Source organism: Bufo bufo, chromosome 1 (assembly GCF_905171765.1).
Source record: "Bufo bufo chromosome 1, aBufBuf1.1, whole genome shotgun sequence".
Taxonomy (NCBI): Eukaryota; Metazoa; Chordata; class Amphibia; order Anura; family Bufonidae; genus Bufo; species Bufo bufo.
Window position 1 is genome coordinate 654,247,788 of NC_053389.1, and position 121,679 is coordinate 654,369,466.

The 121,679-nt window shown below is 44.3% G+C and overlaps 1 protein-coding gene across 1 annotated transcript; it reads right to left on the reverse strand.

Annotated features, from left to right (window-relative positions):
- Window positions 1-15,837: 15,837 nt before the first annotated feature.
- On the reverse strand, window positions 15,838-75,150 carry SCG3 (secretogranin III). The gene is made up of 12 exons (XM_040413969.1): window positions 75,054-75,150; window positions 74,651-74,703; window positions 74,159-74,198; window positions 73,871-74,077; window positions 71,096-71,238; window positions 67,052-67,213; window positions 63,847-64,009; window positions 63,546-63,662; window positions 29,529-29,603; window positions 21,574-21,708; window positions 19,968-20,048; window positions 15,838-17,613 (listed from the first exon to the last, which is right to left on the reverse strand). The coding sequence occupies exons 1-12, from the start codon at window positions 75,139-75,141 to the stop codon at window positions 17,495-17,497; spliced, it is 1,383 nt and encodes a 460-aa protein (XP_040269903.1). The 5' UTR covers window positions 75,142-75,150; the 3' UTR covers window positions 15,838-17,494.
- Window positions 75,151-121,679: the final 46,529 nt, after the last annotated feature.

Genomic DNA, 121,679 nt, shown 5'->3' on the forward strand with positions numbered 1-121,679 from the left:
GACAACCCACAAATAAAACACATAAATGAATAAATAAAAACTACAAAAATTCTCTCATCAAACAATACTTTCTCGTGGGATATTAAAGACTTCCTAACATGTAATTCAACAAGTGTAATTTACATAATAGAATGCCCGTGCAAAAAACAATATAATGGCAGGACAAAGAACAGTAAGAAAAAGAATCTCTGAACATATAGCGAATATCAAAAAAGGGTGTGAAAAACATTCCTTGTCCCTACACTTCAAACACAATAAGGACCCTACAGGGATGAAATTTGCAGCTTTAGAGAAAGTTACAGTAAAACAGATTGGAGGGGGGGGGGGGGGGAATCATATCCTTAAGATGTCTAGACAAGAATCAAGACGTATCTAGGAATTCGACACTTTAAAACCAGGAGGCCTGAATTCAGACTTTGAACTATATGGATTCCTATAGATATCTGGGAGCGCCCTACTCTAATGGCACATCATGTGTCTGGCTGTTCTATCAGCAACACGATCTTCCCTCGGGGTGGGACCTCACCAGTCTCTCTCTTATTAATCTTTCTTCCTATGCTGAAGATGCTAATTATATTTATCAAAACAAACTAAATATTGAATATATAAATACCTTTCTATATTTTTTATATATTTTATGATTTTTTTATATCATTTTAAGCATAATTTTATATGGATCTCAACTACAAACTATACAAAACCATCCAAATGAGGAAAAACGACCAAAGAGCCAAAAAACGCACAATAAGAAGAAAAAACGCTTGCAAACCGCAACAAAAACGCAGGTGCATTTTCATAATATTTTAAAGAAATTTTATTATCTCTTTCAGCGAAGAACTATTATGTGGACTCTAAGTTATTACACAGAAAAGTAAAACTGTGTTGGACTATAATGTGATGTTCTGTCCCTTTAACCCCTTAAGGACCGGACTCATTTTCACCTTAAGGACCAGGCCATTTTTTGCAAATCTGACCAGTGTGCGAATAACTTTAAAACGCTTTGACTTATCCAGGCCATTCTGAGATAGTTTTTTTGTCACATATTGTACTCATGACACTACTAAAATGGAGTAAAAAAAAATCTTTTTTTTTTTTTTTTTTTAAATACCAAATTTTGGAAAAATGTGCAAATTTCCAAGTTTCAATTTCTCTACTTCTATAATGCATAGTAATACCTCGAAAAATAGTTATTAATTATTTACATTCCCTATATGTCTACTTCATGTTTGGATCATTTTTGGAATGCCATTTTATTTTTTGGGGGATGTTACAAGGCTTAGAAGTTTAAAAGCAAATCTTGAAATTTTTCCGAAAGTTTCCAAAACCCACTTTTTAAGGACCAGTTCAGGTCTGAAGTTACTTTGTGAGGCTTACATAATAGAAGCTACACCCCTCAAGGTATTAAAAACTGATTTTACAAACGTTGTTAACCCTTTAGGTGTTCCACAAGAATTAATGGAAAATGGAGATGAAATTTCAGAATTTCAATTTCTTGGGCAGATTTTCAATTTTAATCATTTTTTCCCCCTAACAAATCAAGGATTAACAGCCAAACTAAACTCAATATGTATTGCCCTGATTCTGTAGTTTACAGAAACACCCCATATGTGGTCGTAAACTGCTGTACGGGCACACGGCAGGGCACAAAATAAAAGGAACACCATATTGTTTTTGGAGGACAGATTTTACTGGGATAATTTTAACTTGCCATGTCACATTTGAAGACGCCCTGATGCACCACTAGAGTAGAAACTCCAAAAAGTGACCCCATTTTGGAAACTATGGGATAAGGTTGCAGTTCTGTTGGTACTATTTTAGGGTACAGATGATTTTTGGTTGCTCTATATTACACTTTTTGTGAGGCAAGGTAACAAGAAATAGCTGTTTTGGCACTGTTTTTATTTTTTGTTATTTACAACATTCATCTGACAGGTTATTGTGTATTTTTATAGAGCAGGTTGTTACGGACGTGACGATACCAAATATGTTTTTCAGTTTTATATAATAAAGCATTTTTGAAACAAATTATTTTTTAGTGTCTCCATATTCTGAAAGCCATATTTATTTTTATTTTTTGGGCGACTGTCTTATGTAGGGGCTCATTTTTTTCGGTATGAGATGACGGTTTGATTGCTACTATTTTAGAGTGCATATGACTTTTTGATCGCTTGCTATTACACTTTTTGTGATGTAAGGTGACAAAAAAATTGCTTTTTTTTACATAGTTTTATTCAATTTTTTTTACGGTGTTCATCTGAGGGGTTAGGTCATGTGATAATTTTGTAGAGAAGGTTTTTATGGACACGGCGATATGTCAACTTTTTTTAATTGACACTAATATTTTTGAAACAAAAAAAATCATGTTTTAGTGTCTGAATAGTCTGAGAGCCATAGTTTTTTTTTTTTTTGGGCGATTGTCCTATTTTTGCGGGATGAGGTGACATTTGGGCTCATTTTTTGCGGGATGAGGTGACATTTAGATTTTGTACTATTTTGGGGGGCATACACCTTTTTGATCGCTTAGTGCTGCACTTTTAGTAATGTAAGGTGACAAAAATGGCTTTTTTTTACAGTTTTCATTTTATTTTTTTATGGTGTCTGTCAGACGGGGTGTTTTTTTTCCATTTTTTTTGTTATAAAATTAGGGGAAAGGGGCGCTTTTTTCTTTTTTTAACTTGAAACTTAAATTTTTTTATTGAAAACACTTTTTTTTTCTTTTTTTTGGGGGGGTCTGATCCCCTCTGCAATGCATTACAATACATCTGTATTGTAATGCATTGCCTGTTAGCGTATTACTCAGTGTCATACACTAACAGGTTGGCTAGGAGACCTAGCCTGAGGCTGGATCTCCTCGGCTCCCGTAGAAGGCAGGTCCCGATACCGTGCAAGGAATTGGGCAGCCTCTGCACCACATCGGGCTGCCTTGTCACGCATCAGGTCCCCGCCACAGCAGCGCAGTGACTCGATGCGCTTACTCAACCACAAACAACTTCTATGTCGCGGTCAGCGCGGACCACGGCATAGAAGGGGTTAATCCTCAGCAATCGCAGATACGGGGGGGGGGGACATGACCCCCCTCGGCATTGTCACAGGGTGCCTGCTGCTGAATGATTTCAGCAGGCACCCCGTTCCGATCACCGCCCGCAGAAGTTTTTCTCCTCACGTTCTGTGTAACACCTATCCAGGCATCACATGACAAACAGAGAATTACAAGCTCCGATACACGAGTCACGTGACGGAGCATCACGTGGGACACCAGCCTCACCGCGGGACCGAAGGAGTATGGAGGCTGCACAGCAAGCCATATACCTGACACAAATACGAGGGTGGGTGAGTGTATCCTTAACACGAGGGACGCCTCTGGTGTAGGTGTTGAAACAAAACTTAAATGAGTAGAGACATTATCTATATTTGCAAGAAAAAGAAAGGTACTAACAATCAAAAGAGGATCCTTTTAAATATGCCAATAGTATGAATGGACCCATTTTTTATTACAGCATTCTTTACTGCAGACGATGAAAGAGTGACATTATTGGCATTATACATATATTGGATTTAATATATGAGTTATTGTTTTGCATCGATTATTGAACTTTCCATAATTGTTTTTATTACTTATATATGAATGGCAAAGTTTTAACAGGACATTGACTCAATACCATCATTGTGCATTGATATATCACCATTGTGCATTGAAATATTCCACAAGGGAATTTTTTCAAGTCCCACTCAACATATTTTTTTTATCTTTATATGTGTTAAATAAATAGTACTTTTATCTAAATCGTATTTTTATCTAATTGGTTTAAATATGTGATGCGGGTGGTGAGTGCTTGTTTATTCATTTATATTGGAAATATATGCAATTACCTCAGTCACTTTTAAGCTAAGCACCCTTACCATAGTTAAAAGAGATAGCTGAGCCACTATAATAATTATATACAAATAAAACGCATATATACAAGGCATACTGTACTATTTCCGCAAAGAAAAAAATATGGAGTACTTCTTTATTGGGGTTGTCCGGTGACATAAAAAGTTATTTGGATGTTTTCCCAATGGAGATATCATGTACTTGCGCTCCTGCTGTGAGTCCAGCCTCTCTAATGCAATGCCACTTGTGATAGGAACCAGCGGCTCAACCTATAGACCGGATGGAAATGGGTGCTCACCTCTCAGTCCACCCAGACCGCACGGTAGACAAAAATTAGTAATAGAGAATGAGGGGCACTCCTTATAAGGGAACAGAAGGCGGTAGTCAGGATAAGATATTTTGCAATTAAAATTTGTGGGACACTGCCCACAATGAGATTAAGTCCCAGCAGGTTAATAATACCTGAATGCAATTCCAAGAGCGTGTGGTTAAATAGTATCAGGTAAAGGTATAGTTGCCACACAATGTCCAGCCTCAAACCTCCAGGGCAGGAGGATAGATGGTTAGATCAAGTCCTGGAGATAATCGCTTAGCAGATGTAGCGAAAATGTGGCAAAATATAGCGCCTTTCTGATGTAGCAAAATTATGGCAGTGAATGGTTCTTACCATATGCCTTTAGTCCGCTCGTTGTAGTGAAGCGAAGTAACAGCCAAACACAGCTGAACGCGGCGTCCCACGTGGTGTGGAGTCAAAGCGTGACGTCTCACGTGACTCACCAGCTGGAGCTGTAGTGGCGTATCTTGTTGTGCTTTACAAACACCACCTCGATGCGAGACTGGCTCTGCAGATCACCCCGACCGACGTAGTCACTGCTCGGTCACTTGCAATACTTGGGGGAGAGAGAAGGCTCACTGTCCAGACTTGCCCAAACGCGTTTCAGGGTATACACCCCTTCCTCAGTGGTAAAGACAGTGAGCTCTGGACAGCTTTTTATATCCTCCCAGGAAGCCAGCCACAGGTGAGACTGTGCTAATTGGGACCTCAGGAAAACCCGATATGGGAATCAGTTCTAATCCATGTAGGACAACATATCCTACAGCATTCATAACATATTCAAAGACATTATAAATTAATATGGGTACTATAACCGCATAAGGAGACGCATCCATCAACCCCCGCATCAGTATATGCGCTCCCATGTGTCCAATCACATACATAAACATCTATATAGGGATCCAGTAATAATATGGAGATTCCCCCACATAAAATAACTATAAAATATTTATTTTACATAAAATAGCTTATAAATAAGTAAAACATAAAAATGACAATGCAGATGTTATCACAATAACAATTGGAGAAAAAACGCATGAAAAACGCACATGCGCTCAGGTGCGTTTTTGATGCGTTTCTGATGCGTTTTTTCCAAAAATAATAAAAACTATAAAATCTACCTATTGAAGGTTAAAAAAGCATACTGGATAGTAAATAGCATCAAATAAAACTCTGAAAAAAATATATATATATTCAGAGAGACGCATCTAATGCAATGCCACTTGTGTCACTCCATTACCATGGCAACCAGCCCAGTGGGACTGATCGGCTTATCAGGGAGCAGGGACCCTGGGTCAATTAGGCCCGGAGCTAGCGTCATGTGCTTTCTGTTGATGTGATTGGTTTTCCTGTTTTGTTGTATCCCCTCTGGATTCTGGATTTCTGACCTGCTGCCCATTTGTGACTTTGCCCCTGTCTGCTGACTTTGCCTCTGACGATATCCGCTGATTTTTATCAATGCTCTTTTTATTGAAGAAATAATAGTGTACATAGCTCAGATATACATTCTCGAACAATAAAACAGCATGACAAAACATTGAGAGTGGTCACTTTTTCACGCAACATTACACATAACCTCTAACGATATTGCATCAGTAAACTGTGAAAGAAGAATGATTTTGTCACCTAATATCTGGTAATATCAAGTGAATAGGTAAAGTGAGTAGAACAAAAATATAGGAGGGGTAGATCAATGGCTTAAAAAGAGGAGGGAGGAGGAGGGGGTGAGGAAGGTATAAGGGTTGTGAGAGGAGGACTAGATACTCTACAACCATTAAAGCGATTTATGATGCAGTAATGAGGAGGTTCGAGATATGGACATATATAAGATGAGTTAGAGTCAATAACCACAGGCGTCCGGTCGGTTTGAACAGCGGAAGAAGATCAAACATATAGTTATGTGGGTAGATTTGACCCTATTAAAGTAACATAGTACATAAGGCCGAAAAAAGCATCTGTCCATCCAGTTATCCTGCAAGTTGATCCAGAGGAAGGCAAAAAAACCTGTGAGGTAGAAGCCAATTTTCCTCACTTTAGGGGAATAAAAATTCCTTCCCGACTCCAATCAAGCAATCAGAATAACTCCCTGGATCAACGACCCCTCTCTAGTAGCTATAGCCTGTAATATTATTACACTCCAGAAATACATCCTGGACCCTCTTGAATTCCTTTATTGTACTCGCCATCACCACCTCCTCAGGCAGAGAGTTCCATAGTCTCAATGCTCTTACCGTAAAGAATCCTCTTCTATGTTTGTGTACAAACCTTCTTTCCTCCAGACGCAGAGGATGTCCCCTCGTCACAGTCACAGTCCTGGGGATAAATAGATGATGGGATAGATCTCTGTACTGACCCCTTATATATTTATACATAGTAATTAGATCTCCCCTCAGTCGTCTTTTTTCTAACGTGAATAACCCTCATTTTGATAATCTTTCAGGGTACTGTAGTTGCCCCATTCCAGTTATTACTTTAGTTGCCCTCCTCTGGACCCTCTCCAGCTCTGCTATGTCTGCCTTGTTCACTGGAGCCCAGAACTGTACACAGTACTCCATGTGTGGTCTGACTAATGATTTGTAAAGTAGTAGGAATATGTTCTCATCACGGGCATCTATGCCCCTTTTGATGCAACCCATTATCTTATTGGCCTTGGCAGCAGCTGCCTGACAGGGTTTTTTGCAGATTAGTTTGCTGTTTATTAAAATTCCTAGATCCTTTTCCATGTCAGTGTTACCGAGTGTTTTACCATTTAGTATGTACGGGTGACTTGCATTATTCCTTCCCATGTGCATAACTTTACATTTGTCAGTGTTAAACCTCATCTGCCACTTATCTGCCCAAGCCTGCAATCTATCTAGATCCCTCTGTAGTAGTATACTGTCCTCTTCAGTGTTAATTACTTTACACAGTTTAGTGTCATCTGCGAAAATTGATATTTTACTATGCAAGCCTTCTACAAGATCATTAATAAATATATTAAAGAGAATAGGGCCCAATACTGACCCCTGAGGTACTCCACTAGTGACAGTGACCCAATCTGAGTATGTACCGTTAATAACCACCCTCTGTTTTCTATCATTGAGCCAGTTACTTACCCACTTACAGACGTTTTCCCCCAGTCCGAGCATTCTCATTTTATATACTAACCTTTTATGTGGTACAGTAAAAAGATTATGGGCTCAATCCTCTGAAGGCCTCCCAAGGGCCCTAGATCTTTAGAAATTTTGATGGAGTGTGTGTTTTCCAGTGGGCCAACTTCTCGAATCGGTATTATTGATCCACCTTGTCTGTCCAGGCTGACATAGTAGGAGCAGATCAAGGTAAATAGAAGCAGCACTCAACGGTATCCCAGAGCTTGTATGTAGAATGCAACAGCTGTATCCAACACCACGGATCCCACGTGGACACAGAACAATTGAAGAAAAATATGTTACAGCAGCATCTCCAACGATCTCCTTTATTGTGGTATTTCAAAGCATATGTGCAAACAAACAGACAATGCAACGTTTCGGCTATCCTCAGCCTTTGGCCTCATGCACACGACCGTATTTTTTCACGGTCCGCAAAACGGGGTTCCATTGGTCAGTGATCCGTGACCGTTTTTTCGTCCGTGGGTCTTCCTTGATTTTTGGAGGATCCACGGACATGAAAAAAAAGTCGTTTTGGTGTCCGCCTGGCCGTGCGGAGCCAAACAGATCCGTCCTGAATTACAATGCAAGTCAATGGGGACTGATCTGTTTGACGTTGACACAATATGGTGCAATTTCAAACGGATCCGTCCCCTATTGACTTTCAATGTAAAGTCAGGAGTTAATATACCATAGGATCGGAGTTTTCTCCAATCCGATGGTATATTTTAACTTGAAGCGTCCCCATCACCATGGGAACGCCTCCATGTTAGAATATACCATCGGATTTGAGTTACATCGTGAAACTCAGATCCGACAGTATATTCTAACACAGAGGCGTTCCCATGGTGATGGGGACGCTTCTAGTTAGAATATACTATGAGCTGTGTACATGACTGCCCCCTGCTGCCTGGCAGCACCCGATCTTTTACAGGGGGCTGTGATCAGCACAATTAACCCTTCAGGTGCCGCACCTGAAGGGGTTAATTGTGCGTATCATAGCCCCCTGTAAGAGATCAGGGGCTGCAAGGCAGCAGGGGGCAGACCCCCCTCCCTCCCCAGTTTGAATATCATTGGTGGCCAGTTTGCCCCCCCCCCCCCGGCCCCCCCTCTATTGTAATATCATTGGTGGCCAGTGTGCGGCCCCCCCCGGCCCCCCCTCTATTGTAATATCATTGGTGGCCAGTGTGCGGCCTCCGTCGGCCCCCCTCTATTGTAATTTCATTGGTGGCCAGTGTGCGGCCTCCCCTCTCCTTCCCCCCCCCCCTGCCCGATCATTGGTGGCAGCGGAGAGTTCCGATCGGAGTCCCAGTTTAATCGCTGGGGCTCCGATCGGTAACCATGGCAACCAGGATGCTACTGCAGGCCTGGTTGCCATGGTTACTTAGCAATATTACAATATTAGAAGCATCATACTTACCTGCTGCGCTGTCTGTGACCGGCCGGGAGCTCCTCCTACTGGTAAGTGACAGGTCTGTGCGGCGCATTGCTTAATGATCTGTCACTTACCAGTAGGAGGAGCTCCCGGCCGGTCACAGACAGCGCAGCAGGTAAGTATGATGCTTCTAATATTGTAATATTGCTAAGTAACCATGGAAACCAGGCCTGCAGTAGCGTCCTGGTTGCCATGGTTACCGATCGGAGCCCCAGAGCGATTAAACTGGGACTCCGATCGGAACTCTCCGCTGCCACCAATGATCGGAGGGGGGAGAGAGGGGAGGCCGCACACTGGCCACCAATGATAATACAATAGAGGGGGGGCCGCACACTGGCCACCAATGATATTAATACAATAGAGGGGGGGCCAGGGGGGGCGCACACTGGCTACCAATGATAATACAATAAAGGGAGGGGGGGCCGGGGGAGGCCGCACACTGGCCACCAATTATATTACAATAGAGGGAGGGTGGGCCGGGGGGGGGGGGGCGAACTGGCCACCAATGAAATTAAAACTGGGGAGGGGGGTCTGCCCCCTGCTGCCTGGCAGCCCCTGATCTCTTATAGGGGGCTATGATATGCACAATTAACCCCTTAGGTGCAGCACCTGAGGGGTTAATTGTGCGGATCACAGCCCCCTGTAAGAGATCGGGTGCTGCCAGGCAGCAGGGGGCAGTCATGTACACAGTTCGTAGTATATTCTAACTAGAAGCGTCCCCATCACTATGGGAACGCCTCTGTGTTAGAATATACTGTCGGATATGAGTTTTCACGAAGTGAAAACTCATCTCTGAAAAAGCTTTTATGCAGACGGATCTTCGGATCCGTCTGTATGAAAGTAACCTACGGCCACGGATCACGGACGCGGATGCCAATCTTGTGTGCATCTGTGTTCTTTCACGGACCCATTGACTTGAATGGGTCCGTGAACCGTTGTCCATCAAAAAAATAGGACAGGTCATATTTTTTTGACAGACAGGAAACACGGATCACGGATGCGGCTGCAAAACGGTGCATTTTCCGATTTTTCCACAGACCCATTGAAAGTCAATGGGTGCGCGAAAAAAAAAGGAAAACGGCACAACGGCCACGGATGCACACAACGGTCGTGTGCATGAGGCCTTAGTCAAGCATACAATGTACATCCATTGATTCCACATATAAATAGTAAAATACTTATACCGCCCCCAACAATCCACTCCAATCATCAGTGTGTGGGTAGATACCTATTCCCCATGCAAAGACATCCCATTGGGCAGAAATCCCAATGCCTGCTTTGCATAGTAGATGATCGCACCTGAGTTCTTACCTCCAGTGAGTAATCATGTCACAATACATTCCAGCTGCATGTTGGCGTCCATCAAGCCCTACTGCGCATGTCTGACTGCAGTGGACACTCTATCAATCAACTTCGGTTCCGGGTAATAGACGCAGTGGGGACACTCACAAGAGGGGGTGATAAGGACAAAATATTGAGGAAAAAAGAACTTAAATGGATATATACTCTAAGATCAATGCAGCCTTATGGACTCAATTTAGAGTTCATCAATTTTACTATTTATATGTGGAATCACTGGATGTACATTGTATGCTTGACAAAGGCTGAGGATAGCTAAAACTTTGCATTGTCTGTTTGCACATATGCTTTGAAATACCACAATAAAGGAGATCATTGGAGATGCTGCTGTAACATCTTTTTCTTCATAGTAGGAGCAGAGTCACTCTTCCAGAGACATGGGATAAGTAAATGGGCCGCTGGGATGAGCATGGTGGGCAGATTGTGGTTGGTTGGTGTGAGGTTATCATTCGGACACCAAATTAGAATCAGTTTAGGGTCTAGGGTGAGTTTTGTGAGGCAAATTTGGTCTATCACAGTTCTCACTTCCAACCAGAAAGGTTGTTTTGTTTTAAAATAGTTTTTATTGGTTTTACAGCTGTAGGATGTACAATCTTTGTTTGCCTACATAGGCATGAAAACACGAATGCATCTGAAGTTGTACAGTCGTATGAGAAAGTGCATATCACATAATAACAAATAAAAGGGGGTATACAATAACGTAGGGAGGTCTGAGGGGATGAAAGGGGGGGGGGGGGGTAAGAAAGAACTCTTCAGAGTTACCAAAAGGTAGGACTAATACCAAGTAGTTGTTGCTATGCTACCTTCGATGGTTACGAGATCTCTAAAGCTATACAAATCAGGTCGAAAAGCCTCTGTAATCTTTCCATGGTTTCCATATCGCTTCAAATCTGTGTGGTGTTCGGGCTTCCCAGTGAGCTATCTGCTCCAGGCGGTACAATTGATCACATCTAGCGATCCATTGTTTTAATGGGGGAATCTCCGTTTTTTTTCCAATAAACTGCAATGAGTATTCTGGAAGCTGCCAGTAAAATCTGGCTCAACTTTTGCGTATCTTTAGGGTACCTGAGATCTCCGAACACCCCAAAGAGACATACCTTCGGAGAGACCGGAAATGGTATCTTACATATCTCCGACAGGACTCTACATATTTTTTCCCAGTAAGGAGAGATCCTTTTACAATTCCACCATATATGGCTATGATTACCTATATCCTGTTCACATCTCAAACAGTTTGGACTACATTCGGGGAACATTCGGTTAATTCTTTGTGGCGTATAGTACCATTGAGTGAGTACCTTATAACTATTCTCTTGTAGTTTGACACACCTGGACACTCCATGAGGGGCTGCCAATACACTCTTTATTTCCCTTGTTGAAAACTGAATACTTAACTCACCTTCCCATTTAGATATGAACGAAAACTTGTCTGGGCGGGATAAGGTCTGTAGCAGGCTATATAATTTAGACATTTTACCTTTTGTATCTTTTACTTGCAGGACCATTTTTTCAAAAGTGGAGTTTTCTAAAGGGGTACTCAAGTTTTTAAGATGGGACTTGATAGAGTGAAGAAAATGTGCTCTTTGGAAGTCTGACAGGCACGCTACTGTAGGGTGTTTTCCTAATTCTTCAAAAGTTGGAACATCATTGTCTGGGCACAACGCCAAGACCGGTGTGGTATTAGCTTTGGCTCTGTCCGATACGGTTTCCCAAAACTGAGTCGAGGAGTGGCAGAGTATATCCCGAACCTGCATTAGGGTGAGGTAATTAGATAATAGATGCTGTGTCCATTTGGAATCTTTCCACATGTCCATAGCATACTTGGTGATGATGCTACACGTTTTCAACCAGAAAGGTTGAATGCGTGGGCAGTTCCACCAAATGTGGGAGAGGGAGCCCACACCCGCCCCACATCTCCAGCAGTTGTCAGGTATGTCAGCGTTGATCATATGTAGGAACTCTGGGGTCTTATACCACCTGGCCAGTAGCTTGTATGAGTTTTCTTGTATTTTAATACACCTATTGAATCAGTGTACAGATTGAGTTGCTAACAGCCATGTAACTAGGTATATCACGTACTCTATGTAGCACCTGGGATGGTAGAGGTCTCCCTCACTTATAATGCGGGGAGGAGATCTCCCAGGAAGGGGTCTCGCAGAGCACCTAAGGGTCTGGAATAGACCGGCAGGGTGGTAATAAAAACCAGAGCAGGCAGGATACTGGCCAAACCCCAGCATTAGGTAAGTAAATTATATACAGCTGAGTAAAACAACAAGTAAACTAGTAAAAAAGGAAAAAACAAAAAGTAGAAAATAGAAAGGTCCATCTGGTAGAACATCAATGATGGGGTGTGCATGGTAAGTATCAGATCTCCTTCAGCGTCCAGGTCAGATCATGTGGGTGTCTGCATGACTGAACTAGTCTTAAGGCACTTCACTTGTGTGAACGGAAATTTAAATGGTGGCTTGGGGATAACATTTGCCTCTGTTCGTGGGTCAACAACTTCTAGTCCCCTGGCCACCATCCAGTTGGGTTGTTGAGGAACGTCTCACCCTGTAGCCTTAATGTCCAGGTAAGTTGCCATATTACGCAGGCTAGGGAGATAGCCAGGTCCATAAATATTGGGACATCGACACAATGCAAACATTTTTGGCTCTATACACCACCACAATGGATTTGAAATGAAACGAACAAGATGTGCTTTAACTGCAGACTTTCAGCTTTAATTTGAGGGTATTTACATCAGGTGAATGGTGTATGAAATTACAACAGTTTGTATATGTGCCTCCCACTTGTTAAGGGACCAAAAGTAATGGGACAGAATAATAATTATAAATCAACTTGCACTTCTTAATACTTGGTTGCAAATCCTTTGTATTCAATTACAGCCTGAAGTCTAGAACGCATAGACATCACCAGACGCTGGGTTTCATCCCTGGTGATGCTCTGCCGGGCCTCTACTGCAACTGTCTTTAGTTCCTGCTTGTTCTTGGGGCATTTTCCCTTCATTTTTGTCTTCAGCAAGTGAAATGCATGCTCAATCGGATTCAGGTCAGGTGATTGACTTGGCCATTGCATAACATTCCACTTCTTTCCCTTAAAAAACTCTTTGGTTGCTTTTGCAGTATGCTTTGGGTCATTGTCCATCTGCACTGTGAAGCATTTGGCTGAATATGAGCAGATAATATTGCCCGAAACACTTTAGAATTCATGCTGCTGCTTTTGTCAGCAGTCACATCATCAATACAAGAGAACCAGTTCTATTGGCAGCCATACATGCCCACGCCATGACACGACCACCATCATGCTTCACTGATGAGGTGGTATGCTTAGAATCATGAGCAGTTCCTTTGCTTCTCCATACTCTTCTCTTCCCATCACTCTGGTACAAGTTGATCTTGGTCTCATCTGTCCATAGGATGTTGTTCCAGAACTGTGAAGGCTTTTTTAGATGTTGTTTGGCAAACTTTAATCTGGTCTTCCTGTTTTTGAGGCTCACTAATGGTTTACATCTTGTGGTGAACCCTCTGTATTCACTCTGGTGAAGTCTTCTCTTGATTGTTGTCTTTGACACACATACACCTACCTCCACGAGAGTGTTCTTGATCTGGCCAACTGTTGTGAAGGGCGTTTTCTTCACCAGGGAAATAATTCTTCGGTTATCCACCACAGTTGTTTTCCGTGGTCTTCCGGGTCTTTTGGTGTTGCTGAGCTCACCGATGCGTTCCTTCTTTTTAAGAATGTTCCAAACAGTAGTTTTGGCCACGCCTAATGTTTTTGCTATCTCTCTGATGGGTTTGTTTTGTTTTTTCAGCCTAATGATGGCTTGCTTCACTGATAGTGACAGCTCTTTGGATCTCATCTTGAGAGTTGACAGCAACAGATTCCAAATGCAAATAGCACACTTGAAATGAACTCTGGACCTTTTATTTGCTCATTTTAATTGGGATAATGAGGGAATAACACACACCTGGCCATGGAACAGCTGAGAAGCCAATTGTGCCATTACTTTTGGCCCCTTAACAAGTGGGAGGCACATATGCAAACTGTTCTAATTCCTACACCGTTCATCTGATTTGGATGTAAAATACCTTTAAATTAAAGTTGACAGTCTGCAGTTAAAGCACATCTTGTTTGTTTCATTTCAAATCCATTGTGGTGGTGTATAGAGCCAAAAATGTTAGAATTGTGTCGATGTCCCAATATTTATGGACGTGACTGCATGTGTGGGCAAGGGTGGGAGGTAGAGAAATATGGAAGGCAGCTCATACAGCTTGTAGGTCAGTGGATCACTGCCTGGGAGATCTGGACATACATAGAGGCATCAAGGGGGAGTAAAAACTCACTCAGGTTTTGAATCTTGGTGGGTGTCCTCGTTTGGTTTTGTCAGATTTCCCAGGTGAGACCAAGTAGCTTAGAAGGCCACAAATGGTGTCGCGGGGTTGCTCTGTAGGTTTGGATTTTGGGCGCAGCACCCTGTGGATCCTCTCAATCACAATTTGGGCAGCTCTTTCAGGACCTAACAATGAGGCAAAGAGCTCTCTGGTTGCTTTAGGCAGCGCCTCTGGAGCCACCGATTCAGGTAGGCCATGGATTCTTAGATTCCGCCTGCGACTGCAGTTCTCTTGATCCTCAAGCTTAAGAAAGACCTCATTAAGTAGTGTTTTATGTGCCTGCAGAGCGTCTCCTGTTTTTGCTCCATAGGTCAGGATGGCTTCTTGGGTATTCTCCAGGGCTACAACCCTGTGGCCCAGATGGCGCAGGTCTTCTTTTATGTCTGCAAGATCTCTCTTTAGTGGGGAGAGTGCCGACTCCAGCACATCTTGGAGAACAGATTTTCAGATTGATGGGACTCTCCGGGTAGTTTTATGATACGATGTGTCCGAGATGCTGCCTGTCTCTGAGAAATCCTCTGCGTCAGAGTGATTACTCGGCGCCATCATGGTCGCGCCAGGGGTAGAAGGCTGGGGCTTCTTTCTGAGGAATTCTTCCATGTCCGGCTGTTTTGTTTGGACAAGAGTAGCCTCTGCAGATTCTTTATGTTTTTCCTTGCCTATTTTCCCCATGATGGTTCAGGTGGAGGGCATATAAAGGAGTTATGGGCTCTTTCACACGAGCGGATGCCGTGCGTGGAATACGCTGCGTGAAAGACATCGAGGCCCCGCTCCGAGCAGCAGAGACACAAAGCATTAACATGACTGATAATGCTCCGTGTATCTCTGTGATGTTTTTACTACAAAATCACGGTGACAACTTTATCTCTATGTTAATGCTCCGTGTCTCTGCTGTCCGGAGCGGGGCTTGGCTGTCTTTCACGCAGCGGATTCCACGCACGGCATCCGCTCGTGTGAAAGAGCCCCGAAGGTGCCATTACATGTTGTTGTGTTCCAGGCTGCTCAGAACACCTCTCCAAAAACCGCACTTGGTTTACTGCGAGTTGCTGCAGTTTTCTGCCGCACGGCAAGTACAGATGAAGTAGCTGTTTTTTTGTGCTTCACCTGTACTTGCCCGGCATTCGGAATGGCAGCTATTGGTACGAGCAAACTTAAATTTTGGTAAACATTTGTTAACCTAAGGATCCTGTCTTTATGCAGTTAATGCATACAATGAACAGAAGAGTGCCATTCAATGTCTTATTGCAAAATATTCTTGTAAAGTTTAATCAAATTTAGATGAAGAATGAATTATACAAATGAGCAGACGTGAATCATTGCTGAACTGCCTCACACATACAGGTATATGGTACAACACAGAACATGTACAACTGATAATAAGATACAGTGACTTGTAAACCATTGTCTAATATTGTGTTTCCAGTCAATCACTTTTGGTTTATTCCAATGTCCACTCGACCTACAGATGTGGCAGAGATGAATCCTCCATGAGCGTTTGTACAATGTGTTATTATAGTTACAATTTAGTTTTGTGTAACATACACAAATGTAGCAAAGCCTAATTTGTAATTCATCTCTGTTATGTCTGTATGCTGAGATACTGTATTATCGATTACAAATACTGGATGTTAACTGAGGTTCCTATAGATTTCCATAGAAAATAAAGTGGTTTTCCAAGACTTCAAAAATTTTAGATAGCAAGAGTTATTAACTAAAAGAAAAAGTACTCATCTGTCTGCTCCTCTCCGTTCCAATGCTGCTGTTTCCAGCACTGCAGTAATGACTTCCCTGACTACTCCTTGTGATCGCTGCAGCGGATTACTGACCTCAGCAGTCACATAATGTAGTCGGGGACGGAATCCGGTCTCTGTGCTGCAGTGACATCCCTGACTACCCCATGTGACCCCCGAGGCCAGTGATTGCCGCAGCGATCACACAAGGTAGTTGGGGGTCTCATTTCTGCAGCACCAGAAACAAAGACTGGTGGAGGAGGAGCGCCAGGGGAGTGCTCTTTTATTAAAATTCCTGCTGTTATCTAACTTTTGGGGTGTCAGAAAACCCCTTTCATTTAGTCAGGGTATCATATCTAATATTTCGATGATTATGAAAGGTTCAGGCTTCCGCAAATGAGTGGAATTGAAGCAGTCTGACTACAGAACTACTAATATAAATGCAAGCACATGGCAGAAAGTTTGCCAAAGTTGTCATAAAGGAGAGACCGGTCTGTTGCACAAATTAGACTGATGCAAAAGGTATCGAACAGGCTGATTTATTAAAGTGCATCTGTCATCAGCACATAATGCAGCAAGCTAATCCAACTGAGAATCACCCAGAACTAGTAATTTCCCAGAGCTGCGGCATATGATATATTGATGGGGCATTGGTTAGTTGATTGGACTGCCGTCTTTTCATTCTTGTTTGACCCAGTGGCCTCTACTGGAGTCACCTCCAGTCTGTGCAGGGCTCTCTCCTATAAGCAGCGAAGCCATCTACAGTATCCTAGTGTTCATGAGGGTACCCCACACCTTGCACATATTCATTTAAAGAATTATAATTATGGGGAGTTTCACAAATGTTTGGTGCTGAACAAGGGTTAGGCTTATTCCATGAGACTGCTCACTGTAAAGGGTGGACCTCCATATAGCTCTCCAGTACTAATGGTAGAATCCCAATCTGGGGTCCACATAGAATAAAAGGGGTTAATTTAAAGTCAACATCCATTTAAGGATCTTCACAATGTACCCCATACCATCGTTTTCGATGTTTTATTAGATTTGTGTTAAATTAACCTACATTAATATACACCTGAAAAAAGTCCAAAGGAATCAACTTGCTCTCTGAACAGTTTCATACCTTTAGTAAATCAACCTGTTTTATAGGTGGAAAGGTGTCGGTTTTGGATCATAGTGGGAGTTTCTAAATCTAAAGCTTATTTCCCATGGTAGTAAAGATCGCTCGTCAGTGTCCTTCTCACAGGCTACTGTAGATGCGCTTTATTACGTTGGCTTCTTCTTGGTCCAGAATTCCTTTTTCTACGTAGGTGTCTGCCTGTTGGTCTATGAATTCTCTCAGTTTTGAAAGATCATAATCTAGAAATAAAAGAAACAATATTAACTTTGTGATGTATGTTTTTATCAGGTGGGTTATGTGCACATGGACCCGACTCTTTTTACGGTCTTCTGTGAGGAGTAGTTTAGTGAATTACACATTTCGATAATGTCATATTCGTCAGCACGTTCAGACTGGCCCACCAGAGTACCAGATGATCCTCTGCTGGGCCCCAAAGGTCCAGGAATAAAATCCCATTTGGAGCTGCCTTTGGAGACAATCACTTGCCACTAGGGTATATTGATTCAAAATCTATTCAAGTTTATGGATGATATGGGGTTTGGACTCTGAGAATAATTTTCTCAGGTGGGCCCAAGGTACCCCAGTCTGACACCGTTCGTCAGGCCTCTTTCCCAACCAGGTTTTCCTAGGATTGTGTGGAAGTCAGCAGTTGCAGTAGATATCACTGTTATAGTAGAGGCAATAAACTGATCTCTGTCTGCTCAAGGACACTTAGCATTGGCATGGCTAAAGCAGTCAACTAACTGAACATTAAAAATGCTTTTTCTGTACAAACATCAAATTATTAGTCTACACTGGCCATGTTTTAATGGTATATCATATATCATAATTTGTCAGAAATACACGGTGACTATCCATAAATTATTGTAAATATACGGTGATATTGAGGAATTTTTTTTCTCTCCATTTTATAACATATTCTGGTAAAGGGGGAACTAACTCTCCTTAGGGAGAGAGCACCTTAATCGGATAGCTGCCTTACATCTGGTGGCATTAGAGGCAGAGCTTGTTAAGAGCTCATTTGCATCCCTTCAATAACATATTCTGGAATGAGATATTTTACTCCTAAATACAATTTAAAATCATTGGTAATTCTGTAGAACTACAGTGCTCCATCAAGTTACAATATTAATTGGTTTCAGGATGACCATTGTAAGTTGAGTAATTGGTTCCAAAGCCCCAAAATATCATCCAAGAAAACAGAAAATGAAGATTTAAGAAAAATAAGCAGATACCTAAGACAGATAAAACACGCACTTACATATACCAGCCAGGACTAGCTGCTAACTAGCAACTAATGCAGCTATTTCACCAGAGAGGTGACCTTGATTGGTTGGATCTGAGTCTGAGGCATTGTATGTTGAGTCTAGTTTCAACTTACGATGGGCCAGTATGCTCCGTGTTCACCACGGGACCCTATTCTTCAGGTAGGAGGGGGTCTAAGAGGTGGGACCCACACCTATCACCATTTATGGCATATGGCATATATCCTATCAATATACCATAAGTGTCCAGATGGGATAATCCCTTTATGCCGACCATACACATTAGATCACTGCCAGCAGTTCTTACTGACTTTTGACTCTCTAAGGCTACTTTCACACCTGCGTTAGGTGCGGATCCGTCTGGTATCTGCACAGACGGATCCGCACCTATAATGCAAACGCTTAGATCCGTTCAGAACGGATCCGTTTGCATTATCATGAACAAAAAAAAAAAAAATAATTATTATTATTATTTATTTTTTTTGTTCATGATAATGCAAACGGATCCGTTTTGACTTTACATTGAAAGTCAATGGGGGACGGATCCGTTTGAAAATTGAGCCATATAGTGTCATCTTCAAACGGATCCGTCCCCATTGACTTACATTGTAAGTCTGGACGGATCCGTTTGCCTCCGCACGGCCAGGCGGACACCCGAACGCTGCAAGCTGCGTTCAGGGGTCCGCCTGCTGAGCGGAGGACAAACGGAGCCAAACTGATGCATTCTGAGCGGATCCGCCTCCACTCAGAATGCATTAGGGCTGGACGGATCCGTTCGGGGCCGCTTGTGAGAGCCTTCAAATGGAACTCACAAGCGGAGCCCCGAATGCTAGTGTGAAATTAGCCTAATGCATATGAGGCAGTCCGACTGTGACCCAGGGCTATCTGCTACTAGGGAAACAACAGTTACTTTATTTTGGATTGAGTCATAACCATGGCTGTATTACAGCTCAGTTTTTGTAAAGAGTCATAGTAGAGCTGTCATAGAAATATATGCTCTATTTATGTATTGGGAGAGACCTATCAATCAACCTAAGCCATGTGAGGAGCTGCCCCATGACTCTCCTCCCTGTTCGTGGCTCGTTTTTAACCCCACAGTATTTCAGAGTAAAGCAGAATTATGTGTAACCATGGAGCCTGTCTGGATTTCATGATGCTTGAAGTTTGGACAGCATGAAACTCGCTTTTTTTAGATTCCCTTCCTGCTAGGAGTGTTTGTAGGTGGTGAATGGTGGAGGCCCTAAGTGGTGAAGACCTTAAGCCATTGCTTTTCCTGTAATTCTCCCCATCCATAGTATCATTTGTACTGTGAATCGTCTAATTTTTACCTTCTTTGTTCTCCTGTTTGTTGTGAGTCTTCAGCCATTCAATATTCTTTCTAATTGCTTCTAAATACGTTTCAGCCTTCCCTGGAGAGAACGGCAGAGACTGTTAATGATTGATGGATAATGGGATAATAAGCAGTTTGACGCAGCAATGCTATTTTCAGGATCCATTTAATATCAGAGCGTTCTTGCTTTTTCCTAGAACATAACCTTATTTTAAGACCTAATTTACAAGGAGACTGATCCCGGTGAATACCCATGTGATATCCTCAGTAAATATGAAGCTATGGTAGTTCCAAGAACCTTTCTCCTTCTGTGTGTGCAAAACCTAATGCATTTTTACCAAATAATTTTCAGTGTTAAGTATATTTAGATCTTTTAGTTCCTAATATAATGGACACTCTATCCACAATGAGATATTGGACCAGAAGTATTAGCGGCATTTATCGACATGCACCATAGGCGCGAATTGCTATAACTTTTTTCCATGACATTTGCCATAAGGGAAATTGGGACACTCTCATAAATTTTAGATGAATGGCACTGAACCATGGCCACTTTTAGACAGTGTAAGGCTGGTTTTACGTATTGGAAATGAGTGTGGAAGTTCATGGTGGACTTGGCAGAAATAGCCGTCATCTGCTTGGCCAACAATCATCTCATGTGTATGATATTTTGGGAGGTCCAGTTTGCAGAAGTCATCAATATCAGATCTGCAGGGGTCTCCCCGGAATACCGTAGCCTCCTCATAGCTCACCAAGCACAGCGCCGTACATTGTATAGTGGCTGTGCTTGGTATTGCAGCTCAGCCCCTTCCCCTTGAATGGGATTGAACTGCTCCTAGGACATGTGACCGTTGAACGTGATGTCACTGGTCTAGGACAAGGCTCTTGCACTCACCGGTGTGCCGCAGCCTCTTCAAACAGCTGATTGCCAAGGAGTTTGGAGTTTGAACCCCAACGATCTGATATATCCTGAAAAGAAAACGGTGCCCGCAAAGTGAAGAAAAGGGTGGACCACGCATGTGTGGCTGCCCTCCACTCATTTCTATGGGACTGCCGAAAAGAGTTAAGCAGCACACTCGGCTATTTCTGTCAGCCCCATAAAAGTGAATGGGGTTCACGCGCTTGCACAGTGCTCTTCCCATTAATTTCTATATGACTTCTGAAAATAGCCGAATGCGGCTAGAAATGAATGGAGGGTGGCCGTGCATGCGTGGTCTACCCTTCTTCACTTTGCGGGCTTTCTTCTAGAGATAGGTGTGGGCCAAACCCTTTAAAGCTGGCTAAGCCCGATATGAACATGAAATGGACCTATAATTTAGCACTTTAATGTAAAAACTGGCCTTGGGGAAGCGACAGCCTGCGGACTTGGAATAAAAACCATATGAAGAGGGGTACAAGTTTGATTTTAGTCTCTGTCATAAATCTCGCTTCCCTAAAAATCTGCAGGTAATACACTGAACATGCATTAGTCTCCTATAAGATTGCATGTTAAACCTAAGACACATCCTCATGTCTTCACCTTTATCTCCCTTTTATGACAAGGGGACTCAAGTTGAAACAATGAAATGTATGTATTGGATCATTTTTCTCCTATATTCATTTACCTTTGTGTTTCTTACTGGCTACTTCAGTTTCTTTTGGCTCCTCTGGTTTTGTTGAATCCTTTAATTTTTGATATTCCTTTTCCATGATGGCTGCAGCTGCCTTAGTGCTATCAGATTCCTCATCTGTTTTCTCACCTGCATCAAGAGAAGACAGGGCTTATCTTAAGAGACTGGTGATGAATAAATAATTCCGTTCTTGGCCAAGTTCATATACTTCACTTTCTTTTAACCCCTGTCTCAGGATATTTAAGAAGGGTACTGTAATATAATGTGTCTTCTGCTTTACTGTACTGTTCACATAGTACATGGCATGTAAGTAAAAGATGAATATGTCTTTATCATATAAATATTACATAAATACACATTGGGGTTCATATATTATAGCTGAAAGCTGCAAATTCTGCTGTAAGTGGCGGTTTGTGTAAAAACTTGCATCTTTTTAACCTTTTCCAACACCCTCACCACTTTTCCAAAATGTGGGTGGGAGGAGGCGGGCCGCAGGCAGGACCTCCATGGCCGAACTCTTCTAACATGTGCGCCAGAAAACTGGTATTATACCAGAAATGTACTCCAGCTCTTGGGTGGAGCACATTTCAGTTCTGGCCCACAGATGGCAGAAGAGGAAATTGGTCAGATCTTCCACCAGCAGGGTTTTTACTGAGAGTGGCGTGTAAAATGACCCCCATTATATATATATGTAATTGCATGGTTACAATGTTATCTCTGCATCAGTAGTTTTAGATATCTTAGGGCTCTTTCACACTTGCATTGTTCTTTTCCGGCATAGAGTTCCGTCGTCGGGGCTCTATGCCGGAAGAATCCTGATCAGGATTATCCTAATGCATTCTGAATGGAGAGAAATCCGTTCAGGATGCATCAGGATGTCTTCAGTTCCGGAACGGAACGTTTTTTGGCCGGAGAAAATACCGCAGCATGCTGCGCTTTTTGCTCCGGCCAAAAATCCGGAACACTTGCCGCAAGGCCGGATCCGGAATTAATGCCCATTGAAATGCATTAATCCGGATCCGGCCTTAAGCTAAACGTCGTTTCGGCGCATTACCGGATCCGACGTTTAGCTTTTTCTGAATGGTTACCATGGCTTCCAGGACGCTAAAGTTCTGTTTGCCATGGTAAAGTGTAGTGGGGAGCGGGGGAGCAGTATACTTACCGTCCGTGCGGCTCCCCGGGCTCTCCAGAGTGACGTCAGGGCGCCCCACGCGCATGGATGACGTGATCGCATGGATCACGTCATCCATGCGCATGGGGCGCTCTGACGTCATTCTGGAGCGCCCAGAGAGCCGCACGGACTGTAAGTATACTGCTCCCCCGCTCCCCACTACTACTATGGCAGCCAGGACTTTAATAGCGTCCTGGCTGCCATAGTAACACTGAACGCATTTTGAAGACGGATCCGTCTTCAAATGCTTTCAGTTCACTTGCGGTGTTACGGATCCGGTGGGCACCTCCGGCAAATGGAGTGCACGACGGATCCGGACAACTGGAATATGCAGTTTAGTTCTGGGCACCAGTCCATAGAAAGGACGCACTACAGCTGGAAAAAGTACAGAGGAGAGCGACTAAACTGATAAGGGGCATGGAGGGTCTTAGTTATGAGGAAAGATTAAAAGAATTACATTTATTTAGTCTTGAGAAGAGACGTCTAAGGGGGACATGATGAACCTACACAAATATATAAATGGGCCATACAATAAATACGGTGAAAAACTGTCCATATAAAATGCCCTCAAAAGACAAGGGAGCACTACCTCCGATTGGAGAGGAAAAAGTTCAGTCTCCGGAAGCGTCAAAGCTTCTTTACTGTAAGAACTGTGAATCTGTGGAATAGACTTCCCCAGGACGTGGTCACAGCAGGAACAGTGGACAGTTTTAAAAAGGGTTTAGATGAATTATTAAAAGTAAACAACATTAATGCTTTTGAAAACGTGTATTCCTTCTGAGATTCGTATCCTCACCTATCCCTTGGTTGAACTTGATGGACTTATATCTTTTTTCAACCATATTAACTATGTAAGTATGTACATGTGGCAGAATTTAGGCCACTTTCACACTTGCAGTAGCAGGGTCCGGCAGGATGATCCAGCGGTGGAATAGCCTGCCGCATCTGTGCTAATGCTAGCCCACCGTGCCGCCGGAAGTCCACTGTAGTTTTTGTCCGGCCGCCTCTTGGCATGTTTCCCGTGCTGCGGCCGGACCTTCAGCCCGCTCCCATTATAGGGAATGGGGCCGGAGCGGACCTCCGGCGGCACAGTTGGCTAGCATAAGCACGGATCTGGCAGGCTGTTCCCCCACTGGACCCTACTACCGCAAGTGTGAAAGTAGCCTTACACATCTATAGATATCCTGCTCTTAAGTCAGTCCGAAACAAGACACATGCAGTTCCTATCACACATAGAAAACATACAATGCATGCACCAAGACATTTTTTGCCTAACCCAGTGTAGCACACTTAAAGAGGCTGCCTCACTTCAACACATGGCATTTATTATGTAGAGAAAGTTAATAGAAGGCACTTACTAATGTATTCCGATTCTCCATATTTATTCTTTTCCATCACATTATACACTGCTCGTATTCATGGTTTGACCACTCTGCAATCCAGCAGTGGTGGCCGTGCTTGCATACTATAGGTAAAGGTGTTGGCCTGTGTGCACTTTCACCCTTTCCCTATAGTGTGTAAGCACGGCCACCACTGCTGGATTGCAGGGTGGTCGTAACCACGGATACGAGCAGTGTATAATGTGATGGAAAGGAGGCAATATAGATAATAGCAATATACTAGTAAGTGCCTTGTATTAGTTTTCTCTACATGATAAATGCCATTTACTGAAGTGAGACAACCCCTTTAACCCCTTTAAGCGTAAATGTCTGGCATGAAATTTATCAAATCTTGACCTCCTCAGATTGCACATAATCTACAGTATATTTAAAAGGGTTGTCCTACCATAATGACCTATTGCCTATCTACAGGATAGGTGATAAATATCAGATTGCTGAGGTCTCACTGCTGGAACACCCACTGATCATAAAAAAAGGGGTCCTGAGACATTCAATTACATTACCGCCAATCTATGTACACAAGGGTCTTAAAGGGGTTGTCTCACTTCAGTAAGTGGCATTTATCATGTAGAAAAAGTTAATACGAGCAACTTACTAATATACTGTTATATCCATATTGCTTCCTTTGCTGGCTAGATTCATTTTTCCATCACATTATACACTGCTTGTTTCCATGGTTACAGACCACCCTGAAATCCAGCAGTGGTGGTTGTGCTTGCACACTATAGGCAAAAGCGTCCGCCTCTCTGGTAGCTGGTACCATGGGAGCGCACATAGGCTAGTGCTTTATCCTATAGTGTGCAAGCACGACCACTACTGATGGATTGCTGGGTGGTTGTAACAATTGAAACGAGCCGTGTATAATGTGATGGAAAAATGAATCCAGACAGCAAAGGAAGCAATATGGACAATAACAATATATTAGTAAGTGGCCTTGTGTTAACTTTCTCTACATTATCCGACTTAATATAGTGAGACAACCCCTTTAAGACCATGTTCCCTTGATCATAGGGGTCCCAGCAGTCAGACAATTATCACCTGTCGTGTCATAGCTGTTTCACCTTTTCACATTCCCTATCCTTAAAGGTTTTCTTTGAGTGTAAAAATAAATAAATAAATAAATAAATAAATTTATAAAAACTAAAATAGAAATGCTCGCCTGTTAAGGGGCCTGTGTCCACTTTTCTAGTTATCCTCTATCCACAGGATGGGGGATAACTAAGTGATCTGTGGGGGTCTGAACGCTGGAGCCCACACTGAACCCCCTTCTTGACTGAGTGGCAGGTCGAGCATATGCCCTGCCTCTCCATCCATTCTCTATGGGGTCGCTGGAGATGGCAGAGTACAGCGCTGGCTATTTCCAGTGGTCCCAAAGAGAATAAATGGAGTAGCAGGGCATATGTGCAGCCTGCCACACCATCAAAAAGGGGAACAGGACCCGTTCCTGGGATCAGTGGGGGTCGCAGAATCAGACCTCACTATTCATGTAGTTATGCCCTATGGTGTGGAGAGAATAACTTGAAAACCTGCACAACCCCTTTAAATCCTCCAACACTCCACCACCAGTATCTCTTTACATGTCAGCAGTGATGCCTGTAAATACGGAATATCATCACTGCCGCCATGTAAATCATATATGTCAATACTGGAGAATGTGACGCACTGTGCAGAATTTTTTGGGCATAAGTCCAACCCCTTTGCAGGTCACAACCTTTAACAAAGCCCAAGCACAGGTGCTAGAGGAGCAACGTGAGTAAAGGACACAGACGGAGGGCAGGGAAATAGTGGGGATCCTGGAGCAGGGGTAACTGGAAAAGAGGCAATATTAGTGGTGCATTTAGAGTGGGGGCACCTGGAGGTGGGGCATTTATGGTGGTGCACCTAAAGCAGAGGCATTAGGGTCGCCTGAGGCAGGGTAATAGTGATGATCGTGGAGCAGAGGTATTAGGGGGGCAACTGAAGAAGAGGCAATATTAGGGGTCATTTAGAGTGGGGGAATTGGGGGGCATCTTGAGCTGTGGCTCTAATGGGGGTGCACCTAAAGGAGAGGCATTGGGGGGACCTAGGGCAGAGTCCCCCAATGCCACTCTGAACTCTGCATAGAGCAGCACACATACACAGATCCGAGTCTGCTATAAACAAATCCCCTATTTCCCCCTTTCAGTCTCCTACAGCTCACTACTGTCACACACCTGAGAAATCAGCCCAGCACCGCAGAGGAGTCCTTCTCTCCAGCAGCCACAGTTTCCTTACAGCAGGGAGGGCAGGAGGAGGCAGACACCTTCTCTCCTCCTTCACAGCCAGCAGCCCCAGAAGTCTAGAAGATACTGCGGGGCCCCCTGTACAATGTACACCAGTAGGAGGCTGCATCACTTTGCGATACTGCCACCTAGTGGTTACAACAATTACCTCTACTGAGAAAGAAGAAATAATTACTCCTCCATCTTATCTCGGGCGCAGGGGGGCCCACCGAGGAATCCCCCGCCTCCCTGGTGGGCCAGTCCGAGCCTGACTGCAACCTTCATCAACTCAGTAAAGAGACTTTATTTTTGCAACCAATGGGCCTAGTTATTGATTCCACTATATATCGGTCGGCCCCTAGACCTAGCCTCCATCCTTGCACCCTGCCTACTGATTACCTTAACTGCCCCCAAGTAGGAGTCCCAATACCAAGGTGTGCCCCTAGGGAGGAAAGGGTGCACCCTCCAGTCACTGCACAGCCCTAGGGAGTGCTAGAGTGGGGATCAGACTGAGAACTGTGAGTACGACTACCCCTCTCAGGGCCATATTGACCATTCCTATCTTCCTCCCTGCGCCTCCCCTGTGGGCGGATGCACGTGCTCTGTATTATGCAGAGTCCAGCGCTCAGTTGGTTATGGAGATGTTCAAAATTCAAGTAAGTTATCCAGCCTTTTGCTCAGGGGATCTGTCACTAGTTTATGCTGCTATCATAGGGCAGCACCAAACTGATGACAGATTCGCTTTGAACGGCAGCAACGGTCGAAATATCATTACAGGAACCAAACAAGACTGTGATGTCTGAAGAGGTGGAACAGTAAGTGATATGTGATGATTGATGAATGGTGAAAAGAAAATTCATTTCTGATGGAGAGTCGAGACTATGATGGATTACACAGAGTTCAGAGTATTCAAGCAGAAGGCGCTACGTGAGGGAAATTAGGTAACTGACAACTAAAATATGTTCTGTCCTGTAACTGCTTTACACATGATGAGAAAGTAAAAACAGTTTTTTTTGTTTTTTATGTTATACATAATAAACGTTTTTAGCCTGTTACGTGGCACATAATCAGTCTTTTTTTGATTGCCTAAAAGCTTCACCTGATAAATACAATTTACATTAACAAAGGGGAAGATTTGGGGTTCAGAACTCCCCTATATAGTGGTAGACTGCAGAGGGCATCTGTCTAAACCTCTGCACGTCCTGATTCAACGGTATCTGTGTCCACAAGATGCACAATGGCAGCGCTGCTGTCAGCTTCCTGCTCTACCGTTTCCCTGCCATCGGTGGTTTAGCCCAGGCAGGAGGGATGCAGTGACGTCATCACATCTGCTGTGCTGAGCCATAGACAGTCACAGACAAGAGCAGACCTGTTCACACTGGAAGTAAAAAGGGGCATCACTATGCGTGGGGGTACTTAAAGAGCATGTGAGCAAGTTCAACCCTGTTAAATCAGACATACTGACTGGTGGGGTTGATCCTGCTGATTAAAATGATATATGTCTTGTGAAAATCATTTGTGGCATTCCTTAGAGAACCAAAAGACGTTATTTCTTTACACAAACTATGGCTTCAGGGCACAGAGGGGCCAGCACTGGAAGGCTGAGGAGCTGAGGTGCACCTTTGACACCCCCCTACCCCCACCCTATTTTAAAATAGCCAGTAACAAAGCCGACTTTGGATTCCTATTTTAAAATGTTTTTAAATACGCAGATAGGAATCCCGAAGTGATTTACCAAAGTCTCCTGCAACTTCAGCCGAGACAAAGTTTTCCTACACAGAGCAAATACACTGAAAAAGCTGTACGGAAACAACACGAATCAATTCACTTGACCCCTCATTAATATGCTTCTTTTTTCATGCTGTGATGTCACAGTATACATCATGACCTTTTCTGTGTTTTTTATGCCTATATAATGCCTGTACTCTGACAATACTTTGTGTATTATCCCTGTTCATTAAGGAAATCAATATAATCTTAAAGGGGTTATCCAAGATCTATAATGCTCCTCCATATGCCCAGGTCCCTCACAGAGGTTATAATTACCTCGTTCCCCGGCACCCGCATCACGTCTGATGCCGGCACGGGGGGCAGCCAATAGCAGGCCGCGATGGGAACGAACCTTCCTTGCGTCACCTACGATGCTAGGGAGGCTCGTTCCCGTTGCAGCCTGCTATTGGCTATACCCGATCCCCCCCCCTGTCACCAGATGTTATCATCCGCGCAACGGGGAGGTGTAGCGGCGACTGTGCAGGCATCAGAAGTAACGCGGGTGCCGGGGAGCAAGGTAAGTATAAGCTTTTCATCTTCTCAGTTTTCTGTTGTAGCTGGCTTATGTTAGTATGGTGCCCCCCCTATTCCACGTTTTTCTAAAGGGTCCCATGTCATGCCCTTGGGAAGCGTGCCAAAATCTGTGGGTTTAGCCTGCATTTATCTAATACTTAAAGGGATATACCGGCTATATTAAGGGGCATTCCAGTTATATTAAGTTATATTCAGGTGTATTCTAGTTATATTGAGTTATATAAAAATGAACGGAGTGGCCGGTTGTTTATGCTTCGGCCACTCCACTCATTTCTATGGCAGTTCCAGAGATAGCTGGAATACCCCTTTAAGGCTATGTTCACTGCAGTGTAGGTTATGTTATATCATGGATGAAAAAGGTGTATGGTGGACCTCACTGACTTAAGCCTCATTCACACATCAGTGTTTGGTCAGTGATTTCCATCAGTGATTGTGAGCCAAAACCAGGAGTGGAGCCTCCACAGAGATAAGGTATAAGGGAAAGATCTGCTCCTGTTCTATGTTTAGAGCCGGACCTGGTTTTGGTTCACAATCACTGATGGAAATCACTGACGTGTGAATGAGGCATTATAATGGGCTCCAGCAGGTTCTGTCAATGATACACATACTGTTCATTTAGGCAAATAAACATGAATGTGGGAGGGGGAGGGGAAGCTGATTAAGAGCATCGACTCTGAAGTCAGTAGTGATGTAATGGAAACGAGCAGATTAATCAGCCGTTATCTTAGCCTGGGGCCTGCAAACCTGTACTGGAAAATTCTAGGTATCTTGCCTGCTTATTACAATAATTATGGAACCCACTGAACAAACAACCCACGCCATTAGTTCACTCACCTGTTAGCACTCTGTTCACTGCATTCTTTCCAAGTTTGCTCTTTGTCTGTGCAGCTATCATGGCGTCCAGGTTCTCTGCAAATAAATTATTTTCAAATTATTAGCAATATTTGGTCCATGTACCTTAATAAATATTTGTCCAATAGTCCAGTAGATACAGCAGTGAGCAGAGAGTTTACCAAATGTGAATATTCACACAATGTATCATTAATGAAATAGAGTATATAGAGGAGTAACAATTAAAGGGAGGCTTTTATCAGTGAGGGGTATTTTTATAAACGCAATTAAGCAGATTTACTGTTGGGTCATGGGAGGCCAAGCCCGGGTGAGCCCAGGCCAGTTTTCTAGCCAATTTTAAAGAGCGCCAATTTTTTAATGCCATTTTTGCTTAGTAAAACTATTAATACATTTGCCCCAATATTCATAAAAAAAACCTGTTTTTAAATGTTTGGCCTTTTTTTTTTGATTCATCAATACTATATCCTTGAAAAGTAAATGCAAACTATTGTCCTTCAGCAGCAGTAATCAGAGAAACATAAAAGTTCTCAATGAGAGAGCAAAGTCATTTCCGTTTATAACTCTGCTATAACTCACAGGAAATGCTTTATCTGTATAGTAATCCTCATTAGTACAGTAGGTGGAGGACTGGAATGACTGACAAAATGACAGCTCTGTTATTCTTTTAATGGGCCTATATAAACATGCACTGTAATGGATATAGCACACTCCCCAAGATTCAGTTCTAAGATTTGCAGTTCAAGGACAAAAATGTACAGAATACACAAAGGGAGAATTTCTCAATGGCAAAATATCCAGTTTGTGACACTCATGTGATGTTTCTGTCCATCCGGACCTGTTCTCAGTGTCACTTATGTGATAATGGTAGATAGCAGAGAATTGGCGACTATAGCTCCTGTACACCATGAAGACTAGAGGGGGAGAGAGATAGTGCCTAAATATATATACAGTATATATATATATATATATATATATATATATATGCAGTGCATTAATTAGTGTAATGTAAGAAACCCTGACCAACCACACTACTGGGATAACATAGAGGTAGTGCTCTTACTAAGTCACCACCCTTCACTGCTCTCTGGTCTGATTGGTCTACCATGGTAAAAGTCAAGACAGAGGGGAAGTTAAAGATTGTGGACAGGATCTAGTAAACATGGAGTGACTTCAAACAATTATATCCATCAAACCATCCACCTATTTTTTATCTAAAAAAAGACATAGAATATCCACCTATGGGTCGTTACATGATAAAAACATTTGATGGGAGTGTCCTTTTAAATATATCAGCACACAATCATACAAGAATATGGCGACCATTTAAATTACATCAGGGGTATTTTACTTTGTATATTTTAAAGTTGTTAAACCTTTGATAAAAACTACTTGATGTAAAAAAAATACATCTGAGACGTTTTGGGTAATTTCAGATTCTTTGAAGTTTTTGAACATGGTGTGGATAAATGGTTTCACATTATTTATATCCTGCTTTCTGTCTGATAATCATAAAAATATCAATAATTCTCTTCCCACTCCTCCAGTTCCTTCTCTATCAAGTATTGGAGATTATATTGGCTTTAAAGGGGTTCTCTGGGAATTAAGAAAATGAAAATACTTAAATATTACTTTATTATAAATATATTCTCAAATACCTTTCATTATTTATAATGGCTCATTTGTCTGGGGAGTAATCATCAGGGGAAACAAAATGGCCGCTGTCCCATTAGCTCAGACTAAACCTGTCCTGATAACACATGAGGACAAGTTACTTTACAACACTGAGGTAAAGAGCTGCCTCCTCCTCCTCCTCTCCTACTTCAGGGATTATGAACCTGAATACAGAGGATAAGAACTTTAGCTGAATCTCTGGGGAATTTAGTTAATGAGGAGACATGAAGTACAGAGAGGATGGACAGGACAGACTGTGGTAATGTGTTGCTGTGGTAATAGAGACTGCATACAAGTGCTGCTGCTCATTAGCCAAACCTAACCCTCCTCTCATGTCTTCTCAACATCTCCATTCCCACAGAGATTCACCTGTATTCAGGATCATGATTCTTGAGTCGACAAGCAGAGCAGAGAGAAGGATGAGGGAGCACTATGGCTCATTGTGGTGAAATAACTTCCTCCTGTGTGATTAGGACAGGTTTTGTGTGTACTAATAGGACAGCGGCCATTTTATTTCTCCTAATGATTGCTCCCTAGACAAAACAAGCCAATATAACTAGAGATGGCCTTGCGGTTCGTCCGGCGGTCGTTTTGTGGCGAACTTTGCTCGTTCGCCATTCGCCGAACATGCGAACATATGGCGATATTCGCACGAGCCATATTTTTTTGCATAGCGCCGAACTTTTACCTATGATACATCCATCAGGTGGGAAAGGACAGCCAATTGAGACGTTTCAGTACATGGACACCCCCCCCAACCCTATAACAGAACCCGATCTGGGAGCCATTTTACATTATGTGTTTTTCCAGTGTAGGGAGAGGTTGCATTTGGGAGCAGGGACAGTTAGGGACACCAAACGCTAGCTAATAGGGTCACAAAAGTCCTTTTAAAGACTGGTATAGGTGTGCTATCGATAGGTGTGATATAGAGGGGTGTGATATACTCAGGGCTTTTTTTTCTCAGAGAAAAGGTGGTGGAACTCACCCCCCCTCCCCTGGCCACGCCCCCACCCACCCCTAGGACCGCCCCCTTAAACCGCCCCTTTAGAGAACAGGGATGCAAGTAAAATTGCCAGTGACGGTCGTGACAGCCAGGCTGCCAGTGCCCACGGCCGCCGCCGCCCTAGTCCACACATGGGCAGCGCAGCCTGGCCTGGCCCCTTCCTTCCCTGTTCCTGTTCCCCTAATTGGCCAATTCAATCTTTTTTAATTTAAAAATGAAATAAATGAAAAATTACCTTTTTTCTTTTTGTTTCCTTTTCCTGCCTGGTGCCGCTCTGCCTCCTGACTCCTGCTCGTGCCGACACCCACGACACTAAACTGCCGCCCGCGCCTCCAGCAGCCGCCCTGCCTGCTGGGCGGGCCTGTCAGTGGAGCCGGAGGCGGGGGGTCCCGGGTCTGGGGCCGCAGACAGCAATGGAGTCGGCCTGGCTGCAGGGTTTGGGGCCACAGAATCGGCGTCTCCTCTTTCACTCTCTCCACCGCTGTCAGTGGTGGGCGGGAGCTGGGCGGGCCTGAGCCAGTGGAGAGCCGGAGGTGCCGGAGGCTGCAGGAACTGAGCAATCATGTAAACTGTAAGTAAGCAGCCTAAGCAGCGGGCCGGCTGGGCCCAGTAACTAAAGGGGGGTGGGGCGAGTCAGCAGAAAATAGGTGGCGGAACGCCGTTCCGGGGCGTTCCGCCAGAAAAAAAGGCCTGTATACTTATAATATACTTTCTAACATAGAAATTATATTATAGTGTATTTATATTGTTCAGCAGTTGCGTGCGGTTCTGCTGCGATACCGCAGCTAGATAGAGGGACAAACGCTATTGGAGTAACTAATTGCAATGGGCTTGATATACCAGTTGCCCCCGAAAAAAAACTGCTTGAGGGCTGCGATATACCTTCTTCCACAAAATCCTGATTGAGGGGTGCTATATACCCGTTTCCGTCAAATACTGATTGAGGGGTGCCATATACCTTCTTCCACAAAATACTGATTGAGGGGTGCTATTGCTATGTACCTTCTTCCACCAAATACTGATTGAGGGCTGCGATACACCTGCTTCCACAAAATACTGATTGAGGGGTGCCATATACCCTTTTCCGCCAAATACTGATTGAGGGGTGCTATATACCTGTTTCTACCAAATACTGATTGAGGGGTGCCATATACCTTCTTCCACAAAATACCGATTGAGGGATACTATTGCTATATACCTTATTCCACCAAATACTGATTGAGGGCTGCAATACACCTGCTTCCACAAAATACTGATTGAGGGGTGCCATATACCTTATTCCACAAAATCCTGATTGAGTGGTGCTATATACCTGTTTCCGCCAAATACTGATTAAGGTGTGCTATATACCAGTTTCCGCCAAATACTGATTATGGGGTGCTATATACCTGTTTCCGCCAAATACTGATTGAGGGGTGCTATAAACCTGTTCCACCAAATACTGATTGAGGGGTGCCATATACCTTCTTCCACTAAATACTGATTGAGGGGTGCTATTGCTATTTACTTTCTTCCATCAAATACTGATTGAGCGCTGCAATACACCTGCTTCCACAAAATACTGATTGAGGGGTACCATATACCAGTTTCCGCCAAATACTGATTGAGGGGTGCTATATACCTGTTTCTGCCAAATACTTATTGAGGGGCGCCATATACCTTCTTCCACTAAATACTGATTGAGGGGTGCCATATACCTGTTTCCGCCAAATACTGATTGAGGGGTGCCATATACCTTCTTCCACAAAATACTGATTGAGGGGTGCTATTGCTATATACCTTTTTCCACCAAATACTGATTGAGGGCTGCGATATATCTTCTTTCACAAATACTGCTCTTCTCTACGGACTTAGGCAGAGGGTCATTTAGAAAATGACAGGGAGAGGAAGAGGCAGACCGTTCTGCAGGGATGGTAGGGGCTGGGCAGGTGCACCAAGCCGGAGCCTAAGTGGGAAGTTGGAGAAGGCGCGTGCGATAACTTCAAAGGGCGCACCAGAGTTGGTTGAGTGGCTCACTCAGCCTTCCGCTTCTGCACCCTCCTCATCCTCTGTATCTGCACCCTCCTCATCCTCTGTATCTGCACCCTCCTCACTCTCTGCTGTGTGCACCACCACCATAGCCCCTCCACTCGAGTCAGAGGAATTTTTTTCCCATCCATTCCCAGACCATACCGATGCGCAGCCATTCTTGGCATCGGATGAGGAAGAGGAGGTAGCAATGGCTGCCACCCAGCGGTTTGACGACAGTACCCAGATCAGCCCAAGGAGGGTGGTCCCAGCTGTTGCTGCCTACTCCGAGATCTCTAATGTCAGTGGTGGTGAAAGTGACGATGATGATGTGTCGATGGACGTCACGTGGGTGCCCACAAGAGAGGAAGAGGAGGGGAGTTCAGAGGGAGAGATGGAGCAGCAGATAGGGAGGAGAAGGAGGAGAAGCAGCCAGAACTCGCAGTGCACAGGAGGCAAAAAGTAGACTGCAAATGTATCTGGAGCGAGCCATCCACCATGTACGGTCACATCTTTTTGCGCTCGCAGGACACCGTCACATGGCTCCGTAGTGTGGGCTTTTTTTAGTATCAGCTGCTGATAATAGTGTTGCCATCTGCAGCCTGTGCTGTCAACGCATAAGTCACGGTAAGCCCAACACTGACCTAGGGACGACCGCCTTAAGAAGGCACCTGCCCTCCCATCACCGAGCCCAGTGGGAGCAACGCCATCAGAACCCACAAAGCCACACTCCCGGCGCTCCACGTCCTGCCTCTTCTCCTTCTCCTCTCTCCTATCATTTGTCTTCCACTCCACCTTCCACCGTGCCGTCGTCGCATTCATCTGGCTCAAGGCAGGCTTCCGTGGCCCAAATGTTTGAGCGTAAAAAAAAGATGACGCTGGATAACCCTCTTGCCCAACGGCTGACCGCTGGCTTGTCAGAACTGCTAGCCCGCCAACTACTGCCATAGAAATTGGTGGACTCTGAGGCCTTTTGAAAATTTGTGGCCATTTGCACACCGCAATGGAACAATATATGGGGTTCGGACCGCGCTTCTGGTCCAGGTCAGTATGCAAGTTCTTAATCCTTCTCACTTCCTCGTTTGCAAAGAGAGCCTGAGGGCTGCAAATATCCCTCAAGTAGATATCCTGCAACCAATGGAACTATAATAGTGTGAATCCGTATGTAACAGTAACCTGCATTGCACTGATTACATTTACGCCTTGTGTGATACGCAGTGTGTGAGTATAATCTCTCCGTGGTAGGTTGCTCTTGTTCTGTCGAAACAGCCACGTTTCCATACAATCTGGTTCAGTCCCCACACGGACTCAAATGATATATACCTCAGACAGATCTATATTTCTTTTCTTCAGATTCCTGAAAGTATTCTGTGGACAAGAATGGCTTCTGCAATAGTGAAGCTCCGTAATACTTCTTTAAAACTTTTTATTTGTCCATACTTACAAGACAACTTTCTTAAAACAGCTTTTAAAACACATAAAATTCCCAGCGTCTGCTGCTTCTGCCCGACCCGGGTTTCACTCCTAGAGCTTCGACGAAGCTCTATGAGTGAAACCCGGGTCGGGCAGAAGCAGCAGACGCTGGGAATTTTATGTGTTTTAAAAGCTGTTTTAAGAAAGTTGTCTTGTAAGTATGGACAAATAAAAAGTTTTAAAGAAGTATTACGGAGCTTCACTATTGCAGAAGCCATTCTTGTCCACAGAATACTTTCAGGAATCTGAAGAAAAGAAATATAGATCTGTCTGAGGTATATATCATTTGAGTCCGTGTGGGGACTGAACCAGATTGTATGGAAACGTGGCTGTTTCGACAGAACAAGAGCAACCTACCACGGAGAGATTACATTTACGCCTTGTGTGATACGCAGTGTGTGAGTATAATCAGTGCAATGCAGGTTACTGTTACATACGGATTCACACTATTATAATTCCATTGGTTGCAGGATATCTACTTGAGGGATATTTGCAGCCCTCAGGCTCTCTTTGCAAACGAGGAAGTGAGAAGGATTAAGAACTTGCATACTGACCTGGACCAGAAGCGCGGTCCGAACCCCATATATTGTACCTGTTTATAACGTGATTGAACCCACATCACTTTTCGGACCTGCTGCATAGCATTATTGCGGACTGGTGATATATTCCTTTCTTTATTACACCGCAATGGAAGGTCCCCGGAAGGAAATATTTCTCCCAGAAGGGCATCCCAGAGCTATAGGCCACGTTCAGCTGCAAGTCAATATATCTCTGGCATACAGTGTCGGTGCCAAGATACATCTGACCACAGACACGTGGTCTAGCAAACACAGGCAGGGAAGGTACATAACTTTTACTGCCCACTGGGTGAACCTTCTGACGGCCGTCAAGCATGTAACCCGTGGCACCCGTGTGGATTTGGTGTTACCGCCACAGATTGCATGCAGGCCTGCCTCTTCTTCTCCTCCTCCTACTCAATCCTCTGTCTCCTCCTCGGCTGACTCCTCCTTTTCCACTGCTACCGCCTATTCTGCTGCACCCCCCAAGCTCCCCAGATCCTAATCGACGTGCCAGGTGAGACCATGCCATGCTGTGCTGCGGCTGTTGTACCTGGAAGCCAAGAGCCACACCGGTCCTGCACTCCTTTCAGCTCTGCGGTCACACGCCGATCAGTGGCTAACCCCGCTCAATTTGACAGTTGGTAAAGTGGTGTGCGACAATGGTGACAATCTGCTGAACACTCTGAAACAGGGCAAAATGACACACGTGCCGTGCATGGCACACGTCCTGAACTTAGTCTTGCAGCATTTCGTTGCTAAATACCCCGGGGTCCAGGACGTCTTGGGGCAGGTCAGGAAAATCTCTGGCCATTTTAGAAGATCTTACACGGCCATGGCTCACCTTGCTGACGTTCAGCAGTGACACCACTTGCCCGTCAGACGTCTGATTTGTGACTGCCCGACGCGCTGGAACTCCACCTTGTATATGCTTGATAGGCTGCTCCAGCAGAAACATGCCGTTAACGACTACCTGTACGAACTCTGCGGCAGGACAGGTTCTGGGGAACTTGTTGTTTTTTTTTCACCGCACCACTGGCTGCTTATGCGCGACGCATGCAGACTTCTGCGGCCATTTGATGAGATCACCAAACTGGTCAGTCACAGCCAGGGCGCCATCAATGACATGGTACCTCAAGCCTTCTTTCTGGAGCGTGTATTGCATCATGTCATTGATCAAGCCATCGAGGAGCAGGAGGTGGAAGATGAGGAAGTCGCAATGCTGAATGATTCGCAGGAGGGCTACTCCATCTGAGACAAGTCAGCAGGAGTCAGATGAGGATGGTGGCTGGGGGTAGGAGGAGGAGCAGCAAGAAGAGCGGCCTTTAAACTTTTCGGGGATCCCTGGTGTTGTCTGTGGCTGGGGGAAGGAGACTGAGGATGACATTCTCCTGGGCGATGAGCAGGAGCCAGGGTGCTCCACCGCTTCCAATTTAGTACAAATGGGGGCCTCCATGCTCCAGTGTTTCAAGAAGGACCCCCGTATAAAAAGCATAAAGGTCAAGAACCTGTACTGGGTGGCAACGTACTTAGACCCCTGGTACAAACACAAAATGGCGGACATGTTACCAGCATCACAGAGGGCTGTCAGAATGCAGCATTTCCAGGCCTTGCTGTGAGAGATGCTGCATTCTGTTGTTGCGGACACTGGCAGAGGAATTTCCACCCACAGCGAAACAGGTGCGGGTACCAATCCTACCGCGTCTGCAAGAAGAGGGCGGTTTGAGGATGTGTTGGTCACTTCGAATAGGAGATTATTCTTGCAGCCAACCCATCGACAGCCAGCCTCCGGATCCAGCCTCAGGGAACGCCTAGACAGACAGGTGTCCGACTACATTGGGTTAACGGCCGATGTGGATGCTCTTAGAAGCGAGGAACCCCTTGACTACTGGGTGTGCTGGCTTGACCTGTGGCCAGAGCTGGCATAATTTGCTCTGGAACTCTTGGCTTGCCCCTCGTCGAGTGTCCTGTCCGAAAGGACGTTCAACGCTGCAGGGGGGATCGGGATTGATAAGCGTATTCGCCTAGCTCACGACAGTGTGGACTACCTCACATTTTTTAAAATGAATAAGGCATGGAGGAATTCAACACCTGTGTTGACCACGTGTAATTGAATTTCCTCACGCCAGCCCACACATATCCGCAACCACCCAGAACAAAGAATGGTCATTGCCTTATGTATATACAGCGGCATAAAAGGCCTTTTATGTCAGGTGAACGCCTGATTTTTGGGGCCTGTACTGGCCGGCAGTTACATATTTATCCTGTGACCGCCTAATGTACCTCCAGCCACAGAATCCAAAGTTCTTTGCTGTCAGGTGAATGTCTATTGCCTAATTTTTGGGGCCTGTACTGGCCGACAGTTACACATTTATCCTGTGATCGCCTAATGTACCTCCAGCCACAGAATCCAAAGTTCTTTGCTGTCAGGTGAATGCCTATTGCCTTATTTTTGGGCCCTGTACTGGCCAACAGTTACATTTTTTATCTCTAGCCACATAATCACACCCTTGTCTCACTCCTCTGCCTCTCATTATGGTGGCGTATGAACCGCATTCACCATAAGGACCTTCTAATGTCACAGGGTCATGTGACTGTGCCCCTCACCCCGTACTGTGCCCCCTTATACCATGCATTGTGCCCTCTTACCACACCCTGTGCAGAGCCCCTAGTCATTCCCTGTACTGTGCCCTCTTATACCCTTTTTTCCGGTTACGGTATGGCGGTGTTATCCGGTCACTGTACAGAGGTGTTATCCGGTCAATGTATGGCGGCGGTATCCAATAACTGGATGGCCATAACTGTATCCCTTTTTTAGACCTGGCATGAGCGGGAAAAATATGCAGATTGCAGTGCTAAGGACCTTTGCGCCACAATCTGTGTCAGAAATACGCCTAACATAGACGTATTTTTTTTTATAATAAATGACCACCTAATTGTATTATGATTCGGGGGTAGGTGTAATATCTTTATATTACATAGATTCTAGTGTATTATACTATGCCCTGTATTTACCAGTAGAAAATGATCCTTGGGAAACACAGTCCTCATCCCTGACCACCAGGACCAGGTAGCGCTCTGTCAGTACATGGCGGCCTCCCCTCTCTGCCACGCTGCTCTGCTGTGTAGTGGTGCTTATTCTGACACTAGGGCTGGGTTCACATCCTATTTTTGCCATCCATTAAATGCATACCAAAAATGTATGCGTTAACAGATGCCTCAGACTGATGCAGTACAGTGGCGTCCGTTCACCATACAGTTCCATAGTAGAAAAAATTTTTACATTAACGTATGCATTTTTTTTATGGACTCTGCAGGATACAAAAACGTGGAGAGCTAAACATTTGTATACATCAAACCGATAGGAAATAAAAAATTTCTAGGCTCCAGCAGGGATTTTCCCTTTAAGACGCATAAAAATGGACCCTGATTAAAATACATATTTTTTGTAGGAATTTTTGCCAATGATCCCCCTCTAGTATATCACTGTCCATGTTGTGGGACTATTTGTGTACTTCTAGTAAGTGATTGCTGGCTGCAAATATGACCTGAAGGTTCGCGTTCGCGAATCGTCCCGGCCGATGTTAGTCCATCACTAATTATAACTAATGAAAGGTATTTGGGAATATATTTATTATAAAATAATATTTAAGTATTTTCATATTTTTTATTTATTCCTGGCCACATGATCAGATTTCCTGATGAAGTCTTGGAAGCCAAAACCAGGAGTGAATAAAAAAAAAGAAGAGAAGTAGTATGTGTCCTTTATACTTTCTCTCCTTTTATGATCCACTACTGACATTGGCTTCCAAAACTGCACGCAGAAACCTGACTGTGTAGCTGTACCCCAAGCTAGTTAGACTTATTTTTAAGTTATGATGTCTTCTCCACTCCCTCTTACTCATGTTCTTTTCCACCCTAGCTTTGGCCTAATAATATCCCTATACTTCACTCCCTTTCGACTGCACTTGTCGAATTGTATACCCCTTATTCTTCTAGTGCAGGAATACACAACCTTTTTGGTCTAAGGGCTAAATTGTCATATTAAACCATTCCCAAGGACCATGGTAAAATTAAAAGGAATTTTAGCATCTGAAACATTTATGGCAGATCTAAAGTATAGGTAAGCAACTCCTAGATGACCACATGCATAGATGTCCACCTCTAAGTCATTTTTGTTTCTGAAGTGGCAGAGATCAAGGATCCCCATTCTCCTGATATATGGGGGACTCAGAGATGACCCTACAGTGGACTGTAGTTTAGTACATGCCCGTCCCTGCTCCTGAGCAGTGTGTCTCTCCTCTTCTTTGACATGGAAACTTTAGATGAACAGCCACCCACAGGGATAACTTTGTGCTCTATAGAATGGCGTTGTGGGTTGCATGTAGCCCCCAGACCTCAGGTTTTTCACCCCTGTTGAAGTGCTTCTACGTCTACATTGCATTTTGTGTTTCATTACAATGGTTCATAATGTAAATTTTTACCTTGCTAATACAGTTTTTGTTCAGTTTTGAAGCTGAAACCAGATGTAGATTCACAAGATAGAAGAAAGAGAATCTGCCTGTTATACTTTCTCTCTTAATGCTCTCTTTACCAGCCAACCCTGGTTCCAGGGTCCACATTCAGCCCAACATGTCCTGGCCAATGGTCCAACATCTTAAAGGTAACACCTCAGTCTTACTAGGCTTCAGTCCCATGCAGGTTCTGCAATGTCTGCCCATACCCTACTGTCAATTTTGTTTGCATCCTAATCTTTTTCAACGTGGGAGTGTCACGGCTGAGGATGGGGGAAACCCTCAGCCATGCGATGTCAATATGAAGTATAGCTGCTGGGCCAGGACAGGAATCAGGTCACCTCCTATCACATCCCTAATTCTGACCCTGTCTCCTAGCCGTATGAGCCGACCCTGATGGCGGGAGGGCTCATACACTGGAACCTGTAATTCCTACTAGCCCTCAGGGTGGCCCTGGACTAGGAGCAGGGTAAGATGACCTGTTCCTCCTAGACACGGAGCAACAGGAGTCTCACTGGCCAAACTGCAAAGAGAAGGGAAACATATACAGACATATGGCAATGGCAGGTAGTGAAACTAATATCACACCTACCTGCCACAGACACACAGCCTGGAACCCGTGCACAAGTGCTGCTGTCCACAACAACATAAACGGACACAGCACACACCAAACATCTCACAGGAACGCAGGACCATACGCTGCAATAACGATAGAGACACCACTAGACATATAATATAATAAGAACAATAATGTCTAACATAAGTTTATGACCACAAGGGTGGCCCTCACTGGCAGATGGTATATAACCAGGAGGATGACTTCAGCTAAGCATGGCTGAAGTACCCCTCAGAGTCTGGCATCCAGCAGGAGCTATATAGCCCCAAGTAGCCACACCCACACACAGACACACCCAGTGTTCTCACACAAGGAAGGGAAATAACCCTTCCAATACCAGGCAAGGGATGGAAACTACTTAAAGGGGAAAGCACAAAGAAGCACACACTCCACCTGTTACCACCGGCAACGGCATGCGTGGCAAGCATGTCTTGGGGATCAGCCAGAAGGCCGAGACACTACCACCACATGCACACAACTCCACACGTTGCCACGGGCAACCACAAGTGAAGGAAAGTGTCACAGTGCACACATAACATAAATCCCGTGCACACCAGACATAGGAAGTGCATACATAAAAACCACACGTTGCCAGAGGCAACCGCATGCCGTGACAGGGAGCCGCCTAGCGTCCAGCTCCGGCTGCTACACTGCCAAACCACATCATGTTGCCAGCGGCAACCACACGTAAGGCAACATACCAGCAGCCCTCACCATGTGGTTGACAACAGACCAAACCGCAGGCAACTGCATGCGGGTCCAAGAGTCACGATCATGACCATGGTCGTGACAGGGAGAAGAAACAGGTTCTCTCCATTTAGTCCTTACACTGGTCAATGTCATTATTTTTTTAAGGCAATGACTTGTAACATTCCAGTTTTAACATAGTAAAAGAAAAATCTCGTCGTTTACCCGGATGGACACCATTTTTTGCTGGTTTCCTCATTACTTTCTAACCTTCTTCCAACACCACATTTCGGTTTATCCATCAAAGTCCATCAATAATGCAAACCAGCTGCCTGCTTGTCCACACACAGCTCAACAAAGAGCTCATTTGTCTCTACCATGGCTACATAATAGGATCACAGCCATCTGTGCACAGGTGGACAGTGTTTGCTTTGAGGGACATTAAGGCATTGCTGGAGGTGACTCATCCCAGGCACCAGGCTTGCGTTCGCGGGTGGTTTCCAGGCAACTGAGAGTCCTAATGGCTTTGCAGGATCTTATCATTCCCGTATTCTATTTGACTTTTCTAGTTCTAGAGCTTATAAAGAAGCCCAGTGATATTCTTCTTTTAACCCCATCCCCCACATACAAGCTTTTCTGCTACCCAGATTCACAGTCTTTTTAATTCTTGGAAATATGTGAAAAAGGGCTCATGCACACGAACGAATATTATTTCCGTGTCCGTTCCGTTTTTTTGCGGAAGTTACTCCGTGTGCATTCTGTTTCTGTATTTCCATTCCACAAAAAAATAGAACATGTCCTATTATTGTCCGCATTACGGACAAGGATAGCACTGTTCTATCAGGGGCCAGCTGCTCCGTTACGCAAAATACGGAATGCACACGGACGTCAACCGTATTTTTTGCGGATCCGTTTTTTGCGGACCGCAAAATACATACGGTTTTGTGCATGAGGCCTAAAGGTGAATGTCATCTGACTATATAATGTGCAGATGGTGTTCAGTTTCTCCACTATCAAAATATCAGGGGAAAGAAAGATTTCAACATGCCTGATCCTTTGTTCAGGCAGAGTGTGCATGTATATGGGGAAGTCAAGAAACAGCCTTTTAAGGTTTCTGGGCAATAGGTACTAACATCCATGCATCTACTTATGTTACATGGTGTTCTATTAGCAGGTAGCTGTGCAGGGGCGTAGCTGCAGGAGAAGCCACTGCTTTGGGACTCAAACTCACATGGGGGCCCCCTCAGGAGGTATACTAAAAGATTTTATATTCAGGCCCCCCTGAACAGTATTATAATATGACATTATACTGTATACAGTGACACGGTAGGAAACGGATGGAGCGGCTACCGGGACTCGTCTGAGAGTGACCTTGACTAGCCACAGAAGTGGGGGGTGCACGTGAGTTGGGGGTTGCGAAGAAGTTGCTGGGGGGGCCTGATTCAAAAACTTGCTGTGGGGCCCAGTCAGTTGTAGTTACGCCACTGTAGCTGTGTATTTGCTTGGATTAAGGTGCAGCAGTCATTGCTAAGTAGATTGTAAAATATAAAAACGACTCGTCCATGCTGCAGGTAATGACTAATGGCATGTCTTCTAAAGCTGGCCATATTCACTGAATACATGTCATCTGAACCCACTGATTTTGACAGGACAGGCTGACAATCTAATCTGTATAAGAGCATGCAAACTCTCCCCTGACAGATGTCAGAGGGGATAAGAATAAGGGCTTGTTCACACGGCCGTGGTTTGGTTCCAAATCCACATCACAATTTTTTGCAGCTCGGGTGCGGACCCATTAACTTCAATGCGGCTGCAAAAAATGCGGATAGCTCTCCGTGTGCTGTCTGCATTCGTTGCTCCGTTCCGTGGCCCCACAAAAATTATAAGTCATGTACTATTCTTGTCCGTTTTGGGGACATGAATAGGCATTTCTATAAAAGGCCGTCCGCTCCGTTCCGCAAATTGCCGAAGGCACATGGATGGCATCCCTGTTTTCCGGATCCGCAATTTGTGGACCGCAAAACACGGCACGGTCGTGTGAACAGGCCCTAAGTCAAATCGATTTCAACATATCCGATCCTTTGTGCTTGTGGAGATAAGCTACTGCAAGACATTTCTGGCAGCGCTTCCCTCCCCCTCCTCGTTCAGGACACAAGCATACTTGGCTGAGCTGAGGATGCATGTGTATGGAGGGGCCTGAGAGATACCTGTCAGCCGAACAGTGTTTGGCCAGCCTAAGGCTTGGGATGTCATATGGAAGACAACGAAAATACTATATACCAGGACATGGTAGAGATGTATTAAGACTGGCATTTTTTATGCCAGTCTTAATATTAAACTTTACTGGCATGTGATCTGTCAGAATTATTAAAAGATTATAATTCTGGCACAATATTGGGATTTCTGTGCGCCAGAAAGAGAAATCTACACCAGCAAGGGAGCTGGGGCAGATCGCTGGTCTTATGTGCGCCATTCTTTTGGCGCTGATGTCGTTAATTGAGTTGGGCCTCCTCCGTCTGCCCACACCCGCCCTAGCATTTGGTAGACAAGAGCGATACATTTCCACCTATATGTTTCCCTGCTGTAATTGAATTTATTTTCAATATTGTAAAATACAGAAATGAGAGAGAACAATAAATTCATATTTCGGGCAGCAGGGACACTAGGCAACATAGGTTCTTTGTAATACATCCGGGCTTGTCGACAGCTTGTTTTTAACATTCTCTGAAAGTCAGATTAGCCTTATTTTATTAGCATTTAAAGACTACAGTCTCTTTCCTAGTGCAGACACCCCGACGTATGTACACTGGGGACACTTATTAATAGTGGCCATACATGAGACCAACGTTGTCCGGAATGGCTGATTTTGGCCAATGCTGAAGACTCTTATCGGCTGTTGTTGGATGAAACTGCATGTTTATGCCATGAATTTGGCCGAACAGTTATCATTGTGCTCAAGGATAGAGATGGCCTTGCGGTTCGCCTGGTGGTCGTTTTGCGGCGAACTTTGCGTGTTCGTGATTCACCGAACATGCGAACATATGGCAATATTCACGCCCGCCATATTCTTTTACCTTATGAAAAACTTTGACCCATGACACATCCACCAGGTGGTACAGGACAGCCAATTGAGACGTTTCAGCACATGGACATACCCCCTACCTTATAAATAAACCTGATCTGGCCGCCATTTTACATTCAGTGTTTTGCCGTTGTAGGGAGAGGTTGCTGTGTGGAGCAGGGACAGGCTGTTAGGGACACCAAACGCTAGCTAATAGGGCCACAAAAGTCATTTTAAGCACTAGTATAGGTGTGCTATCGATAGGTGTAATACACAGAGGGGTGCAATATACTTATAATATACTTTTATAATGAGTCAAAAACACATAGATCTATATAGTGATCACCTGGAAGTCAGGGGGCTAGGGGCTTACTAGGGCCATTTTTATATAGGGTAAGGTTCCGGACGGGGTCGCTTTTATCAGGGCGGGTGGTCTGTGGTTAGGCTATCAGGGCCAGAATAGCAGCCCCCTGTAGGGCAATATCAGGGACAGTTCTTTGCCCACCCTGTCCTTCAATACCACATCATCATCTAGCCCAGGGATAGATGTTTTTTGCTTTCCCTCCGGGATTCATGGATGTGCACTGGAACCCTCCGGATTGTGGTAGGACATATGGTTTCTGATTTAGTGCCGCCGAGCACTTGTTATTGCCTACCACATCTATGCTTTTTGGTTAACTTTAATAATTTAATTTATTTTCATTTTGAGGGATATCTTTTCCATTCACACGTCCGCAAAATGGGTCCGCATCCGGTCCACAATTTTGAGGAACGGGTGCAGACCCATTCATTTTTAATGGGGCCGGAATGTGCTGTCCGCATCCGCATTTGCGGATCCACATCCGTATTTGCAGATCCGCACTTCCGCATCTGTGCTTCCGTTTCCGCAAAAAAATAGAACATGTCCTATTCTTGTCCGCAATTACAGACAAGATTAGGCATTTTCTATTATAGTGCCGGCGATGTGCGGTCCACAAATTGCGGAATGCACATTGCCAGTGTCCGTGTTTTGTGGATCCGCAAAACACTTACGGACGTGAGAATGGACCCTCACAGTAAAATTATTAAACGTTACGTTTTATCTTCATGTACACTCACCTAAAGAATTATTAGGAACACCTGTTCTATTTCTCATTAATGCAATTATCTAGTCAACCAATCACATGGCAGTTGCTTCAATGCATTTAGGGGGGTGCTCCTGGTCAAGACAATCTCCTGAACTCCAAACTGAATGTCAGAATGGGAAAGAAAGGTGATTTAAGCAATTTTGAGCGTGGCATGGTTGTTGGTGCCAGACGGGCCGGTCTGAGTATTTCACAATCTGCTCAGTTACTGGGATTTTCACGCACAACCATTTCTAGGGTTTACAAAGAATGGTGTGAAAAGGGAAAAACATCCAGTATGCGGCAGTCCTGTGGGCAAAAATGCCTTGTGGATGCTAGAGGTCAGAGGAGAATGGGCCGACTGATTCAAGCTGATAGAAGAGCAACATTGACTGAAATAACCACTCGTTACAACCGAGGTATGCAGCAAAGCATTTGTGAAGCCACAACACGCACAACCTTGAGGCGGATGGGCTACAACAGCAGAAGACCCCACCGGGTACCACTCATCTCCACTACAAATAGGAAAAAGAGGCTACAATTTGCACGAGCTCACCAAAATTGGACTGTTGAAGACTGGAAAAATGTTGCCTGGTCTGATGAGTCTCGATTTCTGTTGAGACATTCAAATGGTAGAGTCCGAATTTGGCGTAAGCAGAATGAGAACATGTATCCATCCTCTGATGGCTACTTCCAGCAGGATAATGCACCATGTCACAAAGCTCGAATCATTTCAAATTGGTTTCTTGAACATGACAATGAGTTCACTGTACTAAAATGGCCCCACAGTCACCAGATCTCAACCCAATAGAGCATCTTTGGGATGTGGTGGAACGGGAGCTTCGTGCCCTGGATGTGCATCCCTCAAATCTCCATCAACTGCAAGATGCTATCCTATCAATATGGGCCATCATTTCTAAAGAATGCTATCAGCACCTTGTTGAATCAATGCCACGTAGAATTAAGGCAGTTCTGAAGGCAAAAGGGGGTCCAACACCATATTAGTATGGTGTTCCTAATAATTCTTTAGGTGAGTGTATATACTAATGGATTGCCTTCCTTGTACAATATTATAATATACTTTCTATGTTAGAAAGTATATTATAGTGCATTTGTATTGTGCGGCAGTTGTGTGCGGTTCTGCTGCGATACTGCAGGTATATAGAGGGACAAGCGTTATTGGAACAAATAATTTATACTGGTGAAATATAACAAAAAAACTGATTGAAGCGGGGTGTTATATACCAATATGCTTTCTTTATAGTGCATTTGGGTACTGTATAGTGCATTTGAGCATGCGCGTACGCAAAAATTATATTGCCGATATTTCGCATTGAAAAAAATAATGAATGGAGATCGCAAATTCAAATAATACATCTGGTATGTCACTGTCCATGTTGTGAGGAGGGCCCGGGCAGCCCCCTGGGCATCGGCCCACCGTGAAATTTCCCTGTACGGTGTATGGCCAATCTGCCCCTGGCTGGTGAGATCGTTCATATGAACCATGCCATGGATGACTGATTGGATGCTATTGGGTCAGTCATTGTCTCAAGTGTATGCCAGGCTTTAGCTTACTGAGAAAAGCATACGGTACATATTAACTAGTTTTCCATCTAAACTAAATTATGCTAGGCATTACTCTAGGTAAAGATCCAGTTTTCAAAATCGAGTGGCGAAGACAGAATGACTTGTTGGCAACCCACTCACTTCTGGTACCCAGGGCACAGGTCCTGCCAGCCCCTGTAACTATTCAGTATTTGAAGAATGTTTCTATGAAAAAATGTTCATCTTAGATAAAATCTTGAACAAATCCATCTACATGGCATTAGTTCCCGTCATGTCCAGTGATAGTGCCATAAAGGGTCATGGTTGCCCTCTTAGTTGATTACTTGTATTTGCCCTAGGTTCCTCTTAGTTCTTTTCTCTAATTCTTTGATGGCTGATATTTTGTGGATGAGGTTATATCCTACAAAAAATGAAATTATCACAATCTTATGGTCTGTACTGTTTGTCCTTTATTTGAGCTGCTAATGTCATTGGGACCTATAGAGGCACAAAGCCATGATCTGTAATCAAGACAGATTCTGCAAATAATGAGAAAGGAAGCATCTGAGGAGGTGGCTGGCAGGAAGAGCACACACTGGCCTTTCCAATCGCTGCTGCTAATATGACATTAACTAACAGAAGGTCATGATGTTACCGTAAACTCCTTTTTCTGCTGTTATTTGTAGTGCTGAATGAGCCAAAGAACAGCTTGACGTCATTGAGTGCAATGAAGAAAACACTGAGTACATTCAGTGTACTGACGTAGCCAAAATGACAATTATTATAACCTATTTAACTGCGTGAGTCCCAGAGTACAGCATGCACATGTACAGGTCATATAGATTGGTCCTACACAGTGCTGATAGGAATAAGTAATGCAAGTAGCGGATGCTGGCTTTTCCAGATGTTTGTAGAAAATGGTATATAGAGGCGTAAGGGTGTGGAGCAATGTTTATTAATGCTGTTGAATATAATTAGTATTTGTGGTCGGGGCTATGTGTGAAAGAACCTACCCCCTAATGTATGCCCCAACAGAACTAGCGGCTTGAGTTGTGCCATAACCGCTTCCGTCGAGAGTACACCTGAAAGAGGGCATACCCTGTAGGAGAGTGAAAGGAAAAGGGCGGGCTGGGAGGGGAACACTGCTGCCGTCCGTCCCCTCTGGAGAAAGGTGCGTGCCAGATATAGGGCAGGGCGCCCCTCCCACAAATACAGGCCAATTAATCGGCCTTAACACTTGTGGTCGGGGCTATGTGTGAAAGAACCTACCCCCTAATGTATGCCCCAACAGAACTAGCGGCTTGAGTTGTGCCATAGCCGCTTCCGTCGAGAGTACACCTGAAAGAGGCCAAAAACCCAGCATGAAAATACAAAGCGTGTTCATTGACGTATTACAACGCCAAATTCTGAAAGGCACAAGAAATCTCGCTAACGGGGCTCGGAACATAACGGCTGTAACAAGACGAGCGCCACCGGCCCAACTTACGGATAATGTGTGCTGGCACCTGATTCCTGAAGCGGCCGAGGCTGCCCCAATCCTGAACGAATGCCCTGACACCGTGAGGGGGTCAAAACCTAGATTGACCGCCAGTATACGCGCATGCGCTATGAACTGGGAGGTGGACAACGCTGCTGTCCCGAAGGGTAACAGTGGGGTGTTAGTGCTGCGACCGGCCAGTGCCCCTGACAATCCCTGCAGGACGTGGACCGGACCCCATTTGTGAGACGTGGGGGAAGAATTTGACCTGGGTAGGGGGACCTGACTGGGAGGTCTTGGTCATTTAGACCACAGTACGGCCTGTCCAATGGTTACCCTAAACATGCGCTGCTGCCACCACGGGATACAGGTCCCTAGCCTCCGTTGACTGGAAATTCCCGTGGCCTCCCAAAACTCCTCCGGCCACGCCCCATTCAGCCAATGGGGGCCAAAAATAGCAGCGAAACCAGTGCTGACCCCGCTGTTGGAGAATATGACGGGGGAGTTGTGGGAGACCGCCGGGACAAACATGGACACGCCATTCCCATGACTCAAGAAGTGGTCCCACATGCTCAAATCCGCTTGCGCTTGACTGTCCAGGAACACTGGACTGTCCTGACAGGGAATAACTGAGACATGTCTGGATGATAGCTATGACAGTGGGAATAACTGAGACACGGCTGGATGATAGCTATGACAGTGGGAATAACTGAGACACGGCTGGATGATAGCTACGACAGTGGGAATAACTGAGACACGGCTGGATGATAGCTATGACAGTGGGGATAACTGAGACACGGCTGGATGATAGCTATGACAGTGGGGATAACTGAGACACGGCTGGATGATAGCTATGACAGTGGGAATAACTGAGACACGGCTGGATGATAGCTATGACAGTGGGAATAACTGAGACACGGCTGGATGATAGCTATGGCAGTGGGAATAACTGAGACACGGCTGGATGATAACTTTGACAGTGGGAATAACTGAGACACGGCTGGATGATAGCTATGACAGTGGGAATAACTGAGACACGGCTGGATGATAGCTATGACAGTGGGAATAACTGAGACACGGCTGGATGATAACTATGACAGTGGGAATAACTGAGACACGGCTGGATGATAGCTATGACAGTGGGAATAACTGAGAGACGGCTGGATGATAGCTATGGCAGTGGGAATAACTGAGACATGGCTGGATGATAGCTATGACAGTGGGAGTGGTAACAATCTGGCTACGAAAACCTACCCTGAGGAATGACGCGCATCGCAAAATTTACATGCCTAACAACGACTGCAGTTCCACCTTGGTGGTGACCCTACCAGTGACGAAACTGTGAACGACTGCGCGGACCCTAACCAACTTGTCTTCCGGCAACCTAGCTGACATGCTCTCTGTGACTGTAAAGCAAGCAAAAAGACGGACCGTCACTACCACTGTTTAGCAACAATTTGACTACCACCCGTGCCTAGACACCACCACCGCCACTGCAGAAACCATCATGTAAAGGTAACTGACCCTTGTGACCACCTGACAGCTGAGGTACGGAGAAAGAGGAGACGTGTGACAGTGGAAAATAAATTGGAGACAAAGAAGGAGGACCTTACCGGAAACAGGACACGATGCTGATATGAGAAGAACACAAGGAACCAACCGTGGAAATAGACCTATCCGCATGAATTAAGCAGAATAATTTTTTTTTTTTTTTTTTTAACAACGCTTGCGCCTGCGTTCAGGTGGCCCGAAGCTGGGTGACGAGACACGATTGTCAGATTGCCGGGGTTCTCGCGGAGTTGGCTGAACGGCTGACGTGCATATGCCAAAAATAAAAACACAGCTATCTATGTAGCAAGCAAATTGCGACAATTGTATGAAGACAGGCAAATGAGAAACCTGCCCATCTGAAACAGAACAATGAAATAAAATGCCATACAATGTGAAGGGTCTGGCGTGCCCCTGCTGGCCTACGTCTAGGGGCGTCTGTTACTGGGGGTACTACCCCCAACAACTCATCACCCTCACGCTGTATGGCATTAACCCCCTACCTAACTGACAGCACGGCGGCCCGTGCCAGACTTTGCCCCCCATATAACAGTCATGGTGATTATACAAAATTCGTCTTGACAGAAAAGTTAAAAACAGCTAGGCTGTGATTAATCAGGCAGATTGAAACTCCGCCCTCAAACTAGCCTTCTCATTGACATTCCCCCCCCTCCCCCAGTCCTTACTCCCTTACAAGCCTCCCCCAATGCAGAAAGATAGAGCCTAATGCGAGTAGCCCCAGCAAATATACGAACGGAGTCCCGCTGACTCCTGCTACCTGCGTGCAAGTCACGTGGGAGCGGGGCGTGCTGTCAGACTGCCGTTCCGGTGTGGGGATGTCCCTCTCATACCTTAGAGGGACCGACCCCACCGACCGGACTAAGGAGCCGACACTGCGCTGCGGCAGCAGCTACTCACGCGCCGCACGAGGAGGAACAGGACGCCGGACTGCAGGAGGAAGCGCCGACCGGAAGTGACGCTCTGTCGCCTAGGAGATGCTGACGCCGCCGGCTGTAACAAGAACACTGCTGCCGTCCGTCCCCTCTGGAGAAAGGTGCGTGCCAGATATAGGGCAGGGCGCCCCTCCCACAAATGCAGGCCAATTAATCGGCCTTAACACTTGTCTGCTATAATTCGCTTGGTCAGTAGATAGCAACAAAGGATAAGATATAGTCTCACTGAAGCTGTTTAGCAAAGAAAAGTTATATTCATTTTTATCTTTCAAAGTTCAAATAATGCTAATTTAGGGGCTTAGTAGGACCTTCATAAGGGCGATAGTGAACTGTAAATGCAGGTTTGAGGCTGCACTTAGAAAATCACCTGCTGCATCAAGGAGTTCCAGGTTAGAGCAGGAAGTGACCAGACGGAGTCTGCCGGGTGAATGCTGAGGACGTCAGGAGAGAACCTCTAGGGAGCGTGGAAGAGGATTTATGGCTCACAGTGGAGCCTCGTAATTGCAGCTAGGGAAGATTCACCGCAACGTATCTGGGAAACACGTGGCAGTACGGTCCAGTTCTGGAGTGGACCAGTGGATCAGGAAAAAGCACCAAGAGACTGCCAAGAACTGTATGTGCGGTTTTGCCGCGTCACATCGCACCACATGTTACCAGTGACATTTTGGATATACCAGAAAGCTACAAGAGACATACTCCACTTTCCTTTGGATTACAAATAGTATTGCGCAATACTTAAGGTGCACCCCAACGAGAAGATCGCTCAGGAACATTCAGGCACAGCTACGCTGCTGTATGGACTATTCATGCTCTGTTTTCAATCTGTTTTATATATGCTCAGCTAGTTGTTCATTAAGTTTGTTCAGTAAACGTAACTGCTGCGAACGAACTATTGTTTGTGTCTGTGTGGCATCATGTACCCTCTGTATCTGTGGGCCCAGCCCTCGGTTTTCCTTCAGTGGTTTTATTGTAAATTGGTCATGAATCCAGTTGAATCCATTTCAGCCTGGGAGATAGTGGTTGTAGTTCAAGGATACTGTTAACAGTAATCACAATAAAATCCCTGACCCTGTTACCTAATCTCACATCTCTAGAGACATTTTCATTAATATGTGATCTTGAAAAAAAAAAAAACATTTTTTTTTTTTTTAAATGCATTCCTGGAACCAATTTGCTTGATTCAATGCATCTAAATATAAAAAATTAGAAAAAAAAACTACAATTGTCTGAAATTGGAAAAAGCGTCCAGCAGCATCATCTTTGGTGTACTGGGACCACTGTAGCTTCACTAATGGCAATACACAGTGGGGCAGATTTATCATGCCTTCACTCCAGAATTCTGGCTTCAAAAAGTCTCAAAATAGGGCTTTTGCGACTTTTTGCACACGGGCGAGTATTCCGCGCGGGTGCAATGCTTGAGTTGAACGCATTGCACCCGCACTGAATCCTGATCCATTCATTTCTATGGGGCTGTGCACGTGAGCGGTGATTTTCACGCATCACTTGTACGTTGCGTGAAAATCACAGCATGCTCTATATTCTGCGTTTTTCACGCAACGCAGGCCCCATAGAAGTGAATGGATGCGGATGCAGGCCCCATAGAAGCAAGTGCGGATGCGGTGCGATTTTCACGCATGGTTGCTAGGTGACGATCGGGATGGGGACCCGATCTGTATTATTTTCCCTTATAACATGGTTATAAGGGAAAATAATAGCATTCTGAATACAGAATGCAAAGTAAAATAGTGATGGAGGGGTTAAAAAAATAAATAAAATTAACTCACCGAGTCCACTTGATTGCGTAGTTGCGGATCTCTGTCTTCTTCTGTAATGTTGAGCTGCCGGGTAAGGACCTGTGGTGTCGCCACATCACATTATCCAATCACATGGTCCCTCACCATGGTGATGAACCATGTGATTGGACCATGTGATGAGCACAGTGACGTCATCAAAGGTCCTATTCCTGTGCACAGCAAAGAAGAAGACAGAAGAGATGCCGGCTGCGCGATCAAGTGGATTAACAATTTTTGCTATTAATTTTTTTTTTTTTTTTTTTAACCCCTCCAGCCCTATTGTACTATGCATTCTGTATTAAGAATGCTATTAGTTTCCCTTATAACCATGATGTCACTATGGTGGGTTATTTGAACCCGGCTCAAGTGGCAGGATGCCACCTGATTATTAAGGAGGTCATAAGCATCCCTGCTTTTTGTGTTTATGGATCAGAGCTCTGCTTATCCAACTCTGACACCTCAACTCTGCCATAGCACTCTTCTGCATTAATTCTGCTATCTCCACTAAGCCACCCAAATTCTATATTTTAAACACTAAATAAACTCTCTTCCTGAACTTACTGAACACCTCTGCATCAGCTCTGCTGCATCATCAGCTTTGCTACATTATCAGCTTTGCTACATCATTAGCTCTGTCACATCATTGGAACTGCTATTCCATCGGTTCTGAAAACTAATTAGCTCTGCTACACCATTGACTCCGCTACATCACTCTCTAGCATCTACTCTCCAATTCTGCTGCCCCTTTTCCCCGGTCACCTATCCATGCTGCTAGAGTCCTGCTATTCTGGACCAGAGGCTTAGCAGATCCAAATCACCAAGTGTCAAAATACGGGCTTGTTCACATGACCGTGCTGTTTTTTGCGGTCCACCCGTGCGCCTGTGTGCCTTCCACAATTTGTGGAACGGAACAGGAGGCCCATTATAGAAATGCCTATTCTTGTCCACAAAACGGACAAGAATAGGACAGGACTCATAATTTTTGCAGGGCCACAGAACATAGCAACGGATGCGGACAGCACGTATACGGAACGCAAAATACGTTCGCGTGAACAAGCCCTAACAATGTAGCAGACTGCAGAATGCCGTTCATTAGCAAATCTGTCAGACTGGCTGTTTGACGACTTGGTCTCCAGTATCTTTTTTTCTGCTTCTGAATGATCTTCTCAGCCGAGTTGAAGGTATTCTTAACCTTTATGTGATCTGGGCCCCAAGGTGCTAATTTGAGGAGCAGGAATGCTGCCCACAAAGCCTTCCCAGTTACACATTAGTGACAGCTATAGCGAAAAAGAGGGGGGCACAGTTCCTGTCTGAGACAACTGCACAAGATAAAGAGTCCACTGGTGCAGTAGAAGGTAGGGGTAAGTGAACCTGTAATTCGCTGAACCGAACCTATTTCACCATATGTTTCTATGGTAATTTAAGTTTGGTTTAGAAAAACCAAGGGTATTATAGCCTTAACATAGATGCTAAAATAACTGTCTGATTGGCTGCAGTGGTCACGTGAGATTGATTGCAAAGTCATCGCTGCAGTACAGCAACAGAGATCGTCAGGACCACTAGAGTGGCAGGGATTTATAGATTGGTAGGACCACTAGAGTGGCAGGGATTTATAGATTGGTAGGACCACTAGAGTGGCATCACAGGAGTGGCGGGGATTTATAAATCGACAGGACCACCAGGGTGGCAGCACAGGAGTGGCGGGGATTTATAAATCGACAGGACCACCAGGGTGGCAGCACAGGAGTGGCGGGGATTTATAAATCAACAGGACTACCAGGGTGGCAGCACAGGAGTGCAGGGATTTATTAATCGAAAGGACCACCAGGGTGGCAGCACAGGAGTGGCAGGGATTTATAAATCGACAGGACCACCAGGGTGGCAGCACAGGAGTGGCGGGGATTTATAAATCGACATGACCACCAGGGTGGCAGCACAGGAGTGGCGGGGATTTATGAATCAACAGGACCACCAGGGTGGCAGCACAGGAGTGGCGGGGATTTATTAATCGACAGGACCACCAGGGTGGCAGCACAGGAGTGGCGGGGGATTTATAAATCGACAGGACCACCAGGGTGGCAGCACAGGAGTGGCGGGGATTTATAAATCGACAAGACCACCAGGGTGGCAGCACAGGAGTGGCGGGGATTTATAAATCGACATGACCACCAGGGTGGCAGCACAGGAGTGGCGGGGATTTATAAATCAACAGGACCACCAGGGTGTCAGCACAGGAGTGGCGGGGATTTATAAATCGACAGGACCACCAGGGTGGCAGCACAGGGGTGGCGGGGGATTTATAAATCGACAGGACCACCAGGGTGGCAGCACAGGAGTGGCGGGGATTTATAAATCGACAAGACCACCAGGGTGGCAGCACAGGAGAGACTGTGGATTTAAAAGCTGACTAATAAGTATTTAGTTATTTCATTACATACTCTGAAATCAGGAACTGTTTTAAATGTCCCGGACAATACCATTTCACAGCATTTTTCATCTTTTTAATATGAGCTAGAAGAACAGATTGGTGATTACAGAAAGCCCTGGCTCTTCTTAGCTGGGATACACTCTTATAAATGTACAGGAGTATATTTACTTTATAGGAAGCACTTCCAGTAATGGATTCATTATTTGTTCTCTTACTAAAGGCATTAAGCCACACACTATGTTCCTGGTAATGGATATGAAACTTGATATCGCTTAATACATTACTTAATTTTTAATACACTGCTTTGATCTGTCTGGATGTTCAACTTTACATAATTAATTGCCATCACTGAATATAGTAACAGCAACATATAAGTGATACAGAATGAGTGAGGGAAAAACTGATGGTTTTGCATGCAAGTAGAATCAGTTTTGTCTGAGATTGCATTCAGTGTTTCAGTTTTTTCCGCATGGGCGCAATCACTTTTTAAATGCGCTTTTCACGCGTGTAAATAAAAGCTAAAGAATAAGAAACTCATACGTAGTAACCTAGACCTGGGGGTGCTACAATTGTATATAGTGTGTATTATACTATATTGTTATGTATTTTTGTATGTTAATGTCCGTAATTACCAGCAAGGAATGGTTGGCAATGGTTTGCAAGGAACAGAGCTCACTGTGTTCCTTCCTTCTTGGTAGCAGTGGGCTGGTCCTGTTTCCTGCCAAGACAGAGAGGAAAGGAAGCACACTGCAGAGCTCCTGCTCCTAAAGAGATTCTCCAGTGATGAATCCTTGAGAAGACAGACAGTGGAGTAACACAGGCTGAAAAAAGACATGTGTCCATCCAGTTCAACCTGATATCTTGCAAGTTGATCCAAAGGAACAGCTACATCCAGCAGGGAGGGTTTAAGGCTAAGACACCCATGACTCAGACTACCACTAGGCCAGTACAATACTAGTGCTAAACTGCAGCCAAGCCTCTGCCTCCATATTCCTTATCACTGCCAGAAAATGACACTTAAAATCTGTTGCTATTGAATATATTTAAAGTTCTACGTTGAACTCGGGAAAAGAGACTTTTAGACGTTAAATACTGGCCACATTCTTAAGTAATACATTTTCACTGCACCGATCCCCAGGCAGCCATGGCCTGATGGAGTACACCATGAGACAACACTTCATCAGGGTCACTATCACTCCCATCCTCTGCACTGGATCCTCCAGGGCTCGCTGCACACATTTTCCTTTAAAGAGGTTGCCGGGCTACAGATATTGTCCTCAGGACAGGTCATCAATATCAGATCAGTGTAGGTTTAACCCCTGACACCACCGCCGATCTCCTTTGTAGCAGTAGTGCAGTGTAAATACAGCCATTTGTCCTATTCACTGTTATGGAAGTTTCATAAATAGTCAAGCGGGTGATTTGCCTATTCTCAGAAGTCCCATAGCAGTGAATGGAGGGCACACTGCACATGCATGGCTACCTCTCCAGAGACTGCTATAGGACTACTGGAACTATCTGAGCCGGCTATTTTCAGAACTCCCATAGCGGTAAACAAAGGGTGACCACCCTTGCGCTGTGCTTTCTCCTTCACTTCAGGGGGCCCATTCTGGAGATAGGAGGAAGTCTTAGAGGTGGGACATGCACCTATCTATTGATGGAATATCCTAGCGAAAGGGCTTTGCCACTTTTTGGGCTTACTTCTGCAAACATTTTGCCACTTTTTGCATTTTTACACCACTGCAGTTTTGAAAAGATTTATCAGTGTGACTGAATATTTCCTTCATGATAAATTTCCCCTCATGACTGTCCCCAGTTGCTCCTGAGATTTGTGCTAAAATCACTGAATAATCTTCAGCATCTTAAAAAGAGAACTGAAATAAAACAGTATGTGTTTTCAACATCAATCTCCTCTGTATAAAAGAGTTTACTGGAGACTGATAGCTTTTCTATGTACATAAATATTAATCACGCAGATGCACAGAGATAAAAGGAGCCAAGGTTATGGAAGGATAAGGAGATTCACAAGGGCAATCCATCCTACATCATTCTGCCAGCGTGGCTGCTATTTATTGTTTAGATCACAATTTTCTGTTCAAAATAAATTGACAAGGAGAATTTAAGAGACCTTGAATTTTAGTGGATCGTTAAAATATTGCTGAGTATTCAAAAACATGCAGAGGTTATCTTATTTCTTATTGTCATTCAGATCCATAGTACCGCTGCTGTACTCTTTACAGAATATTTCCGATTATGTACATGGCATGAAATTACATCTTACAAGATTGAAAAATATCAATAACCTTTATACAGTATGCAGATGTCCTTGACATACAGTGAGGAACAGAAGTATTTAAACACCCTGCGATTTTGAAAGTTCTCCCACTTAAAAATTATGGAGGGGTCTGAAATTCACATTGTAGGTGCATTCCCACTCTGAGAGACAGAATTTTTTTTTAAAAATCAGGAAATCACATTGTATGATCTTTAAAGAATTTATTTGTCTTGCACTGCTGAGTAGCACCTGTCTGAGCTTTTTTAAGACATCTGTACACCCCACAGTCAGTCAGACGCCAACTACTACCATGGGCAAGACCAAAGAGCTGTCAAAAGACACCAGAGACAAAATTGTGGACCTCCACAAGGCTGGAAAGGGCTACGGGGCAATTGCCAAGCAGCTTGTTGAAAATATATTAACTGTTGGAACAATTGTTAGAAAATGGAAGAAGCTAAAGACGACTGTCAGTGTCCCTCAGACTGGAGCTCCATGCAAGATCTCACCTTGTGGGGTATCACTGATGATAAGAAAGGTGAGGAATCAGCCCAGAACTACAAGGGAGGAGCTGGTCAATTACATGAAGAGAGCTGGGACCACAGTTTTCAAAGGTCACTGTCGGTAGAACACTACACCGTCATGGTTTCAAATCGTGCATTGCACGGAAGGTTCCCCTGCTCAAGTCATCACATGTCCAGGCCGTCTGAAGTTTGCCAATAACCATCTGGATGATTCAGAGGAGGCATGGGAGAAAGTCATGTGGTCAGATGAGACCAAAGTAGAACCTTTTGGTCTAAACTTCACTCGTCGTATTTGGAGGAAAAAGAAGGACGAGTTGCATCCCAAGAACACCATCCCTACTGTGAGGCATGGGGGTGGTAACATCATGCTTTGGGGGTGCTTTTCTGCAAATGGGACAGAATGACTACACTGTATTAAGGAGAGGATGAATGGAGCCAATTATTGTGAGATTTTGAGCAACAGCCTCCTTCCCTTAGTCAGAGCATTGAAGATGGGTCATGGCTGGGTCTTCCAACATGACAACGACCCAAAGCTCACAGCCAGGATAACCAAGGAGTGTCTCTTTAAGAAGCATATCAAGGTTCTGGAGTGGCCTAGCCAGTCTCCAGACCTAAATCCAATAGAACATCTTTGGAGGGAGCTGAAACTCTGTGTTGCTCAGCGACAGCCCCGAAACCTGACAGATCTAGAGGAGATCTGTGTGGAGGAATGGGCCAAAATCCATGTTGCAAACCTGGTCAAGAACTACAGGAAATGTTTGACCTCTGTAATTGCAAACAAAGGCTTCTGTACCAAATATTAACACTGATTTTCTCAGGTGTTCAAATACTTATGTTCAGCAGTGCAAGACAAATAAATTCTTTAAAAATCATACAATGTGATTTCCTGATTTATTTTATTTTTAAATCTGTTTAAGAGTGGGACTGCACCTACAATGTAAATTTCAGACCCCTCCATTATTTCTAAGTGAGAGAACTTGCAAAATCGCAGGGAGTTCAAATACTTCTGTTCCTCACTGTATCCATTACTTATTTGTATTTGGTACTTATAAGTGTCTCCAGAAAGGCAATCTTAAATCATTGTATACCTACTGTGGCAATTTGCTCTGGTAGACAGGTTAGCGGACGCAGTATAGAAGCAAGGAACCAGGTTGTAAATCAAACTTCAGTGTTTTATTCACACTCAGCAAAATAGTGGTGCTTGTTCATACACAGCAGAACAAAACAATGTTCACCTGGAATCCTAGGTGTCAGTTCACACCCGGCTGCTCAGCCACAGAAAAGTTCCCTGGCAGGCTTCCAGGTGGCCTGCATGCCTGTTTGCAGTCTTCAGCACAGAGAACTCCAAAGCTTCACTGTCAGATGGAGGTAGATCCACACCACCTGATAGTGCTGACTGCCAAGACCCGGCCTGGAACGTGGGGAGAAGCCACCCACCCAGCACTTTTGACTTCTCCCAGTAAAAGCCGTCCCGGATCAGCTTTGCAGCCATACTAAACAGCTGAAGTGTCAGACTGCAATCTGCAATAATGACACTTGAGAAAAACCGTCTCTTACCTCACCGAGGCCAGGAACCTCAGTGACACATACCGACCATCAATGTCGGCCCCTTGTTCATTCCTACACTACAAGGAACATTCTGTTATCTTGTAGTTAAAGGGAATCTGTTACCAGCAGCCTCCCTATGAAACTGTTTGCATAGACACATAGTGGCTCACCTGATAAAAACACAGTTTTTCTTTTGTTTATCCGCGTCTCCGTTCCTGAGTTATAATACTTTTTCTCAATATGCAAATTAGACCATTAGTGCAACAAGGGTGTCACCGTGGCTCTTGTTGCTCCCAAGCTCCACTTCTTTCTGTGGCCAACCCCTCCCTGGCTGTTTTGTCACTGTCTGGCCCTGTCAATCAAAGCAGCCAGGGAGTGACTTGTCAGAGAAAGGAGTTTGGGTGCAACAAGAGCAATTGTGATGCCTCATTTCACCAAAGGCCTAATTTGCATATTAAGAAAAAGTATCATAGCTCAGGAATGAACCAGGAAACTAGTTTAGTACAACATCATATCATACACTAGAGATTGTTGGTGTATGTTTTCTGAATCACTTGTAGGTGACTTCTCCTTAAATAAATAAAATACTCCTAGACTCCCCTAGTTAGCATGTGCAGTTTTATTCTCTGTTAAAGGGGTTGTCCCACAGTAAATATTTAGCATTTTTCAAACCAGCACCTGGATCTGAATACTCTTGTGATTGAATGTAATTTCAATTTTCCTTATTTCTCTGTCCACCTTGCTGAGGTGGTCTCACATGCTCAGTTCCATCCTTTAGCTGCCACCAGTCCTATCGTCAGTACTGTAATCCCAGAAAACCCCATTGAGTTCAGTATTCATTATGATACAGTTGAGCCAGAATTTATGTTTTTTTCCATTAACTGAGGAAGAACATTTCCTCTTAAAGCAGGTGGTATCTTGTCCACCGCAGACATCATGGGTATGCTGCTGGACCCAGGGCCATTAGTCATTAAGCCCTTGTTCAAACAAGGCCTTGACAAATTTCTCCCCAAAAGCATCATACACTGCTGATATTGTCAAGCTATTCCAGTGTTAGACTTGATTTAGAGAAATGTGTTTGATCTCAGTTATTGCATGTAATCCTTGGAACCGTTTCCTAAAAAAGCCTTTAAAAAAACTCATCTACCAAGAGATAGCAAGCTGCCCCGGGTTCCTTGAAGCTTTAAAGGGGTTCTCCCACAAAAAATATTCTACAAATTTCGAACCAGCACCTGGATCTGAATTATTTTGTAATTGCATGTAACAAAAAATTCTGTATAGCCATTCAGTTATTCAATAAAATATATCTGCATAGCACCACCTGCTGTTTGTTCTTTTTCTTATTTCTTAGTCCTACTCACTGAGATGGCCGCACATGCTCAGTTTTATGCTTCAACTGCCTCCTGAGCTGTGATAGGGAGAGCATGGACACGCCCTCTTAGTTGCAGTAGAATAGACACTCCCCTTGAGCTGTCAGCTAGATATAAATCCAGCAGAATAATGAATGTGGAGATCTCTGGATCCATGTCAGGTACAGGGCTGGCTATAGCTTTGTTAGAAAGAGACTGTCATGTACTATATGCAGGGCCGGTGCAAGGATTTTTGCACACACAAGCGAAGCTACATTTTGGCGCCCCCCCCCCCCCCCACACAACTCGGTGGGGGTGATGTAAAAAGGAGGGCATGATATGACATGGAGGGAGGAGAAATGTGACATGGAGGGGGGAGAAATGTGACATGGAGGGGGGTGATGTGACATTTCTCCCCCTCCATGTCACATCACCCCCTGCTTTTTACATCACCCCCTTTGTGTCACATTTCTCCCCCCATGTCACATTTCTCCCCCTCCATGTCACATTTCTCCCCCTCCATGCCACATTTCTCCCCCTCCATGCCACATTTCTCCCCCCCATGTCACATTTCTCCCCCCCATGTCACATTTCCCCCCTCTATTAATGTTGTGTAAAAATAAACATTATGCTCCTCACCTGGCCCTGGTCGTCTGCAGCAGCTCCCCTTCTCTTCTGTGTGGTCCTGGTATCTTCTCTCTGTGCTCCCGACAAGACTTTGAGGACCTTTCCCACTCAGCTAATCAGTGGCTGCAGCTGTGTTATGTGTCAGACCAGTGATTGGCTCAGCACTGCCCTGACACATGACACAGCTGCGGTCACTGATTGGCAGAGTGGGAAAGGTCCTCAAACAACTTGTCAGGACTTGGGAGCCCAGAGAGAAGATATGAGGACCACCACACAGAGGAGAACAGACGCAGGAGGCCGGCGGCATGCAAGTGATTAATGAAAAAAAAAAAGTTTCATTTTTCCGCCCTCCCCCTTCTCAGCGCCCTAAGGCGGCCGCTTGGTCTGCCTTATTATAGCACCGGGCCTGACTATATGATAACAGATTTAAATTTTTTACATTAGTCCTGGGATAACCCCTTAAATAAACTAGTGAATATGAAATATTCTATATAACCGATCAGCCAACATTGTTTCTCATTGTTTTACAAATTAATTCCCTGCTCTATTTTATATGACAGTGATATAGGCTTGAGTGTATTATATATCAAAGCGAAGCTGTCGCATTGTCCATGCAGTCTGTGGCATGGTATAGAGCAGAAGGAACTGAGAAGATTGTTGTATTTTATTAATTTAAAGGGAGTCTGTTACCTCAATTTTTTTTTGAAAGTATGCATCATGCCATGTAGGGAATAGCAGGTCAGATGCATATAGGGCCTTAGCTATGTGTATAGTGTAATATCCTGCCATATCTATGGCTTGAGCAGTATAATAGAGACAGTCTACACAGCTAATCTGACAAGTGAGCCGCACAACACATGAATGTTCAGCTTATTGTGTGTGGCCAATGTGAACAACTAGTATGTTCTATGATTTTTGTTTTATATGGGTACTATACGGGCAACATGATGGCTCAGTGGTTCGCACTGGTGCCTTGCATCGCTGGGGTATTTGGTTTGAATCTGACCAAGGACAACATCTGCATGGAGTTTGTATGTTCTCCCCGTGTCTGCGTGGGTTTCCTCCAGGTATTCTGGTTTCCTCCCACACTCCAAAGACCTACTGATAGGGAACTTAGCTTGTGAGCTGCACTGGGGACAGAGTGTTGATCATGTCTGTAAAGAGCTGCAGACTATAGTAGCGCTATATAAGTGAGTAAAATAAATAAATAATAGTCATGAGAAAAAATATTGGTACTGCTTACCCAAGTAACTGACTCCTTCTTCTGGTGTAATTGTCCCATATTTTACCATCATTTTCACAAAATCAATGAGAGTTTTCATAATAGTGATCAATGTTTCCTTCTCTTTGGCATCATTTTCTGGGAAATAAAAAGGGGAAAAGTATTAAAAGGTTGCACTTAAAAGTATAAAACAAAAAAGAACCGATCTGTAAGAAATGAAAAACTTCTAGAAAGAGATATCGTAATAAGCAATGTACTATGTAATTTTATTAAATATATTATTATGAAAAGAAAATTTACAAAATGTATTTTTAATATTTACCTGAATTTAGACTTTTTATGAGTTGATAGAAATTTGGGAAATACTGAAGATCTTCAAAATTTTCTTCCGGCGGTATGTCATTCCTCCTCTCCAAAGTGGCTGCCGGAGTCCAGTCGTCATCTCCGATGTTGTTTCCTTCAGATGACTCCTTCTCCTGAGGCTTCTGTGATACAATTATGTGATGTATTTGGTAAAAACTCAAGGATATTAATTACACTAGAGTCAATGTCTTAGTTCCTGCAGATAATATCTACATAATAGTCGCTCATTTTTATAGTAACTAAATTTATGGCAGGGGCGGACTGGGCCCCATGTTGTAGGTGAGTCCAAACTGACAGAAGGTGGGGCAACACAAGTAGACAGGGCCAGAACATGTAGGCACGGACAACCAAAGTAGGCAGAGACAGCAATACCTTAGTGCAGAACAAAATACCGCCCCGCAGAATGAAATACTTCAACAAAGGAGAAAATACTGCCGCCACTACCACAGTATGAAACTGTATCATTGTCCTGAGGACAGCAATACAGTTGAATTTAGGAAGGCACCTGCTGGGCCAATGCATAAGTGCCTGATGCTACCACATAAATTAATGCTGAGAGCATCAGATCTTTGTTTTCCTGGCTGGTGTCCATGAGAAGGCCTTGGGTGGCGCCCTGGGCATCGGCCCACCGGGAAATTTCCCTGTAGGGTCTATGGCCAGTCGGTCCCTGCTTTATGGGGACTTCACAGTGTAAAGCAAGTTATTTTAAACATGGTGTCACAGCATCATTTATTTTGTCATTTTTGGTGCCAAGTTTACACTGACCCCAGGCTTGAACTGAATGCATGAATGAGTAGAAGTCGCAGCAGCTACAGCTGTTGTTCACTTTCCAGTCCCACCTTAGGACTATTAGAACACCTAGAGTGGCAGACGGCAGGGACGGACTGGCCATAGACCTTACAGGGAAATTTCCCAGTGGGCCGATGCCCAGGGCGCCGCCTGAGTCCTCCTCACGGCTGGCCAGTGGAAGTTTTGGGGATGTATTTTGTGCTGCTGGAGGCAGTATTTTGTGATGGACTGTGGCATTTGGCTCTGTTAGGGTGGTATAATTTGCAACAATATGGTATTGCTGGCCCGTGTACTTGTGTTGGTCCTGCCTTCCATCAACTTGGACCCGACTACAAAACGGAGCCACTTTTAGTATTTTTTCCAGGCCACTTTAAGTTCCCAATCTGCCCCTGGCGTATGGTATATATGCATGAGTTATCAACTTTACTAAAGTGATTTATTTCCTATTACTGAAATACTAAAATGAAATCCCATTGACAGTCTCATGTCACTATGGATGAATCATTTGACATGGGCAACCTTTCTGCAGTGCGTAGAGAACCTTTGCATCATGGCTTCTATTTATAATGGAAGCCATGACTCTGTCCTGAAACTTATAAATCTTGACTGAGTCCTTTCGACATATATGGGGTCCTTTTGGACTTTGATGAATGTGTTAAATGTTTGCAGCAAGGCATATTATACCACAATATTCCTGCTGTTAAAAGTGATAGAACCCTCAGCAGAGGCACCTAACAGATCCTAGTAATTTCTATAGGACCTTGGGAAACAGGGGCATAAAATATATGAATTATAGATTTTGCATTAGGCCCAGGAGCTTCAAATTAAACCTAAGGATGCTAAACCTTAGCAGTTTCCATCAGTCTTCAGTTCTGCCACAATCATTTTAGTTTGTATCATTAAGATCAACAGGTGACGTTTTAAAAAACTGATTGTTTTAAAGGAACTCAGCTAACTCTTAAGATCCTCCATTGCAGATTATGTCATAAATGCAGCATGACCCCATAATGGAAACCTAACAGACCTCATAGCAGTCAATTGGATCCATCAGATGCTGCTAGTGTGGTGACCATCATGTGATGGATTAAGCATTGCTGTTCTATTTCCTGTTCTGCTCCTATGATGGAGCTGGAGAACAGATTAGCACAGATGTGAACAGATTGCTGCATGAAGCAAGGCAATGCCAACAACCTTGCAACTTTCCCTGCGCAGGCTAACCCGTATTGATTTTTACTCAATCATCAGCTTAGCTTTAGATTTGGTCAGCAAGCATCTTTAGGGCTTGTTCACACTAAATCAGATTTGGTGGGTTTTTGTTATTGTGAAAATAGGACTATACTGTATACCGTCTGTTAAGAAATTCTTACCATTTGGGTTGTTTTAACTACTAGAGTCTCAGGCGAAAGGTGATGTTGCAGTAACTGCCTCCAATTTTTCAATGAAAAAAACAAAACAAAGCCTTCACACTACAATAGTCAGCATGCAAAAAAATAAACTTCTTTGATAATCTGAGAATCATAAAATAATAATACTAATAATCATAATAAACTTAAAGGTGTTGTATTAGATTCAAAAACATTGCTCTTTTCTTCCAAAAGCAGTATTACTTTTGTCCACTGGCCAAGTGTAAATTTAAATAAATTCTGTAATACAAGACATAGTCCATGGATAAGAGTGGCGCTGTTTCTAGAAGATAGCAGCCATGTCTTTCTAATCTTATCAAACCCCTTTGATTAACCTCCAGGATGGAGCCATCTAAATAGGGAAATGATCGGGAACAAACCATTTGTTCCTGATCATTGCTCGCTCGATGAAGCTGATTACTTGCACCAATTATCCCCTCCGTATGGGAATGAACGATCGCTACTACGTTCATTCATCCCCATACACATTTATTGTCAGCAGCACATCTCTTTTTTTTATGTGCTGCACAAATAGGTATCACCCGACAAAAAAACAAGCCACTTATTGGGAATGAGCATTCTGCCCATTGAAAAATGGTTTGGGGTTTCTGTTGATCGCACATAATTATTGTTAAGAATGACGTTGTAGTATTGGCTAAGACCATTGAATTTACATCGAAAATTACATCTATGTCTAGTGCCTGTTAAAGAATTGGCTGTACACTAAACAGACTCGTAGTTTGTGCTTTTGGATGATTATTTGTATTCCGAATGCCATGTCTGTTCACCGTGCTCGGTCTAATTGTTGTCTGCTAGCTCGGTTGTTTCATTCATACAATTGAATTTCTGCCCACTATCACATAGCATTACACTGAACATCTTTTATTGTGTTCTACAGTAAAGTAATTATTTCCTCAGGCTAAAGACTCCTCCATATTTCACATTTGTTATTCAGCCATGTAAAAGAATTACCATTCTTCCCTCCTGCTTCTTATCTTCACCGATGTCCGCTCTGACTGCAGGGTAATCAAGGCCCTCTGACTCCTTTTCACGGGTTTTGGCCTCATTAGCAATTATTTGCTGTAAAACAACTGCCACTTCATCTTCTAATGTGTATGCCTGGCTTTCTGTAATCTGGAAGAGAAGAGAGCGCTCATTAAACTATACTTATTTCGTTACATCATACTGCCCAATCAGTTAAACAGGAGTGTGGCCAACTTGGGGTCAAGCCAAATGGGACACTCCATGTCCATCACAGAAAGCTCCATCTCTGCCAGTGCAGTAGTATTACTCTCCCTAATAAATGGAGAATACATTGGTCACAAATATGAGATGCCAGACCTGCTACTGGTTCAGTGGTTAGCACTGGTGCCTTATAGCACAGCAGTCCTAGGTTCAAATCTGACCAAGGGCAACGTCAGCATAGAGTGTGTATGTTCTCCCTGTGTTTGGGGAGGTTTCCTCTGGTTTCCTCACACGCACCAAAGAAAAAATGTACTGATGGGTTAGTTCAAAATTCAGATTGTGAGGCCCTGTTGAGACAGTGAGTGATGATAATCTCTGTACAGCACTACAGAATGTGCTGTGTTACAGAAAACATATGAAAAATATAAATAATGTTATATACTGTGCAGAATCACACTATGGCAATTATTGTACAATAGTAGAATTTACATTAGCTATGTGTCATGTATAAATGTATAAATGTGCTATAAAATGTGCTGTAAATGTGCTTTAAAATATGGGGTAGGTTAAGTTAGTAGATAGTGTAAATGTCTAATCTCTGTTGAATTGCAGAAATATATTATGTGAACCCTATATCCACCATAAATTGTCCATGTCACGTGGGGTTCCGCCTTGTACTTCAATACAATTAAGCACAGCTTACAAAATCCTAACTTTTATCAACCGATTAGTAAAAAACAGTAGTTACAGGTCACCGTTTGGCATTTCAAGGTCCTTTTCAAGGCTTTTCTTGGAACTTGGCTCCTTAAAAGCTGTGCCATATATAGGATTCATAGAGCTTACTTTCCCTAAGGTAACAAGGACCTAGAGCTTTCAAATGTAGTTATTCTCCCCAACATGGTCCAGTTGTCTGATTGTCTACAGGACGTTTAACATCAAGTTTTTCGACATTTTCCAATAAAATCAAGTAAAGCAAACATATTGTCATTTGATCATTTGAGGAAGAAAGTGAAATACAGACTGCTAGGAGAAGTTACATAGTGCAACAAGATACTGTGTAGTTCTTTTTATACTCCATGGGCCCTCAATTTATTAAATATGTTTAAAGGGTTTGTCGAACTTCTGCAAATGGTATTTATCATGCAGACAAAGTTAATACAAGGTACTTACTTGTCTATATTGCCTCCTTTGCTGGCTGGATTCATTTTTTTAAAATTGCATTATACACTGCTTGTTTCCAGGGGTTATGATGACCACCCCGCAGTCCAGCAGCGGTGTTAATGCTTGCATACTATTGGAAAAAGCATCAGCCTCTCTGGTGGCTGGATCTGTGGGAGCGCACATATGCAGACATGCGCAGCAGTTCCCATCCCGGCCTCATATCTGCACTGCAGAGGTGGACGCAACCCCTGGAAATGAGCAGTATATAATGCAATGGAAAAATGAATCAAGGATTTTAACCGTTTGTTTGTCATATTTTTTATTTATATTTTATAAAAGTTTCATAAAACGTTGTAAAAAATAATTAAAGACATAGTTTCCTATAAAAAGACCAGTATGTTAGTTATAGAGTTAGGCTGCGTTCACATCAGCGTTCAGCCTCTCCGTTTTCCTGCTCCGTTATAGGAGCAGGAGAATGGACAGGACGGATTTGGCACATAACTGAGACGAACGGAACCTAAAGACCCCATAGACTATAATGGGGACCGCTAGGTTTCTGCTGAGAGGAAGATTTCTGAAGCGGAGACAAAAGTTGTGCGCGCAGGACTTTTGTCTCTGCTTGAAATATTTTTTCTTCTGAGCGGAAACCTAACAGACCCCATTATAGGCTGTGGGGTCCGAAGGCTCCGTTCGGCTCAGTGATGTACCGAATCGGTCCTTTCCGTTCTCCTGCTCCTATAAAGGAGCAGGAAAACGGAGAGGCTGAACGCTGATGTGAACTCTGCCTTAGGCTACATGACCACTAATGTTGTTGTTTGTTTTCTGTGTCCGTTCAGTTTTCTTTTGCGGATAGGATGCAGACCCATTCATTTCAGTGGGTCCACAAAAAATGCGGACAGCACACCGTGTGCTGTCCACATCAGTATGTCCGTTCTGTAGCCCTGCAAAAAAAAATAGAACATGTCCTATTCTTGTCCGTTTTAGGCATTGATACAATGGATCCGCAAAAAAAAAAAACGGATAGCATACGGATGTCATCCGTTTTTTTTGCGGATCCGCAATTTGCGAACCGCAAAACACATACGGTTGTGTGCATGTAGCCTTACATTGTTACATTATGTTAACAGTTTGCTGCTTTCCTCTTTACAGAAGCAAATGATTACAGCATAAAATGTATATAATTGTATAATGCTTCCTTGATACTTACTGAAGCCGTGCAGTATAAAACCAGGTTGCATTGCTAACATTTAGTAGGTAAAATTGCAGATAATTTTAGAAAGATCATGGCAGACGTCATCAATACAGCTGCTGCCAATGGTTTCCCTTCCTTTCTATGAGTCACCCAGTTCATGTCCTGCATATTACGATAAGCATTGGCTTTATCATTTCTCTTTTGCTGGTAGAATTGATTTATAAAACCTGCTGGCGTCTAATTTCCTAATTTATTGTCTGCAGAGCTCTCTGAGACATGCTGTTGCCGGTTCTGCATCTTTTTTTTTTCTACTAGCTTTACCTATTGACTGTAACTTAAGCAGCACTGGTACTATCCTGCAAGTTATCCTCTATTAACATCATTTTCCCTGACCTTTAGAATCTGACTGGGCTTTTCCTAATTTATTTTAAATATTTTTTTCACTCATGACATCTAACTGTGATTTCCCATGACACATGACAGAGGAAAGGAAAGAATCAATGAGACACAGAATCAATTCTTAGCTACCTAGTGTAACACAGTGAGGGGTTATGTCTGGCAAGGCAGGTATTTTCCTCCCAGCATGTGCAGCTGGGCTGGTTTCCAGCCAGGTGAGGTCAAATAAGTGCCGGTCCGGGTTTTGGCAGCACCTGGCTGTCCTTAAATAGGCAGCTGGGCTCAGCAGAGATTTCTCTGTTTTTGGGATATGAGGCTTTGTGCCGTGCTGGAGGGCTGAGAACCGCATGCTGGGGAAACAGGCCCCCTAAAGCCTACTGTGGACTACTGGAGGCAGAACTGCCAACAAGGTGACTTGTGTTATATGAACTTTCCATTGTGTGTGAATTAGCACCAAGACTGCAAAGTTACGTGCTGATTTGTGCAATTGCCTCAAGTGTGAATAAACACTGACGTTTTGAGTTAAGAACTTGTATTTTGCCTCTATACTGCGCCCGCTTACCATATCTACCACCATATCTACCAGAGCAAAACCCCACACTAGTCAGGAAGCGATATTATTGGTTATTGTATTTCCACTCATTTTCCATGTTTTCTGCTATTTTATAACCGGATTGAATAATTAATGGCACCAGATATTATAGATATGCTTAGATGTCACATAAACATGAAATACATTTATATTGCAGGAATCTTACCATATATCTGTTGCTACCATATACACTCATTGTACTTATGTATGCAATATGCTGTGTATTGTAAAGGTGGGTAAGCTTATAAAGGGGCCAACAGGTAGAAGTGTATGATGTGCCACGCGATTTACTGCAAAGGAATATGCGTTCCTATTTATACAGCATGTGATTTCATTTCAGTGTGCCACAATCTATAAGCAGACTAAAATGAATCTGCAATCCCTGCTGCAAAATGAATGGGTCTTCTGAAGAAGTTTTGAGCAAGTTCCAAATTCCAGTTGAGAATCACTGATAGAGAATACATTGCAGATATGAAGGATTTTCACCTACCAGTCCAAGGTTTAGGAGCTTAGAAACAATCTTGTCGAATACTCCTCTGTCATTCTCTTCATAAATTCTCATAGCGATCTTCTGAACGATATCTTCTGCAGTGAGTGGTGTCCCATCTAATTGGTGAAGCCCATCCGGATCATCTAAAAGAATAAATCATTTCTGACCTACTTTCAGCCATCTAATTATATAAAATGTGGAGAAATGTTGCTAATGTCTCCTTCATTAGCGCTGAATGTTTAAGCTCCAAGCCCCCATTAACTTCATCATATATTCATTTCCGCTCCTATACTAGCACCCTTAATAGGGGAATGGTTATGAAACTGGTTGTTAGAAGTAATCATAAAAAGAAATAGATCTACTGTATAATTGCATATTAAAATATACTCATCCTATGGTATTTAAAAAGTACATGTCTATGGACCATTGAGCACTATAGACATTAGCTACAAGTAGCATCTAGTAATGGTAAAACCATATACGGTATATAAAATATAGGTAATTTACAAACATGAAATTCACCGGAAAAGCCATCTCTTGATATGTCCTATATATAGCTGTAAAGTCTATGTGGGTCATTTATTAAGACTGGCGTTTTTATAAGCCCTTTAGCTGGCGGTGGATCCGCCGAAGTTATGCAGAGGCGCCGGCCTCTACATAACTTCGAAACATCCACCATTGCTCTAAATGTAAACCAGCTTCCTTGCTGGCTTAAATTTAGACCATTTTCTACGCCTAAAACAGGCATAGAAAATGATGAATGAGACAGGCCTGCCTAATATATGCGTATTTCTGATAGTAAATGACCCCTATGAGTTTGACTTCCAACAATTTCCAATAGTATGGTGCATTAAAGGGGTTGTCCCATGAAAAATTTTCTATATTTTTCAAACCATCACCTTCCTTCCATCAACTATAAGCTATAAAACATATTAAGAAACACAGTGGAGAGCAGAATTTATATTTCTTCTAGGTTTACAGCTTGGCTGTAGGTATTCACTCAAGTCTCTGAGGAGGGTTAGCTCCACACACTCCTTACCCTCCGTAATTTCCTAGTATTCAGACTAGGATCCAACACGTTTTGGGACTTCCCCCTTCATCAGGAATAAGCACATAACTTCAGCTTATTCTCTAAATAACTACTACCCCTCTCCTCCACTTCACTGTCCTATTACCAGAAATGATGTTGCATTTACCTGGCTGGCGCAGATTTGAGTTTATAGCTTGCGGACAGCCAGAGATGCATATGCCTCATAAAAAATGAGGCACATCTCAGTCTGGTACAGAGGGATCAAGACTGGTTTATGAGAACGCCAGTCTTTATAAATGCCCCTTATTATCTTGTATTTTAGTCAGTCCTTTCTATAGCCTCATTCAACCCATTAGGAACTAGTGTATTTAATTAAAAAATCCCCAAACTCTCCCTACTACAAAGTGTTATAAAATGGCAGAAAGAATAATTTATTTGATCCAATAGGGTAACTTTTAAAAGATCGTGGTTACTATCATGATGAGGTAGAAAACGCTTAATTTAATCCCTGTTTTATATTAAATCTATGGCCATTCATGCTCTCTCGCAAAGACGGTGTCATTCTCCCCACGTACTGGAGGCCATACATTTACTCCAGTACGTAGATAACAAAACCACTAACGCAATTCTGAAAATGTTTTATTATAACGCTTGCACCTACTAACTCCACACTTATATACTCTCTTCATACTAAATGTAATAATTTTTTTCTGCTTTTCCCACCTCCAGCTATCAGTATAGGAGGGAGATGGCTGTTCACAGGAGGTGTAAAAGCAAAGATATAAATGTATAAATAACAAGTTTTACTTAATCTTTTCCCACAGAAATATATATCACGAGGCATGGACTCGCGGGGCAGGGATGTAATATCACCACTTTACAAAGCGTTGGTGCGGCCTCATCTGAAATATACAGTTCAGTTCTGGGCACCAGTCCGCAGAAAGGATGCACTACAGCTGAAAAAAGTACAGAGGAGAGCGACTAAACTGATAAGGAGCATGGAGGGTCTTAGTTATGAGAAAAGACTAAAAGAATTACATTTATTAAGTCTTCAGAAGAGACATCTAAGGGGGGGACATGATTAACCTATACAAATATATAAATGGGCCATACAAAAAATACAGTGAAAAACTGTTCCACGTAAAATGCTCTCAAAAGACAAGGGGGCACTGCCTCCGACTGGAGAAGAAAAAGTTCAGTCTCCGGAAGAGTCAAAGCTTCTTTACTGTAAGAACTGTGAATCTGTGGAATAGACTTCCTCAGGACGTGGTCACAGCAGGAACAGTGGACAGTTTTATAAAGGGTTTCGATGAATTCTTAAAAGTAAATGACATTAATGCTTATGAAAATGTGTAGAAATCTGAGTCTCACTTCCTTCTGGGATTCACGTCACAACCTATACCTTGGTTGAACTTGATGGACTTATGTCTTTTTTCAACTGTATTAACTATGTAACTATGTAATTAATCTGCTCAGCTCCTCCTGCTCTATAACATGATGCGGTCAGATTGCATTGCTTTTTTTGGTGACAGGACCTCTTTAAAATCATACCAATGAATCACTGACTGCGGTAATGTGACCCTTCCATGTGTATCTATGACAGATCAGAAGCTAATTGTGGCTGGACTTCTCCTGTACTCTTCACTAATGGATGGATGGCTTAGTCATAACCTAAAGATGACATTATACATTGTATGTCATTTTATCACTGCTACTTATCTGACATGGTTATGATTATCAAATACCTTCATATTTATAATCCAATCCACTTTTAGTGGAGTCAAAATACTCCACTGGCTTTATGTTTTTTGTTGAGTCTGCCTCGTCCATAGAGGTCCTCTGGTCGCTGACTGCGCTTTTTGTCCAGCCGCTTCTTTTGACATTCTTTTCTTTCTCAGCTGCTGACATCAAGAAGTTCAAGTCATCCACAAAGGAATCATTTTTTATTTTATCTACAGGATGGAAAAAGAACAAACTGTAGAAGTTACTTTTCTTCCATGCTGATCCCATAATTCCACGCTAATAAATGTTACCTTTCGTGGCTCCTCTGCTCACTGTATCCGCCTCAGCAATCTAAGGGGGGAAATGATGAATAAAACAGAAAACCATTAGTATGGTCTCCAGGATTCAGAGTTATTTGGTTATTTCCTCTCAAATAAAGCTGCATGGAGCTGGCAGACTGCCAACTAATGCTCAATAATCCCTCAAAGTCTGCAGTCTTCAGTCTGCAATGTATGTTCGAAAACATTTCATGGGTCAGGTAAATAGGCAACAAAGAGTTTCCTGTGCACCATCTTGTCTATAGTGCACCTGTTGCATTTTCACTAGTGCACTGTTTTATAATGGACTTATGATATATGTGTTCTCTGGCTATAATTTGCAACATTCAAACATTGCATACAATGAAATAATTATCTATAGGGTGAATGTCCATTAACCATTGAACACAATTCTTTACAATCTCTTTACTGTTTGGAAATGTTTAGTAGAAATTCTCTAGGCACATTGTAATCTGAAAAACGTACCTGTTCTTCCAATGGTCTCTCTACACTTAATTCTCTGTTATGCAGAGCCTTGTCTAGAAGGGATACAGAGGAAGGAACATTACTACTACTGTAACTCATAATATGTTATATAGAGCACATATAGGCACATACATATATACAACTATTCATGCTTCTTAGAATGCGTTCTACAAAAAAAGTGCTTTATTCCTTTAAGAGTTGATTCGTGACAACGGATTTAGTTGGATTACTTTAATCGTTGGATTAAATAGAGCATCTGAGCCGCACTCTCTTCCTATACATTCTCTTTTACATCTTTCTTGAGGGCGATACACAGATACACAGAACTACTAAAGACCATCTGGCTCATAAACACTATGTAATCAATCCTAAATAGTAAGTACATAATAAAGAGTGCAATTACCTTGGCTGGTGTCTGGTTTAGGAAATCCATGAACAAAACATACCACTCCAATAAGGGCACAGAAGGAAAGAACAGGCTTAAGAGCCATTTGCCACCAAGTCCGGTGTCCTTGTCCAACCCTGCTTTATACTTGAATGCAGCGATTGTCTTCTATTCTTGTGCCAGAATAATCAATGCTATCAGCAAAGGGGAAGAAAAGAAGGGCTGCTTGTGGTCTCCAGGTAAGAGGTAAAGAGGCTGGAGCTGTCCACTGCTGTAGTGCTGAAACTGTGTTGGAGCTGTCCACTGCTCTGGTGCAGAATCTGGACTCTACTGCCCAGATGAGAGCTGTCCACTGCTCTGGTGCAGAATCTGGACTCTACTGCCCAGATGAGAGCTGTCCACTGCTCTGGTGCAGAATCTGGACTCTACTGCCCAGATGAGAGCTGTCCACTGCTCTGGTGCAGAATCTGGACTCTACTGCCCAGATGAGAGCTGTCCACTGCTCTGGTGCAGAATCTGGACTCTACTGCCCAGATGAGAGCTGTCCACTGCTCTGGTGCAGAATCTGGACTCTACTACCCAGATGAGAGCTGTCCACTGCTCTGGTGCAGAATCTGGACTCTACTGCCCAGATGAGAGCTGTCCACTGCTCTGGTGCAGAATCTGGACTCTACAGCCCAGATGAGAGCTGTCACCTGCTCTGGTGCAGAATCTGGACTCTACTACCCAGATGAGAGCTGTTCACTGCTCTGGTGCTGAATCTGGACTCTACTACCCAGATGAGAGCTGTCCACTGCTCTGGTGCTGAATGTAGATTGCACTGCCTAGATGGGAGCTGTCTGTGTTGCTATCTGAGCAGGAACAGTAAGGGTAGCTGCCTTCTATTGTTCATCAGCAGCTGGCATCATCGTATGAATGGGATGTGCTATGTCTCTGCTTGTAGATCAGGAATCAGAGCTCCAGTGTGCGTCACTGGAGAGCAGCCTGGCACCACCAATGCTGCTGTGTAGGACATTGTGACCTTTACTACTGCCTGGGATGTAAAACCTCCTCTGATTGGAGCCTGGGGACCTGTAATTGGTGAATGAGGTCACACCCGTTGTCTGCTACCTCTGATTGTGACTGGTGCACTCTGTGGAAGATGTTTACAACATGCATTGTAATTGCTCCCCCCGCCTTCCGGTATTACCAGAGAGTTCTGTCACGGAGATGTCAGAGCCTGTTTACACAGAGAGCGTGTGTGGGACAGAAAGGAACATCTAATTAGAGACAATGTTTATCTTTCTGAAAATGCTTGGTTTAAATGATACAATGAATTGTAGTTATTATAAAATTATAAATTGTATCCTGACAAACGATAATTCTGTATTCACAGGTAGGGGCTGATAATGAAATGGAAGTCTTATCCTTTCATTATTTGTAAACAGAAATTATATATATATATATATATATATATATATATATATATATGCAAAAAACGGAACAGCACCTCCCAAAGTAAATCGCAGGTGCAAGGTACCCGGCAATAATAATCTTATAGCAAACAGTGAAAGTAGCAGCACACCACTAAATGCACTAAGACTGAGTAAACAGGTAAATGTGTGAATGTGTGAACAGGATCAAATACATGATGCCAATAGTGTCAAATAATTGAGCCCACCTACCAGACGACAAGGTAGCTTCTTATCAGGTGGGACCTACTCTAACACGGAGGGTCCAGCTTGGTGTTTTTAATCAGAGTAACAATGGAGCTGGACCCTCCGTGTTAGAGTAGGTCCCACCTGATAAGAAGCTACCTTGTCGTCTGGTAGGTGGGCTCGACATATTTTTGATCAATAATATGCTAAGAGCTTCTTCACTGCTTTGCAGTAACTATTGGCATCATGTATTTGACCCTGTTCACACATTCACACATTTACCTGTTTACTCAGTCTTAGTGCATTTAGTGGTGTGCTGCTACTTTCACTGTTTGCTATATATATATATATATATATATATATATATATAACCCTTGCACTCCCGCATATCTACCTGGTGCTTTTAATCTCATAGCTGGATGCTACTTTGCCCTGAAACTTATAGGCCAAAATCCCAGGAGAGGCAAGACCATTAGAGTACGTCCCGTCTGTTGGAAGCCACCTTATCGCTGGTAGATGATCCTGACATATTCTTGATCAAAAATTATGCGCAAATATCTTCTACTTTTCATATAGTAAGTATAGCAGTAATGCAGTTTACACTTTTATGTAGTCACCGCTCATCTATGTCTTTGTGCATTAAGCAGTGCGCTGCTACTTGTAGTTCTATGCATTGTGTTACAGTTTAATTCTCTTTTGTGTTGTGTGTATATCTATCTATCTATCTATCTATCTATCTATCTAATCTTATATCTATATATCTATATTTATATATATTAACCCTATCAGCTCCAGAGAATTTTAGTTTTTTTACTCCCTGGTTTCTTATGTATGACTTTTTGATCACTTTTTATTCAATTTTTTGTGGAGGTGAAGTGACGGAAAAACGGCAAATCAATTTTGATGTTTTTTTCTGTTATGATGTTCACGGTATGGGATAAATACATTACTAGTTTAATAGTTTGGGCATTTTGGGACACGGCGATGCCTATGATGTTTATGTTTTCATTGTTTATCTTTATTTTAATTATAGGGAAAGGGGGTGTGATTCGAAGTTTAATATATTTTTTAAAACATATTTTTTTACTTTTTACTTTTTTATGTCAACCTAGATGACTATAATAAACAATTATTAGATTGTTTCTCCCTTACATTGCAATAAATTGCCATTGCAGTACACTGCAGTACATTGCAGATTCTTGTGGAGCCCTGCCACTTGCAAGGCTCCATGAGAACTACACCTGCAATAGCATGGGTTTCTTCAGAGAGACCCGGGCTATTGCAGACAGTAAACAGCTCCCTCTATTGCCTGCATTATAAAAGAGTGGATGCCGTCTTTAAAGGCTGTCAGTAAATGGTTAATTCCAAGATTCTGCACCTAGGAAAAGTTGTTGCATGCATAATATAACCCAAAAACTAGTACAATTAATATGAACTAACTGAACTAACTAAATGACAGACTAGTACAGAGGGAGTACAGAGGGAGATAATATCAATGACAGACTAGTACAGAGGGAGATAATATCAATCAACATTGACTACAGTACATATATATATATAATGTATATATTGTAACAGTGTGGGAAATTAGCTCAGGCAAAGAGACACTCTAAGTCCAGGTTTCTTCAACAAAACCACCGCTAGTAGTTTATTTCCCAACTAGGGTTGCACGATAAATCGAAAAAATAATCGAATCGCGATAATCGGCAAATGCGATATGGCGATTTGGCCAACCCGAAAATGCAGCGATTATATATGAAGGGGCCCCGCGCACATAACTGGCTTTGTAAGTATTTTACTAGTGTGTGAAACAATCTCTCTCCTATTGATAACAGGTCCAGTCTCTGTACTCACTTTCACGATGAATGCACTGCAGCGACGAGCGGGCCGGCCGGCGCGTGACTGACGTCACTTAGTAATGCTCCTGCTTCCTGAAGTGGGAGGAGCGTTACTAAGTGAAGTCAGTCACGCGCCGGCCGGCCAGCTCGCTGCCGCTCGCTGTAGTGCATTCATAGTGACAGTGAGTACAGAGGCGGCCATGTTATCAATAGGAGAGAGATTGTTTTACACACTAGTAAAATACTTTACACACAAAGCCAGTTATGTGCGCAGTTTAGGACACATGAGGGGACACATAGGGCCATGAGGGGGACTAGCATAAGATGCTATATGTCTTATGCTGCCCCCCTCATGGCCCTATGCGTCATAGCACACATCCCCTATAACAGCGCCATCCACAGATCCCCCATAACAGCGTCCTCCACAGATCCCCCACATAACAGCGTCCTCCACAGATCCCCCATAACAGCGTCCTCCACAGATCCCCCATAACAGCGTCCTCCACAGATCCCCCATAACAGCGTCCTCCACAGATCCCCCATAACAGCGCCCTCCACAGATCCCCCATAACAGCGTCCTCCACAGATCCCCCATAACAGCGTCCTCCACAGATCCCCCATAACAGCGTCCTCCACAGATCCCCCATAACAGTGTCCTCCACAGATCCCCCATAACAGTGTCCTCCACAGATCCCCCATAACAGCGTCCTCCACAGATCCCCCATAACAGCACCCTCCACAGATCCCCCATAACAGCACCCTCCACAGATCCCCCATAACAGCGTCCTCCACAGATCCCCCATAACAGCGTCCTCCACAGATCCCCCATAACAGCGTCCTCCACAGATCCCCCATAACAGCGCCCTCCACAGATCCCCCATAACAGCGCCCTCCACAGATCCCCCATAACAGCGTCCTCCACAGATCCCCCATAACAGCGTCCTCCACAGATCCCCCATAACAGCGTCCTCCACAGATCCCCCATAACAGCGTCCTCCACAGATTCCCCATAACAGCGTCCTCCACAGATCCCCCATAACAGCGTCCTCCACAGATCCCCCATAACAGCGCCCTCCACAGATCCCCCATAACAGCGCCCTCCACAGATCCCCCATAACAGCGCCCTCCACAGATCCCCCATAACAGCGCCCTCCACAGATCCCCCATAACAGCGCCCTCCACAGATCCCCCATAACAGCGTCCTCCACAGATCCCCCATAACAGCGTCCTCCACAGATCCCCCATAACAGCGTCCTCCACAGATCCCCCATAACAGCGTCCTCCACAGATCCCCCATAACAGCGTCCTCCACAGATCCCCCATAACAGCGTCCTCCACAGATCCCCCATAACAGCGTCCTCCACAGATCCCCCATAACAGCGTCCTCCACAGATCCCCCATAACAGCGTCCTCCACAGATCCCCCATAACAGCGTCCTCCACAGATCCCCCATAACAGCGTCCTCCACAGATCCCCCATAACAGCGTCCTCCACAGATCCCCCATAACAGCGTCCTCCACAGATCCCCCATAACAGCGTCCTCCACAGATCCCCCATAACAGCGCCCTCCACAGATCCCCCATAACAGCGCCCTCCACAGATCCCCCATAACAGCGCCCTCCACAGATCCCCCATAACAGCGCCCTCCACAGATCCCCCATAACAGCGTCCTCCACAGATCCCCCATAACAGCGTCCTCCACAGATCCCCCATAACAGCGTCCTCCACAGATCCCCCATAACAGCGTCCTCCACAGATCCCCCATAACAGCGTCCTCCACAGATCCCCCATAACAGCGTCCTCCACAGATCCCCCATAACAGCGTCCTCCACAGATCCCCCATAACAGCGTCCTCCACAGATCCCCCATAACAGCGTCCTCCACAGATTCCCCATAACAGCGTCCTCCACAGATCCCCATAACAGCGCCCTCCACAGATCCCCCATAACAGCGTCCTCCACAGATCCCCCATAACAGCGTCCTCCACAGATCCCCCATAACAGCGTCCTCCACAGATCCCCCATAACAGCGCCCTCCACAGATCCCCCATAACAGCTTCCTCCACAGATCCCCCATAACAGCTTCCTCCACAGATCCCCCATAACAGCTTCCTCCACAGATCCCCCACAACACAGCGTCATCCACAGATCCCCCACAACACAGCGTCATCCACAGATCCCCACAACACAGCGTCATCCACAGATCCCCCATAACAGCGCCCTCAACAGATCCGCCATAACAGCGTCCTCCACAGATCCCCCATAACAGCGTCCTCCACAGATCCCCCATAACAGCGTCCTTCACAGATCCCCCATAACAGCATCCTCCACAGATCCCCCACAACACAGCGTCATCCACAGATCCCCCACAACACAGCGTCATCCACAGATCCCCCACAACACAGCGTCATCCACAGATCCCCCACAACACAGCGTCATCCACAGATCCCCCACAACACAGCATCCTCCACAGATCCCCCATAACAGCTTCCTCCACAGATCCCCCATAACAGCTTCCTCCACAGATCCCCCACAACACAGCGTCATCCACAGATCCCCCACAACACAGCGTCATCCACAGATCCCCACAACACAGCGTCATCCACAGATCCCCCATAACAGCGCCCTCAACAGATCCGCCATAACAGCGTCCTCCACAGATCCCCCATAACAGCGTCCTCCACAGATCCCCCATAACAGCGTCCTTCACAGATCCCCCATAACAGCATCCTCCACAGATCCCCCACAACACAGCGTCATCCACAGATCCCCCACAACACAGCGTCATCCACAGATCCCCCACAACACAGCGTCATCCACAGATCCCCCACAACACAGCGTCATCCACAGATCCCCCACAACACAGCATCCTCCACAGATCCCCCATAACAGCGTCCTCCACAGATCCCCCATAACAGCGTCCTCCACAGATCCCCCATAACAGCATCCTCCACAGATCCCCCACAACACAGCGTCATCCACAGATCCCCCACAACAGTGCCATCCACAGATCCCCCACAACAGTGCCATCCACAGATCCCCCATAACAGTGCATCATCCACAGATCCCCCATAACAGTGCCATCCACAGATCCCCTATAACTATGTCATACCCAGCCGCGTCAGCGGCTCATATGGGAAAATCCAAGCAAATAGACCTCTAGCACAATTCCCTTAAAATATCGCATCGCATATCGTTATCGCAATTTTTAGGGCCCTAATCGCAATCGCACAAAATTCCCATATCGTGCAGCCCTATTCCCAAGCAACATAAAGTCCATGTTGGTAACTATCCAGAGGATAGGTCATCAGTTATAAAGTGTCAGGGGCAAAGGTTTAAAAGTAATATAAGGAAGTATTACTTTACTGAGAGAGTAGTGGATGCATGGAATAGCCTTCCTGCAGAAGTTGTAGCTGCAAATACAGTGAAGGGGTTTAAGCATGCATGGGATAGGCATAAGGCCATCCTTCATATAAGATAGGGCCAGGGGCTATTCATAGTATTCAGTATATTGGGCAGACTGGATGGGCCAAATGGTTCTTATCTGCCAACACATTCTATGTTTCTATGTCAGAAACTCCCTTAATCTCTTATCAGACATCCCAACCTGCAAAAACTCATTTCAGGGAGGTGTACTTCTCATTTCAGGGAGGTTTTCTTTCACGAACTTTTTATTACATTTTCCAGACATCTGCAGTATCTGCACACTGTGCTCTATGGTGTGGAGGACTGGGCTCATTACCCTGCCCCAAATTATCATATTTATGTATATGATTAAAGGGGTTCTGTCACCAACTATAAGCCCTGTGAGCTAAACATCTGCTCATGTCCAGGGAAGCATTCTGATTTCTAAGGTGGCCTTATAACAGCTATTTGTGGCTTTATCCTGCGGAAAAACAGGTTTTACTAACCTGTCAATCATTGAATTAAGGTGCCCAAGCAGGGGAGGTCTGTGGATGCATGGTGCCCGGCCGCACGCATCGCCGTTCGTGCCCAGCGCCGCCTTCTACTCCTCAGTGCCGCCTCTCCCTCCCTCCCCCTCCTCCCGCTTTGAGATCCCGCGTGCGCACAGGGTCAGCCTGATGCGCCGTTGCGGACTGCTGGCATCGGCTTCTTCTTGCACTGTGCGCACGCGCCGAGAAGGGGACGCTGCTACAGGTTGCCGGAAAGGTTTACTGCGAGTAAACTAGAGATGGGAAGTTCGGATCTTTCGCATTAATTGGTTCATTTGAAGAAGCAAGTGAACCGAAGCTTAGGTTGCGCAATGCGCATGCGCGGATGCTTCAATTCACTTGCTGACTCGCTGAGTCGGCTCTTGGTCTGAGTCAGGAAGTTTATTCTTTAAAACCCTGTGTGTAATTATCTACCCCACTGTAGGGAAAAAACAAGCGTCCAGGGGGTGTGAATTTAACACTGGGGTAAATAATATAATTAAAATGGAGGGTTAAATGTGTAAATGTATTTAAAAAAAATACATCTCTCTCAATAGTTCTATAGCTACTGAATGAGACAGAAGAAGGGATGCCTTTAACATATAGATCTCCTTGAGAAGCCAATTTGACCCTAAAGGGTTAATTCAACCTGTAATCTAAACTCTGTCCTGTCACTTCTCTTATCTCTCTGCTCTGCTATCAGTAAACCTTTCTGGGATATATTGTTTCACATGTGGGTGTCAGGGAGCCGCTATCTAATAGCGGGAGACTCCCTGAACTTCCGGGAGACTTGAGATCCCTGTCTTATATATATAAAAATGAGTTTGTCTGTCATAACGTCTGTCTGTTCTTTATGCGCGACCAAACAACTGAACCTATCTTCACCACATTCGGCACACAGGTACATCAGGTGTCCGGGAAGGTTTTAGACCGGGTCACAGCTCTCTAGATTGCACCGTTCCTGAGATATTCCCAAAAAATGACCTGCATTAGTCAATACTAGCCCCCAACTGCCATACACACGGTCACATGTCCCTTATCAGCCAATAGAAGCTCGCAGGCCCTTAGTCTCCACATACAGTTTTACTCCAGGTTTCCATAACAACCCAGTCATTTTTCTTCACTTCTGTAAGTCAGCTTTAGGCTAGGCCTACACGACGACATGCACAGCTCAGCAGACAGTATCACACAATAGACTTAGATACACAGCAGACAGTAGCACTCAGGATAGGATTAGATACACAGCTCAGCAGACAGTATCACACAGGATAGGATTAGATACACAGCTCAGCAGACAGTATCACACAGGATAGGATTAGATACACAGCTCAGCAGACAGTATCACACAGGATAGGATTAGATACACAGCTCAGCAAACAGTATCACACATGATAGGATTAGATACACCGCTCAGCAGACAGTATCACACAGGACAGGATTAGATACGCAGATCAGCAGGCAGCATCACACAGGATATGATTAGATACACAGCTCAGCAAGGATTAGATACACAGCTCAGCAGACAGTATCACACAGGATAGGATTAGATACACAGCTCAGCAGACAGTATCACACAGGATAGGATTAGATACACAGCTCAGCAGACAGTATCACACAGGATATGATTAGATACATAGCTCAGCAGACAGTATCACACAGGATATGATTAGATACATAGCTCAGCGGACAGTATCACACAGGATAGGATTAGATACACAACTCAGCAGAGAGTAGGGCGGGGTGCTGTAGAGGTCACTGTTATGGGGGATACTGTCGATATTTCTTTACGACACCCACAAACATTAAATGAAATATACCGTGTGAAGCCGGGTCCTTCTGCTAGAAACTAGTGTTGGGCACAAATATTCGAATCGTGAATTTTAATCACAAATATCGCCACTTCGAGAATTCGCGAAGATTTAGAATATAGTGCTATATGTTCGTATTCACGAATATTCTAGATTTTTTTTTCATCTGAACCCGTGATCCCTCCCTGCTTCTTGCTTGTGGGCCAATGAGAAGGCTGCAATGTCTTTGTCTGAGCTTAGCAACATCCCTAGCAACCAATAGAAAAGTTGCCTGCCCCTTACTATATAAGAACCTCCCCAGCAGCCATTTTCTGCTGTTTTTTGCAGTTCTGAGAGAGAGAGAGAGAGAGACAGCAGTGTCATTGCTGTGCTCTGTGCTTTCTACTCATTACATTAGATAGTTAGATAGCTTATATATATATTACAGATAGTCAGTATAGGTTATATCCTGATATCGTGTAGCTGATTCCAGTGCAGGGTGTTAGGCAGTGTGATAGGTTCTGCTGTCCATACATAGATGCTACAGACACAGTGCAGTGATGTCACAACAATACTTAGTGCACCAATCAGTAATATGTAGTCAGACCTGATAAAATGTGAAGTTGCATGTATTGCGCCATAATATGCGCATCATTAATTGCCAATTTGCGCAATCGCGAATATATTGGAGCCCTCTATCTGCATATAAAGCTATTGTAATGTTCTGCCGTGCCAACCATTTTCTCCAGTCTCAAGAAACTTCTAGCAGCTTGAAAAATGTAGCAAAAGAGACTGGGTGTGCAATACACGCATATTACATTGCCGATTTTCGCAATCAAGAAAATAATGACGATTTCGTGAATTTATGACAAATATTCACGAAATATCGCGAATTTGAATACTGCCCCTGCCGTTCATCACTACTAGTAACATAATAAAAAGCAAAATTGTGTCTGAGCGAGTTAAAGCCTCTGACCCAGATAGAACTCACCCATATAACTGATAGACCAGTACTTCTCACTTTCTTAGATTCACTGTTAACAGGGTCAGTTCCACTGAACTGAAGGATTGCTGAAATTATTCCAGATGGGTAAAAAGGAAAGGCTAGCTCATCTGAATGTAATGATACCTTTTACTTAGTGATCTGTTGCTTCATTCTTGTGAAAATGTACTGTTAATCCATATTCAAATGAGCAGTTAAGTGCACAGAGGGCGGACCCAAGCCACTCTGTGCACCCTTGCTCCTCCTCCTTCCTTTGCCAACCCCTCTATCTACTTCTTGATAGACAAGGCCAGACGAGATGACTATGCAGGAATCTGGTCCTATCAAACAAGAGGATGACTGTTCTGGTTACTACCACCTTAGGGGAAGGGGGTCCTCCCACAGCAAAGTCCATACCACCTTGCATGGTCTAAGGGTGAAAACCAGGGGATCCCTTAGACACAGCACCCTAGTCTAGCTACTCAAAGCTGATTGTGACCTTAAAGGGATTCTGTCATGAGATTTGAGCCCTATAAGCTAAACATATGGCCAGGTCCGTACTAATAACATTAATCCTAACCTGCCCTTATTAAACCTGCTCCTGGCAGCGGCTTCGTTGAGCGAAGTGCGCATGCGCATCAGGCCGGCGCATGCGCACTTCGCTCAACGAAGCCGCTGCCAGGAGTCCGCGGCGCATCAGGCTGAGCCCAGTGCGCAGGCGCCGGATCTAGCAGAGGGACGGGAGGATTGCAGAGGCGGGGCTGAGGTGAGGAAGGCGGCGCTGGGCACCAGACTGCGAGGGGTGCGGGCGGGCACCCTGGGTTAACGTAAAACCCCTTGGGCACCTTAGGTAGGTGAGTGACAGCTTATAAAAACCAGTTTTTTGGGCTAATAGAGCCACAAGCAGGTTTAATAAGGGCAGTTTAGGATTCATGTTATTAGTACGGACCTGGCCATATGTTTAGCCTTTAGGGCTCAAATCTCATGACAGAATCCCTTTAAAGATCAATTTTCAAAGTCCACTTTATGTAGAGGATATGATATTTTCATTGTTATTGTTTTCCAATAGATAACAGTCTGTTCTCATACTGGAATGGTCAACAACATTTGTCACATATAAGGGGATTGTCAAGCAGAGCCATCATAGATAACACTTGACATCTATTATGGTTTCCTTAACCCCTTAAGGACCCGCGCAGTACATGTACAGCGCAGCTGGACTCGGCTTAAGGACCAGCGGCTTACATGTATGGTGCAGTTAGACATGACTTAAGGACCAGCGCCGCACATTTATGGCGCAAGGTCCGCCGGGTGCTGGGGCAGGATCGCGGGGGAATCGTGGCACCATGGCTGCTCTTACCGGCAGGCATCCATGCCGGGTAAGGGCAGCATGGTGTCTTTCCACCCCCCTGCAGCTCCAAGAACTGTGATTGGCCGGTCAATGAAGACCGGCACATTGCAGCGCCGGAGGCAGAAGTAAGCTGCGGGGTGGGTCAAGGGGGGGGGGGGGGGGTCATAGGAAGGTGACTGGTTCTGAACTAGTCAGCACCTGTCTCCTCCTAGGTCAGGTAGGGGACTCCAGTATTTGGCGTCCCCTGCCAGTGCTGTGATTGGCTGGAACACTCCAGCCAATTGCAGCACTATAGCAGCACAGGAAAGGGCTAAAGCTCTCTGCAGGCAGCCATTCTAGCTGGTGACTGCATGCAGAGAGGTTCTGTGCTTCTCTGTGCTGCTGGTTGGCTTGCTGGGACTTGTGGTGCATCACCACTGCGATTTGAGCTTTTCCTGCTGAAAGAAGAAAAGAAGAACATCTGGAATTGCTGCACTAATTTATTTTTTTATTTGCAGCTGTTCCAGACCCCTAAACCACCCTCCATCCCTGTCCCTCCCCCCCCCCCCCGTCCTATTTTTACGGACGCAATTTGGTCCGTGCGCTTTGAAGACAGTGAAGCATGGTGGCGCAAGCATCATGATATGGGGATGTTTCTCATACTACGGTGTTGGGTCTATGCTACGGTGTTGCCTTATGCTGAAGAGGAAATGCCCTTGAAATGGGTGTTCTAACAAGACAATGACCGCAAACACACCAGTAAACGTGCAACATCTTGGTTCCAGACCAACAAGATTGACGTTATGGAGTGGCCAGCCCAATCCCCGGAACTTAATCCAATAGAAAACTGGTGGGGTGACATCAAAAATGCCGTTTCTGAGGCAAAACCAAGAAATAGAGAAGAACTGTGGAATGTAGTCCAATCATCCTGGGATGGAATACCTGTTCACAGATGCCAGAAGTTGGTTGACTCCATGTAACACAGATGGACAGCAGTTCTCAGAAACAGTGGTTATACAACTAAATATTAGTAAGTGATTCAAAGGAAAGCAAAATCTTCAAACTTTCAGTTTAGGCTACTTTCACACTAGCGTTCGGAGCGGATCCGTCTGATGTTTCATCAGACGGATCCGCTCCGATAATGCAGGCGTTCGCATCCGTTCAGAACGGATGCGTCTGCATTAAAACTTAGAAAATTTTCTAAGTGTGAAAGTTGTCTGAGCGGATCCGTTCAGACTTTACATTGAAAGTCAATGGGGAACGGATCCGCTTGAAGATTGAGCCATATTGTGTCATCTTCAAGCGGATCCGTCCCCATTGACTTACATTGTAAGTGTGGACGGATCCGCTCGCCTCCGCACGGCCAGGCGGACACCCGAACGCTGCAAGCAGCGTTCAGGTGTCCGCTCACTGAGCGGAGGCTGAACGCTGGCAGGCGGATGCATTCTCAGTGGATCCGCCTCCACTGAGAATGCATTGGGGCCAGACGGATGCGTTCGGGGCCGCTCGTGAGCCCCTTCAAACGGTGCGCATGAGCGGACACCCGAACGCTAGTGTGAAAGTAGCCTAATATAGTGAATGTTTGAGTTTGTAAAGAAGAATACAAACACTGCTATTTTTTTGAACAGTCTAATATTCACTTTTCTTAAAAAAATTTTAGAGGAACAACACAAATTTGATATATTTTTCTTCATGTTTTGATTTGGAATAGAATGTGTAGTGTTCCCAATGCATTTGTGTGTATGGAAATAGAAGCTATTAGGAGGATTTTGAGCTTTATTCACTTTTTTAAAAACACTGTTATTATTTTGAACACAACTGTATATAAATTTCCATATACAAATTGTGACACAGTGAGAGGTTTGGGAAAACAGGTATTTTCCTCCCAGCATGTGCTGCTGGGCTGATTTACAGACAGGTGAGGTCAAATACCGGACCGGTCCGGGTTTTGGCAGCACCTGGCTGTCCTTAAATAGTCAGCTTGGCACAGAAGCCATGTCTCTGTGTTGGGATCTAGGAAAGGAAGTTCTGGTCAGGTGCAAAATCACTGGTGGAGAAGGTCTTTAAAGATCAAATCTTTATTTCATAAATAGCGTATATACATAAAACAACGCGTTTCGGGGCTCAAAGGGCCCCCTTCATCAGGTTATTAGATCTAATAACCTGATGAAGGGGACCCTTTGAGCCCCAAAATGCATTGTTTTATGTATATAGGCTATTTATGAAATAAAAAAGATTTGATCTCTAAAGACCTTCTCCACTAGTGATTTTGCGCCTGACCAGAACTTCTTTTCCTACAAATATTCTTTGGGGAATTGGGCATCCAATCCCAAAGAAATTTCTTCTGCGGCTGCAGTCCTGGAAAAAGGATCTATAATCCTACAAGTCTACAATAGTGTTGTGCCTATCAGTAGCACAACCCTAAAAGATGAGCACCTTTTTCTTTCAATCAATTTACATTTGTGGTGAATGTACTATCCTATTGTGCGCCCCCCTTTTGTCTTTTTCCCCTCGCTATTGAGTGGAATCTAGATACGCCGATGTTTTGAAGATCTGTGTTGGGATCTGGGAGCCTTGTGTCTGGAGGAAGGCTTGCTACCTATTTGGCGTGAAAACAGGTTGGTGCTGCTATGGTCAAGGACTCTTTAGGATTTTTAGTTTCTGCATTCCAGGCACAGTTGTATGTCGTACATTAAACCAGCTGTATTACAACCAGTGCCCCACGACAAAATGGAGGCTGCTGTGAAGGCCCTCATGGAGGCTAATCTGCAGCAGCGAGAGACAAACCTGCAGCAACGTGAGGCTAATAAGCAGCAGCAGGAGACTAACCAGTTGCTGCTACAACACGTGATGGCTTTGCAGACAGCAGGAGCAACCCCGAGCATCAAGTGTGAGATTCTGGCAAGACTGGGGGTGAATCTGTTGGTCCGGGCCCAGCGGGTGCATCAATGCGGGTTAAACCAGGCTGAGCCTGCAAGACACCAGTATTATAACTTGCTTCACCTCTTGCAAAAATGGCTACAGCCTGACATGCTGAGTCCCACTGCTATGCTTGATCATCTGTCAGCCGATATGTTCGGGAGGGCTTTGCCATACCCTCTCCAGTACTGGATCGGTCAGATGTCTCCTAGCAATGCCCTTGAGATGGTGGACCTGGTGGAATGCTATAAAACTACCAGAAATCTAAAGGAGGGTTCTGTCGGGAGGGGGGGTCTGCAAACCCGGAAATCTCTACCCCAGGCCCGGAGATTTGAGCCGATAAAACCCGCCCGGGATGTTCCCATGGCGGACCTTGCTCCGATAGTCTGCTGGCAGTGTCAGGAGCCTGGCCATGTGAGGGCTGACTGTCCCCTTCGGGTTGAGCCCATGGACACTAACTATGGCTATCGTCAGTCTCTATATGCCAGGAGACAACAGGTACCCCAGAGTCTGTAGATCACTTGTGCCAGGTGAAAGTGGGAGACACTCCAGCGGAGGCTCTGCTGGACTCAGGAAGTCTGGTGTCCCTAGTAAAGGCTCCCCTGGTATGGTCAGCGGAGTATGCTGGTCGGAAAGTCAGGGTCATGTGCGTCCATGGAGACTTAAAAGACTATCCCACCGCCCTGGTGTCTCTAACCACAGGGGCTGGCAGATGGACTCACGAAGTGGCAGTTGCCCCAAATTTACACTATGGACTTATAATAGGGAGAGACTTCCCGGGCTTCCTGGCACTGTGGCCTGCTATGAGAGTGACTGATACCCATGAGACAGGGGTAACCCTAGCAGAGTGACCGGGCTCAGAGGGGAGACCAGAACCCTGGGAACCTAAGACCAAAGGGCCAGCGGTAGGGGTGACCGTCACTTCGGTGGAAAAGGGGGCGACAACCCCGCTAAGTGTGATGGTGGGAGACGTGGAGGACTTGCCGCCGGGTCCTGAATTGGCAGACCTCAATGTCTCCAGGGATAATTTTGGTACCGCCCAACGTTGGGACCCAAGCCTATCCCGCGCTTGGGAAAATGTGTTAATAGTAGATGGTGAACCACAACAACCTGGGGCAGAGTCAGTGTTTTCCCGTTTTGTGGTTCATCAGGATATGTTGTATCGGGTAAACCAACTACAGGTGAGCCTATTGAACAGTTGGTGGTCCCCAAGGCTTATCGCAAGCTTGTGTTAGATCTAGCCCACCAACACATTCTCAGGGGTCACCTGGGGCTGCAGAAAACTCAGGATCGTATTCTACAGCGGTTTTACTGGCCCAGCATATTCAAGGAAGTAAAAGAGTTTTATAAGTCTTGCACGACCTGCCAGATAACTAGCCCCCAGCCACATTTCCATAGTCCCCTAGTACCTCTCCCGATTATTGAAGTACTGTTTGACCGAATAGCTATGGTCCTTGTAGGCCCAGTACCGCAGATCGCCAGAGGGCATCAACACATCTTAGTCATTCTAGACTACTCCACTCGGTACCCGGATGCGGTGCCACTGCAACATACCTGGCCAGACTCATGGCTAAGGAGTTAATGGAGATGTTTTCCCAAGTAGGGCTACCTAAAGAGGTTCTGACCAACCAAGGGACCCCTTTTATGTCCAAGGTCATGAGGGAACTCTGTAGGTTGCTGCCCATAACACAGCTATGGACGTCCTTTTACCATCCGCAAATGGACGGTCTGGTACAAATGTTTTACCAAACATTAAAAAATATGTTGAAAAGGGTGGTGGCTAAAGATGGGAAAAACTGGGACCTCCTTCTGCCCTATCTCATGTTCGCAGTGCGAGAAGTACCCGTGGCCTCTACTGGGTTCTCTCCCTTCGAAAAGGGAGTTTATAGTACAGACCAATATTAAAAAATATGTTGAAAAGGGTGGTGGCTAAAGATGGGAAGGACATTTAGTACGTTACCCAAGATCGGATAGAGACAGTGTTGCCTCTTGTTAGGGAACATATGGAGGCAGCTCAGCAAGCCCAGAGTCGGGTCACAAGGGACACAAGTCAACGATGGTTCGCTGGGATGATCAGGCTGAAGAAGCTTTCTCCGCTTTGATGTCGGCCATGTGCGGGTCCCCCGTTTTCGTGACGCCCGACTTCAAAAGGGAGTTTATAGTACAGACCGAAATTGGGTTTTGGAAATTTTCTTAAAAATTTTAAGATTTGCTTCTAAACTTCTAAGCTTTCTAACGTCCCCCCCAAAAAATGCCAAACATGAAGTAGACATATGGGGAATGTAAAGTAATAACTATTTTTGGAGGTATTACTATCTATTTTAGAAGTAGAGAAAGTGAAATTTGCTAATTTTTCCACATTTTTGGTACATTTTATATTTGTTTATAAATAAAAATGAAATATTTTGACTCAAATTTACCAGTGTCATGAAGTACAATATGTGACGAGAAAACAATCTCATAATAGCCTAGGTAAGTAAAAGCGTTTTAACCTCTTCAGGACACAGGGCGTACAGGTACGCCCTGATGTCCTGGTACTTAAAGAGGACCTTTCACTTGTATACAAACTAAAAACCATCTATATCAGTGGGCAGAGCGGCGCCCAGGGGTCACCCTGCACTTACTAGTATGTCTGGGCGCCGCTCCGTTCGCCCGGTATAGGCTCCGGTGTCTGCGCTCACTGGACTGATTTTTTGTATGAGGCGTGTCCCTTGCTGCAGCGCTGGCCAATCGCAGTGCAGAGCTCATAGCCTGGCTTTCCTGGCTATGAGCTGTGCGCTGCGATTGGCCAGCGCTGCAGCAAGGGACACGCCTCATACAAAAAATCTGTCCAGTGAGCGCAGACACCGGAGCCTATATAGGGCGAACGGAGCGGTGCCCAGACATACTAGTAAGTGCAGGGTGACCCCTGGGCGCCGCTCTGCCCACTGATATAGATGGTTTTTAGTTTATATACAATTGAAAGGTCCTCTTTAAGGACACAGGGCGTACAGGTACGCCCTGTGTATTTCCGATCACCGCCGCGTGGCGGGCGGTAATCGGAAGCCGGTGCCTGCTCAAATCATTGAGCAGGCAGCTCGGCTAAATGCCTGGGGGGGTCCCGTGACCCCCCCATGTGGGCGATCGCCGCAAACCGGTGGTCGATTCAGACCTGCGGTTTGCAGCTTTTTATTGTGCGGGCAGCGGCGGCGGTGCCATCGGGTCCCCATGGGGCTGTAGGGGGGACCCGATGGCATGGAAGGCAGCGCGATGCCATCCTGAGGCATCGCCGCTGCCTTCCTGAGGCATCGCCGCTGCCTTCCTGTGACATGCCTGTGAGATCCAGCCCCCTGGATCTCACAGGCCGGAAGCTGTATGAGTAATACACACAGTATTACTCATACAGCCAATGCATTCCAATACAGAAGTATTGAAATGCATTGTAAAGGATTAGACCCCCAAAAGTTCAAGTCCCAAAGTGGGACAAAAAAAAAGTTGAAAAAATAAAGTTTTCCCCCCAAAAATTAAAAGTTTCAAGTAAAAATAAACAAAAACGTGATTTTCCCCAAATAAAGTGAAAAAAAAAAATGGTAAAAGTTAAAGGGGGGAAAAAAGTATACATATTCGGTATTGCCGCGTGTGTATCGACAGGCTCTATAAACATATCACATGACCTAACCCCTCAGATAAACACTGTAAAAAATAAAAACTGTGCTAAATAAACCATTTTTTGTCACCTTACATCACAAAAAGTGTAATAGCAAGCAATCAAAAAGTCATATGCACCCCAAAATAGTTGCAATCAAACCGTCATCTCATCCCTCAAAAAATGAGACCCTACCCAAGATAATCTCCCAAAAACTGAAAAAACTATGGCTCTCAGAATATGGAGACACTAAAACATGATTTTTTTTTTTGTTTCAAAAATGATATTATTGTGTAAAACTTACATAAATAAAAAAAAGTATACATATTAGGTATCGCCACATCCGTATCGACCGGCTCTATAAAAATATCACATGACCTAACCCCTCAGATGAACACCGTAAAAAATTAAAAATGAAAACTGTGCTAAATAAACCATTTTTTGTCACCTTACATCACAAAAAGTGTAACAGCAAGCGATCAAAAAGTCATATGCACCCCAAAATAGTGCCAATCAAACCGTCATCTCATCCCGCAAAAAACATACCCTCCCAAAGATAATCGCCCAAAAACTGAAAAAACTATTGCTCTCAGACTATGGAGACACTAAAACATGATTTTTTTTCTTCAAAAATGAAATCATTGTGTAAAACTTACATTAAAAAAAAAAGTATACATTTTAGGTATCGCTGCATCCGTAATAAGTTACTCTATAAAAATATCACATGACCTAACCCCTCAGATGAACACCATAAAAATTTTAAATAAAAACGGTGTAAAAAAAGCAATTTTTTGTCATCTTGCATCACAAAAAGTGTAATAGCAAGCGATCAAAAAGTCATGTGCACCTCAAAATAGTGCCAATCAAACCGTCATCTCATCCCTCAAAAAATGAGACCCTACCCAAGATAATCACCCAAAAACTGAAAAAACTATGGCTCTCAGAATATGGAGACACTAAAACATGATTTTATTTTTGTTTCAAAAATGATATTATTGTGTAAAACTTACATAAATAAAAAAAGTATACATATTAGGTATCGCCACATCCGTATCGACCGGCTCTATAAAAATATCACATGACCTAACCCCTCAGATGAACACCGTAAAAAATAAAAAATAAAAACTGTGCTAAATAAACCATTTTTTGTCACCTTACATCACAAAAAGTGTAACAGCAAGCGATCAAAAAGTCATATGCACCCCAAAATAGTGCCAATCAAACCGTCATCTCATCCCGCAAAAAACATACCCTCCCAAAGATAATCGCCCAAAAACTGAAAAAACTATTGCTCTCAGACTATGGAGACACTAAAACATGATTTTTTTTCTTCAAAAATGAAATCATTGTGTAAAACTTACATTAAAAAAAAAAGTATACATTTTAGGTATCGCTGCATCCGTAATAAGTTACTCTATAAAAATATCACATGACCTAACCCCTCAGATGAACACCATAAAAATTTTAAATAAAAACGGTGTAAAAAAAGCCATTTTTTGTCATCTTGCATCACAAAAAGTGTAATAGCAAGCGATCAAAAAGTCATGTGCACCTCAAAATAGTGCCAATCAAACCGTCATCTCATCCCGCAAAAAATTAGACCCTAACTAAGATAATCACCCAAAAACTGAAAAAACTATGGCTCTCAGACTATGGAGACACTAAAACATGATTTTTTTTGTTTCAAAAATGAAATCATTGTGTAAAACTTACATAAATAAAAAAATGGTATACATATTAGGTATCGCCGCGTCCGTGACAACCTGATCTATAAAAATACCACATGATCTAACCTGTCAGATGAATGTTGTAAATAACAAAAAATTAACTCTTACCTCTTACCTTGCCTCACAAAAAGTGTAATATAGAGCAACCAAAAATCATATGTACCCTAAACAAGTACCAACAAAACTTCAACCCTATCCCGAAGTTTCTAAAATGGGGTAACTTTTTTGGAGTTTCTACTCTAGGGGTGCATCAGGGGGGCTTCAAATGGGACATGGTGTCAAAAAAACAGTCTAGCAAAATCTGCCTTCCAAAAACCGTATGGCATTCCTTTCCTTCTGCGCCCTGCCGTGTGCCCGTACAGCAGTTTACGACCACATATCAGGGGTTTCTGTAAACTACAGAATCAGGGCCATAAATATTGAGTTTTGTTTGGCTGTTAACCCTTGCTTTGTTACTGGAAAAAATGGATTAAAATGGAAAATTTGCCAAAAAATGTAAATTCTGAAATTTCATCTCCATTTGCCAATAACTCTTGTGGAACACCTAAAGGGTTAACGACGTTTGTAAAATCAGTTTTGAATACCTTGAGAGGTGTAGTTTCTTAGAGGTGGTCACTTTTATGGAGTTTCTACTCTAGTGGTGCATCGGGGGGCTTCAAATGGAACATGGTGTCAAAAAAAAAACGTCCAGCAAAATCTGCCTTCCAAAAACCGTATGGCATTCCTTTCCTTCTGCGCCCTACTGTGTGCCCGTACAGCAGTTTACGACCACATATGAGGTGTTTCTGTAAACTACAGAATCCGGGCAATAAATATTGAGTTTTGTTTGGCTGTTAACCCTTGCTTTGTTACAGGAAAAAAATTATTAAAATGGAAAATTCGCCAAAAAAATGAAATTCTGAAATTTCATCTCCATTTGCCAATAACTCTTGTGGAACACCTAAAGGGCAAACAACGTTTGTAAAATCTGTTTTGAATACCTGGAGGGGTGTAGTTTCTAGAATGGGGTCACTTATATGGAGTTTCTACTCTAGGGGTGCATCAGGGGGGCTTCAAATGGGACATGGTGTCAAAGAAAACAGTCCAGCAAAATCTGCCTTCCAAAAACCGTATGGCATTCCTTTCCTTCTGCACCCTGCCGTGTGCCCGTACAGTAGTTTACGACCACATATGGGGTGTTTCTGTAAACTACAGAATCAGGGCCATAAATATTGAGTTTGGTTTGGCTGTTAACCCTTGCTTTGTAACTGGAAAAAATTATTAAAATGGAAAATCTGCCAAAAAAGTAAAATTTTGAAATTGTATCTCTATTTTCCATTAATCCTTGTGGAACACCTAAAGGGTTAAGGACGTTTGTAAAATCAGTTTTGAATACCTTGAGGGGTGTAGTTTCTAGAATGGGGTCATTTTTGGGTGGTTTCTATTATGTAAGCTTCGCAAAGTGACTTCAGACCTGAACTGGTCCCTAAAAAGTGGGTTTTTGAAAATTTCTGAAAAAGTTAAAGATTTGCTTCTAAACTTCTAAGCCTTGTAACATCCCCAAAATATAAAATATAAAATATAATTCCCAAAATGATCCAAACATGATGTAGACATAGGGGGAATGTAAAGTAATAACTATTTTTGGAGCTATTACTATGTATTATAGAAGTAGAGAAATTGAAACTTTTAGTATTTTTTTATAAATAAAAATTAATTTATTTGACCAGTGTCATGAAGTACAATATGTGACGAAAAAACTATCTCAGAATGGCCTGGATAAGTCAAAGCGTTTTAAAGTTATCACCACTTAAAGTGACACTGGTCAGATTTGCAAAAAATGGCCTGGTCCTTAAGGTGAAATAAGGCTGTGTCCCAAAGGGGTTAAAAGGATTCTGTCACCAGGATTAACGATATGTAGATATTTATATGTGCCCATTAGTCTTCATGCAGTGTTTTACAATGATCCCTCTGTTTATGCTCTGTGTGCCTTATATTCTTATAAAAAGCGATCTTATTCATATGTAAATCACCTCTGTCAGGAGCCCAAGGGGTTGTCCCACGATCTCCTGGAGCCCAGCATCGGCCATCGATCCGGAGCCCAGCACCACCTACCACTTAATTTATTCGCTGCACTATCCTGACGTCATGTAATCTGTGCTCCGTAGTCTCGCGCTTGCTGCCAGAAGATTTCTCAATCTAGGACTGCCTTGCGCAGAGAGTCTTTTCCGGTCCGATCGGGACGCGCAGGGAGCCGGCGCATGCGCAGTGGAAAAGTGGAAGCGAGTGCCAGTAGTCCGCACAGGCGCAGACTACAGTGTCCACTGCGCCTGCGCGAGACTACGTGGGACAACCCCTTGGGCTCCTGACAGAGGTGATTTACATATGAATCAGATCGCTTTTTATAAGAATATAAGGCACACAGAGCATAAACAGAGGGATCATTGTAAAACACTGCATGAAGACTAATGGGCACATATAAATATCTACATATCGTTAATCCTGGTGACAGAATCCCTTTAAGGTTATCACCACATAAGGTGACACATGTCAGATTTGCTAAAAATGGCCTGTTCCTTAAGGTGAAAAATGGTGAAGGGGTTAATAAAGCACTATTTATAACGCTGTTAGATTAGGATCGAATTGGCTTATGACGTAGGACTAGCTCATCTGATAGGTGGACATGTTTATCTGAGGAAGAATGGTGTACTCTTTGTTAAGCAAGGTTGAGTCATCAAGAAAACATGTCCATTTCTTACATCTCAGGAGCTCTGTAATAAAGCACAGTGTTTTATTAATGCTGCATTTACACAGGGGCGAGGAGCAGAGAATTAGGGCCCTTGCACACGACCGTATGCCCTTCAAGACATACGATCCGTGAGTGGGCCATATGTCCGGGAACAGCATTGATTGTGCGCACGGGAGCACACAGCATCATAGATTACAATGATGCTGTGCACGTCGGGCCATCTGCGGGACTATTGTCCCGCACTTATAAGATCATATGAGTGCGGGACAATAGCAGCACGGGCGGCCCGACGTGCACAGCATCATTGTAATGTATGATGCTGTGCGCTCCTGTGCGCACAATCAATGCCGCTCCGGGACATATGGCCCGCTCACAGATCGTATGTCTCGGAGGGCATACAGTCGTGTGCAAGGGCCCTAATCTGGAAGAAAACGTTCCTTCCTGACAATTGCCTGCTCATCAGTAGTGATGAGCGGCATAGGCAATATTCGTTTTCGCGATTGCACAAAGCGGCACTAATGATGATAATATTATTTGCGCAATACATGCAACTTAACATTTTATCAGGTCTGAGCAGATATTACTGATTGGTGCACTTAGTATTGTTGTGACATCACAGCACTATGTCTGTAGCATAACTATCTGTATTATATATATGAGCTAACTAACTGTCTAATGTAATTGGATAAGGAATAGGATCCAGATGAAAGCACAGAGCACAGCAATGACACTGCTCTCTCTCTCAGAACTGCAAAAAACAGCAGAATATGGCTGCCGGGGAGGTTCTTATATAGTAAGGGGCCGGCAACTTTCCTATTGGTTGCTAGGGATGTTGCTAAGTTCAGACCAAGACATTGCAGCCTTCTCATTGGCCCACAAGCAAGAAGGGAGGTTACTGATGGGAAAAAAAAAATCTAGAATATTTGCGATTACGAATATATAGCACTATATTCTACATCTTCGTGAATTCTCAAAGTGGCGATATCCGCGATTAGAATATTCGAGATCAACACTACCCGTCAGTGGAAGGGAAGTGTTGGGGAAGTTTATGGGGATGAGCGATGGCTGCTGATATTGCTTGTCCCCATGCAGAATCATTGTGTCCGGGCAGCAAAGTGCTGTTCACACAGTACAATATGCTGCCCAGACATGATGATTGAGGTGTCTGCACCAGAGATCATTTCACCTGATGTACAAGCATTTCACTCATTCATCGGGGGATCTGCGGCAACTTTACAAGGGCAGATTACTGGGAACAAGCATTCGTAGGAAAGTTCATTCCTTATAATTTGCATGACAATTGTCCCATGCAAATGCAGCTTAAAGAGGATCTTTCACTAGAATAAAACATCTAGCGCCCAGGGATCTCCCTGCACTTATTGTTATACCTGGGCGCCGCTCCGTTCGCCCCGGTATAGGCTCCCGAATCTTCATAGTTAGGCTCCACCCAGGGGAACCTGCCGTGGTCTCCTTCTCCTATGCTGTAGCGCTGGCCAATCACATAGCTCAGCTCATAGCCTGAGAGGCTTTTTTTTCCCGCTCAGGCTATGAGCTAAGCGCTGCGATTGGCCAGCGCTACAGCCTGGAAGAAGGAGACCACGGCAGGTTCCCCTGGGTGGAGCCTAACTATGAAGATACCGGAGCCTATACCGGGCGAACGGAGCGGCGCCCAGGTATAACAGTAAGTGCAGGGAGATCCCTGGGCGCCGCTCTCCATATCTGTATAGTTAGTTTAGATGTTTTATTCTGGTGAAAGGTCCTCTTTAAATGGGTTGTCTCAGTTCAGCAAATGGCACTTACTAATGTATTGTGATTGTCCATATTGCCTCCTCTGCTGGCTTGATTAATTTTTCCATCACATTATACACTGCTCGTATACAGGGGTTAGGACCACCCTCGAATCCAGCAGTGGTGGCCGTGCTTGTACACTATAGAAAAAAGCGCCAGGCTCTCTGGTGGCCAAGACTAAGGTAGTGCGCATAGCCACGTGTGCACAGCATCCCCCATTCCCGGCCACTTAGTATCTGCACTGCAGCAGTAGCCATAACCCCTGGAAATGAACAGTGCATAATGTGATGGAAAAATGAATCAAGCCAGCACAGGACACAATATGTACAATCACAATACATTAGTAAGTGCCTTGTATTAACTTTCTCTACATGATAAATGCCATTTGCAGTGGCGTGCCTAGGGTGTTTGGCACCCGGGGCAGGTCCTTTCTCCCCCCCCCCCCCCCCTCAATTATTTAAAAATTTTTTACCCTCTTTACAGTAGAATTTCCTTCATTGTACAACCTTCACAGTAGTTTTGTACAGATGTGTGCCCCCTCACAGTAGTTATGCCCACATTGTGCCCTCTCACAGTAGTTTAGTACAGATGTGTGCCCCCTCACAGTAGTTATGCCCACATTGTGCCCTCTCACAGTAGTTATGTCCACATTGTGCCCTCTCACAGTAGTTATGTCCACATTGTGCCCTCTCACAGTAGTTTTGTACAGATGTGTGCCCCCTCACAGTAGTTAATCCCACATTGTGCCCTCTCACAGTAGTTATGCCCACATTGTGCCCCTCACAGTAGTTATGCCCTCTCTGTGTCCCTTTCACAGTAATAATCCCTATTGTGCTCCCTTCACAGTAATAATCCCCATTGTGTCCCCTTCATAGTAATAATCCCCATTGTGCCCCTTGTATAGTAATAATGCCCATTGTACCCCCTTCACAGTAATAATGCCCATTTTGCCCCTACACAGTAATAATGCCCATTATGCCCCCTTAATAGTAGTAATGCCCACTGTGCTAGTAATGCCCTGCAGAGTTTAACAAACAGACATCTTATTTTACTACTTTTCCATCATCCTCCCACCTTCTCAACACCACATCCTGCCACCCCCAATACTGTGTCCACTGTGCTCCCCAATACTTTCCTGCAGAAACAGTCCTCCTGAAAATACTGGTACCACACAAATAGTGCGTCAGTACAAACACACCCCTTTATATTGTGCGCTAGTAATAAAAAAAAACTGTCCTTTCAGATCAGACCCCTATATAAAACCCTAAATGAGATCCCCCAATCTCAGACCAAACACCCTTTAGACCTCTATGTCAGACCCCATATAAGACCCCAGTTTTAAACCTCAGATCAGACCCCCATTAGACCTCCATGTAAGAACCCAACCCAATATCAGACCTCAGATAAGACCCCCATATAAGACCCCCATTAGACTTCCAGGCCCCCATATCAGACCTCCAGACCCACATAGACCTCAGACCAGACCCCAATATCAGACCTCCAGACCCCCCATTAGACCTCCAGACTCCAACTAGACCTCCAGACCCCCATATCTAACCCCCATTAGACCTCAGATCCCCAGTCAGACCTCCAGACCCCCTAATCCTCAGTGCAGAGGGGGAACAAAGATTGGCGCAAAAAAATGGTCTTTGTAAATGTCCCCCAATATATACATCTGATAAAATCTATTATAGGTTACACGATGGTACCAATACATCTTGCAATAAATGAAAGAACCAACTGGTCCTACTGCATCCAGGATTTTGGTGGCATGTCGGCATGATGTCCACTGGATCCGAAACAAGGTCGCTGTGGCCCCTCACAGTAGTTAAATCCACATTGTGCCTGCTCACAGTAGTTACATCCACATTGTGCCCTGTCACAGTAGTTATTAGTGATGAGCGTCAGGGGCCATATTCGTATTCGCGATATTTTGTGAATTTATTGTAGAATATTCGTTATATTCACGAATATTCTAAAAACTAACATATAGCACTATATTTAATATAATGCTATATATTCGTATTTTCGAATATTCGTCATTTTTTTCTACCTGTACAGTTGTTTCACTTCGTCATACTCCTCCCCGACAAGCGTCTCCATCACCATAGGAACTCCTGGGGGTTAGAATATACCATCGGATCTGAGTTTTCACGATCTCACTCAGATCGTGAAAACTCAGATCCGACGGTATATTCTAACCCCCAGGCGTTCCCATGGTGATGGGGACGCTTGTTGGGGACGAGTATGCCGAAGTGAAACAACTGTACAGGTAGAAAAAAATGACGAATATTCGAAAAAAATAATATATAGCACTATAGCGAATATATTCGTTTTTTTATCCTGTACAGTTGTTCTGGCATACTTCTCCCTGACAAACGTCCCCGTCACTATGGGAACGCCTGGTGGTTAGAATATACAATCGGATCTGAGTTTTCACGAACTGAGTGAGATCGTGAAAACACTGATCCGATGGTATATTCTAATAGGGATCGACCGATTATCGGTTTTACCGATATTATTGGCCGATTATTCAGGATTTTGAACGTTATCGGTATCGGCATCTATTTTGCCGATATACCGATAACGTATTGGGAACACAGAACGCGCTGCTGACCGCGCTCTCTGTGTTCCCTCCGCAGCACAGGGGAGAAGGAAGCAGTGTCTCCCTCCCTCCTGTGCTGCTGCTGCCGCTGCCGCCAATGAGAGTAGAGAAGATAAAAGGGGAGGGGCTGTGGCCACCGCTCCACCCATGAAGATAAGTCTCTCAATCATTCATATACAGGAGGCGGGAGCTGGCTGCAGAATCACATAGCCGGCTCCCGACCTCTATGAGCGGTAGCTGCGGTCCGCGGTAGTTAACCCCTTAGGTGCCGCGGATCGCAGCTACCGCTCATAGAGGTCGGGAGCCGGCTATGTGATTCTGCAGCCAGCTCCCGCCTCCTGTATATGAATGATTGAGAGACTTATCTTCATTGGTGGCGCAGTGCCCCCCCCCAAGCCCCCTAGTATTAATCATTGGTGGCGCAGTGCGCCCCCCACCCCCATCCCAATAGTAAAAACATTGGTGGCGCAGTGCGCCCCCCCCAGTATTAATCATTGGTGGCGCAGTGCGCCCCCCACCCCCGTCCCAGTATTAAAAAGGTTGGTGGCGCAGTGCACCCCCCCACCCAAGCCCCCCCCCCAGTATTAATCATTGGTGGCAGTGGCCACAGGATCCCCTCTCCCCTGCTCCTCCGATCGGAGCCCCAGCTGTGTAATCCTGGGGCTCAGATCGGTTACCATGGCAGCCAGGACGCTATTTAAGCCCTGGCTGCCATGTTCAGCTCCATGCTGCTGTGTGCACAAAGCACAGAGCAGCAGGGACAGTGCGAGCTCCTATTCACCCTGATAGAGATCCTGGGGGGGCTAAAAGTTAGTAAAAAAAAAACACAAAAATATTAAGTATAAATGAAAAAGATTTACAAACAAAATAAAAATACACATTAACAATAAACATATTAATTTTCAGCAGATTTGTGTAGGAAATTTTTTTTCTTCTCAAAAATGAAAATTCCCAGAATATCGGTATAAATTATCGGCTATCGGCCTGAAAGTTCACAAATTATCGGTATCGGCCCTAAAAAATCAATATCGGTCGATCCCTATATTCTAACCCCCCAGGCGTTCCCATGGTGACGAGGATGCTTGTTGGGGAGGAGTATGCTAATATAATGAGGCAGTAAGGTGCCCAGAGGGGTGTTATTTTCATTCAAATGGTGCCCAGGAACGCCCTCGAGTGCCCAGGTCTGCCCCCCTACAGAGCCCAAGCACGCCTCTCTCTCCTCTAATACACTACGCCCCCAGCCTTGCCATTGCTGTCACGCCCCCCCCCCCCCCCCATCCCGGTTACGTTGCTAGTAGCCGATAACCCATCTACCCTTTCCCTTCAGCTTTACCAACAGGCACAGGACCTGCGCTCTTCCAGTTTAACTCCTCACTGTGTGACAAACCCAAGTCTTTTGTAATGTTATAAAAGGAGGCCCGCCATGCTCTATAGTTTTCAGGGCGATCACTGAACTTCGCCAGTCCCTTTGTAACTAGCTCACGTTTAGTAAAGAACCTGGCAAAGTCTATTGTGCTCTGGTTACTACTAAGGTTGGTTGGAGATGGAAAGTCACAGTGAGAGTGTGGTGGGCGATCATACCTGTATGGAGTCTCTGACTTAGGCCAGCCCATATCATACCGTCTTGTGGGATAAGGTGGCTCTGCAGGCTGGACTGGAAGCTGGCTTCCTCGGTGTGCAGGGAAGTTAGCTGGAGTTTTGTCACGTGGCTCTGGGCTCTCTTGTTTGTAGGACTGGGTTCCGAGCGTGACTCTTTCTTTTGGACGGTATGATTCCTCTGTGGCATAGGTGACGTCTTCGGTTCCTGGGAATGGATCAGCATTGCTGTTTGGTCTAGAGTGTTGACGGACGTACTCTGAAGTGCGTTGTACAGGATCTTGCTGGCCGAGTTCTGGGCTAAGCACACTGCGGTGACTTCCGGTTTTCGGGTATTCCATTGCTTCCAAGAACTCTGCTTCAACTATGGCGGCTGCCATTTCTTTCTCTACGGCGAGTTTCTCTAGCTTCGCATCTAAGAGGACCTTTTGCATGTCTATTGAAGCCTCTAGCTGTGCCTTTTCTTCTTTCATCTTCATTTCTTGTTTGGCAAAGGCTGCTTCGACCTTCGCGGCTTCTGCCTTTGCGCGGGCAATGGCAGCCGCATTGCTAACGGAAGACGACTTAGTGGAACCATCCTTCCTTGATCTTGTCTTGTAGCTTGATACTGTGCTACGCGACATGGTGTTGGTGAAGACACTTAACTGCGTGGAGACTACTGTGCTGTGGAATGCCGGTCGCTGTGCTTAGAGAGCGGTCACAGTATGCAATCAAATGTGTCTACATTGCTTGAAGAGGCTTTCCCCTTGCAGCACTGGACTGTATAGAAGTCGCTGTGGTGTCCGTTTGCAGATATTGCGTGGACCGTAACAGACTTCTGTGTAGTCTGTTGCGTCTCTCTCGCTAGAAGTCGTCGTTTACTGTCCTGTTCTCACATGTACCCCCGGGGTCTGTATGCAGTTCAACAGGCAGATATCACCATTCTACTAGTTAATAAGATGAGACTTGTTTCTGTAGTCTGTGGTTTTTATTAACCGGCAGTAGATAAGGTAAACTATGAGAAAATGAACATACAAGAACTGAATATACAGTACAGTGTACACAAAACTTACACAAAAAGATTAATTAATCGCTTACTGACGATGCTTTAGTAAGAGACACACAATGTGTAGCTGCTCCTTCCATGAGGGGAGGAGAAAAGGAAGCAGGAGCCTGTCTCTTTCCCAGAAAGCACTGTGAGCAGGAAGTCAGGTGACCTAATGAATATGCATAACTTAACAAGGCAAAAGATGCACTTACAGATAAAGGTCACTAGATGGTGCTGAAGGCACACAAATGAACAAACTATGCAATAGTTAGTGAAGACAGTACAGCATCAGCCTCAACTGTTTCACTGGGCCAGCGCCAAAAAACGTCACTGGGCTCGGTGCATGCCCAGTGAAACAGTTGAGGCTGATGCCCTCAGTTAAACTGGAAGAGTGCAGGTCCTGTGCCTGTTGGTGAAGCTGAAGGGAGGAAAGGGTAGGTGACGTAACCGGGATGGGGGGGGGGGGTGCCACAATGGTTTAGCTGAACTGTGAAGCAGGGAGTGAACGACTCCCTGATTCACCATCTAAATCAACTGCCCAGGTGCGCCCTCAATCCTCTGTGGGTAAGTATTGAAAAATAAAAATACAGACAATAGCTCACCAGCATAGATCAGTACAGGACAGGTGCTCTCTCCAAGGGCAACACCCTCTGCCCAATTAGAAACCGTATCACAATAAGAAAAAGAGTTGGAGGGCACGCGAATACCTGGTAGTCACAAGGAAAATATACCACATATATTCAAACATACAAATTTATTAGGTTAAAAAATTGCGCCTGATAGCAAAACCAATAATAAACCGTAATAAGACCCAAAAAATAAAAATGGATAAAAATAAATAAAAATAAAATCCCAAAAGAGTTGGTTGTTTAGCTAGTTATAAATATGCCTCTTGTCTAATCCAATATAAAACTGTTAAAATAATTCATGCCGGACACATATATTAGTATTAGTGACATACTGCACGTATAAAGACTAAAATGTATATATAAGTCTGGCTAAGATGGATGGATCTAACTAGATAGATAACGTAAGTATTGTCTCAATAAATGTACATCGGTATGTCTAAACTTATTCACACCATAATATTAGTCACATCAATAACACGGATTAAAAATAAACGATGTAAAGATCAATGGAGACTGCGTGTGTGCAAATCAAAGGATCCTCCTGGAGTGATGTGCTCCGATATCCACATCAAATGGATTGGTGACTCTTTGTCTATACAAGCGGCATATATAGTAGCATTAAGTCACGTTATGCTTGTATATTATATTTGTATCAAATCTATAAAAGTCAGCTTGTTTAGAACTCCTCTGTTTTGGTCAAATGATATATGGCACTTATTGGTCCACAGTTCTATATGTCTCTTTGCCAAACGTCACGGGTTAGTATATTAGTGGTTGCGCATCCATGTGTATATTATAGCTTCTCAGTTGGTACCAATATACATAAAACTTTGTGATTACTTTACCCGTCCGTTGACCAGGAATCGATTGGCAGCGAGCTGGAGTGTATCGCAGCCGTCTTAGTTAGTCCTGCTATGCCGGCGTCACAGAGATCTGTTTCAAGTTTCTTTGGAGAAAGCTAGAGTGTATCGTAGCCATCTTGGTTAATCCCGCTGATGCCGGCGTCCCACATGGCCCGCTTGCCCCCAGTATTCTGCCACAGATGTACTTTAGAGAAGTCTCTGACTGGTTGTGAGTGGTAATCTCTGTAGACAGCTGAACTCACTAATATCCCTAGGTCGTGGTACCAGTTGTATGTGAAGATCCAGTGAGGAGGATACAATGGAGATGCTTTGGTAATCTATTGAGTTTACCTTGAGCAAAGACATATAAAGGACATTAGGGGTCAAAACGAAATGCTCTCACCAGCTCTGAGTCTGCTGCAGAAAAGAAAGACACAGAAAGAGCACAACAGGATATGATGTCACCGAAAGGGAGGAGCAGACAGAGAGCAAAGGCAATGGGATTTACATAATACATTCAGAAACCTATAAAAAGAATGACCACAGGGTGGCATGATAACACAAATACAGCAATTAATCTTAAATGGAAGAAATAAATGCTGGGACAGCACACCCACCCCTCACTACGCCCCTGGGGAAGTGGGTTGCTGGGGGAGAGGGATGGGGATAGTGGCAGGGATTGGGAATTTAGATGATGGCATCAGAGATTGTGGAACTGCTACAAGAGATGATCACACCATTTTGATGATCACACTGCAGCAGATTCAAGGCACAGTACAGTGGAGTACTACAAGAGTCAGTGTAACGCCCCAGAGTGGCATTACCACTTCTGCACCCCGCTACTGTCTTTATTGGTTAACTTCATGTCATCATGTGTATTTATTTCAGGTCCAAACACTGCATTTCCCATGTTTTGCAACTGTTTATGTTCAAATGTAATGTGCCTGGTTCACCAGTAGGTGGCAGCAAGCATGGCAGAGCTACAGTTAGAGAGAATGGAACCCTTCTTTCCATTCTAACTCTCCCTTTGAGGGGACTAGTTAGTTAGAGTCAGTTTAGCTTACCCTCTGCTAGGGGAGAGTCTAGCTTACCCCCTGCTAGGGGAAGGAAGCAAGGGCTGGGCATGTCGCAATTGGACGTGTCCCAGCTAAGCCCAACAACTCAGCTAGAGCTCCTTCAGCTCTGCTAGATATAGAGGCCACAGCTTAATGCCTCAGCAGCCAGGAAGAGTTTTTCCTGGACAAATCTAGAGACAGACCAGACTACAAAGTTAAGTACAGCATAAAGAAGAAGCTGAGTTCTATAGCCAGCCTGTCAGTACAGCAGAGCCAGAGAGCAACAGATGTAGCAGAGAGAAGTTTGCCTGCCATAGTTTTAATGCCAAAGCCTGCTGGGACCAAGATAAAGTCTGTAACCCGTTTGGAGAAATGTTTATGCCAAGTAAAGCTGTTATTGAACTTCATCACAAGGTCTGGACTCAAGTTATTTCCTTTATCCCCCCAATTCAACTTCCCCTTATTGCTATGCTGTTTTGGAAGACAACGCTTGGGGTCCAGCGTATCCAGGTAGGAGCACCGTGACACATACAAAACATTAAGGGACATTGTAGGCCACCCTATACCACTCGGCCATTCCTACACCTGAGTACCACCACCAACACCATTTTTTTTAAAGGGACTAAGTCCTGTTGTTGCTTCACTGGAACTGGCGTCACAAATACATCTTAAAGGGACCCTTTGCCGCTGTCGGATGTTGCATCAGCAGGCCCAATGAAGGCAAAGAGGAGCACACAACCCTCTCTGCACACCATTTCTTACTGAAACTGTGACATGCAGAGAGGGTTTCACTATTCTATAAGCCTCTCTTGTGCTGCGATTGGTTGATGTCACAAACCGAGCAATCACAGCAGATAGAGGGGTGGCACCACCACCCACGCTCCTCTGTAAATATGGAGTGACCTTCATTTTTGGCCACCTGCAGACCCCTCACTGGCTTTTACAGTGAGGTAGCTGCTATTGGCTGGTTAGAATCGCAGATGCAGTGGTGTCGTTATACCCCCCGGAGCATTTAGCTAACCTCAGTCACGATGTCTGTAGATGTCTGGTGCTGTATATGTACAGCATGATGCAGGAACTCCTTTCCTGCTGCGCTTGCATATACAGAGGATGTCAGAAAGCGGTTAATGGGTCACAGCTATGGTTAATAGGACAAATGAAAATAGTTTTTTTTTAGGAAAGGTTACAAATTAAATGGTCTTGGAATAATCTTTGCTAGGTTCTTAATATATATATTATGATCAGGACCCCCATGATCAGCCTTTTGAAGAGGCTGAAGCGCTCCAGTGAGTGCTGTGGCCTCTTCCTAGGTCACATGGCCTCGGCACAGCTCAGCCTCACTCGAGAAAATGGGACTAAGCTGCAATATGGTGGAGTGCTTGATAAGCTGCATGGAGAATGCAGCACTGACTGGAGCGCCACAGCCTTCTCAAGCAGCTGATTAGCCTGGGTGATGGGAGTCGGACCCCCGACCAATCTCATATTGATAACCCATTCTGAAGATAGGTCAATATTAGAGATGAGCGAAGCCCAATTTCCTCGTGCTTTGTGCTAGCGAATCGATTTAACCTGAAATAGTGTAAAAAACTAAATAAAATCATACTTACCTCCTCCATTTGCTCGAGACGGGCTGGCCGTCGCCAACTTGATCGAAGTTCTCGGCTGCGTGAGATTTTGTGCCAGATCTTCAAGCAAAATGGTGGCAGCCGGCCCGTTGCAAGCAAATGGAGGCGGTAAGTATGATTTAATTTAACTTTTTCTGTTAATTTTACACAGTTTTTACTCTCAGATGTCGCAATCATGTATGAAAGTGGCATCTGAGGGGTACAATGATGGGGAGCGACGCTATCGCAGTTCCCTGTCATTGCACCCACTACTTACAAAAAATGCGCTTCGTGACGACCTTGCCAGTGATGCACCACCAATTACCGTATCTTTAATTTTATAATATGAAGTGCAGTGGCCAGGTATGGGTGGATAATATTCTGTAGTTGTTTGTGACGCCAATTGCGGCGTGCGCAGGGTACTATCCCAGGGCCCTTCCAAGGTGTTTCCAGATTGGGAATGCCAGAGTGGTGTAATCGCCTATAATGTCTCTGTAGGATAGTGATAATTGTGTCACAGTGTCTCCTACCTGGTTACGGCCGGACTCCTGGCTCCTGGCTCACTTGCAATAAATTTGAGTGTAGTGATAGTAGGAGTAATAGAGGAACTTTGCAGAATAAATGATGTCCAGACCTTTAGATGAAGTTCAAACGTTACTTTACTTGACATAACTTGCATCCAAGCAGTATCATTGGCAGGGATTAGTACTTCTGCTTTAAATGTGGAGCTTGCAGGATAAAACGTCTGCTTGGTAGCTCTGTAACTGTGGCAGGATTAGCTTCTGCATTTATCTGTTACCTTCTGCTGTATTGGGACAGACTAGCTGAGGAGGAATAGGTTTCTCCTAGGACTCTGGACTTATCTCACAGATGGATTCTCAGGGGATGCTTTCTTCCTGGAACTCTGGAGTTGGTCTGTAGTTTCTGCTTTCTTCATCCAGCTGAGCTGAAGGTGCTCAAGCTGGGAATATGGCCAAGTCGCAGCCGAGACTAGGTACTTGCTGTCTTCCCTATGCAGGGGAACTCCTCTCACACACACACACACACACACACACACTACCCCTAGCAGGGAGTGGGCTACACTCCTCTCTAACTTCCTTCTCCACCCATGCTTTAGGATGTGGGACTAGCCCACTTCTCCACACAGGGGGAGCCAAGCTGGAATAATCTAATCCAGCTCAGAATTACTAAACAATAAACTATATTTGCCAATGGGTTGCTGCCACCTACTGGTAACCAGGCTAATTACATGAACAATTGCATTTAACTCAGATTTAGGCCCCATTCACACATCCGCAATCTCGTTCCGCATTTTGCAGAACGGAATTGTGGACCCATTTATTTCTATGGGGCCATACATCACTTCCGGGTCCGCATTTCCGTTCCCGAAAAAAATAGAACATGTCCTATTCTTGTCCGCAATTGCGGACAAGAATAGGCATATTCTATTAGTTCCGGCGATGTGCGGTCCGCAAAATGTGGAACGTACATTGACGGTGTCCGTGTTTTGCTGATCCGTGGATCTGTGGATCCGCAAAACACGTTACGGACGTGTGAATGGGGCCTTATATGCACATTTGGGGAAGCCATGAGCAAAATCATATCTGATGACAGTATAATGGCTCTTAGAAGATAGTAGCCGGGTAGAGGCGTGTAGTAACACAACTCTGGGGTGTTACAGAAGCGCGTCTTATAAAGTGAATACTAGGGAGCACTCACTAATATGCAGGAGGTGGGGGGAGAGGTAAGTGAAGCACTGTACTCACCCCTCCTCCCTGGTCTTCTCCTGGTCCATGCTGCAATGTCCTAACTGTGTACAGCATGCAGACTATGACTTGCCATTAAACGCAGTCAGGTCACAGTGCTGTGTGAGTCTGAAGAAGATAAGCGAGTGGACAAATAAGGAGAGACCGCAAGACTTGGAGAGTAGCAGCGGAGCAAGAGAGGTAAGTGAATTTTATTTATTTTGGGTCTGATCTGAGGTCTGATAAGGGTCTGAGATGGTGGTCTGAGAATCAGATATGGGGGTCTGATCTGAGGTCAGTTATTTTTTAGGGCACTGTGTGCTAATAATTATTTAAGAGGGCAGTTTTTGGGTGGTACCAGTATTTTCAGGGGGATTATCTGTTTCTGCAGTATAGTATTGGGCAGCACAGAGCCCACAGTATTAGGGTGTTAAAGGGATTCTGACCCCTGTCAGCTAAACATATGCTGATGTTCAGGGCGTCTTCACGATTCCTAATGTGGGCTTATAAATGTTATCTGTGGGCTTATTTAGCTAAAAAGCAGCTTTTACTAACCTGTCAGTCAAACAAATAAGGTGCCCAAGGGGATGTTAATGGGTGCAAGATGCCCGCCGCACCCACTGCCGTTCGTGCCCAGCGCCGCCTTTCCAGACTTCTGCGCCGCCTCCTAATCCTCTGTGCAGCCTCTCGCTCTGCCTCCCTCCTTCTCCTGCTGTTGTAGGATCTTGCACATACAGTGGTTGAGCGAAGTGCCGGCGCATGCGCACTTCACTGTAAGAAGCCAAATGGAGAAGTCCGCACGGCGCATCAGGCAGAGCCCTGTGCGCAAGCGCGAGAACTTACAGCAGAAGGAGGGGGGAGGGAGGGAGAGCGAGAGGCGGCACAGAGGATTAGGAGGCGGCGCAGAAGTCCGGAAAGGCGGCGCTGGGCACGAACGGCGGTGGGTGCAGCAGGCATCTTGCACCCATTAACATCCCCTTGGGCACCTGACAGGTTTGACTGACAGGTTAGTAAAAGCTGTTTTTTAGCTAAATAAGCCCACAGATGACATTTATAAGCCCACATTAGGAATCGTGAAGACGCCCTGAACATCAGCATATGTTTAGCTGACAGGGGTCAAACCTGGTGACAGAATCCCTTTAAGAAGGTGGAAGGATGATGAAAAAGTAAGAAACTAAGATATATTTTTGTCAAACTCTGCAGAGACAAGAGATGGCTGAACTAAATCATCATTAGTGTTGAGCGAGCATGCTCGGCCGAACTGCTGTTCAGCTTGAGCATCGCTATGCTCTGCACATCCGAGTGCTCGAGTACAATTTAATACAATGAAAGTCAATGGGAGACCCGAGCATCAAACCAGGCACCCCCTGCTCTGAAGAAGAGAGGGTGTCTGGTTCACAAAAAAAGATTAGAAATTCATGGAAACCCCATCAAAATGGCTTGGAAACAGCATTAAGAGGATGGCTGGATGTGTCTTGGACTTCTATTATCTACGACATACAATAGACAACCACACAAAGGCTATATGCCAAAAGCCAGGTATATGTAAGCCATCAATCTATCCATGAGACAGATGAGAGGCTTAGTCAGCATACCTTACAATGACAGCCTTGTGCACTATGAGACATTCCAAACCAGCTCTCATCTGACTGAGAACCAGTAAGCCTCAAACTTACTTCAGATCTGATGGATGGCTTGGGTGGACCTGCGCACCTAGATCAATATCATTAGGGAGACAAAAAAAAGATTTTTCACGATAAAAATTAGCGATTAGAATATTTGCGATCTACACTACTCATGAACAGCGCCATCTATTGGTTTCATAGTCTTATGACAAGACTATTGCTCTTGTCATAAGATTATGAAACCAAAAGATGGCGCTGTTTATCTTGTTGGGGCGCTAGTAAGTGGGGCACATTGCTCAACAGAGTCCACACACCGTGTAGCACTTAGCCTATAATAGCCTGTGTTAACACTGAGTTGTATATGGGATTGCTGCTATCATTTACACATCTTCTAGCGCTTTATCTGCGGTAATATAAGCTTGCTAGGGTGTATCTGAGGACTATTGCCCTGCTTGTAATGACTCATGAACAGCGCCATCTATTGGTTTCATTGTCTTATGACAAGACTATTAATCCAATAGATGGCGCTGTTCACAAGTAGTGTAGATCGTGAATATTCTAATCGCGAATTTTTATTGCGAATTGTCCATGCAAAAGGCTACACTAATAATCTTGTCATAAGACTATGAAACCAATAGATGGTGCTGTTCGTGACTCATGAACAGCGCCATCTATTGGTTTCATAGTCTTATGACAAGACTATTACTCTTGTCATCAGACTATGAAACCAATAGATGGCGCTGTTCATGAGTAGTGTAGATCGCAAATTTTCCATGCAAATGGTTTTTCAGCTGAAAAACAAGGCAGATTCTGCTCATTTGCATGTCTTTCCCATATGCCCATGTTTATGCAAATGAGTTTTTACATGACAAAACTGTATAGAAAGGTTTTTGAATATTATGTTAGGACAATCAGAAAACTTTTAGTCTCCCTAATGATATTGATCTAAGTGCGCAGGTCCACCCAAGCCATCCATCAGATCTGAAGTAAGTTTGAGACTTACTGGTTCTCAGTCAGATGACAGCTAGTTTGGAATGTCTCATAGTGCACAAGGCTGCCATTGTAAGGTATGCTGACTAAGCCTGTTATCTGTCTCATGTACATACGTGGCTTTTGGCATATAGCCTTTGTGTGGTTGTCTATTGTATGTCGTAGACAATAGGAGTCTAAGACGCATCCAGCTATCCTCTTAATGCTGTTTCCAAACCATTTTGATGGGGTTTCCATCAATTTCTAACCTTTTTTTGTGAACCAGACACCCTCTTCTCTTCCGAACATGGGGTGCCTGAGGTTCTCCCATTGACTTCCATTGTGCTCAGGTGCTCGGTAGAGCAAACGAGCATAAAGATGTGTTCGGCCAGAGCACACGAGCACTTTAGTGCTCGATCAACACTAATCATCATCGTTTTCTAGTCCGAAGGGAGAAATTGAGAAGTTAACGTCTATCTCAGAGAAGACGTCACTGGATATAAGAAGTATGTAGTACTGTATTGTATGTCTTTAACAATAGGGCTGGAGGGAGGGGTATAGGTTGAAAATTTGGCATGGGGGGTTGCCTAGCAGAAAGGCTATGTGCTCCCCTGCCCCTTGTCACAAAGCACTGAGGGAAGTGGGGCCCAAGCTGAAGTCTTGCACCAGGGCCCATTAGCCTTTAGCTACGCCCCGGAACTGGGCTATTAGCCCTGTCAATCAAAGCTGAGGGGGGAATGAGTACTAGGCTAGTAGCTGTAGTGGTGCTCGAATGCTACAGCCCACCCCTTGGTGTTCCTGATTTGCATAAAGATGAAAGTTCACATTTCTCCACAACCATGCAAGCTTCAGCATAATCAACCCTACCAGGCTATATGCCTGGTTTAATAAGGTTGATCATGCTGACAAACGCTGTTTAATAACATTGACACTATAGTTTATGCAGCCCAGACAGTGGAGCTATACACAGTACTAGCTCGCCACCTAGTGGTAGACAAGTAATCTAGTTCTCCTGTGCTTAGTTCATTTACCACTAACTGTTATTCATACATCTTTTACAGGGGCATCTCAATAAAAGAATATCATCAAAAAGTTAATTTATTTCAGTAATTCAATTCAAAAAGTGAGACTCATATATTATACACAGTGTGATATATTTCAAGTGATTAATTCTTTTAATGTTGATTATAGGGTACAGCTAATATGAAAACCCAAAAGTTAGTATATAAAAAAAAATAGAATATTATATAAGAACAATAAAAAAAAAATATTTTTAATACAGGAATGTTGGCCTACTGAAAAGTATGTACAGTATATGAACTCAATACTTGGCTGGAGCTCCTTTTGCATGAATTACTGCATCAATGCTGCGTGGCATGGAGGCAATCAGCCTGTGGCACTGCTGAGGTGTTATAGAAGCCCAGGGTGCTTTGATAGCGGCCTTCAGCTGATCTACATTGTTGGGTCTCTCATCTTCCTCTTGACAATACCCCTTAGATTCTCCATGGGATTTAGGTCAGACGATTTTGCTGGCCAATCAAGAACAGTGATACCAAGGTTATTAAACCAGGCATTGGTACTTTTGGCAGTGTGGGCAGGTGCCTAGTCCTGCTGGAAAATGAAATCAGCATCTTCGTAAAGCGTGAAGTGCTCTAAAATTTCTTGGTAGACAGTTGCACTGACTTTGGACTTGATGTAACACAGTAGACAAACACCAGCAGATGACATGGCTCCTCAAACAATCACCGACTGTGGAAACTTCACACTGGACTCCTCCAGACTCTGGGACCTTGATTTGCAAATTAAAATGAAATGCTAAATTTACTTGCATCTGAAAACATCACTTTGCACCACTGAGCAACAGTCCAGTCACATTATCCCTGGGTCATGAGTGGCCTGACAGATGAAATGTGACCGTTGTAGCCCATGTCCTGGATGAGTCTTTGAGTGGTGGCTTTTGAAGCACTCACTTCAGCCACAGTCCTGTCAAAAACCAGCGGGTGTGAACCCACTGTGCCACGTGTCCCACTTCCTCTAAGGGAGTTGTCTAAGTGTACCCCTCGATTCTTCACAGTACCCCTGATGGTGGGGATAGACTTTCCCAAGGGGAACACCAGGTCGCTACCTCTTGAGGAGGGTAGGCACACGAGGCAGCTGGTCCAGGCAGACCAGGAGGTACCTGAGTAGGTACTAGAAGTACCAGCATAGTCAGGCAGGCAGAGTCGTTACCAGGAGCAATAGTGCAGGACTGATGGATGAGGCAGAGGCGTAGTCAGACAGGCAAAAGGTCAGGGCAGGCATCACAGGAACAGTTCAGTCAATCCGGGTTAGCAACAGGGGAGGTATGGCAAACAGGCAGGGATCAGACAAGTAGCAGAATTCAGGAAAAAGGTATAAGTCAGGAGCACACGTGAGTATCAGGAGCTTAGTAAACACAAGGACCTTGACACTTAGGCATCTGGGAGCCACTTTAGTACCTGCAGTAGAGCCTAGGTTGGTCAGCGAGGTCACATGACCCAACCCATGCAGCCCAGGGAGTGGGCAGTGTAACAAGAAACCAGCGGCAAGCATGCAGTGGGCAGCGGCAAGCATGCTGAGTGGAACCTGTGGAGCGGAATCCTCAGCACCACAGCATGTACAGCGACAGAGTCCAGGACTGCAGTGGTGGACGGAAGGATCTCCGCTGAGCACGGCGCCCAGGACCACAGCGGTCAGCGGGAGAACAGCGGCGTACAGCAGCATCTGTTACAGTACCCCTCCTTACGCCCCCTCTTCTTGAGTACACGACGGGACAAACACCTTTTTATCAAGTCCGGGGCATGAATATTCTCCTCTGGCTCCCAGGACCTCTCCTTTAGGGCCGAAGCCCTTCCAGTCCACCAGTTAGTAGGTCTTTTTGCCATGCTTCTTGAAGTCCAAGATGTCCTTGACCTCAAATGTCCCCTCCGAATCTTCAGATATTGGAGTAGGAGTAGACTGAGCCGTCGAGAAGCGGTTAAGGACTACAGGTTTAAGCAAGGACACGTGGAAGGCATTGGGGTTACGTAGAGAGAGAGGTAGCCGTAACTTATAAGTCACTTCAATGATCCTCCTCAAAACTACGAAGGGTCCAAGGAACCTAGGGGCAAACTTGAAACTAGGAACACTTTTTTTTAATAGTGTTTATTTATAGAAAGCATTTTAACTTTACAAAACTTCTCCAAATCCCAATAGGGATACAGAAACTAAGATAGCCAGACAACAAGTCTGAAGACCCGTACTCATACAAGAAGTATCTCAGAATAAGTCAATGACAAAATGTTGCTAAACAAATGAGCAGTCCCGTATTACATCATGGCATATTTACGAGTACAGGACCCAACAACCATTCACACACACACTCATACAACCTGGAGTCCCAGAACCTGGCACCTAAGCTCAAATAGTGCCCTGCGTACATAACCAAGGTCCCCAAATCTGATCGAATCTGTCAGGATTCCCCCTTGCTGCAAAAGTGAGTTCGTACATCTGCAGGTCAGCGTTTATCAGTTGGATCCAAGAACGAAGGGTAGGGGTCTTTGGTGGTTTCCAATGCAAAAGGATTGTTTTCCTCCCATAAAACATAAGTAAACGGAGCAACTTCCTTCCATATTTAGTAGGATCTATTTCTGACACTAAACCTAATAGGCACACTATAGGAGAGAGTATCCCCAGGAGTCCCAGTTTTGAGGAGATAAAATCACAAATTTCACTCTAGAACTTCCCCAGAACAGGACAAGTCCATACCATATGATGCAAGGATCCTCTCGGCTCTCCACACCTGGTACAAGAGGGGTCTGGGAGCCTACACATATGATGCAGACGCACTGGAGTGAGATAAACCCTGTGTACCCACTTAAGTTGAATGAGTTGATCCCGAGCGCTTATTACCATGTTCCTCCAGACAGAGCTCAGTTCCTTCAGGTGACTGAGACGCCTCCAGATCCGGGATATCAACCCTCCAACACTCGAAGGAGTGACAGAGCGGTGAATCCTGCAATTTCATAATTTCAACATAGAATGATGAAATAGGTTTATAAGGTTGTTTCACCCGGGCCACAGATTCAACGGGGCCACATTTCAAAGACAAGGATAAGGATTTAAATTGGGCCTCACAGGCGTGCCTCAGCAGGAGGTACCGATAGAAACACGTACGGGGCAAATTGCATTCACTACGAAGGCTCTCAAATGAACAGAATACCCCATCCACATACAATTGAGTGAGGTATTTAACACCCCATCTGGGGCCAAAATTCATAATTAGATAAGTAAAGTAGTTCTTGCAGCTGCTTATTGCGCCATAATGGTACGTACGGGGACCAAGTATCACATGTACGGGGACCAAGTAATCACATATTCTAAATTCCCTACTGGGGTTATCTCTACAACAAGTGGTTGAGGAGCCAACCCGGAGGGAGGCCATTTTGGATTTGGTATTCACAAATGGGGATTCGGTATATGATGTCATTGTAGGCGAAACCTTGGGATCTAGTGATCACCAGTCAGTGTGGTTTAATATAAGAACTGTGAAAGAGTCCCACCACACAAAAACAAAAGTTTTAGATTTTAGAAAAACAGACTTTTCAAAAATGAAATTAGTCATAAATGAGTCCTTATCAGACTGGAACGGATTACATGGAGTCCAGGAGAAATGGGACTACTTAAAAGGTGCATTATTGAAGGCAACAGAAAATTGCATTAGACTTGTCAGTAAAAGCAAAAAAAGGAAGAGACCACTGTGGTACTCAGCAGAAGTGGCCCAAATCATTAAAAATAAAAAGCTAGCATTTTGTAATTATAAAAAAAAACAGAGCAATGAAGATAAGGAAATCTACAAGATTAGGCAGAAAGAGGCCAAGCAAGTTATAAGAACTTCTAAAGCGCAGGCAGAAGAAAAACTAGCTCAGTCTATGAAAAAAGGGGATAAGACATTCTTCAGATATATAAATGAAAAAAGGAAATTAAAACAAGGAATAACTAAATTAAAAACAAAGGACGGAAGGTATGTAGAAGAGAATAAAGGGCTAGCCGACTGCCTTAATGAATACTTCTGTTCAGTTTTTACAAAAGAAAAAGGAGAAGGACCTCCACTAGAAAGGATGACTAATAAATCGTTTGATGCATGTATCTTTACAGAGGAAGATGTTCTAAGTTTGCTGTCTAAAGTGAAGACAAATAAGTCACAGGGGCCTGATGAGATACACCCAAAATTATTAAAAGAGCTTAGTGGTGAGCTGGCAAAACCGTTAACAGATTTATTTAACCAATCATTAGTAACAGGAGTCGTCCCGGAAGATTGGAAATTGGCAAATGTCGTGCCCATTCACAAGAAAGGTAGTAGGGAGGAATCGAGCAACTATAGACCAGTGAGTCTGACATCAATAGTAGGCAAATTAATGGAAACCCTATTAAAGGATAGGATTGTGGAACATCTAAAATCCCATGGATTGCAAGATGAAAAACAACATGGGTTTACTTCAGGGAGATCATGTCAAACAAATCTTATAGATTTTTTTGACTGGGTGACTAAAATAATAGACGGTGGAGGTGCAGTAGACATTGCATATCTAGATTTTAGTAAGGCTTTTGACACTGTCCCACATAGAAGACTTATCAATAAACTGCAGTCATTGAGCATGGACTCCCATATTGTTGAGTGGATTAGGCAGTGGCTGAGTGACAGACAACAGAGGGTTGTAGTCAATGGAGAACATTCAAAACAAGGTCATGTTACCAGTGGGGTTCCACAGGGATCTGTACTGGGACCAATTTTGTTTAATATCTTCATAAGTGATATTGCAAAAGGCCTCGATGGTAAGGTTTGTCTTTTTGCTGATGACACAAAGATATGTAACAGGGTTGATGTTCCTGGAGGGAAACGCCAAATGGAAAAGGATTTAGGAAAACTAGAAGAATGGTCAGAACTCTGGCAACTGACATTTAATGTGGATAAGTGCAAGATAATGCACCTGGGGCGTAAAAACCCAAGGGCAGAATATAGAATATTTGACACAGTCCTGACCTCAGTATCTGAGGAAAGGGATTTAGGAGTAATTATTTCAGAAGACTTAAAGGTGGGAAGACAATGTAATAGAGCAGCACGAAATGCCAACAGAATGCTTGGATGTATAGGGAGAGGTATAAGCAGTAGAAAGAATGAAGTGCTTATGCCGCTGTACAGAACACTGGTGAGACCTCACTTGGAGTATTGTGCGCAGTACTGGATGCCATATCTCCAGAAGGATATAGATACTCTAGAGAGAGTTCAGAGAAGAGCTACTAAACTAGTACATGGATTGCAGGATAAAACTTACCAGGAAAGGTTAAAGGACCTTAATATGTATAGCTTGGAAGAAAGAAGAGACAGAGGGGATATGATAGAAACTTTTAAATACATAAAGGGAATCAACTCGGTAAAGGAGGAGAGCATATTTAAAAGAAGAAAAACTACCACAAGAGGACACAGTTTTAAATTAGAGGGGCAAAGGTTTAAAAGTAATATAAGGAAGTATTACTTTACTGAGAGAGTAGTGGATGCATGGAATAGCCTGCCTGCAGAAGTGGTAGCTGCAAATACAGTGAAGGGGTTTAAGCATGCATGGGATAGGCATAAGGCTATCCTTCATATAAGATAGGGCCAGGGACTATTCATTGGATTCAGATATATTGGGCAGACTAGATGGGCCAAATGGTTCCTATCTGCCGACACATTCTATGTTTCTATGTTTATAGGAGCTGCTCTGTAAAGATATAGAAGCTTCGGTAGCACAGCCATTTTTATCATATTTGCTCTACTTATCAATGTCAGCGGTAAATTTTCCCAAGCTTCAAATTTACGAGTAATATACTCCATAGTGGGGACTACATTGAGCCTATAGAACTGCCTGGGATCCCTGTGTACCTTAATCCCCAAGTAAACAAAAGAATCCACTACCTTCAAACGTGAGATGGGCGTTATGTCTGCAGGATCCATCTCATCTACCAAGCAAAGGCTAGATTTACTCCAATTAACCCTAAGACCCGAATATTTCCCAAAGCCATCTATGGTATCCAGAAGAGCTTCCAAGGAGGGACCAGTATCTGCCAGATACACTAGAAGATCATCAGCGTAGAGCGAAATCTTTTCCTGTATTCCAGCTATAGACCACCTGAAGGGTTAAATAGAATAAGCTATATGATCTGTATAAAAAGGTTAAGAAACAGAAGGCAGAGAACCAGGAGGGATATAAAAAGAAACATGAGTTAGAAAAAGAATTGACAAGGGGTTCACCTCAGAAGCCCCCTCCTCCCTATTTAGGAAATATCTCACAGATATATCCATTCCTTTCAAATGATGAGTTAGATTAAAAGGGCAGTACTTTGAGGCCCAGGCATTATTTCATTGGTTCTAAAGGAGGAAGAGATAAGAGAAGAAGAGATAGCACTCTAGCGTCTTTTCGCAGTGCACACATCTTCTTCAAGGCATCTGTGGGAGATGGAATTCAGACGCTGCCCACAGCATAGCTCTCTGCCCCCCTTCCTCTCCTCATAGCGTTGCATAGACAGAACTCGAGTAACAGCAGACAGGGGAGGGGGGAGGCTCCTGAGATAAGAAGAAGTTTGTAACAACTTAAGATTAACCAGTTACAGTCCTAGAGATACAAAAAAAGTATAGAATAAAATTCACACATCTCTAACGCTAGGGATGTCATAGCTCCCATGCGCCTTAGATCACAAAAGTATTTTCCCAAACCTGAACATATACCTCATCATGATGAGGACAGTGACCTTGAGGAACAGTTCCCTTTTATGACTGTAGGGGACACCTTGTTAAAGAAACCTATTGAAGTAGATGATATTAATAAGATTGTTATCATACCCATAGTCCCTGTGGTTCCAGACGTACCATCTCTGCTATCAGCTATTCCTGCCCATGCAGAGTTTTTTCTCTGTTACTGATTTAAAAAACACATTTTTTTTCTGTCCCAGTTGACAAAGAGACACGGACACTTTTTGCTTTCACATTTAAATATCGCCAGTATATTTGGTGTAGAATGCCTCAGGGTTATGTAGACTCCCCTGTAGTCTACTCCATTGTCCTCCAAGTTACACTGCGCCCTTGGACTGCCCCTCATGGTTCTGTCCTTCTACAATATGTGGACGATCTCCTCATATGTAGTCCTACTCGGGAGGCCTGCCAGGCAGACTGTGTTAGTTTATTACTGTGGTTAAGTGAATGTGGTCGCAAAGTTTCTAGGAAGAAATTACAATGGTGTATGGAAAGTGTTGAGTATTTGGGCTTTGTTCTCAGTAAAGGTGAGAGGAAAATCAGCCATGCCAGAATTACCTCCATACTGGGTCTGCCCAGCCCACAAACCAAGAAAGACATGTTGACCTTTCTTGGCATGATTGGTTACCGCCGCCAATGGATTGCTGATTGTTCCTACTATGATAATATTCTGAGACAAGCCACTAATACTGAGATGCCTGACTTCATTAAATGGTCTGATGAAATGTTACAAGCTTTTAGTCATTTGAAATGTGCGATGATTTCAAGTCCTGGTTTGGGCCTACCCGACTATGGCGTGATGTTTCACTTATTTGCCAAGGACAATTGTAAAACCATGGCAGGAGTCCTGGCACAAGATCATAGAGGCA

Bases quoted from the DNA above. Each gene is read 5' to 3' on its own strand.
- SCG3 (XM_040413969.1), bottom strand. From the start codon at position 75,141: ATGGCTCTTAAGCCTGTTCTTTCCTTCTGTGCCCTTATTGGAGTGGTA. The intron at 64,010-67,051 runs GTAATTCTTTTA...ATTGTATCACAG, and splicing joins AGAAGCAGGAGGGAAGAATG to AAGCCTCAGGAGAAGGAGTC. The intron at 21,709-29,528 runs GTGAGTGAACTA...CTCTTGATGCAG, and splicing joins AGTGAACAGAGTGCTAACAG to GTGAGAAAACAGATGAGGAA.